At 37.0% G+C, this 127801-nt stretch overlaps 8 protein-coding genes and 2 pseudogenes across 11 annotated transcripts; 6 read left to right on the top strand and 4 right to left on the bottom strand.

Annotated features, from left to right (window-relative positions):
• Nucleotides 1-3672: 3672 nt before the first annotated feature.
• Nucleotides 3673-4566, top strand: LOC137732793 (uncharacterized). Its single transcript, XM_068472062.2, has one exon. The coding sequence runs from the start codon at nt 3673-3675 to the stop codon at nt 4564-4566; it is 894 nt and encodes a 297-aa protein (XP_068328163.2).
• A 23128-nt stretch (nt 4567-27694) lies between these two features.
• LOC137727144 (uncharacterized) lies at nt 27695-28845 on the bottom strand. Its single transcript, XM_068466083.2, has 2 exons — nt 28487-28845; nt 27695-28389 (listed from the first exon to the last, which is right to left on the bottom strand). The coding sequence occupies exons 1-2, from the start codon at nt 28841-28843 to the stop codon at nt 27853-27855; spliced, it is 894 nt and encodes a 297-aa protein (XP_068322184.2). The 5' UTR covers nt 28844-28845; the 3' UTR covers nt 27695-27852.
• Nucleotides 28846-41127: 12282 nt separating this feature from the next.
• On the top strand, nt 41128-52356 carry LOC137731061 (cycloartenol synthase 2). Of its 2 annotated transcripts, none has more exons than XM_088687854.1 (19): nt 41128-41252; nt 41510-41718; nt 43804-43989; nt 44199-44288; nt 44445-44639; nt 44773-44857; nt 45379-45545; nt 46040-46228; nt 46847-46960; nt 47391-47513; nt 47614-47736; nt 47810-47908; nt 49036-49092; nt 49640-49686; nt 49790-49933; nt 50065-50242; nt 50924-51004; nt 51562-51645; nt 52008-52356. In XM_088687854.1, the coding sequence occupies exons 2-19, from the start codon at nt 41521-41523 to the stop codon at nt 52119-52121; spliced, it is 2274 nt and encodes a 757-aa protein (XP_088543980.1). In that variant the 5' UTR covers nt 41128-41252; nt 41510-41520; the 3' UTR covers nt 52122-52356. The 2 variants fall into 2 exon arrangements, with proteins under 2 accessions (XP_088543980.1, XP_068326233.2); XM_068470132.2 differs by having other exon boundaries at nt 41154-41363.
• A 4328-nt stretch (nt 52357-56684) lies between these two features.
• LOC148690067 (TORTIFOLIA1-like protein 2) lies at nt 56685-60924 on the top strand (annotated as a pseudogene). Its single transcript, XR_015957471.1, has 9 exons — nt 56685-56751; nt 56896-56954; nt 57010-57679; nt 58187-58381; nt 58469-58571; nt 58920-59559; nt 59752-60465; nt 60570-60742; nt 60847-60924. The product of XR_015957471.1 is annotated as a TORTIFOLIA1-like protein 2 (transcript).
• A 2176-nt stretch (nt 60925-63100) lies between these two features.
• LOC137731074 (putative serine/threonine-protein kinase PBL17) lies at nt 63101-68033 on the bottom strand. The gene is made up of 6 exons (XM_068470145.2): nt 67359-68033; nt 66151-66452; nt 65426-65561; nt 64695-64831; nt 64285-64408; nt 63101-63850 (listed from the first exon to the last, which is right to left on the bottom strand). Exons 1-6 carry the CDS (start codon nt 67420-67422, stop codon nt 63327-63329), a joined length of 1287 nt encoding a protein of 428 aa, XP_068326246.2. The 5' UTR covers nt 67423-68033; the 3' UTR covers nt 63101-63326.
• Nucleotides 68034-70671: 2638 nt separating this feature from the next.
• On the top strand, nt 70672-73517 carry LOC137732544 (prefoldin subunit 1). The gene is made up of 5 exons (XM_068471865.2): nt 70672-70829; nt 70907-70960; nt 71055-71167; nt 71433-71517; nt 73243-73517. The coding sequence occupies exons 1-5, from the start codon at nt 70806-70808 to the stop codon at nt 73354-73356; spliced, it is 390 nt and encodes a 129-aa protein (XP_068327966.1). The 5' UTR covers nt 70672-70805; the 3' UTR covers nt 73357-73517.
• A 6321-nt stretch (nt 73518-79838) lies between these two features.
• LOC137731811 (ubiquinol oxidase, mitochondrial) lies at nt 79839-81880 on the top strand. Its single transcript, XM_068471038.2, has 4 exons — nt 79839-80383; nt 80506-80634; nt 80969-81457; nt 81631-81880. Exons 1-4 carry the CDS (start codon nt 80021-80023, stop codon nt 81688-81690), a joined length of 1041 nt encoding a protein of 346 aa, XP_068327139.2. The 5' UTR covers nt 79839-80020; the 3' UTR covers nt 81691-81880.
• Nucleotides 81881-100223: 18343 nt separating this feature from the next.
• LOC137732792 (uncharacterized) lies at nt 100224-104874 on the bottom strand (annotated as a pseudogene). The gene is made up of 5 exons (XR_015957580.1): nt 104775-104874; nt 104567-104656; nt 104119-104268; nt 101440-103035; nt 100224-101168 (listed from the first exon to the last, which is right to left on the bottom strand). The product of XR_015957580.1 is annotated as an uncharacterized LOC137732792 (transcript).
• Nucleotides 104875-115611: 10737 nt separating this feature from the next.
• Nucleotides 115612-116119, top strand: LOC137732791 (uncharacterized). Its single transcript, XM_068472061.2, has one exon. It carries the CDS (start codon nt 115628-115630, stop codon nt 116117-116119), a length of 492 nt encoding a protein of 163 aa, XP_068328162.2. The 5' UTR covers nt 115612-115627.
• A 6275-nt stretch (nt 116120-122394) lies between these two features.
• LOC148690066 (uncharacterized) lies at nt 122395-122856 on the bottom strand. Its single transcript, XM_088687171.1, has 2 exons — nt 122662-122856; nt 122395-122538 (listed from the first exon to the last, which is right to left on the bottom strand). Exons 1-2 carry the CDS (start codon nt 122854-122856, stop codon nt 122395-122397), a joined length of 339 nt encoding a protein of 112 aa, XP_088543297.1.
• Nucleotides 122857-127801: the final 4945 nt, after the last annotated feature.

Below are 127801 nucleotides of genomic sequence, written 5' to 3'. Positions count from 1 at the left end.
GTTACAATTACAAAATTGTTGCCAACTCATAAGTACATGAGCCAAACACAACATTATTGTACCTTTTTATTTTTAAAGCTATGGTCAATCACACTTGACATCGATCTTATACTATCTAAAAACAGTTGGGTTCCCACTCCACCAAGAGAACCCAAATTTAATTAACGTTGACATGTGTGTCAACATGTCTAAATTTATGGGAATCACGTGGAAATCAATTGATTTATATGTCTAAATTTTGTAGGAAATATTAGACGTGTGGGAGTGGGTGTGGTGGGAGGCGGGGTATGACATAGGCACGGTTCTTTTAGGAAATATATAAAGTTTGTAGTGTTGTAGGCAAGGTTCTAAAAATCGCTAGGCGCTAGTCGGGTGGCGTGTAGGGGCCTAGTGTCTAGGCGCCTAGGCGGGCGCCTAGGCGGATTTATGTAAATTTATTATATATCTTGTAAATAAGTGCCTATTTACACCTAAAAAAAAGATTATGCTTGTATGGATAATAAAATAATGATAAAATGCAAATCAGGTACACCATTTCCATAAGTATACCACCATGAAACCAAAAAAAAAAAAAAGCACACAATTAATAAAAAAAGATAAAAAATTAAAAAAATTAAAAAAAAAACTGCCTGGGTGCTGCCTAACTCTTCGCCTAGAAGCCACCTAGCTTCCAACCGATTTTTCCAAACGCCTTGCCCAAAATCGGGGCAGGGCTCCACCGCCCAGCGCTTAGGTCGATTTTAGAACAGTGGTTGTAGATATAATTTACTGAACAATTATGGAGGCCAGAGAGAGGGGTGCGGCGGCATAGAGAGAGAAGAAAGAGATGTGTAATTGTGAGATGTGTGTTATCTCACACCATTGTGTCTTTATTTATAGTAGTAGGGAAGGTAAATTCCTTACCCCAATAGGATTACAACTCTAATATGATAATATCTAGTCTAAGAGATATGGTAGAATCCCATAAGGATATCCTAGTTATGATAGGATTTACATAATCACATTCCTAATCTAATAGGACTGCAACACTCCCCCTTGAGTGTGTAAATACTCAAACAAATAGCATATCAGGTCTTCAGCGATGAAGTAAGTACAATTGATGAAGTTGTCGGCACAATGAGCGAATGCGAGTCTCAAATCAACGGAAGAATGCATAAAAGGTAAAACTCACAAAACCTCGCTATGGTAAAACCCATATACTAAAGAGAAAAATGAGAAGTTGCATTAAGTCAAAACTATACATCTTCTGGACGCAATGAGAAGAGCTCACAAGGGTATGACCAACCCACGATAGGTGCCTCGTCAAAACCTAGTTAGGTAGCAAAAACCCAGTGGGAAAAATGCTCATAATCGTAGGTAAAAAAAAGTATATTAAGATCAAATGAGTATACTTTTGGATACTCCCCCTGAGTTTGATAGAACTTCCAAATGAGAACTACAAGCATTGCATATGAATAGTTAGGCGTATCAATTCCTCAGAAAAGCTTCTGGAAGGTTGACTTCGGCAGTGATGTCGTGTAAAGGTCGACAAGGTTATCTAGGATCGGCTTGCATGACTTCAATCTCCTGATGTTTTACTGATGTAGATGTACACACAATCTGTCTTGCCGTTGTCTTCGTTGATGGATCATGTCTTGCTCGGGTTGATACATGCGGCATAATCTTCATGGATCGTCGTCGAGACTCAACGATAAATGAAAACAGCAAGTACTTCGAATATGCTTAACAAGAACTCTCAACCATGTCTCACATGTGGCATAGTGAATTTAGGTAAGTCTTGGAATGAGTCGAAGATTTCGCAACTAAGGTCATATTGTGGACTTCCAAGATGTTGCGATATCCCTAATGGTAAAGCAATGTTTTAAAAAAACTAGCCTCGAGGCGCGCCTTTGAGGCTGGGCGCTGAGGTTAACGCCTCTGTTTTGCTGGAATGGGAGAAAGGCTTCGTCGGAGACCCCGAGGTGATGGAGGCGCGCCTCAAGGAGTCTAGGCGCCTTGTTTGCCCTTTAAAAAAATAAAAAAATAAAACCATCCAAACCCAAAAAGTTGCCGTTTGGGTAAGGGTTTTTTATTTTATTTCAGATTCCGTATACCATACCTTCGATCGTCCTCTCCTTTGCCTTTTTCACCTTTTTCTTCCGCGCACCAGAACACACAGCCGTCATTTGGAGCAGCACCAGTCGCCATGTCACTGTCACCCCAGCACTGTCAGCAAGCCCACAAATCTCAAAGGTTAAGGTTTCTGAAATTTTGAAAAAGTTAGGGATTTGATTTTTTATTTATTTTTTTTTTTTTAAACTGATGTGAACTGTGGAGCATTCTGGGATAGGGGGGCTGGGTGTGATATAAATCTGGATCAGTGGACTGGGGAAGTTTTTCTAGGGTAGGAAATAAAAGGCAAGTAAAAGAAAATAATTAGGGTTTAGGAAGGTGAGCTCTGCATCCAATAAAGCTTTTCTGGAGTAGTTGAAGGACTATATATTGAAAGTAATTTAGGTACAAGTGTCTTGTATGAAGTTTCTTTAATTTACTCCTAATTTCTTCTTATTTTATTATGCAACATTAAACACAAAGAGTTAGAGGGAGGGAATGGCCAACCAACCGTTTAATTTAAAGCTTGAAAGTAAGCACACATAACATAAACATAGGGATTAAGAAGAAAAAGGGTCACATTCAATTGACTTCCCTGCATGTTTTTCTATTAAGGGCTGGTTGAGGATTCTCTGCATTAAGGGCTGGTTGAGGATTCTCTGCATGTTTTTCTATTACACCATCCAAAACGATCCAAGGGTTATAATAACGATGCCACGTATTTAATACTTCATTCTTTTAATGTTGCAAAATAAAAAGTGTCTTGTATATTGAAAATCTTTTGAGCTTTCAACACAGGGTATTACACATGAAGTCAAATTGTTGTATCTATTTTAACTTTTAAGTTACCGTTTATGTATGCATAAGCCTGCCCACTTCCTGTTGTATGGTCTCTCGATTAGAAGAATAATAAATTGAGTATGGTAATCATAGTAATTGTTCCAAAATACCTGGAAATTGTTGGTGTATAAATTAATAAATTGTTAGTTCATTAACTGTATGCATCGAATGTTTATTGTTTAGGCATTGAAGAATATGGCTTCTTCTTCTAAGAAAGATTTTGCTTGGCAATGGTCAAAAGATTTGGATCCTATCACCAAGCACTTCTATTATGTTTTTTGTAACCACAAATGCACGGGTTCAATTTCTAGATTCAAACATCACTTGGGTGGTGTAAGTTCGGGAGGAATGATAAGTTGTAAAAAAGTCTCACCCAATGTGAAGGACGAATGTTTTGCTAATGCTATGGGAACTATAGAAAAGAGGAAAGCTAGCCATAAGTTGTGTCATGGTGGTGGAGAAGAAAGTGAAAGTGTCGATATGGGCACAACAAGGACACCATATGTAAGTAATGGGAGTGGGAGAGTGAGTGCCACACATTCACAACAAACCAGTTCTTTTCTACCACCTAGGTCAAGGGGACCACTTGATAGGTAAGTTACATTGGTAGCTCATCAAACCACATTGAATACACCTTTCAAAAAAGAGGAAAGAAGACAAGCATCCCGAGCACTTGCGCGATGGTTCTACACTAGTGCCATTCCATTCAATGTGCCAAACAATAAATATTATGTTAATGCAATGAAATTGGTATCCAATTTTGGTCCCAGCTTTGATGCTCCTACAAGCCATGAATATAGAACTTGGATGCTCAAAGAAGAAGTTGAGGATGTACAAAGTATGATGAAAGAACATCAAAAGGCTTGGAAGAGATATGGATGCACTATTATGTTGGATGGATGGTCGGATGGCAAAACTAGGTGTTTAATCAACTTTCTTGTCAATAGCCCGCAAAGTACTTGGTTCTTGAAATCAGTTGATGCATCGGCCTCTATTAAGAATGGAGATTTGTTGTATGGCTATTTGGATGATGTTATTCACGAAATTGGGGAGGAGAATGTCGTTCAAGTTATATCCGACAGTGCTTCGAACTGCAAGAATGCTGGGGCAAAACTTATGAAGAGGAAACAGAAGGTGTGGTGGACTCCATGTGCGGCTCATTGCATTGATTTGATGCTAGAAGATATTTCTAAGATGGCATGGTTTGATGAAACACTCAAACGTGCTAGAATTTCAATGTATCTATATAAGCATCAATGGGTACTAACTTTGATGAGAAAGTACACCAACAATTCTGAAATTCTTTGTCCAGCGGTCATTAGGTTTGCCACTTCTTTCCTTACACTACAAAGCTTACAAAAGCAAAAGGAAAATCTTGTTACTTTGTTTACCTCTCAAGAATGGTCGGAAAGTACCTATGCAAAATCCCATGAAGCAAAGTTGGCTAAGCATCATGTGTTACATGATCGTGAGTTTTGGGGTCGAGCTTCCTTTTGCATTAAGGGTGTTCTTCTTCTTGTTTGTGTTTTGAGAAAGGTTCATTCAGAGGATGCTGCAAAAGAGAAAATTGCAAGCAATCGTAACAAAGTGGAGAAAAAATATATGCTTATTTGGAGAAAGAAAGATAGATCATAGATGGGACGATCGACTTCATCAACCACTACATGCGGTGGGCTATTACTTAAACCCCCAATTTCAGTATGAGGATAATTTCTCAAATACGAATGTGCGAAATGGGTTGTTTGCTTGCATGGATAGGATGCTTGGGAAAGGGAAAGAACGTGAAGAGGCCGATGTTTAATTGGATTTATATAATGGTAGGCTTGGTCCATTTGTGGATTCTATGGCTATGCAAACTAGGAAAAAGCGAACACCAAGTAAGATTTAATTAGTCAATTGTTAATATCTTTTTATCATCAACCCTTAAATTACTTACCTTACTAATATTATCTTTTTTTAGCGCCTTGGTGGTAGCACTTTGGGCATAAAACACCCAAGTTAACGAAGTTTGCTATCCGAGTTCTAAGCCTTACTTGTAGTGCGTCGGGATGTGAGAGGAATTGGAGCACATTTTCAATGGTAAGTAAATATATTATTAGTATCTTAAGTGTCATTTTTGCTTAAGATGATTAGACTTGAATAATAGTCTAATAGAATTGATTTATTTGTAGATTCATACAAAAAGAATGAATAGGCTTGAACACAAAAGGCTTAATGTTTTAGCCTATGTCAAGTACAATTTGGCTTTAGAACAGAGAAGTAAGAAAAGGAAGAGGATAATGTTGCCTTTTCTTTAGATGAAGAGGATTTAGATGAATGATTGATATATTTGTTTGTATTTTGATTTATATAAAGAGGATTTGGATGAATGATTGTTTTCTTTGTTTGTATTACCTTTTGAATGATGAATTTGGATGATATTACCTTTGAAGGATGAATTTAGATGATATTATCTTTTGAATGACTATGGATTTGAATGGTAAATTGAGAATGGATGTTTATTTTACATAGTATTATTTTTTATACAATTATATGTATAATATATAAAACATATATATATATATATATATATATATATATATATATATTTAATCCCATGAGGCTTTGCCTCAGACGCCTCGCCAACGCCTCACGCTTTTAATACATTTCTGTAAAGACAACCATTCGGGGACATGCCTTGTGCGGGTTTGATAAGTAACCAACGTTAGCATAACAACAAGGCAAGCATCATTCCAAGGATCAAGGGGGTCATATCTGTTCGGGATGTGTTAGGATTAGCCTAATCCGTAGTACCTTCAAGGAAACGGAAAATATCTTTAATACCAATTCAGTGGTTGCTTGTAGGCGCGGTGCTGCATCTTTACCCATAGATCAACAGCGAAGGAGATATTCAGTCTAATACAATGAGCTAAGTACAACAAAGCGTAAAGTTGAACTCAGATATAGAACTTCAATTTTTATAACCTCTTCAAGGGTCTCATTTGCATATAGCTTATGGAAGATAATATGTACACTAAAAGGTAACATGTTGGGGTGTAGTTCGATTGGCAGACTAAAGTACCGTCAAAACAACACTTTGAACTTCGGGTCAAGGTATAAATGAGTTTTCCCAAGATCCTTCATCTCAAATTTCGTCTTCAAATGCAAGACAATTTTCTCAAACTCTTCTAGAGTCTTAGTGAGATGCATGTCATTGACATAAACTGTAACTCTAGCAATTCGGAATAAGACTTCATAGTTTAACATGCAAGGGCATAATTTCATATCCCTAATTGATCAAATAAACACTTAAACTGGTATACCACATCTACTGGATTGTTTTTATCCATAAGTGAATGCCTCAAACCAGTTGAGAGGGTGTTCCATGGTTTGGAACTATTTAAGTCAATCCATGTAATTCCTTGGAAACTTACATGTCAATTTCAGCATTAATATCCCCATGGAGAAATACTAACCACATTTCATAATGCTGCAATCAATCACTAGGCATTTGAGAGAAACCTTACGTCGTAAGGCGTGCATTATATCACACTTTCATTCATTTCATTATGCTTCCTTTCCGACTTGTAAAACAACAGGGTTACCTTGAGCAGTGTAGGAACTACAGGTCCAAAACACACTTTGGTAAGGAATTTAACATGGATTGTGATTTCGTTGTCCAATTAGTTCTACGTTGTCACTAATTAATGAATCACAGTTCGATATCGTCGCTTTTTGTTTACGTCGGTAGCTACCATATAAGTGAAAACATCATCGATGATAATCTCATTCCAATTCCATTATCTCATCCAAACCAGTATACTGGACCAAGACAAGTCTCAAGAGTAATCCGGATTAATCTTATGAGATGGAAATAATTTGAGACAGCGATCAAATATGGATTCATGTTTATACCATGACCTTTCTCTTTTAGGGAAGTGAATCCTATGAACTGAGTGATATGTCGTGCTTCAAGCCGTGATAGATTGATTGGCTATCCACATATGTACTAGACCGTCCAACAGGGGTGGAAAAATCATCCAACAGGGACGACATATCCTTCGGGGATGTTGACTCGACGTCTGTTAAGTACGGTTATCCTTGCAAGCTTGTTTAGCTGGTATATGATCTCGTCACTTTAGCTAGATTAGATAAATGTGTCTAGAGCAACATTTTGAAAGCTAGAATACATCACAGTTGTGTGATATATGGATCGAGATAAGACATAATGGGTAACGTCTACACAAATTCGCGTCGTTCTACAGGAACATTGATGTTCTTATCTCTCCCTAACGGCAGGAAGACTATCTTATTGAAGTGACAATCCGAAAATGAGCGGTAAAGAGATCGCATGCAAGGGCTCTAAGAGAGCTAATGTGAAGGAGAATCGTAATCGACAAAGATTCATATCCTTCTTTAAGGACGCATATTGGTATGTTGCGGCGACGCAACTAGGCATATGGAATGCACACCCAAAATGCGTAAGTATGAAACGTCAAGTTCATACCCAGTAAAACGTCAAATAGCTTGGGTGGCAATGGGCCTCAATGAGGACCAACATAGCTACGTAAACTGAAAGCTTGGTGCGTTCACCAAGGTTCAGGCGATCAATTAAATTGCTCTTTATGATCACTATGCGAGGCTGTTTTGGGATGAACATGGGAATTCAATGTCCAATTATAAACCCAAAAGAAATGCAATACTTATCGAAAACCTTCGATATAAACTCTCCGACATTATCTAGTCTTCCAGACTTGATGGGATAATTAGGGTGATGATCCTTTAAAATCAGTCAGGAGCTTTAGCAGCAATGTGTGTGGACAAACATGTGACAAACATGTGACCATAAGTATTTATATGGTCCGTAATTTGGTTGGATTGGTCCACATACATTCCCTTGAATCTATTGTGAAAAGAAGGTCGTTTTGTATCTTTGCTAAAGATGTTATAGAAAATCAATTTCTCCAACGAGTAAGCTTGGCAAAGTGTGCTTGTCAGCATAAGATCCTTACTTCGGGTAAGGAAATACGTCGCAGCATCATTGTTCTACCTAAGTGTCCCAAATGGTCTTGCCAAAGTAAGTAAACTGCTCAATCACCAGGCTCTAGGCCAGCAACATGTGGTATGTTCCCAGTTGGGAGACAATCCATTGGCCCTAAAGTAAAGCTTCAGGCTCATTTCTAGAGATGGTGCAAAGATATTTCACTCAATTTTCTTCAATGGTTTCAGTCATGATCATTGTTTTCTCGAATATCCTTAAGACTCAATGACGTTCTTCCGAAACAGGGAGAATATAAGGTCTCTTAAATGGTAATTTAGTATTATTCATACAACGAGGAGCGTGCCAACACTCTTAATTAGGTTGGATAGACCTGGTGTTGTTGCTAGAGATGTGATTTTAGGTATAAAGTTAGTGTGCGTAGTATCGCATTCATCCAGACTACTAATTTTCCCATATTCGTACGTAATCACGTGTTTAATTGAATTCGGTCACATGATTCAATTAACTCATTTTTTAGGACAGTATCGATAACATAATCCATAACTAAAACAAACACCAAATGTGAATCCAAGAACATAGAAAAATGTTCACAAAATAAACCAAAGTTACTAAAGAGATTCGACCAACAAGGTCATTCATGTCAAAATTCTGCTCTTCCAACGATGTTCGGTGGAACAAAATTAGTCTCACATATTGACTACTAGAGTGGTACTCCTCAACAACATTGGTAGGGGCACAAATAGATTCATAACCAATGATCTATTTCATCGAGACAGAAGTAGATGATGCAGGGTTGAGATGCGGGAACAATATCCTTTATTATTGAAGTTTTAGAAGTTGGGTGCCAAGGATCACGCTTCGGGCGTGATGCCACACCTTGGCAGACCCTGATCTTGCCATATGTTGTAAAAACAAACTCGAAATTTGATTGTGAGAAAGACAGACCCAGGGGTTCGATAAGCTCCAGGCAAAACCAAGGTTCTAAAAAATGTTAGGCGCTAGGCGCTAGTCGGGCGGTGGGCTAGCTCTTAGCGCCTAGGCGGCATAGGCGAATTTAGGTAAATTTCTTGTGTATCTTGTAAATAAGTGCATATTGACACTTACAAAAGATTATACTTGTATGAAATCCATGGACAAAATAATAAAAGAATGATAAGATGCAAAAAAAGTATCTAACAAGTCCAAAATTTAAAAACACATTAAGCATATATGCCGTATAACCATAATGAGAAGTATTGTAGGATGACACATGTACAACAAGTTCACAATTCAAAACAACATAAAATGGAAAATAGGAGGAAAATAAGGAAATTTAGTAATGTAAGATACTTATCTTTAGCATCCTAGAATTTAAGTTGATACACAACACACCTATTCTATAAAATTAACAAAATTTCAAGGTATAATTAGAACTTAGACTTTAAACAAATTTCAAAAAAACAAATTTAAATAAAATAAATAAAAAATAAATAAATAAAAAAACCGCCCAGCCGCTTAGCACCGCCTAGGCGGCCACCTAGAGCCACCCCGATTTTTCCAGCCGTTTTGCACAAAATTGCCTCGGTTCCAAGGTGCCTAAGGCCTTTTTTTAGAACAGTGGCCAAAACTAGAGGGGTCTGTTCGGTAGGCATCTGCCAAAGCAAAGCAATACCATGCGGTACACCTTTGCAGAAGCAAAGTATGCCATGCGGTGCATCCCTGCCAAAACAGGGCACCACCATTCGGTAAACTCCAGCTGAAGCTGAGTCTATACCGTTTTCTCACATTTATGGTAGTAATCAGATCCAAGAATTTGGTAAACTTCCGCTTTCTACACTGCTACTTCAGGAGAGAGTTAGAAACATGGAAGGATGAGAAAAGTATTCTCTAATCAAAATTCGATTGGATTTATAAACTTCAGAATGATACTCATTCATGGGCGTAATCATGGTGTGCTTTAGGCAATATCTTTCATGATTATACATTCCGTAGGAGCGAGCCAAAGAGCCATGGAATCCTTGTTCAGGAGGTATTTTCTGTTTGTAATGCTTCAGGCATATGTCTTCGAATAAAGATCATGACGGAGGCTTAGTCAGCTCTTCCATGTCATTGTTATGTTCAATGGTTACTTAGCTTATTGATAGTCAAGTGGAGATTTACGTCTTGTACCCACATAAAGTGGTTTATGTCAAGAAACGTCCAAATCAATGAAATCGAACTTGTTATGGTTCGATAATCCACTGAATGGAGGGAACAAGATTGTGATTCGTGCTATGGAAAATAAAATATCCATAAGCATCAAACTTAGAACATTCGGGTTCTAAGACATGGTTTTACATGAAAAACGTCGAGTTTTCATAGGTATATTGTTTTATGAAAACTTTGGGTTTCAAAGGCACTAAATTCGAAACTACAAGCTCAATTTAGTTTATGAACGTTTAGTTCATAAAAAAGAGGTTCATGTAAGAAAACAAAATACAAGGTACTAATTTAAGTTCAATGGATTTGAGTTGCTTCGAGAACTCAAGTGTGAGCGCCTCGGGATTATGAAAGGATGTCAACAGTTCAAAGAAGAGAAATAAATTATTGAATCGTTAATGTTCAAAAATGGGCTTCAAGTCAATAATTTTAGATGTCTTGTCATATTAATGAACTGCTGGTCACTTTTAATTAATTCAATAAATTATGACCATACGAGGTCGATCGTGAAAGCAAAATAATGACATGTTAGTCTTATTAGCTTCAATTGGCAGTGAGCCAAGTGACGAATGAATTATAGCTTTATTAGCGTTAACCAAAAACGTCCCAAAAATATTTGGGTATGGTTAAGAAGTAGGGGATGCCAAAATATGGCATTGGGTCAAAAAAAAATGAAGCCCAACACACTTGTGGTTGGCTGTAGAACATGGGACAAGGCCCTGCAGCAAGGTTGGAGGCCTATTGGGCCTCAGTGAAGTGGTTGCAAAGTAGCCCAGTTTGCTGCAGTGCAAGCTACAGACTTGCTCCAAATTGGACCGAGGCATGGGAAGAGCCCAGCACTCAGCTGGCTTGCTGGTGGGCTGAGGCACGTCGGCCTAGATGAAAGAAAGGGATAAAATAAAAAATAAAAAATAAATTAAAAAAAAAAGGCGAATTGGGATTAAGACCGAATGGATAGCAAGCCCACAAGGGTTGCGGTGTCCTGAGAGAAGCCCAACGGGGCTGGGTGAGGAATAACCGGAGAAGAAAGTGGCGCCGCCATGGGCGGTGACAATATCAGTCCTAGACAGAGGTTGGAATCCTCAGAAACATCGACGGAAAAACGATCGCGATGTCGGATAGGTCCAAAAAACTCGGAGATTCTTCGGGAATCTCTCAAATTCGTTTGAAGACAAAACTTTGTCCACAAAGACGACTGCGGGTCGTCGATTTTTGTGAAAAAAAAAAATATGAATGACTTCGAGAAGTCGAAGATCAAAGGTCTCGTTGGGCAAATCACAAAGCGAAGATATCGAACGGCGTCGTTCGACCTGTGCATCTGGGTTCTGGGATAGAGCCAGCTTGGCTCAATGGATTGGCTTGACCTTGGCGCAAGGGTGTGGCTCCCGCGGCTGGCTTGGCTTAACTTGGCAGCGCGGCGGATCAACTAAGTTTTCCATTTTTTTTTTTTTTTTTTCTTTTTTTTCTTTTCTTTTCTTTTTTGAAAAATCCTAGGGTTAAATAAAAACCCTAGTTGCTTCTAATTTCTTTCGATTCTTTGACTCACAAATTCCACATAGAAAAAATTGTGTAATGCATGAAACGTGTGTGTGTGTGTGTATATATATATATATCGAAAGGAAAATATAAATGTAGGGGCTTCATGCATCATAGGGAATGTTTTCATGCTTTATGGTCGTTTTAAATATATTTCTTTATTTTAAACGTACCTGATTGGCAGAAAAAAGTCTTTGAATTTGTAAAAAGATCTTTCTCGAAAAGCCGGAATTGCATTTCCAATGTGTTGTATCACGTTCAACAAATAAAAAAATTAAATTGAATCAATAACATGTAGATCAATTTAATAAAATAATAAAATAATCAGAAAAAAATGATTAAAACGTAATATTCCCATGATTGAAGATAAAACTCTCTTTAGCGCAAAGTCAAGAGTGTGCTGATAACGTGTTGTAGGCATAATTTACTAAACAATATGGAGGGCAGAGAAAGGGGGTACAACGGCATAGTGAGAGAAGAGAGAGATGTGTGTTATCTCCCACCATTGTGCATTTATTTATAGTAATAGGGAATGTAAATTTCTTATCCCAATAGGATTACAACTCTAATATGATAATATCTAGTATAAGAGATGTGGTAGAATCTCATAAGGATATCCTAAATATGATTGGATTTACACGATCCCATTTCTAATCTAATAGGACTGCAATATGTAAGAAATATTTATTAGAATTTTTTGATATATTATAAATTCGGAGGAAATATTAGAAACTTTAGGAGATTAAATTTTTCGATACATTAGAAATTTTTAGGAAATATTGTAAATTGTTGATATATTATAGCTTTGTACAAAATATTAGAAATTTAGGAATTTTTTAGAAATTGTTTGCAATTTTTTTTTCCAAAGAAGCCAAGATTGCCAATATCCACATAAGGGATGACAGAAGAATGAAGGTTGAATACTACCAACAACATATGCGTTCGCACCCTGAAGTCCGTATGCGGTTGAATCATGCTACAGGAGCCATCTTCCGCATGAGGTGCCTCATGGCAACCTCTAAATGCAAGAATATATCTCCTGAAGTGAAGGAGGCAATGATGGCAACACTCTCGGTAAGTGTTTTTTTTTTTTTTTATTAATTTATTATTTTTATTGATTTTATTTATTCTAGATAATTACTTATTTAATTAGTATATTTTCATAACTAAAATAAAAAAAAAAAATTTGTACATTTCAAAACAAATTCGAGAGCCCAGAAATGCGGGATATGTCCGACTACATAACCCAGTTTCGGACTTCGTGGTTTAGGGAGTAGATGTGTGACATGCACATGCACTACAGGACTTTAGAAACTCATCATGAAGCTTTGACCTATCCGCCCTATGGTTTTGAGCATAGGTTGGACGAGCATCACTGCTCTGCAATTATTTTCAGAATTTATAGTTTTTAGTGATGTACGTCTTCCAGAGTGTAGTAGTTTGACAAGTAAAGTAGTTTCGTACCAAGAATAAATTTGTTTTTCAATTATAATAATGACTGTACAAGCATTTTATAATAAAATAATTTTTTTCTTTTTATATATTGTGATATCTTGTGAGATTAATATAACAGAAATTAATTAATTAAAATTATACATAATTTAATATTATTTTTATTATTTTTAAATATTAAAAAACAGTTTGCCCAACGAAAGGCGTCGTCGGGTAAGATTTTTATATTTTTTTTATAAAGCTTCGTCGGGTTAAATATCCTTTTCTCGTAAATTTAAACTTTGCCCGATGGAAGATTTTGGTTGGGTATGTATGGTTGGTCGAGAAAAATTGGTAAACGCAATTTTGCTCGATGAAAGGGTCGTTGGAAGTAGATTTGGCAATTTCTTACACAACATAGTAATATCAGATGAAAATAACGGGTTTTGGGTCAACCGATAACTAATAGCGTCGTTATTGGATGACCCCGTTAAGAACCCGTTATACACGCAGGTAACACGTGAGTAACCTATTTCGACCGGTTAAGAAAAAAAATTGTTTTGATAATGTTAAAGTTTAACTACTAAAAAAACTTATTATTAATTACAATTGCCATAATGTGTATAATGTATATTAAATATGTATTATTGTATTATTATTCTATATAAGTTTAAAAAAAAAAATTAAGTTTTATGTACTTATTTATTTTTATTATGAGAGTTTCTTATTATTATTAGTAAGATAAATTTTACTTGACATTGTTGTCCAAAATTAAAATCAACTAGTATAGTATGCAAGAATATATAAACACTCGTGATTGCATCCTTCCTCCATGAGTAGACAATGGTTACACTTACATCGTCGTTTAGATTTTTAAAACCCTCCAAACCCTCATGAACAGTGTTTTTTATTTGAGTGCAAAATTAATAAAATTCAATATATCAAGCACAAGTTCAAATACTGTTTCCCATGGTGATTAATGAAAATTGAAGGGTTTTATTGTAAGCAAACGTGCAAGGTTCCACAAGCTTGAAACGTAACTTCTTTCATTTGCAAATCCTTTGAACTTTTGATATTTTGTAATGTACTAATGTTTTTTTTATTATTATGCTCCAATTTTGGGTATATTAAATGAAATTGAGTACTAGGCGGAATATCCTACAAATAAAAATTTAACTTTGCATAGTAGACTAGTCAAATGAGATAGTCAACTAGTTACAAGTTAGTCATTGATATAAAGTGCAGTTGCAAGAACAAATCCTAACTGACCAATACAATCAATTAATCATAATATGCCCATATTAGTTTCACAACAATAATTTTGAACACATTTACATGTCAATCCATTATGTAGACAGCAATGACAAAACAATTATGAATTAAAGTATGTTGGATTGACTAGTCAAGTTCACTAGTCAACTAAGTACAGATTCATCAGTTAATCAAACGAAAATCTACAAATCAAATTTGATTCACTACAAGTTATCTTAGTGAACTACAATTCAGTTCATTGCTCATAATATGCAGTGTAAACTTAGTCTTTAATACATATCAAGTAACAATTCATAGGATGCATGAAACATATGCAAGTAAAAAAGATATGTGGACAAGTTTAAGAGACAAAGAACGCAAAAAGTTTTTGGCCGGAAAAACCCACCTCTGGGTTAAAAAATCGGGGAATCCACTTAGTCCAATTCGCTAGTGTAAACAAGACTCTTATTAAGTACCACACAATGCTCAATTCCTAGATCTAGTCTACAAAGCAACTTTACCTTTGTGCAACCTTACCTTACACGAGAAGGATTCATTTTGTCTTCACGAAGTAGCAGCTCCTCATGAGCTCTTTACCTTATGGCACCAAAATGGTGTCGTCATCAGTCTTCACAAGATGACAGCTCCTCCTGAACTTTTCACCTTGTGGCATCGAGACCAGCACACACAAATGCACATGATATCAAATGATGATAGTGTGCAATCTGGATTCAATGACTAGTTAATTTCTTCAGTCATATAGTTGAAGGAAGAATCTGACATGAATCCAAAAAAGAGGTTAGTATAAAGATTTGAAACATAAAGAACATGACCACCAAATTAAAACAAAACCATGAAGACAATGCTACCCTAAAACATGGTTTTGTGGCTATGGTTTCAATGAAAAACACAAGAGGTAGCTCAAAGCTACAAACACCTTTTGAAAAATGTAAACTTCCTAGCCAAAACAAAAGAGCGTATAAGAAGATTTAAGCAAGCAATTTCAAAGATAGATCTATAAGTATTCAAGAAAGAACATTAGCCATAAAATATGCTTGATGCTCTTAGGAGATCTGAGATGAAGATGAAAATAAGCTCATAAAATTTTCCAATCTCAGCTCCAGAAACAAATGAACCCTAGATTTGCTTTTAAAGAGGGTTTGAGGTTTCAAACAAGAAGGGGACCAAAAATACATGTGTCAAGTCCACAAACAATCAGGAAAGACCTATGGTTAAAAATCACTCTTGGGAAAAAGGTGTCAGTTGACCCATGTGGGCTGTCTTAAAGTATGTGCCCAGCAAACTGAAAGCAGTACGAAATTTTAACAAAACAGAATCACTAGACAGAATAAACTGGAAATATTAGCATGAAATGAACATGTATGAACAAACCTTTGATGTGAGAAGTTAAGCTCTTAAGAAGAACATTTCCAACAACATGATACCAAAAGATGCATTTTAACCCTAGAACTATCTAGAGCATGTGTGGTACAGTTTACAAGATTTGACAAGGAAAGCCAAACAATAATTCTAGAGACTTCACATTATACTTGAAAGGCAAATGTGTTTTTATGTTTTGAATGTGACAATGTGATATGTATTTACTAGTTTAGTATTATGTTTTGCATTTGATTATTTATGGGTTTAAAATATATCTTCTTTAATAGGTAATGGGTTGGGTCATATTACCCGTTTATTTTAATGAGTGTACACGACACGTTAAGATATCGGGTATGATACGAAAACAAAACAAACACAAGAAACATGACATGGATGTCAGGTCTAGTTGGAAGGTCTGTTGGTAAAAGTTCTATTGTTGGACGATTTCTATTTTTAGGTACACGTTAATACAAAAAACACTTTGCGCAATGAAATAAGTTTGTTGCGCAAAGTATAATTTCGTTGCGCAAAACCTTGCGCAATGAATTTTTGGTCATGAATGGTTCGTCGCGCAAAAGCTTGTGAAGATAGGGTTTGTGCGACCAAAAAGTGGTCACGCAACAATTTTTGTTTTTCAAATTTTTAATTAAATTAAATTAATTTAGTATTTTGTGCGACGAAATATTTGGTTGCACAAGGTTTTTGACTTTTTGTTTTATTATTTCTCTTATATTAATTGTTTGCACGACGAAATTTTTGGTAGTGCAAGATTTTTCGAATTTTTATTTTTTTAATTTAATTTCATTGTATGATTTTATTTTTTAAATTACTTTAATTTAAATTGACATATTCAAAATAAAATTACGTATGAAATATAGTGATCAAATTATCCAATATATATAATATACTCCAAATGTACACATAAATTAACAAAGTACAATAATAAAATCCTAATACAAGTCTACTGTGGTGGTAGTGGTGGGGGATATGGTTCGATGGCGCCCTAATCCTCAACTTTAGTTGTCAAAGTCTCAACGATTCCCTACAAAAAAAACAAACATGGTCAAATAACTAGAAAAAAAAACCTAAAATAATACCAAAAAATTGGCATAATCTCCCCTAAAATTGGTATACCCCAAACTCCACCCTCACCCTATATTCAACCCCAAACCCCGCACCAAACTCAAAATTAACTTCAAAAACACATATTAATGAAACAAAATTAAAATTTGGGGAGAATATACATTTTGGCAAGATTGAGAGTGAGTGAGAATAAGAGGGAGGAGTGAGTGTGAGAGAATTAGAGGAGATAGTGAGAGAGAGATAAGAGAGTGAGTGAGAGTGAAAGATAGTGAAGAGTGAGAGAGAGATAAGAGAGTGAGTGAGAGTGAAAGATAGTGAAGAGAGAGAGAAGAGAGATTAAGTGAGAGGAGTGAGTGTGAGAGAGAGGGTCCGATTTGGGGAGAGGGAAAGAGAGAGGAGAGGTAAGAGAATAGAGAAAGACATTGAGAAAATTGTGAATGAGTTATTTTAATTTTAAAAACCGTATCACTTTGCGCAACGAAGGATACGAGTTTGCGCGACAAAATATTGGTTGCACAAAGTCTTAAAAAAATTAAAAAATTAAAAAATTCCCACGTCCCACTTTTGGCGCTTGCCCAAATTTTTAGAGTTTTGCACGACGAAGTATTGGTCGTGCAAAGTCTTAAAAAAATTTTAAAAACAAAAATTCCCACGTCCTATTTTTGGCACCTGCCCAAATTTAAGGATTTTTCGGGACGAAATATTGGTTTGTCACGCAAAATTTATAAATAATAAAAAAGAGAATACTTTTATTTTACAATTTAAAATATAAATAAATTAAAATAAATAAGGTTTAGGTGACCAAATGTGTATTCGTCGCTCAAAAAAAAAAAGAAATAAAGAAATAATTTAGTTTAACAATATTAAAAAAAAAAGTAGATAAGGTTTAGGCGACGAAATACCGATATTCGAAGCACAAAGTTTTGAAAACATAATAAAAACTTATGAAAATAAATATATTTTAAAATTTATGATACAAAGTTAAATAAAAAAACGAAAATAAATTGGTTTAGGCGACAAAATATTTGGATTACGTCGCGCAAAGTTTTAAAAAAAAATATTTTTTTATTTTATTTATTTTTGTAAAGACTTTGCACAACGAAGTTTAAAGTTTCGTCATGCAAAATTTCATCGTGCAAGACTTTGCGCGACGATATGTGTTTCATCGTGCAAGGGGTTTTTTTTTACTAGTGACATGAATTGTAAAATAAAATGACATATAGATTAAAGTATTATAACATATTAAATATATGGGGAACAAGCATATAATGATTGTTCATCCAAGTATTCAACAAGTTTCTTATAATTTATTGGACAAAAATAAAATTCAAAATGAAAGTTATAGATTTTATTTCTAAGTAAGAGTCGCGACCTAGACGGGCTAAGTTGATGCCTAAGGAGGTCTACAACTCTTTCTTAATTTCAAACGCCATGGAATAATCGGCGCGGTAGTCAGCCGCCTAGTGCCCCTCTTAGCGCCTAGGTTGGACCTAGGTAGGGCGTTAGACTTGGATTTTTAGAACAGTGTATACAATTATATCACTTATACACTAAAATTTAACAAAAGCTTTACACTACTTTTCATACTCACAATACTTTTAAAATTACAGTTTATCAAACATTCAACTGCTCTATTTTATAGATTATTTTAAAGCACAACAATCCCAAACTGGCTGTTATTCTGATTCGTGGTTCTAATTTTATTTGAGAATATATATGACACATCCCGACCCGGAATATCCATTAGGACCCCAAATCGAGGTGTGCTGGCTGACATCAGGAAGGTGACGAAGCTATAAAGTGTGATAATGTATAAAATGTGAATACATTAAAATCTTAAAATGCCTAAGTACACGAGCTCGTGGTGAGCGGGTCTGGACCCATTTCACGCGTGATACAGAGCATAGGTATAGTACAATAAGGTAAGATAATGATTATACCATCCAAAGAAGCCACTTGTACTGGGAAGTGCCACAAATCCTCGTCGATACGGAAACTCTGTTGCTAGTACCTGGAGGGGTGCATAAATAGAAAATGTGAGTGAGTGATTGGAACCAAGATTTTCAAAATCATTTTCCATTAACAAAGGTAGTAACCCCTCGCTGTAAGACCTGTATAGTTTCCAACAAATCATACTACGTAAGAGTATGAAATCAAAAGTATACTAATAGTAAACCCGGATATATACCACTATCCAGCATCTCAGTAGCAATACAAATAATCACGTGCTTAATAAACCATACTAGCATGCAAGTCAGAATCACCTATGGTGACCTGTACAACTGTACACGTATCACATCAACCAATACTAACACATAAGTCGGAGTCACCTATCGTGACCTGTATGACTTATCTATATCTCATCAATCAATGCTAGTCAATAGCTCAATAACATTCTAGCCAATAACTCATCAACATGCTAGCCAATAGCAGCACGCCCCAAATTTTGGATCGGGGTGTGTCAATATATATAAGCCTTGCATTTTTACACAGCCAGGATTATTTGAGTGCAAGGGCACTACTACGTATAGTCTAAAGGTCATTCCTGCGATAGTCAAAAGGAAAACCAGAATAGTAATAGTACGTTCTCAAAAACAAAGTATATATCAATGTTTATATATTATTTTTGTGCATAGAGATGTGGCTTAAATTATCGAGAGCTGCAAAGATTTTTTTTAATGCTTAAGTATATAAGCATTTCTCATGTAAAATAGAGCAAAAGGCTCCACCAAAGGGTGTAATGTTAGCTATACTCGTACGTCTCTAATGCTCCTAGGAACTAGATGCACACTTTGACCATTAAGAGAATTGAGAATCTTGATGGAATTCTCATCAAGAATTAGCTCAAAAATTAAGGAAGCACCCTAGTTGGCATGCTCAAAGTAATCCAATTCAAGAAGTTGAGAGAGAGAGAGAGAGAGAGAGAGAGAGAGAGATAAAATTGCTCAAGCATCGATGGTGCTATTAATGTTGAAGAAAAGACATCTCACTCACATTGGTTGAGTGAGTACTATTAATGATCTTCAATATTAACTCTCTACTTAAGGAGTATACACATGGTGTAAATTTAGCTTGTATTTCTTTTCTAGTTGTATTCGAAGAAATTTTAGCATATGTGATGAGAACTTAAATGAAGAAAAGATAACTTGGTTACCTAATTCTATTCCCTAAAGTACTAAGTGATTGATCCGCGTCGGAAATGTAAGGAGATTGCGGATGAGTTCGCATTCCTTAATTTGGACTTAGAACATTTCATCAACATTTCATTATTGAGCAATATTTTGTTTGGAATATTTTTTGATTTACCAAATATTTGAGAAGTTAAAATACTTTATAATTTTAAGACGAGTGTTATGTTAGGTTGCGGAATTATTGTTCTACACTATTCCTCAACTTATATTAAATGTGTTTTTTCATTAAATATGGAATGTTAAAAGTTAGTTGATCAAAATGGTTAGAGATAGGTCATTACTTGACCCACCCACTAAGTGATCAACATTTTAGTAAGTTTTGGAGAAGCCTCAAGAGAGTGCTATTCAATCTAGCTCGAATTAGTGAGCTAATTCACTCCAATTGCAATTTTATTTTAGTTGAGAGCATTAAGTAGATGCTCCCCATGTTTTCCCGAAAAATTTAGTATTCTTCCTACTAAAGGGCAATTTATTTTTTTATTGTACATTTTCATAAAGCCTTGGTTTAACAACTTTATATGTACATAAAAAAAATAAAGCCTATTATACTTTTCTTGGAAAACCATGAAATTTCGAGTAGAATTCCAATCCCGTGGAAAGGATTTTCAGAAATTTTGGGTAATATCTCACCAAGTGCAATTTAACTCTTCCAACCTAGTAGGAGATGTTTCTTGAAAGTTTGCTACCTACAATTAGTCCATAAAACCCTAAAGTAATTGAATGAGAAAAGAAACGACTTTGAATTTTCAAGTAGCTTACACCACTTCTCACATATGGTGAGATGGTTGTCTAGGATACATGCTAAATGGTTGACTAATTTCTTGTGACATTTAAATTGCAATAGAATTGACTATAAATCTGTTCTTCACATTGAAAAGATCTTCCAATCTTTAAGCGAAGATGGGGGAAAATGAAATATCCTTATCTGGTGTCTAAAAGATTGTAAGATTAGTGAGAGTACATCTAATGGAAGTGTAACACTAGAGCTTAGAGATCCTCCAAGCAAAAGGTTGATGGGGAAAAATGAAATATCCTTATCTGGTGTCTAAAAGCCTAGTGGGACTACTACTAATGGAAGTGTAACACTAGTCTGAAAGCAGTCTCTAAGCTAGAATACTAGCTAAAGTATAAAAAGTTGTAAGTTTAGTGGGGGTGTAACTAAAGGAAGTGTATTGCTAAACAAGTAATCTTCCACCTTAGGGAAGTACAACCAAAGAGAATGTATTAAACCACAGTGGGAGTACAACTAATGAAATTGTACCACTGCAATTATGTGAGAAGAACAAAGTTTTCCTTCTTCGTCGCATTTTTTGGTTTGAAGAAAAGGGAATTCACAAAGTAATATAGATTGTGAATATGATATAGTCAGTAAATTCAGTGACTTGTAATGAAAGTCAGAAAGCATGTGAATTAAAACTTATTAAAATTAGAGTGGTCTTAGGGCTGGTTTGGTATTGCTGTGCTTTGAAAAAAAAGCTGCTTCTGCTGTGCTGTGAGAATAAGCAGCAGAGTGTTTGGTAAACTTTTTTGTAAAAGTGCTTTTGAAAAAAAAAAAAGCAGTATTAGAGTGTTTGGTAAACTTTTATGTAAAACAGATGTGAAAAAAAACCAGTTTTTCAAAGCTGGATTTTGCAGCTTCTTGTTTTTGGCTTTTTTTCACCCAAAACTGTGAAAAAAAGCTGAAGCTGAGTGTTTACCAAACACAAAAACAGCTCCCAGCTTTTTTTGATAGCAGCTTTTTTCAGAATCACCTCAGTACCAAACCAGGTCTTAGAAGGTTCATTTTCCACTTCGTAGTCGAACCAGTAAAGTGGTTGACATTAGTGAATCGTTGAACTTAAGATCCTGCCACATCACGAAAAGGCTATTAGGTCTCAAAGACATTCTCCCTAGATGGTGAGAAATGTTATTCCGCTTTGTTACATGACTTAAAGAAAGGGTCATCACTCCTTACTGACAAATCTTTCATTAATAAGCGAAATTGATAATTTTTCTTTCATAAAAGAAATGATTTTCAATGGAGATGGAAAGTATGATATGTCTTCCCAAGGTGGGGTCAGGCATGACTCATTTTTTCATAACCTAGTCTAAGTGAAAAATTCTCAATTTGAAAAGAGAATTGGGTTCACACACGATTAACTTCTAGACAAGTGTCTTTATTTGTGTTGACATTTGGAAGTCGTTCTAGTTGTTGTTGTACTTTAAGACTTAGAACCCAAAATCCAAGAATGGTGATGTGATATGGCTTACCTTCGTACCCAAGGGATGTCTTGATTGTGCATAGCCCTTTCATGCTTCTTTGTAGCATACTTTAGATGTTGAGGGATAAACCCCTTTGAAAGGTATTGAAAGGTAAATAAATGAATGCTTATGTTTTTGTCTTTCCATGAGTGCTAATAATTGATGTCTCTTTTTCAATAGAGATTGTCACCATAATGTGTTGTGAGAGATAATGTATTTTGACATGCTAGAAAAGTTTTAATGATACTCTTAGATGCTTCTTAGTTGATTTACTAAAGATTAACGTATACAAGCTCTACAGTTGCCATCTAGGCTACACTGAAACTCAAAGACATCCTATAAGAGATAGAGTGTCGTCTGATTCTAGACCAAAGCTTCCTAGAGTGTGAAATGAGGAATAGTGTTACCTGATTTCTTAAAATCTGAATGTAGAGATAAGAGAAATTATACGTGTGCCAATTGTAAGGCGACATGTATGACCACGTGTCTATATCTAGATAATAAAAGAGCTAATACATGCATCAATTGTGAGACATCATGCATAACCCGTTTGTTCTACGTTCATATATGCGCTAATAATGTAGCAGCATGTATGACACAGTGTGTGGATAAGAAATTATATAAATACCATTTTTGAGGTGTTTATATACAAACTCATTAGTCCTCGTAATAAAATAGTGTGCACCCGCTATTTACAAAGTGTTGATGCGTGGTTTATCAGATAAGTGGATGATAAATTACTACTAAACTTAGAGCGGTAAAGAGTTTTCATTAAACATCATTTTGGTTCTTCTATCATCATAGGGTTGACAAAAGATCCTTCGTGGAAAAATGATTGTTCAAGGTGCAAGTAATTCCATGTTACTCATGGTTGAAATATTTTCTCAATAGAGTGACGAAAATATACTTGCATTTACCTTATATGGAATTGAAAGAATCCACATATTTGTGAAACTATTTAAAAGGTGTTTTGTATTAACTAGAAAGATTTTATGTGAGTCTTCCCTAATCTATGCAAAAGAGGTCCCTAACATGGAGGGAACCCAAATTTGTTCATGATTACATGTTATTCCACAAAATGAGGAGTCTCCAGATGTAGCCTTAGTGACAGTTGTGATATGTCACATTCCTAGGTATAAGGGTTACAAGAGACTCATTAAGACTAACGTTTTTTAGAGAACATTATGATGCACATTTTTTACAATTGTCACTAAGTTAGAATAGGTTTTTCACACGAACGATTACCCTGGCGCTGAAGTAGCAAGCGACATGAGACATATGTATCTGAAATGCATTGGAGTGTGAAACTAGGAAAGTATATAATTTCATGTACAAATCATACACTAGATATATATATATATATATATATATATACATATATATATATATATATGTCGCCTTAGAAGTGTCTAAGATGAGACCAAACAAAGGTCGAACATGGAGATTTTCCTATTTGAAATCCATGTTAAAACTTGTGAAGTCGGATGTGAGTAATAGGTAGGTGCTTGTGTAGTGCTTAGACTAAGATATGTATGGTGTATATGCCAATGGACACCTTGAAGGGACTAGCAATAAGGTGTTTCTTAGAATTTCCAACTGCTCTATCAACTGCTTCGAGAGCCTAGCTGACATCTTTACCAATACCTACTCGATGTACCACAATGTCCAGAAGTAGCACGAGGCCATATTCGCCATCGTTGCCTAGAGCAAGGATGAAAGCTTTATGGCTTACTTGAAGTGATTCCGCGTAGGATTAGTGGAGTTAAAGAAGCCAGGCGACCGGGTCGCCACTATGGCCTTTAAAACAGAGGCTTTATGTCTAATCCCCCTTATCTTATAAGCTGAATAAGAAAAAGTATAACTACCCACCTTGCCAGAATGCTTTGATATGGCAGATGACCTTACCAACTAGGATGACAAAACCAAAAGAATGCCCCTAAGTAAGACTGTGGATGAAACTCAAGCTAAAGAAAGAAGACCGCAGCATTCTACCAGTTCTCCTCATCGGAATGACAGGAAATAGCGAAATGATAAGTCAACTTTGCTAAGGCCAAGACAGTATATGGATTTGGACACGACCATCAACAACATCTTCCACAACATCAAGGACAAGCCCTTTCTCAAGCAGCCTAAGCCCATTCCTAAACACTTGGCCAAGAAAAAGTCGAACGAGTATTGCTCATTCCACTAATGCACATGTCACACTACCCAGAATTGCCGGTTGTTTAGGGACCGCATCGAAGAACTTCTCAATTAAGGACATTGCTAGGAGTTCGTCAAGAGCAAGGTGCGAGAGGAAAAACCTACTAGAGGAAAAAACAAAGGCAAATCTTACAGATACAAACTTACGGATGACAGACGCTCTGTGAAGAAGCCTACCCTCGACATCAACTGCATTTATGGAGGAAAAACAGCAAGTTTGGGCAAAAGGGGAAGAAACCGACAATCTTGAGGTGAACCGTCCTCGAGAATCACCCGTAGGTTCGAACAAAAGGGGAAGAAACCCCTAGTGATTTGATTCTTCTCGTTTTGTTCCCTTGCTTCTCCTTTTCTGCTTGAGGATTTGAGGAAAGGAACTTCAAAGTTTACAAGGTTGCAAACCTCTAAGTCTCCACACCAAGGATGTTTGATGAAGACAAGATGAATGAATTTGAGAGATTTTTTTATGCTAGTAAAAACCTTCGAACTGGCCAGCCTCATTGTAGAAAGAGTGAAAATGTTTCTCTTTTCTCCAAAGAAATCCCTAATAAAGGAATGACTATAAAGATTTTTTCATACAACCTTCCAAGGGAGTGGAAAACTTGCACTTAAGCCAAGTTCACTACCCCAAACCCTATGGCCGGCCTTCCTTAAGTAATTAGCTAATTGCCGCTTTGTTTTAAGTGTTACACAACTTAAACTAATGGGCCTTGTGGTCCCAAACCATTTTGGGCCCCGAAACCCGAAACTAACTTAAAAGCCCAATACGAACCTTTCGTATAATTAATTAACTAATTAATTAACCTTGACCATTCTTTATTAAACTATTTAATTGCTTATCAATCATACTTATAGTTCTTCACATTCATCTTTACTCGGTGTACGATCCATTAGGTTTCATTTAGCTAGGCAGTGGGCGATTATTACTCTTAGCGATAGATTGTGAATTGAAACCACATTTCAATTCTCCCTTTGATGAAGATTAGTGTTTGCTAATCTTCAAGGCTTCCTCAAACCATGAGTAACACCTAGGAATATGTCATGGCTACCTAAGCTAAGTAGAAGTGATTAGAGAATTTATCCAGTTACAACTACAATGCAATACGGTCATTCTTTAATCCAGTACTCTTCACATTGTTTAACTGATGGTTTGTTTCATGTCTACTATCGAATGTGATACTTCTCTATATGATTCTATTGAAGATGATTTTGGAACATACCTCCTATATTTCATTCATTTTCTTTGCCAAAGACTCCCGAATCATACCTCAGAGTATTCTCCTTCCACCATGAAAGGTTAGAGATCACCTATTGTGCATTCACATGCCTGCTTGACCCTAACAATGTCATGGACACTCTCAATAGAATGCCTTTGACACAATCGAAGATCAAGGACCCAACCACTAGACAACTATAATGCCTCATGTCAAAGAACTACTGTGCATTATTGTAACTTATGAGTTCTTACATGACATGTATGTTAGAAATCTCTTTTGATTGTTGTTCAGTGGACTCAACAACCTTTTGACACCTATGTGTTTGTCTTAGTGTTCTTAAATGACTTGAGACTAGTCATTCTCCCGCTTGAGTCAACATAACACATACTAACCTTAACGGATTGTCAATGCCCAATTGGCAATCCTATGGCTAGGAACATTTTAGGAATGAACATAAGAGAAATGTCTCGTTTATCTAACTTTGTTTGTCTTATTGTCCAACACTAAATGACTTGAGACTAGTCATACTCCCACTTGAGTCAACATAACACATACTAACCTTAGAGGATTGTCAATGCCCAATTGACAATCCTATGGCTAGGAACATTTTAGGAATGAATATAAGAGAAATGTCTCATTAATCTAACTTACTTAGATCACTTCTCTCTTAAGTTGTAGGCATTCCTCAGATTTTGTTATGTCTTAAACACATGATACAATAAATAGTGATTAACAATAAGTTTTACTCTTCCATTAAAAAAAATAAAAGTTTAACATAATAAGTATTCCAAAAGCTATTACATCATATGAGTAGCTTTGTGGGAATACTTCCAACTCTTCTTACCGGAGATATGTAGGCAGTTCTTTTCAGATTCATCATGCTCCCTGTCAAAACTATGTAGGAATGAGATTTAACTTGCTCATCGTACAACCCATTGTTGTATAGGAATGAGAATTAATATCAACAATACCAACTCGCGTAGGAACGAGAATTTCACTTCGTAATGACCATTTATTTATTTATTTATTTATTTTTGTGAGTAGGAATGAATTACATCCGAATTCGTTTCACCGCCAAAATTTGCAAACATTTACTAAAGAAAACATATTCATGTGAACAAATTGTAAGTGTTAAACAACAATAAGTAGTTAAATTACTATTTTTACAAAACCATTACAGAAATAAGTATTAGCCACTTAGTACTACGGTTTATTGGTATTCCTCTTCACTAGTAAGTGAGAGGTATTAGATTCGATTCTCATCAAATGTGAATTTGAACCACATTATTGGTAGCCCATTATAAGGCTTAGCTACTCCCCCATTCCCTTCAACGTTTTCTAAATAAAACTCAAATTCCAAAAGAAATGGATCACCATACATATAAAAATATGGACACACGTACACATACTCATACACACACACACACACACACACACACACACACACAGATATATATATATATATATATATATATATATATATATATATATTTTTTTTTAACTTTCTACGCTTTCTAATTCTTCCAGGGTGCGTTTGTTGCACCGGACTGTCTCGGACTGGACTAGCTGCAGGGACTAAGTTGGATTGGCTTAGACTAGACTAAGCTGGACTAACTTAGTGAAGCGTTTGGTGCAGTGTCGGACTAAGAAGCAGGATAATGAAAACAGGATTATTCACCATATTTGTGTTTGCTTAGACTAGGATTACATTATTGTTCTATTTTAATAGCTCCAATACATGTGTCCAACGCCCTAAAAATTGGAGGGTTTGGAATTGGAATTGGAATTGGGGTTGGCATAGGTGTAGCAGCATTGAAATTGAAATGGGAGTAACAATCTTACAAATTACTACAAATATTTGGGGACATTGCCCTGAGTTTAATCTCTTGAATTGTTATTGTAATCAATCCACAACTTGCCCTTAAAAGTTGATTTAATTTGTCTTCTTATCACACATTAAACGTCATTAGCCATAAAATACTTATATCAACATAACTTGATCCAAGGATTTCTTAGTCCGAAAAATACATCATTCACTAAATTTTCATCCAGGATATTTTACAAAATGTCAGTTAACTATAGTATAGCATTCCAAAGTAGATCTCCATACTTTACAAAATCCTAGTTAACATTAGCCAAAATACGTCATAGTGCAAAGCTAAGTTAGAAGCCATAACCTAAGATTGTACGATTAATAAAATACATCCATGTATAAGGGCACCACATAATATACTCATCTGCTTGCTTTGTCGCTTAAAAGCCTTTGGACGAACACTTTCTTGAGTCCCGAATTGATTGCCCTGAACACTCCCACATTTTGTGGTTTTTCCAAAATAAGAGTCAATGCATCAATTTGATCCATAGGAGAAAGACCCATTGCTTCAAGTTCGTTAGCTATGTCAGTATGATTTGCAGTACCTTGAACTAAAGCTTCAGTTACCATTTGCATCCTCTTCCCACTTTCAACATAAAATTCTTTCAGTCCACTAATAATTGCCTCGGTTCCATCACTTGAATTTCCCATAGCTCTTTTCCTCTTTCTTTGGCTATTTTCAGATGGGGTGCTTTGTTGGCTTTGTTGGTTCATTGAAGATACAACATTTTCACCTCCAATATCACTTGCACCAACCTGATCATGACTTTGTTCCTCCATCATTTCAGCAGGGGTTTCGGCTACATTACCCGTAGCCCGATCTTTTCCAAATATATATGCAAATCTATCGTACAGTGGAAAAGGTTTGCTTCTCCATCCATCAGCTTCTTTATTTTTCTAAGATTATATGAACATAACAAAACTAAAATTTAGCATGCATAACAAATATAGCAGCAAGAATATAACTAATGTATAAATAAAATAGGATATGAACCTGCACATAAGAAAGCCATGCGTCATCACTGTCAACTTCAACGCGCTTTTTGACATCATTCCATGCAAATCCACTTGTGTTTATCATGTCAAGGACCAAACTATATGTTTTTTTCCATTTCTTCAACTTTGACTCAATATGTGGAGTTGCCTTTATATTTGAATTAGGACATAAAACATTGACAGCTTTCGCTATTTCAATCAAAGTACCTTGTTTGAAAGCACCTGTGTCACATCGTTGCTTCCGAGCAACAAAATCCTCAAGAACGGATAGTAATACTTCTTCCTCAAATGCTTCCCATTTACGCCTTTTTCCTTTTGGCTCTTGAGAAGCATTCAAATTATTGTGGTTATCCATACCTAAACAAAAAATATTTGAATGTACTAAAATACAATACAAAGAATCAATTTGCATAATATCCAATCATTTTAATAATATCCAACATATGCATGATAAAAAGGAAAACTAAAATAAAATCTTATCATTAACACATATAGCTAGTTCGGTTGCTGGTTCCTAATTGCTCTCCACTCATTATACAGTTCCTGAGCCATGGCATTCCTCTTTGCAGTCCACTGGTCAGATGTTTCAACACTACCAACATATTCACCTTCTTCTGTATTTTGTCCATCTTCTATTATTGGCACATTCTCCATTGGATCTACAGACATCTCTTGCCTAATAAGATTGTGTAGTAGGCAACAAGCGGTAATTATTCGACCTTGTGTCCTTATCGGATAGAAAGATGGACTCCTTAGTATCCCCCACCTTCCTTTTAGCAAGCCAAAACAATGTTCAATTACATTCCTTGCCTTAGAATGCTTCATGTTAAAATATTCTTCCTTATTAGAAGGTGTTCGTCCTTCCCATTCAGATAAATGATAAGGTATTCCTCTATAGGGTGCAAGGAATCCTTCACCATTTGTATAACCACCATCTACAAGGTAATAATAACCTAATAAAAAAAAAGACCTTATATTAGTATTTTGTAGTTCACAAACAAAACTAGACCTAACTTACAAAGTTGAGACTAACTAATAATCTTACCCGTTGGTACCTTAAAACCATTAGGCCTAGTAATTGCATCATGTAGCACTCTAGAGTCTGATGCGAAACCCTCCCACCCCGGAAACACATATATGAACTGCATATCTCCTGAACACACACCTAATACATTAGTTGCGACTCGACCCTTTCTAGTTCGGTATCTTGGTTTGTCAATTTCAGGTACATGCACATCAATGTGTGTTCCATCTAATGCTCCCAAGCAATTCTAAAAAAAAAAAAAAATAAGCTTTTGTTAATTTATACAAAGGGAATGAAGAGTTAAAGCTTAGGGAAAATGAAAATAATTATCAACATACCTTAAAACATCGCCACCTAGGATCTGTAGAATCAATAGGCACAGGTTGAGGGACTTTTAGTAGGATACCTTGTAATCGCAAAATTCCTTGCAATACACTATTGAAACACCTACTTATAGTCTCTCCCGACCTATAAAATCTACCACCAACACTACGATTCTTAGTATGATGTGCTAGTATTTTAAAGTCATACACACCTGCTCCTCTACAGAGACCAAACCATCCGTTTTTACCCTCCCATCTTGACGAAGTAAGTCACATAATATGCCAAAAGTCCTTCTATCCATTCTCAATTCGTTGACACATTCAACATCAGTATTCCCTATTATACCATTCAGATAACACAAACTAATCTCTCGTCTAACAAGTGAACGGTTAGTCAAGGTGCGTCGTTCAACATGTCTCTGTTTTGCCCTTAGCATCAGCAACACAAGAATCGTACAAATGCAAATCGTCTCTAAATGAGACATCTCTAACAATAAGATCAATAAAAGCTTCCTTCGATCCATATCTATCCAAACAAAAAAAAAAAAAAGGAAAAAAATATTAAGGACATTATGCTACTGCACGCTTTCCATCTGGCATAAAGAACAAACCAAATAATATAATCCAGCTATGCTATATCAGCTGATAAAACAACATTACCGCAAATATCAAAAGCAAACTGAAACAAGTACAAAATTTCTAGGTATACTTATACCTAGAAAAACAGAAATCATGGAAAAATAGGTAGGGAAATGACAAGTTGCACTTGAACTAATCAATCGTGCAGTGTTTTAGTTTAAAATACAACTCGGGGTGTAGAGAAGAGGGTTTTAAAAAATATGTACGAAAAATCTGAATGAGAGGTTCAAACAAAACATGTCAAACAAATCTGAATGAGAGCTGTCAGATAATATGAAGCAGAAGATTCGAGCAGAATATCAAGCTATCGGTGGAAGCCCAGATAAGCCTCTGCAGTCTAACTATTTTCTAAATATCATAGTTGTGATTGGTGTTTTGGCAATTTTGTCGTCTTTATTCAGAAACTGAGCTTTGATTTTCTGTTTTTCTGTTTTTTATAAATGAGAATTACATTGCTATTATCGATTTTATATTACATATTCATCCATGATTCGTACAATATCAGTACTTGCACACATTCTTTCTTTCACATCGGAGTAAGTTAAGATTTTGAGAACAGCATGTCATTGAAAACTCATGTTCAGGTAACGTTGCAAGGTGATGTCCAAACCAGGTTGAACTAAAATTTGTGGTCAGGAGCTGTATCTTTGTCCATTTGTTTTCACCTATGAGGAAATGTATCTGATATTTTGAACATTTCTGAATCTATCAGTGGCTATGATTTATGCATTGTTGGAAGAGATGTTTCTCTTAGTCTAGTTGTGCAACTTCCTTTACTGATATTTGGAAAATGTCTTCAGTTTGAATCTTCATCCCTAGTTTAAAATGGACCAAATTCTTTATCGAGAGGACCTGTCCAGAATTAGAAATAAAAATATTGAAGCAATCTGAGCTCCAACCATAGGAGAGTGTATAGCTTATTCCTATTTGAGCCACAGGGTTACAGAAGGCCCATTGTCATTCAGTCTATGTACATTTTCAAGGTATTACATTACATCTTCTCTCGTGTATAACGCTTAGTTCTGCAGCTTTTATAAGGTTTATATTGATGAAGACTTGAGGAAGGATCAGTAACTAAAAAATATAGCAGATTCTAAATCTTCGATTAAAAAAAGTGAAGGTTCATTTCCTCGACCTACAAAAGCTTTTATATACTCCGACCATGGTTATGAAAATTCAATAACAGATTGAACACAAAAGGATGATAAAGTGAAACACTACCCCATTTTCTCAGCTCAACTCTCAACTGCCAAACCCAGTTTCATGTTTCATCTCACTTACATCTGCTTTTGCAGCAGCAAACTCCTAAAATAGGATTTAATCCAAATAAAACATATTAGTAGTTGTTAGAGTCTGTTAAGACTGTTAGCTATAGCTTAAGACATAAGAAAGCTCGTGAGAGCTATATAAAGCTTATTGTATCTATGTGTAATTCATTCAGATGAGTCTGCGAAATCCAGAGTCTGTGAAATCCAGAGCTCTTATCAAGAAATGCAGAGCTCTTATCAAGAATCCAATGAGTCTGCGAAATCCAAATTATGGAAGATTGAACACAAGGACCCCTTTCACGTCTATTGAAAAATGATTGTTTTTAGAAAGTTGCTAACTTGTACAGTTTTACTAGATGATTGGTCGATTTACTCATACAACAATTTATCATATTCACTAAACAAATTAATATAGGAGTACTTGTAAGTTGTATACACGAGTTACCTAGCAAAAGCAATTTTATAGCAACAAAGTTGATCCTTAAGCCACTTTGATTTCTTAAGCCGATAACCATTTACCAAAAGTAACATAATTTGCATTCAACAGATGAACATTCATATGGAAATCCAAAATTAAAGCGAACAAATCAAAGCATTATAACTACCAAAACACAAAAGCCAATGTACTTCCGAATCCTAACAACATCAGATTGAACACAAAAGGATGATAAAGTGAAACACTACCCCATTTTCTCAGCTCAATTCTCAACTGCCAAACCCAGTTTCATGTTTCATCTCACTTACATCTGCTTTTGCAGCAGCAAACTCCTAAAATAGGATTTAATCCAAATAAAACCCACATATGATTTCTTAAGCCGATAACCATTTACCAAAAGTAACATAATTTGCATTCAACAGATGAACATTCATATGGAAATCCAAAATTAAAGCGAACAAATCAAAGCATTATAACTACCAAAACAAAAAAGCCAATGTACTTCCGAATCCTAACAACATCATAATCAACATACCCAACATGCTAAGCAGGCTACTTCTACCAAGGTTGCAGATTGATAGTGAATTTTAGTGAAGTTCAGATGCTCTAATCAATCTCAATTTGACCTAAAAATCAAAACCCTAATTTGTTCAAGTGCAGAGGTCTAGGATTCAAAATTTCTCAAACCCAAAACAACAAAATCAAATAAAGCTCAGTAATATCACGATCTGCAAAACAAATGACGAAATAAATCGAAGATTCGAAGTTTACCAGACAACTCGGAGCAGATGAGGGCTAGCAGATGCAGATGAGGGAAGACGTAGAGATGAGGGTGAGGAAGACGCAGAGATGAGGGTGAGGAAGACGACGATGAGCGAGGGCAAGACGACGATGAGGGAAGACGACGACGAGCGAGGGCAAGGATGACGAGCAGGAAGTCACCCTCGCGATTTTCTCTGGGCTTACGAGACCTCGTAAGGAGGTGTTTAATCCGAGCGAATCCCACCTAATCTCATTAAACCAAATCCTGCAGCAGACCAAACAAGGGACTATAGTCCAGTCCAGTCCAGTCCTCCTTAATCCTATCAAACAAACGGGCCCCCAGTGACTTGGAATTCTTGTAATTTAATAGTAAAAGTCTATACTCACATTCTAGTTCATAAAGAAACTACCCATCTAGTCAAGAAAATCAAATCCCAATTTTGAATAAGAACATAAATATCTGAAATTCATAACAATGGAATTCTAAATCCAAGACTATTCGACAAATATAACCACCACAGGTACTATTCTAGGGTATTTAGTCGCTGAGCTCTGATACCACCGGATTTACTATTTGTAACGATTACACATGGTTAACAACTTTTACATAATAAATGCTTCAGTTTACTACATAAAATGTATCAAATACGCATCATAATACTATTAGTGCACAAATTAATTCACAACCGAAATTACTAACAAAATAATAATTGAAACGAGTAATTCATGCAAATATATAAATATGTGCAAATGAGATGCATGAATGAACTCACTCCTTTCTAATCTCGTTAACACATACCTTAAGGCACACAAGCCTACACATCCCATAGCATTCTTATGCCACTTGGCTTTGAATACAATAGAATATGAGTTAACACCCATTCATCTCTAAAGCTCAATTTTTATAATTAAATTCTTAATTTTCACTTATTTATGTAGGCACTTTCCCTAATGCCCAATTTGTATACTGAAGCCCTAACCCTTCCCCCAATACTTGACATATACAAAATTTCATTATTATATATTCAAGGCATTCTCCATCCTTTGAATATCTTCACAATTCAAACACTTTACACAACTCAATAGTCAATACAACTCAACTCTTTGTCTTGCTTTGCACCAATGCTTATGCATATGTAAGGCAACATATCAAAGCCAATATTCTCATGGTATAATCTTCGAAATGTAGTGTGTAAAACAATAATTTCACTTAGCAATCCAAACACATAAAGTGCCATTCATGTCAAATAAAATGAGATGATCAAGAACTAAGGCTGAGTAGGTAAAAGATTATCTTACCATCAAGTTGTCCTCCTTCAGCTGATTTTTTCTTTAGGTAAATTTAACTCTTTCTTATATGTTTTCTTTTATTAATTTTTTTTCTTTATTCTTTAGCGTGGATAAAATTTCTTTTACTCACACCAACTCACTTTTCTTTTTCTCCGAAACTGACTCCCTTTCACCACTCCTCTCTTTCTTTTCAACTCCCACCAAACCTTCCCAAACGTCTTTTCTTTTCTTTCAATTCTTTTGAATTCTTTTTCTTTTTCATTCACCCTTCACATGCCACTCTCTTTCTTTCTTTTCTTCTCACATCTACCAAAATACAAAACAACACTCATGTTTCTCTCTTCACCTCTCTCTCTCTCTCTCTCTCTCTTTCTCTCTCTCTCTCTCTCTCCTTTTATTCCTTTCTTAAACTCCTTCTCTTTAACTGGAGATGTTGATCAAACAAAGAGGTTGGCCGAAAAGGCTAGCTCAATCTTACATCAACTGCTCTAACCAACGTACAGGTCAGCATGTACATTGGATTGTCATGATTTGTGGATATGATATAGAAGAGATGATAAGGAACAAATTTTATGAAGGAAGTGTTTTTTTAGCACAGGAAGTTAGAGTTTTGAAGCTCCAAATGACTGTAGGATTTTTTTGCAGATTTTCATGATTGTGATAGTATTTTCATATCCTAGAATGAATGGACTGTTGGAGAACAATTTAGAAACAATAAAATAACATAAATACAAAACTGAAATACTTATACTTTATTATTCAAAAATACTTGTAATACAGAATGCAATTATGTTATAGTAACAAAAAATGAAAATGATACTAACTTGAATGAATTGAAGGTAGAGGCTAGCGCAAACACTATGTTATTTGAACAGTATTTCCGTCCCACTCATGTGCTTGTGGTTCTACAACGTCTGCTCGACCAAGATACAACTACCAAATTCTACAACTCGCACTGGATTATAGAACTCTAGCGAATTGCTTTGTGCGTTTACTCTCTGGAAATTTTGTACGGAAGACAAGGAGGAAGAAAAAGATGATTTTTGATGGAATTGAGGACTGCAGTTATATAGGCTTTTTCATACTTCTTCAAACACCTTTTGGATATATCTGAAGCTATGCAACTCTTTCCAAAGAGTAGTGTCTATTAATAAAAACGTTTTTAATTAAAAACTTAATTCGAAATTAAAACTAATTTATCAGATTAATTTTAATTCCTTGGCCTCAAGTGGCCCAAGGCCCAAGGCCTTTGTCTTGATTAATTAATATTAATTTACATTAATGTTATAGTATAATCATCAAGCCTAATCCACACAATTAGTGGCCCAAACCTCAAACCTCATTCCAAATGGTCCAAGTTCTAATTACTAAGAAGAAGGAATAAGCCTATATAAAGACTAGTGAAAAGCCATTGTTGTCCAATGTGGACAAGAGGGGTCTCAAAACTCCTACATGGACCGTTGGATCTTTCTAGTATTATGATATATTATGGGAGAAAAGATAAGGAACAACTTCTCTGAAGGATTTTTGAAGCTTACAACAGGCCTATTCAGACAAGTGATGAACAATCACACGTGGGTTTCTGAGGTTGTACTGCTCCTATAAACCCCCTATTTTGGATATGTTGTAGTTTAGGAGTTAACGAACAACTTTTATGAAGATACCTTTGATTTAAGCTACAAAAAATGGTGTTTTAATCTACTACACAGGTGTGACAAATTTCCGGTTCTTCGAAATCTCTATCTTGATAACTAGAAGAAAACAATGAAGTGTTTGGAAGAGAGATTTGTTGGGTAAGCTTAATACGTTTTTTGGGTTTTGCTTGTGATTTCATTTTCAGTATTCTTAGAGAAAAGTATAGGGAGATTTAGTGGTGCTTCTACTGCGCGTTGTGCTCGGTCTTGGCCTCTTGGGCATCAAGGCTTGATGTTGTTGTCCAGGCCTGTCGTCATGGATTATAGTTGCAATATGGGTTGCTTCCGCCTGGGCCTCCTGCCTATGATGCACCTAAGCCTCAGCTTGGGATGTTGCTGCAATGGTCATTGTCGTGCTGGGTTGCAGTGGGCAGTGATGGTGCTCCCCGACGGTGGGGCTCCTTCTGCCGTTGTGTTAAGCCTCGAAAAGTGTCAGTGCAGGCCACGTCTTGGTCTCCATCCTCTGATCTGTATCCTTTGAGGTAGGGGTGGGTTCAAAAAACCGAAAACAGAAAACCAAACCGAACCGAAACCGAAAAAACCGAATCGAACGAAAAAGCCGAACCGAATTGAAAAAACCGAACTGAACCGAATTCTTTTGGTTCAGTTTTGGTTTCAGTGGTCTAGAAACCGAACCGAACTGAATTAATTAAATTAAATTTTCTATTTTTTATTTAATTTAATTATCTATTTAAATTGTAACACAAGTTGTATTATTTCTCTTAATTGTGTATAGAACCATAGATCTAGAGCATTATTTTTCTTAAGCACATAATAAGGAGATGAGATCCTCTACCATACTTTCTCTGACATGCATGTGTATTCATTTGAATGAATCATTTTTCTGTAGCATTATTTCTGGGAGTAGATTCTACCTACCATGTCAATTATTTGGTAGTGCGTTACTGATATTATACGATTCAGTATGAGCTTTGGGAGATGTCTACCTTCTGAAAGGATCCAATTTAAACTTTTCATATAGCCATGATGCATTTGCAATGGTTCTTTCTCTACATCATCATACATTCAGTTTCATTTTCCGCATTTTCATCTCTCGTCAAGCGTTAAATGTGCTTATGTTATGATTGTATTGGAGATGATAAAATTTTAGATTTCAATTTTTTTCTTTTTTTGAAAAAAAAAAAAAAAAAAAAAAAACCGAAACCGAACCGAAAAAAAAAATAACCGAATCGAACCGATTTGAACCAAACCCAACCCTACTTTGAGGAAGGTTGTTCTATTTGTCGTGGTTTCTGAATTTACTACCATTGTATCCTTTTCCCAGAGATTGATCAAGGAGCTTTTCCAAGAAAAATTCAATAACTAGGAGTCTAAGGGAAATTCAACATAATAGAAAATCTCAAAGAATGAATGTGAGAGCCTTTTCGAGCATATTAAATCAAGCTCTCAATGAAAACACCAATTTATGGTAGCAAAATTTCATCGTCTTTAGTCTTGACAAAATTGTACCTATAAAACAAATAAACACCTTTGATCAAGGACAAAGCTTCATGCGCCCACAAGTTGGAGGGGGTTAGCCAATAGATCTCCGATGCCTAAGTCAGTTTCTCTAAAAAGATAGTTGAAGGCTTAAGTGCGTAGCAAAAACTTACCAGAAATTGGTGGAGATGGGATATTTATAGAGCCAGGTCTAGCCATAGGGTTAGGGTTTTGCCTTACACATGGATGCATCCAATTGGCCAAGGTGAGTTATCCGTGTAATGAATGAGGAAAGATTAATCTTAAATATATTAATTATGAGATAATATCTTGGAATTATCTGGCAAGTATCTTGATTGTTTATAATTGAGATTCCTTCTCTATTTAAATTAATCTTCAATTATGAGAGTATTAAACATAGGAATTGGTAACTAACCCTATCTTTAATGCCTTTGACCTTTGTCTTGGCCATGGGCAAAAGAGTTTGATGATGTCGTAGTAAGCTGCTCATGTCTTTAGGGAAATTGAACTTAAATGAGTACCTTACCAATTTAATAAGAGCATTCTTATCTTCTTCAGGAAAAAAGTACACATTGCAGCTCTAGAATTTTAAAGATTATTTATGGCTCGACATCATTGGTTCAATTGTCATTCATATAAAATATGTGGTCAAGAGGGTGGAAGACCAGCTTTGACATGATGTAACCCCATAAACAATTTACCCATGTACCATATACATCTCTGCTAACTACATCCATGTTATCCCTACGTGATAACATCACTTTATGATTGATAACTTTAGGCTTGTTATATTAACATCCCACATATTGTTGAATATACCTTACATACTTAACACACCTCACATATGTTTTTTTAATTAAAATTTACATTATTGCACCCCATGTACTTTTCCATAATACCCTCACACCCCACACTCCCAATATACATTTACATTTTCTACATACACTCCACATTTTTTACATACACCCCACATTTTTTACATGCACTCCACTCTCTTCATAATGGTTTCTTTCTTCTTATGCCGTTTGATACAAAATCATTCACGTCATGAAGGATTTGCTCAACTTTTTTCCAACCAGTGAACATTGATCAGTGAAGGTGTGTGTCTAAAAAATGACAATTCATTTGAACTTTCATCCACCTATGACAATACATTTTGAACACGGTTTAAGCCATAAGTTCAGGCAGCCCCTAGGTGAATTCCAGAAATGACAATACATTTCAACCTTCGTCCACCTGTGACTGTATATTTTGAACACAGTCTGGGCCAGAAGTTCAGGCAGTCCCTCGAAACTAGGATTAACTTCTCAATGTTTGAGGATACAAAGTTACTGAAAGTAGCTGACTTGGATATCTGTCTTATAGCTGTGAAGGTTGAGGCATCCCATCCCACCCATGACTTCGATATCTATCCTATATTCGCAAAGCTAATCTACTTGAATCAACCTGAGTGTAATTTATGGTGGATTTTCGCTTGACTGATTTTTAGTTGGACTTCTTTTCTTGCTGCAATGCATGTGTGTGACAAGCTTTTGAGATTCCAAACAAATCGTTGCTCTATTTGCCAACAACCAGTTGAGCGACGTTTGACGATAAAGGTCAACAATGGTCCTAATCAGTCATCAGTGGATGTGTTCTACAAAGGAAGGTGAAAGTGCTTTTGAGAAAAAAAGTTGAAGGACTCGTTTGGATATGATTTTAAAATGACTGAAAGTGCTTTTAGAGAAAATGTTTTTGGGTTCCAAAAGCACTAGTTATGTGCTTATTCTAGGAAGCACTTTAAGTGCTTTTCTAGGATTTACTAACATTTTTATTAAGGATTGTTTCCAAAAATATTTTCACCAAAAGTGCTTTAAGTCATTTTAAAACACACATTCAAACAAGCTCGAAGTCTTGAAGACGATAAATAATTTTGGGATATACACGTTAAGACTGATTTGAGGTGAATTTAGATTTTTTTTTTTTTTTTTTTTTTGTAAACCCCATAAGGTCGAACTTGTCATTACATATTAGATATATAAATCATTTAATATTAAAATTTTAATGTGGGGTGTGTTCAACACTATGTGGGGTGCTAATAAAAAAAACCTAACTTTATACGATTCTTGGTGAGGATATGTATCCTTATGTCAAGAATATGAATCACACAGCGAAATAAGAAGAAATTGTGCATGTATTTATAAACAATTAGATTACTTCTCATATTACAAATTAATTTTACAGAGAGACCTCAAGTTTATCATCATTTTCAACTTCCATTTATACTTTCTTTTCCATGGATTCTGGTGTGGTGTGCTCTCAAAAACAGATCCAAATCCTTATCGGATTCTCTTTGTGAGGATTCCGGAGATCCGTAAATTATATTCGTTCATCGTACATCGTGCGGTCAAAAATCATTTTAAATAATTTAAATATTTTTTTAAATTAAATACAAACAGTATTTAATAAAAATTGATCGCACAATATACGATGAACGTACATAATTTATGAATTTTCAGGATCCTCACCAAAAAGAACTGGTGGCTTAATAACTCTAAATACCAAGTTTTGTCTCGTGCAAACCAACTTCTTGTGTTTCACGTGGCATGACACTTGGAGATCCATTTGTATCATGATCCAATACTATTCAAACATTCCCTCAATATCAATAGAGTCCCTCAAAAAGGAAAACTTCTAGAGATCTTGTAATTGTGATCATTTATTTTGTATTGTGCAATTAAAATTATTTTAAAATTTAAAATTTAAAATTAAATATAAATAATACCTAATGAAAATTGATTACATGATGTATGATAAACAATCACGACTATAAGATTCTTAGGATTCTTAGAAAAGGATCCGCACCTCAAAACCCCCACGAGGCAATGACAGTGGGAACAGTCAACATTGTCACACTCTCTGTTCCTAAATTTCACGTGTCAACTTTCATGATCCTTTGAGGATCTTGAGCAAGAACCCTTTAAAGTAATATATTTAAAGTAAAAGATGATGAAATAAATTGGTTATAAACTTATTATTTTTAAAATTTGAATTTAAAAACTTTTGACTCATAATTGAGGAATAATCGTAGTATTAAGTGCTGGTCATTATAAGAATGTAGGGGTGTGCTATCAATGTATTCTTTTTTATTTATTATACACTTTTTGTTAATTTTTAATTTTTGATTTTTTTTAATTCAGTCGATCCGACGACCTTAAATTAAGAGGGTATGTACCTAAACCCTCTAAAAAGTAAAAAGAATGTATGGATAACAAACTCTATAACTTAAATGACACATGTACATTGTCATCGTGTCGTCTTATCTTGTGTCAATATACAATCATAAAAAATGATATACACACATTTTTATTATGCCTCACACACTCTTATCTAATAATGACCGTTATTTTTATTTGGTTTATTCAATTTAATAACGAAAAACAAAGAAAATGAGTAAGCAATTAAAAAAAATTGTAAAAATCATTTCAAAACATTCGTATAAATAAACATCTTCTCTGCATAAGATTGTATCATTAACACAAAAAATCACAACATTTATCTCCTCCTAAACCCACCTACATCACATTCTGGAAGGATTCTCCATAACCATTAATCCTAATTATTTATTGAGTTTATCCATAACCATTTATCTTAAATTGATTTTTTTTTTTTGTAAAATTCATCTTAAATTGTTTATTAAGAAGTCGTCAATTTTTGAAATTTTTTATCTCTGGTGGCTTCTAATTTATCATGATTTTATATTGTTTTGAAATGCAGCCAAAAATAATCACGGTGTATTTGTCTGTCACACACTGTCTCCCACTCTGGAATTGTGAATCCAAATTGCCACATGACTCCTTCAACTTCCTTCTTCCAAACGTCCACTAAGTAAGTAGGGGGGGGGGGGGGGGGGGAGAGAGAGGTTTGTTTGTATGTGTTAATTGAATTGGACGAGCTCTGTAACTTTTCTCTACATTTCACTGAGAAAATCGCAATCTGGTAAAGCTTAAGCATTTGCTTTACGGATCTCAAATATCCCAAAAAAGCAAACGACTTTCCGAAATTTTGCCTAATTTCTCTAAGTTTTTGCTGTTTCGGGCATTTGGGTTTTTTTTTTTTTTTTTTTTTTTTCGGGAACCAAACAGAAAACAGGAAAATGTGGAAGCTCAAGATTGCGGAGGGAGGGAGTCCATGGCTGCGCACACTCAACAACCATGTGGGCAGGCAAGTCTGGGAGTTCGATCCCAAGCTCGGTACCCCTGAAGAGCTCCTCGAGATTGAGAGAGCTCGCGAGAACTACCACAACAATCGGTTCGCTAAGAAGCACAGCTCCGATTTGCTCATGCGTATTCAGGTAATTCTTTGCTCTGTTTGTTTTCTCCGATTGATTGCGTTGTTGGTTTGATGAAAACGAAAGCTCTGCTGCTTTTTTCGAGAGTGGTTGCTTCGATTTTTCGCAAATATAGTTGTTTCTTGAAGGCTTGATTGTGGATGTATGGATTTTATATTGTTTGTTGTGATATTATATGTTAGGGAGTTAGAGTTGAAGTTGACAAGAAAAAAGAACTTGGTTTGATTGAGTAATTAGTTAATAATGGATTGCGTGGTGGACTGAATTGTGAGATTGTGGTGGAGAAAGGGAAATTCTTGAGTGTTTTTTTGAAGTTGGTGTGGTTGGAAAGCTAATTGGTTGTGGGTTTGTTTGCGTCACGGTACTTTTGTTTTGATGTGATAGGTGATAGGAGATGTTAGTCTCGTGGTTGCGGCGAACACTCTTGAGACTTTGAGTCTTCCAGAAGAGTTCCTAAAGTGGTTGTCTGTCTTGGATGAGTTTTGTAAACTGAGTGGTGAGTGGATATTTGTCTATTATTAAGGGAGTTTTAATGAAAAGCTCACGGTACTATTCACTTTAACGAAAAACTATATTTTTACATTAAAAAGTCAATCCTGGTACTATTCACTTTACCTTTTATTTTGCCCTTATCATTAAAACTCAAAGTTTTCAAGCCCTTTTCATTAGTTTTCCTTATTATTAATCTTTGACAATCTAATTGCTTCAGAAAAAGTCACAAAGTCTTAAGAGTCAACAATAGCAAAATTGTGCATAAACAATTATGATAATGTTAGTTTAATCGTTGATTTCCGCTTTTTATAGATGGTTTTCAACCTGCTCTCTACTGTTAACGTCGTAATTGTTATGCTGTTAGGATGCAGCTGACTCCTTTAGCAACTATTTATTAGTATCAAGCCACCACGTCAAATTAGTCCCATTTTGTTTGTAATTTCATTTGAAAAAACTTCTGAAGTACTTTGAGCTAGGCTTTTCTGAAATTCAAATTCTACCAACAGGAACAAGTGCAAGCCAGTGTGTAACTAGATGTGGTCAACTCTAAAACTACCACTTTTTATCCATTCTGAAACTGGTTATAACGTAAAGTTTGAATCACTAAATTGAACTAAATAGCAGTAAGCACCCTGCAAAAAATTATCTACTTGTAGTCAATGATAAATCTTGTACACCTTATACCTTATACCTTTCATCTTTTTTATTTTTAAATGCGAAGGGCATATTGTGTAATGGCCCCTTTCATAAGCACTTTTGCTGAAGTGCTTTTGTTAGAAACACAACAAATCATTTTTCCTTGAAAATAACTTGGAGGTGCTTCCTGAAGAAGCACATGTTGGGTGTTTTTCCAGAAATCAGTTTTAATATGTTTTGCCAAACGTTACCAAAAGTACTTCTGGTTATCTAAAAACATTGCCTGAGCTCTAAGATAACTTATTAGAAGCATGGTGCTTTCCATTAAATAGGTGGAATAATTAAACATAAACTGGTTCTTTCTGTACAATATACTGCTATAGGTGGTATTGTTGTGACTTGAGTTCTAAGGTTAGTGAATACCTTTGCATTTCCAGAAAGAACATTTTAGTGTTGGTTTAAAGAAATTTATCTTTTGTGGGTTACATCGAAAGAGTTATTAAGTTTGAACAACAGAAGACTCCTCTAAACAGGTTTCCCTTTGACCTCTTGTCCAATATTATTGCAAAATTAATTATGCTTTAAAGTTTTCTAATATAAAATAGATTTAAACGTCTCCTATATAAGATAAAATCTAAATTTCCTATCCTTCCGTATTTAGAATAGTGGTCAAGATTTTACAACTGCTTAACTCATCCAGAAAATAAAGCTGCCTCCTTGTTTACTTTTTTGTGTAAATCATCAGAGATTTATATCATCTTTTCTTGAGAAAAAAACATATTGAGAGAGCTTCATGGGAGACTATTCATATGACAGATTCATTTTTTATTTTGCTCTGCTCTGAGGGGAATGGTGAATGAGATTGTTAATGCTCAAACATTTGTATATAAAGTTATTTTTATATAATGTCTAATTGCCATCACTCATTATAACCATTTATCTTTCCTCACAAAAATATAGTTTTCCAAGGAGAACCCAGGCCGTGCTGTTTTACCCCAGGTCAAAGTAAAAGACACTGCAGATGTGACTGAAGAGGCAGTGACAAATACATTAAGAAGGGGTATAAGTTACCATTCAACACTTCAAGCCCATGATGGACATTGGCCCGGGGACTATGGAGGTCCTATGTTTCTACTTCCTGGCCTGGTAAGTGCTGATGCTGCTAGTGGCAAAATCTTCTGTTGCAGAAAATATTCCAGATCATCCCAAAATGGAGTGGGTTGTATTTTAGATCAATTTCTTAGCCTTCAGGAACATAAAAGTACACTGGAGGCCACTAAAATTTTTTATTTTTTCTTTCACGATAAATGTAATCATTGTCATTCCTGACATTTTTTTTCCCATCAAATGATCAGGTGATTACTTTGTCTATCACTGGGGCATTAAATGCAGTTTTATCAGATGAGCATAAGAAGGAGATCTGTCGATACCTTTACAATCATCAGGCAAGGATCAGTTTAGATTTTAAATTTGGGGCACATGCACCTTTTCACTGGTACCTTATGATTTGCTAAACTTTTGGTTGTTTATCAGAAATCTCGTATTGTAGAGTTTCTGCACGTGGGACCAAAAATTGTTAATTTAGAGACGTTTAATTGCAGAACAAAGATGGTGGGTGGGGATTGCACATTGAGGGCCCGAGTACTATGTTTGGTAGTGTCTTGACTTATGTTACTTTAAGGTTGCTTGGTGAAGGAGCTAAAGATGGACAAGGAGCCATGGAGAGTGGGCGTAGATGGATTCTGGACCATGGTGGTGCTACTGCAATTACGTCATGGGGGAAAATGTGGTTATCAGTTCAGAACTTAACCTTCATCTTGTTGGAACAACGGACCTTCGCGTCTTTTACTAGTGTGTGCTGGAAAGAATTCTATATGTACCCAATCTAGTGCAATATTTAATCATTGTAGCTTTGGTGGATGGTAATAGGTACTTGGAGCATTTGAATGGTCTGGCAACAATCCCCTGCCCCCTGAGATATGGCTTCTTCCATACATGCTCCCTATCCATCCAGGTTCTTGCCTTTTATTCATTCTACGCGGATGAGTGTTTTTGCTGTATGTATATGTGTCTGTGTTTGTGAAGAATAAGTGATTGCTTCTTACAAGAGGGGGAAACAAGCATTTTCTGCAATTTCTCTAACGTGGCTGATGGAGACATGACCTCATAACTTGTGATGCACTATCAATTAAGGCAATCAACACAGCTTAGGTGGTCATATTAGTTCAATAGCATACAGTTTATGCTTAACTCTGAGCCTTTTTTTTTTTCATCGGCATCAATTTTGAAGTGATCAACCTCTGGTTCTGCTGGGCCTTCTTCACTTCTCAAAGTTTAGTTTAAATATTGCGTTCTTTGTCCTACTATTGAGATTTCAAATGCTACCATTCTCGACTAGTGTGGTTATTGTTTAATCAAATTGAAGTTCCAGCTGTAAAATTTCAAATAAAGATTTCTTGCGGCATGCATGAATAATTGTTTTGACCGTCTTAGTAAATACCATAACAGAGAAATGGTTTGCACATTACTCTGCAGGAAGGATGTGGTGTCACTGCCGGATGGTCTATCTGCCAATGTCTTACCTTTATGGGAAGAGGTTTGTCGGCCCAATCACACCAACAGTTTTGTCTTTGAGGAAAGAACTTTTTAATGTCCCCTACCATGAAATAGATTGGAATGAGGCACGCAACCAGTGTGCAAAGGTTGGTCAAACTAATTATGTCATCAAATCAGTGCTAAAATCTTATGTGTAACAAATTTGACTGCTAATATCTACTTCCTTGATAGCTTTACCATAGTTGTGTATATTCTTTTCATATTTCTACCTATTACTATGTATCACTGTGTTTCTATTAAAACAATGATCCATTCAAGAGCAAAGTTCAGTTAATGTGTTCCAAACATCTTAGTGGATTGCAGTCAGCAGTTGCAGATTGCATGTTTATATTGTTATATCAATTGGTATACGGAACTGTCTGTCTGTACTTTGACATTGATCCTAATTTTTCTCACAAGAAAATTCATTTATTTCTTATTACAAAAATAAAGGAATGCATCTAAATACCTTGTGGATATAGTCAGCAGATTGCAATATTTATTTTGTTCCATCAGTTGGAATATGGTCAATTATTCGTGTATCCATTCTCATTGATCTCATTTTTGCTTACTAGAAACTTAATTTCTTTGATTTTTGCAGGAAGATTTGTACTACCCACACCCCCTCGTACAGGATATACTTTGGTCCTCTCTTCATGTGGCTGTTGAGCCAATCTTGCTGCGTTGGCCTGGGAAGAAGTTGAGAGAAAAGGCTCTTCGCACTGCAATTGAGCACATACATTATGAAGATGAGAATACTCGTTATATTTGCATTGGACCTGTGAATAAGGTACATATCCCAGTGGTTTGGTGCTGTACAGACTTGTTTTTAAACTTTGTCTGTTAAGGGGACCAAACATAATGTTTTAGTGCTGCCACTTATACTACATTTGGAAGAGGTGATGGAGAGTAAGAAAGGAGGAAAAGGATAGTAGACATGGGATGATGATAGAAAGAGAGATGGATTTAAATATTTCCTCCTCTTGTTGGGTTGAAAGGAAGGGGAGAGGAAGAATAGTTTAATATAAAAGATTACATTTAGTCCTTTATTTGGTTTCAGTTTATTTTGTATGGTTTTGGTGGGTCTGGAGGCTCTTCCTCCACCGAATTGTCCTTTTTCTTCACCTATCTTTCCATCCCCTTTTTCCCTCACACTCTTCGGCCTGCCAAACTTGGTGTTGGTTATGATGATAATGCTGTTATTAAATTTTTTAAGTCGAGAATGGTTTATTAGTTAGGTTCTTAAATGCTTTACTGATCTTTAATAAATCTGGTCCTTTGTCCGGATGACTGTTTTAACTGTTCATTAGTTTGTCATTTTGGTTTTTTTATTGAAGTTCAAGTTCCTTCCAATCCTTTTGCATATTACTATATGTCAATTAGAGTTTGAGGTTGTTGTGGATTGCAGGTTTTAAATATGCTTTGCTGTTGGGCAGAAGATCCGAATTCAGAGGCTTTCAAGTTACATATTCCAAGAATCTATGATTACCTATGGATTGCTGAAGATGGCATGAAAATGCAGGTCTGTATACTACCATCTTACCTTCAACTATTTTTAACTATTCTTCCATACTTCTGGAACGTACCCATCCATTGACACTTTACAGCTGTTTAGGATGCTTATCATAAACTTGCTACATAATTGATCTTTCTAATTGTATTCAGTAGTCATCAATAATGTGATAATGTTAAATATTTTTTTTTTTCTACAAAAATACGCATGATGATCATATACAATACAATTGCCAGGAAGTTGAGCATCTTTTTGAAGTTTTAATAGCCTCAAAATGTGATTTATTCATTATCCAGATATTGCATTGAGTTCCTTCTTACCTAGACAAAAAGTCTGAAATTTTTAATAAACTCAGTTATGCTGACTTTTTTTTACAGCAATTATTGAAACAGCATTTTTTGATGAGTTTTCTGCCGAGTAACCTGAGAATTTACTGCAGGGGTATAATGGAAGCCAGGCGTGGGACACTTCTTTTTCTGTTCAAGCAATTATCGCAACCAACCTTATAGAAGAATTTGGTTCAATTCTAAGAAAGGGACATCAATACATAAAAGATTCACAGGTGGTGACCTTGTGCATCCAAGTTCATGTTTGCTCCTTAATACTGTTACACTTTAATGGGCCCGCCATATCCATGATTGACTGTTTTATTTTCTCTCAAGGTTTTAGAAGATTGTCCCGGTGATCTTGACTATTGGTATCGCCACATTTCAAAGGGTGCTTGGCCTTTCTCAACTGGTGATCATGGATGGCCCATCTCAGACTGCACTGCTGAAGGATTGAAAGTGAGTGTTGGTCAGTTGAACACACTGTATCTGCTTACTCGTTGTTCACTATTTCAAAGTCTTTCTTTTTCAGGCTGTTCTATCATTGTCCAAAATTCCATCAGAAATTGTTGGTGAACCACTAGATACAAAGCGGCTTTATGATGCTGTCAATGTCATACTCTCATTACAGGTTAGCTCAGGCCATGATAGTCTGAACTCTGAAGTAGATAAGTGTAGTAATTTTCTACCACCCATGGCATCTCTAAAGCTACTTATTAATGCACTCAATGATGACTTTAGAAGTGGGACATATGCAGCTTGCATACCAGTATGACTCTGTTATAAAGTTCTATTATGTATAAGATGATTACAATTCTTGAACAAGAACGTTTTCAAACTTCACAATAATCAATTTTGTTAAGATTTTCTAGAATTTTTGGCTATTGCAGTTGTATTTCCATTTCGCTTTTATAATAAATTCCTTTCTTGAAGATCATAAACATTAACAACGATAAAAGAAGGGTAACTTACATCAGTCCTCCACTAAGGTTAACTTATAATACAAGATATCTATTCTCAATTCATTAAGCTTTCTATCTGAGGCTCCACTCCCGTTTCAATGCTAGATTTGTCCATCTCTAGATTCTATACCTCATAAATTTATCAATAATGTCAAGATAATCATCATCAGCATCCACAGCAGCAGAAGCAGCAGGATTTTGTAGTACCTATTTAAAATCAGTATCCTAACTTGCACCTACCTAGAACCTTACCTGAATTTTTCCAACTCTTAATTACAAAATTCTAGAGAGTGAAGGATGAAACCACAAATGAATCTGGTTACCCTTAAAATTCCGATGTGGAGGGTGAGTTGCAATGAGCTATGCGAGTTCCATTCTCTTGGTCACCTGGTGGCCAAGAATTCATGGTCACCCACCCTTGGATTTGATACCAAAAGTTGAGATTAAAACATTAAAAGTACATCCATTTATTCTCCTCCCATGATATCGAATTCATGGGTGAGTGACCATGCATTTCTTGGTCACCTAGTGACCAGGAGAACATTTATGTGTGTGACAATGCCTTCTCTATTTTGACCTATTATTACATCAAAATGTGAACTGTGCTAATTGATCATGAAGCTCACTTCTCCGGATACATAGATTTTCCACGAATACTTATCGTTGCTTTTTTCTGTGCTTTCCCCATATGCATATTCCCTATGAACAATCATCATTGCTTTTTTTTCTGTAATAACTGATTTATGATCTGAAAGTTTTTAATCGCTGATAGCTATTTATTATAATGTGATTGCAGAATGGTGATGGTGGCTTTGCAACATATGAGCTCACAAGATCATACAGTTGGTTGGAGGTAGTCTCATTTTAATGACTCCCAATTATCTTTCACTTTTCATCATTTTATTTTGGTGGGTTCTGCTCAAATTTGTGTGGCATGTGTTCAGTAATATGACTGCCATAATAACTCCTCCCTCAATAAGTGTTAGAATCTGTATAGCGACTGAAAAGGAACATGCACATTTGTATTTTGTGCTCATTTCCATCTTAACATAATCTGGAAAGATAGGGAAAACATGTTTTTCTTCGTTTTGTGATTGCATATTATCAAACCCCTTACACAGGTTCTGTTGTTTATAAACTAGTGAACATCACTCCATGAACAACGGAAAATGTACAAGAAAAATTTACCATCGATGTGGTTTATGCTCTCTAACATTTTCTTTTAGGAAAAATTATAATTTGTTCTCTGTTAAATATTACTTGAAACTTGGAAAAAGTCATTGTTGTATGTCATGAGTCATGACTCATAAAATGGTTTAAGTTGAAGCCTTTGCTTTTCACCATTACCCCCTGAGATAATGGAGAACTAACCTAATCCACTGTATCTTTTCTTTTCCCAGTTGATCAACCCTGCTGAAACCTTTGGTGACATTGTAATTGATTATCCGTAAGATACCAGCACCTTGAACTGCATCCGTTTATATCTTCTTTTTTGTTTTTTTCCAGTTTACTTAGTTTAACAATTAAGTAATTATGGCATGTCTCTGTAGGTATGTTGAATGTACCTCAGCTTCTATTCAAGCTCTGGTATCATTTAAGAAATTATATCCTAGTCATCGGCGAGAAGAAATAGAAAGCTGTATCAAAAGAGCTGTTGAGTTTATTGAAAAGATACAAGCATCTGATGGTTCATGGTTAGCCCCATGTCTCTATCTCTATAAGCTCTGTTTAGCTGCTTTCTTATTCTCTGATCTAGTAGTTCCAAGATCTTGTTCAATCAATCAATGTGCATGCTTTTTATGTTATTTCCAAAATTGCTGAACAGGTATGGTTCTTGGGGGGTTTGCTTCACTTATGGTACATGGTTTGGCGTAAAAGGGTTGGTGGCTGCTGGAAAAAATTACAACAATAGTTCCAGCATCCGGAAAGCTTGTGATTTTCTGCTATCAAAACAACTTGCTTCTGGTGGCTGGTCAGAGAGTTATCTATCATGTCAAAACAAGGTAAGTTCATTGATTTTACATCATTCTTATTTTTCAAATATTTTCTATAAATTATTAAGTTCATCAATCCTGAATTACAAGCTCTGTTGGATGCCTCATTTTAGCTCCTAATCCCTTTAAATTGATTATTTTTTAATTAATCAGTGTTAGGAATTATTCTGTTTGGTGTGCTTGTTTGCTAGGGTTTAAGGCCAAATACTGTCTGATTTGCTAGTTGTTTCTGATAAAAGCATATAACAATACATATGTTTGTAGTGTCTCTGTGTATTAAAATCCTGAATCTAAATGAAGCTTTTATTTTCCTTCTCATCAATTTGTGGTTTTGTAGCCATGAAAACTGAATCAGCGTGTTGGGTCCTTTGCCTGTTCTTTTGGTAAAACTTTTATCATTAATTTAAAAGAGAACAGGTTAGCAAGGTTTGAATATTTCTAACATTTGTTTTTGAAAGTGCATATAGTTTGATTACCCAAAAAAAAAAGCATATCTTTTTACAATGTATTCATAATGTTTGTGATAACACGTTCATTTGTCAACAAAGAGACTCTCGAAGAGATTGTAACTTTGATAGTAATGGGATGCGTCTTGTATGAGGTGGCAATATTAAATTGGTTGTCGGTATAATTTTGGTATGTTTTATGTGATTCTTGTCATCTAATGTTTTTATTGCTTTTCCTCTACAGGTGTACACAAATCTTGAGGGTGATAGGTCTCATGTAGTCAATACTGGATGGGCCATGTTGGCTCTTATTGATGCTGGTCAGGTATGCATATAGTTTTACCAAATACTTTCATGTACATTGGTAGGTTGTTTTCAACTTATTCTGGTGTTGCAACCTTTGGTTTAAGGTGTCTATTCTTTTGGATGAGAACAAATAATTTCGTCAGAATTTACCAACATCGACACCACTAAAATGGACCAGAAATGCATCAAACACACAAACAAAGCCTCTACTGTTGAAACTCAGAGTGTACTACCAGCACTTCATCAGACCACATAAGCCCCCTTAGTTCCGAGTTCTAACTATTTGAGTCCAATACATCCATGCTTTAATCCCGTGTTAAGAAAATAAGTGTGTCTAAACGAGTCAATTCATTAGACACTGAATACCATAGAACACAAAATCTGGCCATATCCATAGAAATCCTCTGCATTTTTCAATAACAATTTTAACATTTTTCTCCAACTAAACAATTCTAAAACTGCCAACGGTCAACTCCATAAAACTTACTCCCTGCTGATTGGGCTTTCACTGCTTTCCTTGGTGTTATTCATAATGGTTGCACTTTTCTTATTGTGGTGTCTTACTCATTGGAGCAGGCTGAGAGAGACCCAACACCGTTGCACCGTGCAGCTAGATTTTTGATAAATTCTCAAATGGAGAATGGAGATTTTCCTCAAGAGGTACGTCATTGTTTGTTCCAATACTATATACTATTTAAGATGCATAACCTCAGAACAAGTGCTCTAAAGCCACTTCTAATTTGCATTTTCTTGTCTTTTGGATTTCTAGTGAATACTTCCTCGAAAAACAAGATTTTCACTTGTTAGGATATGAACAAATGAAATTAATAAGATAGCTTAACTCTTTAGTGAAGGATTAGCGTATCGGACAAGTGTTTGTGCAGTCTAAGATTAAACCATGTCAAGCCAGAGATGTGCAATGCAACTTAAACCTTAGGACATTAGTAACTCTTTTACGGAAATGAAGCAACGCTGGCAAATACGTTTTAACTTTTTTGTTCCTTCAATATTTTCTTTTGCAGGAAATCATGGGTGTCTTCAACCGGAACTGTATGATCACGTATGCTGCATACCGGAATATCTTCCCCATCTGGGCATTGGGTGAATACCGCTGTCGTGTCTTGCAGGCTTCGTGAGCTCACTCTGCCACTAATTTGTGTGACATTGTACCAATATATTTCAAATCAGTTACTGTTTTTGTCAACTAAGAATCGCGAAGTAACGAGCTGGAGGATCGACCCGTTCAGTATAATTCCGAAGAAAGACTGTTGGCAGCAGGTGTTGACATTTATTTTGCTCCCTTCAAAGGGTAGACCGGAACAGAAAACTAAAAAGTGAAGAAAAATAAAATTTAGAACAATTCAAGGACAACTTTCCTCTATCCAAACCTCTGTGGAGAACCTATCTGCATATTTAACATAGTAGTATCTTGTATGGTAATTTTCCGGGTCACTTTGCTCAGGGACTTTCCCCTGTCCAAGCCTGTAAGGTTCTAAAAGATGTTAACCGCTAGTCGGATGGTTGGTTGGGGCCTAGTGCCTATGCGGCTAGGCAAGGGTCTAGGTGGACTAGACGGATTTAAGTAAATTTATTATATATTATATACATAAGTGTCTATTTATACTTAAAAAAAACACATAATGTATTGGGATACATAAATTGCATAATAAAATACAAAGTGTTTTGCATAATAAAAACACATAATGTATTGGGATACATAAATTGCATAAATTGCATAATAAAACCATTTTTCATGCAGAAAATTCTCATCGGTCGCATTTCCAAGGTATGGTTATTGAACATTTGTATTTTTGTTTTGTTTTGTTTGAGATGTGGGCCCCATCTAGAATTTAAGAAGGGGTGGGAAAGCTATGTGGCTGGCGAGTTACGAGGGAGTTTTGAATCCAAGATGTATGTGGAAATCTTACCGACTAGAATATTGGATCACATGTATCGCAAGAGTGCATTTTTGCTTATCACCTTTAAGCGGTGATAATGTTCACCATCCTACTTATTACTATTAGATAAGTTTAAATTTTAAGATTTGTGTTTATCTACTACACAGATTTCAAAAGTTAAACTTATCCAACAATAATAAATATAGTGATGAACATTACCATTACTTGAAGGCACCATAAAGAATATTTCCCTAGTGCAATTAGGGGCCGTTTGGTACGTAGACGGGATGGGATGGGACGGGATAGGACGGGACGGAATAGTGGTTCCATGTGACGTTTGGTATGCGCAGGACAGAACGGGAGAGTTGTTCCGTTTTGCGTTTGGTAAGCGCAAGACGGAACTAAACCAAAACATTAAAATGACTAACTTACCCCTGTTTCGTCTGTTGTTTGGTACAATGCTTGGGACGGGACGGAACATTTTTTTTTTTTTTCTTCTTCTTGCTGCTGCTTATCTATGATATATTTTCTACACTATATTTTTTTTCTTCTTCCTCGTCATGATCATTTCAATTACGTGAGATGATCATATAATCTATCAAAGAAGCCATAATATTACATATGTAAAACAAAGAAACATATTGTTAGTGGAGCAAACATGATGCAATTAAGTTAATATCTGCCTACAGCTTTTTACAAAGCTAAATTACTTCCTAGTGGAAAAGGTAATCTAGTGAACAATATATATGATCAATTAAAAAGCAAATCCAGTGAACAATATATATGTTCTTTTTTTCACTGTTGTTTTGGGCAATATTGCAACTCTTTGGTTTTCATATGCATCATCAATAGGCTGAAAGCATGTTATTCATATGCAGCATTGCCGATGCAACATCAGTAAGTGCAGCATCATAACATGTTCATATTTGAAGACATATATGCTTATCTATGATATATTTTTTCATAGGAGCACATGGCTGAAGATATATTATGCCATTTCTTGACTGAAGACATGGCAAAAGAAGCAAAACAAAAAACAATGAATGACTAAAGATTGTATTCCTTGAACAATGAATGAAATACACAGAGAGAGAGAGGTGTTTGTTATTTATACAAGTATTCTTTGCTTCACTCATAAGCTACTAACCAACTAACTTCCTTATATCCTTACAAACCCCAACAAACTAATAGCCTTCCTACAATCTCAACAAAGTAACTGCCTTGCTGATGTGTAACCTTCATGCTGATATGTTTGTAGAGTCATAGTGATGTGTACATATCAATCAACAGACCCATGGCCTGAAGCAATAACTTCATTGGCAAAGACTTAGTAGATACTTTACAAGAGAAAAAAAAAAACATTAAAAAGGTAAAGACCACTGCGGGAAAATCTTATACACCACTTTCAGAATCTCATCAAATACCTGAAGAAACTTGTGGGGAACATCTTAAACTCATTTTTCTGTTCTTGCAATTACCTCCACCTTAAAATCTGGTTTTTCCCAAACAAGTTCCTTCCAGTCCCCACAATCGGTGATGCCAACAGGCCAATCATGTGAAAGAAAAATATCGATTGGTTCCTCAACTTTCATGAGTTCGTGGAAATCATACTCACAAACATGATACACTAACCTGATAGTATGACCATTATAAGGAGGCCTCTCAAAGTGTCATGCTCAAAGGAAAAAAAAATGAACCGCCTTCAAACATTTAACACCATATATCAAATTGCACATACCACCATCGTTATATTTACAATAATAGCAAAACATAAACAGCTATTGTTTTACCAACAAAAGATAAACAATGAAGTAAACACCAATTCGAAGGTTTCTGAACTTGACTACACTAGCAAACCCCAAGAAGTATATATTAGGTGTTGCCCATCCTTCATAGTACCTATACAAACAGCAAAAACAAGTAAAAAACCCGCAACAATCATTCATCCGAAGCGAAAAAAACGACACGAAAAACAATTGGAAGAGAATGTCATAGATTATAGTTAAAGAAGGGACTCATAGTTCCCACAAGTAATTAGAAGCCTCGTGATTCCCACTAATGAATATGGTCGGGTACAGAGCCACTGCCTCACCGGAATAGTATTTCCAAACTGTGTTCATGCTCCAAAATTTACGAGGCACTGAACCCATTAAATCGCACAGCTCGGAACCAGATCTAATTCTTTACAAACAAGAATCGTAATAAACCTTAAAAATCAGACTTTGTTCTTTTTCCCAAGCACAAGTTAAACCAGAAAAACCAAGAAAACTTACTTATTTTCTCATAATCATCCTATTTTCCCAAAAAATTGAAATTTTCCATGAAAAAAATCAAGAAAACGAACCTGGAGATGCAGTGGTTACAGGAGAAGATCGAGATCGAACATGGAGATGCAGCGGCTATGGGAGAAGATCAAGATCGAACCTGGAGATGCAGCTGCTACGGGAGAGGATGAGGAGGAAGGCTACAAGAAAAGGCAGCACAGGCAGAGAAGATGGAACGAAGAAGATAGAATTTTAGGGTTTGTTTTTTTGATGGTGTAAATATTGAAAAAGATAAGGGGTATTTTTGTCTTAAAATGTTATAATTTTGTGTTCCACGGATGTGGAACGAGTCGTTCCAGGGGAGGTGAGGCGGAACAAAAATTCACCCAAAACTCGTCCCGTGGAACAGCGCGTTCCACCCGTTTTAGACGCACCAAACGTGGGACGGAACGCCTCGTCCCACTCCATTCCATCTCGTCTCGCATACCAAACGCATCCTTAGGCCTTGTTTGGTAGCTCGGACTGTACTGATTATTTCTGTCGGATACGATAAATAGCCACCGGATAGTACTGATTATATTAGTTGGGCGTTTGGTGCAGTATCAGATTAATGATCGTATTATTTATACTGTGTTTGATTGGATACTCTATCGGATAAGAAAGATTTAAAAATATTATTATATTGATGAATGATGAATTTTGAACAATTCTATGAAATTACATCAAATCCAGATCTTGTTGCAACCAAACCAGCACAAGCATTGATATTATGAATTCATCAAGCTCCATTCCAGATGTAATCGCTCAACTCGTTTCTTCAACTGGGTTCGAATTTTCAACATACCCAATTTAGGATCTTTGCAATTTTCAACATACAGATCAAATTTTTTTTTTTCCGGATCTGGAAGAAGAAAAATAAGAGGATGGCAGAAGAAGAACCTGGGTTTAGATGAGAGAAGAAGGAGGAGAAGACAAAGAAGGAGAACCTGGGATTCAGATGAGAGAAGAAGAATGAGGAGAACCTGGGATTCGAAGGACAACCTGGGAGTTGGAGAGAGTGAGAGAGCCATGTTTTCAACCCGACTAAATAGTACTGTAGTTTTGGAAATGATAGTTAAGCGGGTGTCAGGCGTGTAGAATAGGTTGGGTCGGAGTATTTAGTTGGCTGACTATTTATTACATGGGGACACCAAACACCTGATATCGTATAATTAATTATATCCGGTGTGTTATACGGTGTACCAAACAAAGCCTTAGCATTTCTCACCCAAGTATTCTTATCCTTCTAAATTTGAAAACCCAAACACCAGCGCGAAATTTGAATTCAAACCCCACCATCTCTCCAAAAAAAAAAAAAAAAAAACTCACGTTCTCTCCCTCTCTCAGATTTTCTCGAACTCCGTCCCGGAAACGCTCTCTGAGATTATAATTTACAATATTTCAAATTTCGGTAGTCTCAAAGCCATTCTTTCAAAATTTTCTCCTCTCTCAAAATTTTTTGTTTGGTTGTCGAGAAAGCGCCGGAAAATAAGAGCAAATGGGAGAGGAGGAAGCTCTGGTACTTGGCTCTGACATAGCAACGCGAAAGCCTCCTAATCCGGCGAGTAATTCCGAATGTTGGTAGTTCCACTAAGGACCCAACGGAGAATATGATCTGTAAGTGCTTGGTTTCCGTTTAGTTCATCATGTCATAATAATCAATAATGTTTGGTTTGCTTTAATTTTTGTTTTCTACTTTGGATTTACAGGATTTGCTACTTGTAATTTCGAAAGTTGGGATGTGTCTGTAATACCAATTACTCCATCAGTAATCCCAACTTTAAAGGATTAATCTTGTATAATTACGAATTGGGTCTTTTTAGCTGCATTTCAAGATAAAGAGACATGCACTTGTTAAAGGGAGGGGACCTGCGAGGGTCACTACCCAACAGGGAGTTTTCGAGTTGAAACACAAGGTGGTTATTGCAATGAACAAGCTTGCTGATCGAGATACTTACCAATTAGGCGTCGAGGAACTTGAGAAAATGGCTGAGTGCTTGACCCCAGATGGGTTCGCTCCGTTTCTGTCTTGTATTTTGGATATGGATTCAGAACAAAAGAGTGCAGTCCGAAAGGATTGTATTAGACTAATTGGTATATTAGTTAGATATCATGAGGGGTTTGTTGGAACTTGGAATGCATCTTGGTAAGATGGTTGCCAGCATTGTTAAGCGGCTCAGGGATCCAGATTCCATTGTGAGAGATGCATGCGTGGAGACTGTTGGTGTTTTAGCGTCAAAACTCAGTAATGATGCGGGTGAGGGTGATGGGGTCTTTGTTGCTTTAGTCAGGCCACTTTTCGACGCTGTGGGTGAACAAAACAGGCAGGTGCAGTCAGGTTCAGCATTGTGCTTAGCCAGGGCCATTGACAATACTCATGATCCTCCAGTTTCAATTCTGCAGCCCATGTTGAATCGAACAATAAAGTTGCTTAAAAATCCGCATTTCATGGCAAAGCCAGCAATCATTGAGTTAAACAGAAGCATTATTCAGGTGAATTCTTTAAGTTAAACATGACTTAAAGTTGCCGTGATATTACAGGTTGTCTATTATGATTCAGCTATTAAAAATACTGTTTCCCAAATGCTGTATGAAGACCTGTTAATTGATTTCTATGTGCACCATTTGAATTATTACTCCTCATAATTGGGAGAGGCCTTTTCTGTGAGTTTACATTGTATGGCATGAAAGAACTCCGAGACAAAAGTTTTAAGTTATTATATATGCACAGATTGATGTATCTGCATCAATATTATTAGTTTATTTGCAAAACATGCTATATGGTGTTTCCTCTCAATCATGCCACAGTGCGTTCTTCAGTTAATCATTGAATGGGATTGGATAGTGCCAGTTGTCTTGTAACTTGCTAAACAGCCTATTTCGATGCTCTGTATTGCTTGTGTTTATTTTGCTGCATATTTTTTGGTACCACTTGTTTGTATTTGTGTGGTAGAATTAGAATATCCTTCTCTTTGTGCTTGATTCTATACTCTATTCTAGGCAGGGGGTGCTCCAACGCAAAATGTTCTCTCTTCTGCAATGATTAGCATTCAAGAATCTTTAGAGAGTAGTGACTGGACAACACGCAAAGCTGCTTGCATAGCACTAGGGGAAATAGCTTCAAGTGGTGGATCCTTCATGGGCTCTTTTAAGGCTTCCTGCGTTCGTTCCCTTGAATCATGTCGCTTTGACAAGGTCAGTGTTACTTAAAATCTACATTTGGAGAATCTTCTTTCATGCAGATTATTAAACCAGATCTTTTTTGTGTTTATTGTGTTGTAGGTGAAACCAGTTAGGGACACGGTCCTTCGGGCCCTGCAGTGCTGGAAAAGTCTTCCAGGACCTGATGCTTCTGAACCTTCAGAAGCTGGATCTTCTATAAAAGGTTTAATGACCCGATCATGTGCTCTTATATGCTTCAGATTAGTTTTACTTGCTGGGTTTTACCGCAATGCTATTTCTGGATGGTCTCAACTCAATTAAGCTGACAAGAATTAGAAACTGGTGCAGTTTCAACGGGTTGTGGACATTTTGAGATGCATCTCGAATCTGAAGACGACTAGGGTGTAGTTGTTAAGTTTTATTAGAAAATAAAGGAAAAATGCTACTAGTGCATAGAAAGCCTGCCGTAATTGATAAAGATGTCATTCTTTTTCTTTTGTAGTTCTGCAAAATTTTGACTTACTGTGCTTCCCTTGTTACTTCTCATAATGTTTATACCAATTTTCGTCAGAAAATTTCTTTGGCGGTGACTACAGCGATATTACTAGTGCCAGTGAATCTGGACGGAAGGATCTCCCACTCAAGAAAGTTATTACTGGCTTAACTAAGAGCAGAGCCCCTTTGTCTATTAAAAAGACATGTCCAAGTTTTGGCAAAAGTCATAAACGCTCCAATGAAGATCATTGGCATTTTGAAGTTGCAGTTCCGCAAACCCACAATGGTTCTTTGCCGGAATTTCAGAATGAAGAATCTAAAGGTAGCTGTATTACAAAGACTTTAGAAAGGATGTGCACAGATGTTACAAGCACACAGGACATTGGATATGAATATGTGCCAATGGATGAAAAAGAACAGTGTTCTTCTGGTTCAAATCTTGTCAGTGATGACTTAGAGGGGAAGTTTGTGACTCATAGCAGTGTCAAGGGTAGTTCGTAGAAGCCAGTGGGAAGAAATCAGCGGTTTGCAGCTGAAGAGATTGGTAGTACTCTGAAAGGATACACGAACGTAGAAGTCTGGATTCAACTGTGACAGAATCTGGTTCCCATACTCCACATGGATGTTGTTCGCAAATGGCCAATGAAGTGGTTTGCATTAGAAACCAACTTGTGGAGATTGAAACCAAACAGTCAAACTTAATGGATCTTCTACAGGTACATACATTGAGACATACGTATCTGTTAGTTGCTGCACCTTTTGTGTAAGCTCCTAGAGAAACTCTGATATGCTGGTCACTTTGACACAATATTGCTCAGAAGTCAGAATATATATTGGTTTTCTTTTCCATACAACGTTAATCAATCTAAACCCTCTAACTTATCTCTTGCATTAAACTTTGTTCACAGGTGTTGACATCTGGCATACTGGATAGCTTGTCTGTGTTTCAAACAAGGGTGGTGGGTCTAGAGGATGTTGTAGACCGATTACCTCAGAACTTTGAACACAGGAGGGAGCATTCAAATTTAGCAGCCTCCAAACTCATGAAACAGAGCCAGAATTTGCATTCTCCAAGGCTCTCCACAAGCACTCCGAGGCCATCTATAGATATGACCAGCCGGCAGGGGTCAATGTTGTCAGTGAAACATTCTGATACTTGGGAGGAAAACACAATTGGCAGGAGCCGAACAAACAATTCTGCAGGACACTGTACAGAAACATGGAGTAATAATAGGGGGAAGCTTACCCGGAATCCTATTGGGAAAGACATTCGGAAAATTCCTGGGCAGGGAACACAGAGGATAAGTAATGGTCAAACAAGGGCGGATGCTATGTTTTCTTCAGCTTCTATTTCTAATGCCAAAGTTAGACAAAATGTTGTAGATAGTAAGAATAACCTCTGGAAACAGTTGGAAAGGTTTTCTAGTGAAGGGGACCTCAACTCTGCATATGTGGAAGCTCTTTGTTCTGGTGATGAAATTGTTCTGGATGAGCTTCTTGAAGGAACCGGTCCAGTTCTGGAGTGCTTGTCGCCTAAAACTGTGAGGGATGTTCTCAGCACTTTAGCTTCATGTCTCCCAGAACAAAGGTTTATCAACACCATAATTCCTTGGTTGCAGCAGGCAAGTGCTTTTATACATTATTTATGCAACGTAATTTTTACTCAGAAACCAAAATGTGTTCCAAATTGAAATGTTAATGCTTAAGGCGATTTTCGTTCGTTTAGATTGCTGACTTGAGCACCAAGCGTGGACCAAACTACCTTGGCCTGCCAGCGAAAGCAAAACAAGAATTCTTGTCTTCTATCTGAATATGGAATTTTCCAATCCTTCAAAGAGAAGATCTGCCACTCAGTTAGCTGTGAAGTTGCACCATTTATGGGGTAATTTCATTTCTATGGTAACCTTTGTGTTTGCATTCCCAACACTTGCATTTTTAACGCAGTCTTGAAAAATTATCCGTCCACACCTGCCCTTGGTAACGATAATTGCCTACTTCTGCAGGCTCGTGACAGTCAGATATTAAACCAAGGCTATGCTGTGTTATGGAACTTGCAGACTCCCATTGGTAACTTGTTTTAGAAATTTTAAGTGGTGTTTGTCGGACAATTTTAGATGGTTTGGACATGTGTAACGAAGACCTACAAACTCTTCGGTTAGAAGATGTGATAACGAGACAGGACTCAGACCTAAAGGGGTAGAGGAAGGCTTAGGAAGACTTGTAAAGACTCAGAAAAGGCTTGGACTACTTGGATCTAACAGAAGACATGACACAAAACCAAGCGCAGTGGCATTTTAGGATTCATATAGCTGATCCCATTTAGTGGGATAAAGCTTTGTTGTTGTGGTTTGTACAATTTTAGCCAGACGAGGGTCGATGGTTGGGTCATTTAGAATCTTTTCCTGGATTAGAATTTCCTTTCCTGTAGTACGTAGTTTAACGTACACATCCATCTCTCCGTCGTGTCACGAAAACCGGGAGCGTTTCTGTTGTCAGCAGCATTGAAGCTCTAATACTCATAAACTATGGAAAAAGATGGTGATGACTCGTACGAAGTGAAATATGATGAATGTGATGGATGTTTAGTTAGCAAAACCACTTCTCTACATACGTCGGGTTTTTATTTTCAGTAACACTTTTTTCAACTACTTGGATTTTATTAAAAATTTGGAATGTGCTCTTGAAAACACTTATGCATAGTACGCATAAATGTTTTCTAGAGAAACGACCTTTTAGTTACTTACCTTTGCTAAATAGAAAAAGATATTATGCACGTGTTCTCTCTTGTTTGACTGTTGTTATAAGAATTTTTTTCTTTTGCAAAACTGCAGAATATAAACTACAATGCGTTGTCTAATTTGAGTTGAAGTGTAGGGACGGTGGTTGAGATGGAAAAAAAAATGATCTCATTAAGTGACATAACACAGTAAATACCCATTAGGTTACGTTTGTAACAACTAGTGGCGTAAGAGAGAGCCTAAGATTGTTTGGTAAATTTAATTTGAACCTATATAACTTTCTTTTACATTCAATTTATTCTCTACACTCATTACTTTTAATTAAACTATCAATACCGCTTTCAATTTAAATTTATTATCTAAACTCACTATTCTAAATATCCTGGCCTAGGCGCTAGGGTCACCACCCTAATTAATCGTTTGAAAATTAAGAAAGGGTGTCTAAAACTGCCTAGGCACCCGCCTAGGCACGTGCCTAAATTGCGAACCTCACTTAGACAGAAAATAAATAACTTTCATTTTGTGTGTATGATCTAATGCTTTATAATCTATATGTCATTCTATTTTGTAGTTTATGTATCTCAATGCAATTATGTGTTTTTAAGTATAAGCAGACACTTATTTATACTATATAATAAATTTACTTAAATCCACCTAGGCGCTAGGCCCTAGCTCACCGCCCGACTAGCGCCTAGCGTCTTTTAGAACCTTGACTAAATTACCCTCACAAATCCAAATTCAATATATAAAATTTATCTTTGCATCCATTTAGAAACAAAAATTCAAAATTAGTGTTCTACAACTCATTCAAGGCATAAAGATAGCAGTATCTCTCACATATTTGCCTCGCGCTTAATCTACTTTAGCTGATTTTGCTTGATCGCATATATGCTTGAATTAATCCTTCATGTGCTGATTTTGTTTAATCCCATATAAATGATTAAAAAAATAAAAAAAAGTAAAATCAATATGTGTTTATGCTAATATTATGGTTTGGAAAAGGCGTTGATTTTGTTCCTAGGAGCACCCGAACCGTTCCCACAATGAAAGATACTAACCCTAAAGAAATTAAAATCAAACGAGAAAAAACTTGCAGAAATCGATTCATACTAGGATTCAAAACTTCAAAATCATCATCAATTGGTCAAAAAGACCTTGTTTTTCTCCGTGAGAGCATGTTAAGGTTTTACCCTTAACCTAGAATGAACACAGAGGGTTTAATTTCATCTTGTACTTGATGGTAATTATGCAAGAGGACAAAAATGACAATTCACATTTAACATTTAAGTTTTGTGTTGAAAGAAGTATACGAGTTCAAATAAAATTTATCTATTATTTTTTATTTCGACAAAGAGTTTTCAATAACGGTGGATGTTATAATTTATTATGGTCAAAATACCATTTCTTTGTGTTGTACTTTTCGGTTACAATTGTGGGTACAAATAGACACACTGCTATTATTATTATTAGGTACAACAAAATGAAAAGAGAAAAGGTGAGTAGAGATCCACAAGAACAGTTAGGGAAAAAAGGGTTTTCTTGAGATGCTCTACTAAATTATGATCTCATTCGTACACGATAGTGATTAGTGATTACAATACAATGTGAAGAAAATGAATTACAAAGTGTTAATCACAAATTTCGCCCCGCCCCGGGGCATGGATTTAACTCAAAAACACCAAATGGACAGACCAGTTGATATCATCTTGTACAGTTTCAACCCTCCATCCAGTCGGAGATACTTTTCATGTCACAAAATCTGAAGACACGTTACTACTATCGATATCATTCATAGGCTCGCTCTTGCTACCTCCATTTCCCGGTTTGCTCCTTCTACGTGCCTCTCCTCCCCTTTCACCGTCTCTTCTGTTCGGGTCTCTCTTCCTGGCGGGAGTTCCAAAGGTTCCCTTCGGAGCCTCGTAAAGAGTTACACCACCTTCTCCACCTTGAAGTTCATCGTTTCCTGTTGTCTGAAGAGAACCCAGCATTTCAACCACCTGGCTCATAAGGGGCCTCCCTTTCGGGTTTTGACTAAGGCATTGATATGCCAAATTGGCCACCTTCATTGCAGTTTTAAGTGAGTACTGCCCTTCCAGTCTAGGGTCTACAATCCTCAGAAGTTTCTTGTTATGATTCAAGAGTGGGCGAGCCCACTCAACCAGGTTGTGTTCTCGGCCGGGTCTGCTCTTATCCATTGCTCTTCTTCCAATGAGCAGCTCAAGAAGTACCACTCCAAATCCATAAACATCACTTCGAGCGGTGAGATGCCCTGTTTGGATCAACTTAATACTCAGTCACAGTATACTATGATGTAAATATTATCAACAATAAATAAGGAATTATGCCATATTACTTGTTAAAAGGTATACTCCTACAAAAAACCAAGTTGAGATAGACTTGACATTGATATTGTTTCATCTGGAAAAGCATTCATATAAAAGCCACGCACTTGCCAAACTGATGTATATGGAGAGAGAAAACGAGGGAGGAAGAGAGAGGGGATAGTTCTTATCAATATTCAAACAACTTCCTCTCAATTTTTCCTTTAAATCAGAAGCACAAAAACCATGATGAAAACCAATGCATATGATCAGACGTTAGTCAACCATGTATAACATCCATGACAGTTCTTTGCATATCCGTTCCTATCAAGAAAAGAAAATACATTCTACAAATATAAATCGGTGGCAAGAAACCACTCACCAGTCATTACATACTCAGGAGCAGCATATCCGTGCGTTCCCATCACTCGTGTTGAAACATGGGTTTGGTCTCCCATTGGCCCTTCCTTTGCAAGGCCGAAGTCCGACAACTTTGCATTAAAATCCTGTATGTTATAATTCAAATTTCAGTAAAAACAACCAACACAAGTTATTCACAAGAAATCGCTCATTTTCCTAAAAAAAAAATGCATAATAGTATTCAATCAGAAAACACCTGTCTTTGTTTGCCAGACTTAGATAAAGGATCATGACAATTAACGTTCGTGTGGACTTCATCGCGTGGTTTGAGTTTCAATGTGAAAGTATGTTCTTTTAAATATTTCTAACGGCACATCAAGTAAGATGCTCAACAGTTAAGAACACAATATAAAAGATAACAAGACAACTAACCCCATCCAACAAGATATTTGATGTCTTGAAGTCGCGGTAAATGATTGGTCTCTCTGCACCATGAAGAAAAGCAAGCCCCTTCGCAGCATCTAAAGCAATCTTCATTCTTCTTGACCATGTAAGCGTACAGCCCACTCCTACCACCCAAAACAAAAGAAATGATTACAAACACAATATGCAGTAAGTTCTTGAAGTGTCAGAAGTATCAACTACATGTACACTTCCTGCAGCATACTTGGTATAACTTATAAGCAATGCTACATAACATTCCAGACGTTGAACCACTAGAAAAACAACGCTCGTTCACAAAAAGTCATTTCATGGCCAACATAAAACCAGGCAGGATGAAAAAGTGTCCATCTCCATGAACAGGTTTCAAGTTTCCAAGTAGTTTGAAGTGAAACAAATACGTAAACTGAAGAAAATAAGTCTTATCATAAAGATAAGAAGAAAATGATACAGGTCAAGCTAGATGATCGACTTTTAACATTCTTAAATTAAGAGCAACACATTTGATTCTAGAAGCTAAATAGTAACACTCCAAAGGAGGTCTTGACTATTGAGAAATAGAGTACAAACTACCCAAAAAGGAAAGACAAGAAAAAAGAAGTACTAAAAGGCGGTACACGATATGTGAGCGTACGGATTAGGGATGACACGTGAGAAATAGAGGGCATAAGACATCATTTTACTTAGTATCTCATGAAATTCTGATGGCACACGACACTTACTGCGAAAAAGATGTTTTTCCAGGCTGCCACTTGCCATGTATTCATAGACCAGTAGCCGGTGGTCATCCTCACAGCAATACCCAATCAGCTTCACAAGAGTAGGATAACTCAGCTGTCCCAGATAATTAACTTCTGCCTGCAAGACCAACAATCTATGAAGAAAGGATAAAAAGTAATCTTAATGCATAGGAAAAATGCTAATAGAAATCAGACGATAAAGTCTCCTGGTTTCCAACTATCCTGTCCAGTGCACTAGGAATTGTTGAAAGAACTACCTGTTTAAGCGGGAAAGATCATTTACTGTATTCATTTCTAAAGCCCACAGGCCATGATTTTCTAATTTGTTCTCTCCTTGAGAAGATCCTTGCAATATAAAATTAAAATCAACTTATATCTCTTTGATTTTTCCCCAAATTAGCCAATTCACTATTTAAGGAAAACATGAAACGCACCATACATGTTTCACTTTTTTGTCTCCAAAGAGAACTTATGGGAATAACCCGTCGTAAAGCATGCTAGACTAAATCTATTACGATAGTACCATGACCACAAAATGAGACGAAGAAAGAAAAAAGGGAATAGCTTGGGACAATGTTAATCTGCAATCTATGAATGGTATGGAAACCAAGTATGTTAAAACCTTTCACTTGCACAACTTAAAAATTGACTACAATAAAGCCTCATTTCCCAGAATATAACATAAAAGGGTAAGATAAGTCAAATACCAGCCATTCCCTATCACCTTGGTACCCTTCTCGATTAAGCTCCTTGATGGCAACTTGCATGGTCTTGAATCCAGTCCTCACGTTATCATCAATAACTCCTTTATATACAACTCCAAACCCACCCTCACCAAGAATTAGATCTGGCCGGAAATGTTTTGTGGCCAAACTCATCTCATCGTAAGTAAATATGCTGACATTGGTATATCCGGGGCTTTGGCGAAGGTCTTTGACATTCTTGGAAGCCAAAGGAGTGGTGTTTGATGTTCTACTTGGAGCTTGAGAAGATACAACAGAGTCATCTCCTACTTGATTTGAATTTTTTCACAAGAAGAAGAGAGAAGTGATTCTATTAGTTACCCAATATTTCCGAAAAATCCACACAATACTAGTTTTGTTGAGCAGGCCATTATCCTAACATAGAAAGAATACAATTTCTAGTTTCTTCGCAACCAATCAACGCGTTTGAAAATTTTGAATTTTGAAATACGGAAACAGAAGTACAAATATTTTAGCCGCAGAAAATGCACAGAATGGACATTTCACATATATCCGAACCATGTTCAAGAAGTTCAACAACCTCTTACCTTCATGTCACAAAATACTTGCGATTTCTAAAGCATCCCTGGAAAGAAAACATAACCTACTCCAACATCAGAATCCTATGATGTTTCATTAAAAATTGTCCACCTTTGACACATACATTCTCACATTCACAAACTTCAATAAAATGCTTCAAATCCAATCATCTAGTTAGAAAATGTGACAAATGACAAAAACTAAAAACCGAAAACTTTGGTTCTTCAAAAACAAATTAAAAAATGCAAAAGAAAGGTAATCCTAGGAAGATTAAATTTGGAAACTAAATATGTCGCCAGTAGAAATGAACACGTTTATTAACGCTTAAGTAATAAACAATCATCAACTTTCATGTTCTTTAATTTCTAAAATTTTATTTACGAATTTACTCACCCCAGCAGTACCCGTAGAAAAAAACCCAAACTTTTTCCTGCCTTTGTGAGTCATTCCTTATTAAGAGACCCAAAAATCCTCCCAAAAAATATGGCAATTGAAAAAAAAAAGGTTCCAAAACTGCAAAATGCATTTAAAGGCGGCAAGCAACATTATATACAAAATTTAATGAGCAACCATTTTCCAATATTTTCCAGAATTAAATGCGAAATGAAATTGTATGATGAAATAAATAATACCTTGAGGACTGGCGTGTGTATAATTGGAATGCTGGTCCTTTACAGAACTCAAACAAATCCCCATGAATCTGAAAACCAAGCCCGTATCCGCACCCGAATCCGGTTTCACATCTCAAACCCGTTCCCTTCCTCCAACTATTAGCATTGACAACTGAAAAGATTCAATGACCCACATCCATATCTACTGTGGGTTCATCTCTCAATCGTCAATGTGGGGTTGGTTTTCTGAGAATTCGGGTCCGGATTCGATCTGGGTTCCGATGTGGGTGGCCGGGAAAAGGAGATAAAGTTTGTGCCTTTTTTTTGGTTCCGTTGGTTTGTTTTCCTTGGGCCACCAGAAAGCCACTCAAAGGTTGAAGAAAGGAGAAGATAAATGCAGGGAGGAGAGAGAGCGGTGAAAATGAGGAGAGAGACGGGGTAAGCTGTTCTTGAAGAGAGAGAAAGATTTGGCCCTTATTTGTCATGTTTGGAATTGGAAGGGCATTGGGGCGAAGAAAGCGCCAAACCAAACGTACCGAATTCGCTGCAAGTTAAAAAAAAAAAAAAAAAAAAAACCAGCCGTAGCTTCGTCAAAACAGTTTATCTTTTCGGCCAGCATTAATGCATTAGAAATCGAATTAGAACATGTTATGTGAAATACGAGAATAAAATTCTTCTTCAATTACTAGGCTACCCTGTTGTGGTTAGTCTCTACGCAAATTTAAATATGAGTTGGGTTTTTCGTCAACAGAAAAATCAAAGAGGGAGTGAATTGTTATTTTCTTGGGGTACTTTTGTTTTAGTCCACTTCGTTAATCCACTTGCAATATTCTGTCACTTTTTGCTTTGTGTTTTGCCGAGTCTACGTGAGATCGACGAAGACAACGAAGTAGTCTAGTCTCCCATATTCAAAGAAACAATCATTTTCATTTTTTGGTATTGGGATATTGTTTGGATCCGATTTTACATTATCGGTCCGAGTAATCGAGGCCGTTGGATGAGCAGAATTTTAAACCTTTGAATGACAAAATGGTTGAAATGATTTTCAATTATTATTGAGAAATAATATTGTGATTTTAATCATGATATTATCTCGTAGTAATATGTTAAATTATTTAAACCTAATATTTGTCTAAATCCCAGCTAATTTGACCACATGGAATATTGGGATATGCACAACATCAATTGGATGAGTGCAAGTATGGTTAGATCATTGTTTGGGCTCAAAATAATATTATTGGGTCGAGTGTAGGTTTATGTTCGGCTCAAAGCTGTTTCAAATATATTATGGGCTGCCTGGTGGTCTCGGGCCATTCAATAAGGATGGTCGAGTCCTATCGCAAGAAGGAGTAGTTCGGATGAGCAAAGGGGTCGAAGAAGTCCTAGTGCAATTTGGCTCGACCAACAATGAATATGGCCTCAAAAAGGGGGTGAGTTCAAAGTCTTACTAGGGGTAGGATTGGTCGAAGTGGAGTTGGAACAGAACCAGAAGTCCCAATCCAGATATGATTTTGACTCGATCTTAAGGAGGATTTGGTGCTATAAATACAAGACTCGGTGCAACATTCAAGAGACCTTCAATTCAACACACAATTGCCCTGCGCAACCTCTCAAACAACTTGAGATTTTTTTATTTTCTTTTTCTGCCGACACACCTTCAGTTTGGATAAACAGCACTGTGAAGGCAACCGGTGAACATCTTCAGTTTGGATAAACAGCACTGTTGCCGTAGAATCAGCCGACCGCGAAGCACTTTCAATTTGGATAAACAGCATTGCGTCGAGGCTAACTGGTTATCTATCCAAGTCTCGGTCGAGAAGGATTTTCGAATCCTTATTGGCAGAGGTCATCTCATTAGCCTTCTCGGCGAAGTGAGGTGTTACCAGGTTACTACATTCGGCACCTTGAGAGCCGAATTCGATGTTGAACTTCGCAGAACTAGCAGCCTTGTCTTCAAACTCGAGAACCAAAAGGCCGAGATTTGTTCCTTCCTCGGACGCAATCGCAAGATCAAGAAGTCAGCAGTGCACTCAACGCAACATCAACAAATTTTACTCCTCGGCCGAGTTCGGCCGACGAATTGACACGTCCCGCATTCAAGCGAATGACGTAGTTAACTTATTAGTTACTTGGCCTGCGCGCCACGTAGACTTTATAATTTTTAGGATCAACAAAAATAGACATATATTTTTTTATCGTTAGGAATAGAAACTAATTTACAACAGCATACATGATCATAAATTAACTAAATTAATCATAAATCAAGTTTCAATCATTAATCTTGATCAATTATCAACGATATACGTGATTATAAATTGACTAAATTATCATAAATTGAATTCTCGATCAATTATCAACGACGTGATCATGAACAAGTTTAAAATTATATGTTTCTTTGTCTCTTACTAAAGACTTCAAGTCTAAGAGTCTAAACCAGAGCCACCAAACACTTAAAACTTTTTGTTTTTATTAAAGGCTTGATTTATTCTAAAGTCTAAAGTAGAATTACCAAAGGCCTTACCCCAAAAAACTGATAGTACAAAAAGATTTCGAGAAACGCTAAAGAAACTCTTTATGAATTTTTTGACACCTCATATTTTTAACATATTATTTTATAATATTAGCACAAAAATTATATCAAACATGTAAAATGATCAAATAATCTTTGAAGAATCACACTTTTAGAAAAAATCTCCTTTGCATTCCTCAAACTTTTTTAAGTCGGATGAGCTAATATGTCACTTTCTTGGCTTTTGGCGTCAAGTATTCGTTTCGCATTTTCCTCTTACCTTGTTTGCTTAATCCACTTTTGTATGACATATCCTTAATTTTATTTTTCTGTAAAAAGTGTCCTTGTTTTATTGATCCATGGTGCAAAAATGGCAACGCGAATAACTTTGTCATTTATTAATCAATCAATCATATATGATTAAGCACTATTCACATGATTATAGTTTTTATTTTTATTTTTAAATAAACGATATTATCTACACGGTAAATAGAAGTGGACTTAGACTCATAATAGACTAACATAATATGATTCAAACTGACATTTGACAATAATTGAACTTAAAACCTCTTATTTAATTACACTATAAACATATGACGTTTTATCGCAGTTGCGGAAAACAATAATACGTGCACACAGCTGAATATGCATGACCGGTCACATCGGAGTGCAACTGATGGTTCTCATAGATATTGACAAAAAAAACGCGTTTAGCATAAACAAATCAAAGATCCCTTGCAAAGACCTGGACGCACGACCTATGAATTGATGGGCATCCTAATACTAATTCGGGCTGGAAGTTGGAAGACCCAAACCCGAACCCGAAACCGAACCTGAACCCGAATACCCAAAACCCATTTACCAAATCATGACCGAGTCACTGACGAGGAGTAGCGAGCTCAGAATTCTGATTTTTCAGCCTCCGTCGCGCTCCGACTAAGAAAGCTTCAATTGCAAAAATGGCCGACGAAGCCAACAGGGCTGTAAGTCCCTCTCTCTCTCTAGATTTTCCACTTTATCTCGCTCGCTACTAATTACAAGAACAATCAAATTTTTACAGGCGTTCTTGGAGATTCAAGGCCGCATGATCGAGCACACTGCGAAATTGAAGCAGGTTTTTTTATTTATCCAGATGATTTTTTAATTAATAAATTTTAAATAGGAGGTGAAAATTGAACTGATTTGCTGAGAACTGAGGTGGGTTTCAGGTGCAGACGCAGATGCGGAACAAGGAAGGAGAAAAGAAGCGTGCTTTTCTAACCTTGGAGGAGCTGCGGCCTCTATCTGATGATTCAAATACTTACAAATCTATAGGTACTTCGTTTCAATCAACCCATTTTCTCTGTTCTCAGTTTTAATTCGGGGAAAAAAAGTGATCCATTTCTTTTGGGATTTTGATTTTTATATTATGATGTTTTTTGGGTTTAAATTGATAAATTTTGTTGGTTAATCTGTTTTGCAGGGAGAACGTGAGTTTCGGATTTCCGGATTTAAACATGAAATTAGATAGAGTTGTTCAGGTCTTGTTGTTGATTTGTGAGCTGCCTGATATACTATCTGATGATACATTTTGTTATGCTGGGTAGGTTTGTGTTAGAGCCGAAGTCAGTGTTAGTGAAAGAACAGGAACAAAAGCTCAAGGATAGTGAGACTGCAATCGCCTCGCTCCAGGTATATCTCTGCTTTCATTTGAATAATAACGGTCCCTTTTCTTTCTTTATAGTTTGCTTTGTTTCGTAATGGTTGTGGGGAAGAAAGTTAATATATACACCTTCGATTTCAATACACCTTTTAGAGATACCACTACAAAGTTTAGATGTCAATGCTCAATAAATTTGTTGCATTTATACACTTTGGTTTCAGTAATAATGAGCTTGCAGAATCTGCTTTGCCTCATTATTAGTCCCCATTTAGGAGCTTGTTTTCTACTGTGTGCATCTCTTCCTAGGAAACTTCATTTTGCATTCTCCAGACTCCACAGACAAAATTGTACTCCGCTATAAAGACATTAACAGTATCCATTCCGTGTAAAGGCTCCGTCATATTGTTGATTTTCATCCATTTAAATGCCACATATAAATGGGTTTCCTTATCTTGAATCTATAAATTCTATATGTAGTTGGTTTTAGTTTCAGTTTATCTGTCCCAAGATGTTGAGATATGTGAAATAAGAAGCCTAAAAAGATCTGTATGAAGCTATGACCATCTTTATTTGTAGCTATGTTATTTGTCATCATAGTAAATAGAAGAATGATGTGATTATAGGAAAGAACATTATAATTATGTCCTAAGAGTGTGTCTAAATACTTGCCAAATTCATGGATGAGAAAACAATACCTTGTACTTTTTAGAAGTTTTCAATGGGTAGAACGTGATCATCTCATATGAACCTTGTTTAGTAAGGTGAACTGATCCTTCAACTGATTTCACAACTAAGGCTCTGTCTTTTGACATTTAAATCTTCCAGAAGAAGTTTACTGGGTTGGGGTGACATTTTGCTAGTGAATACATCAAACGAAGACTATCTTCACCCCCTTCTCTCTCCCCCTCCCTCCAGGTCGTCAAAACAAAGAAAAAAACTGGAAGGGACTAATATGATAGTTCACAATTTGGCATGTGAAGTTGTATTTCCATTTTAGGGTTGCTTAAAAGCAAGCGTGCCCCATTTGATTAGCTTACATATGAATAGATGTCAAAAACTGTATAATGCTATAAATGTCGTATAAATCTTTCTAATATTAAAGAAAGAAATTGTCAAAATGTTTTAACATTTAGAATTAAACAAACCAATTAGTTCGGTTGTAAGGCTTAAGAAGATAAATTTAACATACTTATAATCTAGTTTATAGTGAAAACTGTTGAACTATTGTTTGATATTCACATTCGTGAATTGGGTTGGTGCCTCGTTGATGATTTCAAATTGTGCATTGCTTTGTTTGTGGGAGTAAAGAAAAAGAACATTGAGGAATAATTGCATAATCACTATGGCGTGGTGGTACAGTTGGAAAGAAACAAAAGGATCTTTTAAAGTTACGGGGGAGAGAAAATGGGGGTTTGTGGGGAGTGCTTTTGAGATCTTCATAGCCTTCAATTTTGTTCATATTTTGGAATTTCGTAACCATGCAGAGGAAGGCAGGAGTCACTTTAGATTTACTTGTTATTAGTTCAGCTATTATATGCATTCGTGGTTGTTTTGGGAGGTTTTGTTGTTTCACTTGCTGGTTGGTTGAGGCTTTTGTATGTGCTCAATGGAACAGCTTGAGCTTGAGCTTGTCCAGTATCTGTGTTAATATGCGTTTAAACTCGATGTCATGTTTATGTGATAATTTAAAGACTAGAACTTTTTATCTATTGGACTTTGGCAGAGATAAATTGTTTCTTTTGTGCTCTGGACAGACCTCAAAGGAATACATCGAGAAACAGGTTGCAGAGGTGGAGAGCAACTTGAGGGAGCTATTGAACCAAGATCCAGCTCTTGCTCGCCAGATAATGTCCATGACTGTAATGTAGTTTTTAAACTTGTGAATTTTTTCTGCAGTTACTTTGTTTTCCATTCGGAACAAAACAGTTCGTAGATTTACTGGTTTTCCTCTCGGCTTGCACCCTGTTATTTGTAATCTAAACGTAGTGTTTTCTTATATGGTGGATGATAGGTGACATATACTTAGCAACTTAAGCAAGTTCTTTCTATTTGCTTGAGCAAGGTAAAGTTTTAAAGGGTGTTACGTTGATTATCTACCTGATAGTAGTCTTAGCCCTGCTCCAAGCACTGGAGTGGAAATACCATTAGCAACTTTAAGTACACTTCCATGCAACTTGAAACAGGTGTCTCTAGCATGTTTATCCTTGTCACAATAAGTACACTTCCTTGTATCGGTAGTTTTAGATCCACTTGATCAAGAATTGGAGACTCCACGGGGAAATCGAGACGGAGTAGCTACCATGGCTGAAACAGTGGTCTTGGAGTCGCAAAATATTATTACTGCTTGAACAAATTCTCTTTGTTGAAACAAGAGAGCGTATGCGTCTCGTAGAGAGAGAGAGATGATAGAGCAAAATGCAAGGAGGAAGAGACGATGGCACGCCTAGTCGGTGCAACGCGACGGCCAGACAGGAATTCAATGTATGTTGCAGCGGAGGTAGGGATATAGGTATGTACGACTATTAATTCCGTCGACATGAGGAATTTCCAAAGGTTATGGGTAAATTTGTTGGGTGACTCCAACAGGTATGGTTTATGGGGTATTGGATGTTGGCAGATGTGGCCAACTGCAAGAGTAAGATTGGAATGGTATGAAAGTGGAAGACATAAATATGACAGGTCTTATGGGCTAGATGGCAATAGTGGCAATACGGGGATCAGAATTGCTCCGCTACCATACCAAATTAGAGTTAATTTCTTGATATATTCAAGTATGAAACCCATTACAAGGAGTATGATTCTCTCATATCCTGTTACTATCTTCTTCCCTCGTATTCTCTCACACCTTTCCTTTTTGTCTTCTCTATATAAAAAAGGGTTTATATAACAAATGATCCTTGAAATTGACTTTCATTATCAAGATGGTCTTGAAAATTGAAAATCAATCAATGTAGTATCTGAAAATAGGTGTCGCAAATCAATGTGGTCATTCCCTCACAATGATGTTAAAATTTCCGTGGAGGCTCTGCCTACTCGATCTCGTCCATGAAGGGTGACCTATTTATGTTGGTCATGTTCTATCGTAGTGCCTCGTCGACGACCTCATTGCGTTGAAAATTACATAATAGCTTGGTCAAGAGTCTCTCTACTTCTTCCTGAATTTGCCTTTGTTGGGGTAGCGGAGCTCTCGGCTACCCCCAGCCGTGACTTATTGGTCTAGGCTGCTCTTCCATGTGTTTGGCTCATCTATACTGCAGATGTGGTGCGTGTGGTGCGTTCCTAGCAAACGAGCGAGTTATTCGCAGGTTGTCGGTTAAGCTTGAGCTGGATTGAGTGATTGCTTTTCTCCGTCCGTCGTGCTACCTACTCCGATGTAAGATCAATGATGCTCCTTACAGGCTTAACCGCAAATGAACACTTCGCTTGGAAGGTTGCTCATGTTGACTATCGGAGTATGACCCTAACCATGAATGTACGCTTATTCGTGGGCCTAGTTGAGAGTGCACACTCCTCCGCGCACTAAAACAAGAGTATACGTTATCTCGGGGGCCCAATCGGGAGTGTACACTGCCTGAACGCTCAGTTTGTGGCTGGTCGAGTGGCTACTTGCTGGGATGCTGCTGGAAAGGTTCTTTGTCCGCCCTTGTCCTACTTCGGGACACCTCGTCTGGGGCACGTTGCCTCTTGGTGCGTTGTAAGCTGGTTCGCCAAGGTCGTCTGTTGTGTGAGGGTGCTCGTCAACTCTGACTTGTCAAGACAAGTGTTGTTCTCCATTTGGGTGGAATAGCTTGGAAGGAATGTGTTTCCTTGAGTAGTGGAAGTGTGGTAGACTCCGGGCGCGAGATTTAAGTTAGGAAATGTCAAATCCGCAAAAAAATGTGGTGAAAATGCTCTCAATTCGATCATCAGTTCTGAAATTTGGAGCGGGGATGGTTGAACTAATCTTGGATCGATTTGGGCTGCTTGGAAGACCACTGGAGCAGATTGGGCTGCGAGAACAGGTTGGGCTGCTGAATCAGGCTGGGCCACGGGAATGGGCTGCTCGCCGGGAGTAGGCTGCTCGGTATGTGGCGCATGTGGGTGCAAAGCTAGGGCTCGGCTTGGCAACGCATTGGGCTCGCGTTGGGCTTGGAGTGACATGGCTTGGGCCATGGTTTTGGTGTCGTGGGCCTTAGGTGGCATAGCTTGGGCTTGCTTAGATGGCACAGCTCGGGCTGTGGTGGTGGTGCCATAGACCTCCCCGCGGGTGGTGGCCGTGGTGGCCACCGTGGTGGTTGCCATGGTGGAGCCCTGTAACGGTGGTGCCGCTCCACCTATGATCACATTTAGCCTCGTGGATTGCCGCGGTCCCATTTCTTGAATATTGGAAGTTTCACTTGTGGAGTTTTCTAATTTTTTAGCCATTGTATTTCTCTTTGACGTTTTATCAAAGAATCTTTGCAAATAAAAAATTCTAATAATAAGAACGTAAGAAAAATATACGAATGGACAAGAAAAAAATAGAGAAAAACCTTTTGTGCGAGAGTCTTCTACAAGTGTGTGTACTTTAACTCTCAATGAAAGCACCAATTTGTGGATGCAAATTTCCGCCTCCTTCTTCTTGGACAAAATTGCACTTGCAAAACAATTAACATCTTAGGGTCAAGGCCAAGAGCTTCATGCCCCCATGATGAATGGGGAGGGGGGCTTTGGCCGAAGAACCTCCGATGCCAAAGTTAGAATTTAGAGAGAAAAATGTTTAGAGAATTTTTGGAGTTTTGAAAGAGTGTGGACTTAGGTTTTTAGAGGAAATGAGGTTGAATAAATAGTGCATGGCCGGTCTTCCTCTTGAGAAAAGGTGGCTGGCCCTTTGGGATATTTTTTTGTGAAATGGGTGATTTAATTGGTAATTAATGGATTAATTAGGAATAAATCCATTAATTAGCCAATGAACTCAATTTATATGGAATGTTTTGAAGGTTATGGAATAATTAACTTGTGAAAAATATAGGATGAGGATGGATGAAATAACTTTGAATTTGTTACCTATTTTGGGCACTTTTGACTTGATTGTGAGATGTTTGTCCATTGCTTGCGCATAGGAATTCAAGTTCTCCTCAAGGGTAATTTTGTCATTTTGTCCAAAAATCCACGTGTCACCTCTTGATTATTTTTGGCGCCACATATACCATGTTGCATTATCTACTACCTTGAATCTTGGATTATCTACTACCATGAATAAAGTGCATGTCACATGTTTTCTTTTCAATTACATGTGCATTTCACGTTTTGCTTCCCACCAACTTTTTATTCTTGTGGCCAAATTTAGCATTATCAAATATGTCTGTTTTTTACCATTACCTAATTTATTTATATTTAGCATCACTTTATCTAAATTATATATTAATAAAATTTACCTTGATATTAAAAAAATTAGTGATTTACAGTTATAACCTTTAATACATAATTAAAAAAAATGTGAGAAAAGAAAGTAATTTTGAACAAACAACTTTTTGCTGTTTTTTTTTTTTTTTTTTTTTTTTTTTTCTTTTTCTTTTTAAGCCTCATAGCTACGTCACCCTATCATTATCCTCTAAACTCACTATCCCTCTCATTTTCTTTTTAGAGCACTTCCACCGAGGGTGGGATAGGTCGACACACAACCAAAAAAATGGCCCGGCACCCAGCCTAAGCTGGTCTCCAAGCCAGCCCAAATTGACAGACCTTAGGATCGGCTCGTATGATGCCATGCTGATGTCAGGGATGGAATCGGCGGCTTAGATCTATGGATGCGATGCAGCTGTGAAGTGTGAGTCCACCGCAAAGAGAGAGAGAGAGAGAGAAAGAGTTCAAACCCGGAGAAGGATTCGAATCGCTAAGAGAGATCTAGCAGCACCGAAACCCTTGGACCCGCAAAAGAGAACAAAGGGAGAGAGATTTGAGGAGAGCTCAAGCTCTCGACTTCAATGGTAGGACCTCACACCATGCACCGATGCCACATGCAAGTCCATGGTTGGGTTCCTTGAGCTCTAGGGATTACAAAAATAATATTTTGTGTTTGATTTGTTGAAGGTTTTGAAGAGGAAGGAGAAGGAGAGCTTAGAGGAGTGAGCTAGAAAAGAGAGAGAGAGAGAGAGAGAGAGAGAGAGAGAACCGGTCAAATGATTGGGTAAGGAAATAGGTTTTTAAAACCTATTAAAATCATTATTTTAAAGGTCTAATTGGAGATTCATTTTATTTAATCATATTTTAATAAAATGGACCAGGCTATTTTTTGTTAGGAGTGGAGATGCATTTGGCCTATTACTGTTTATATGCTAAAAAAATAAGTTATACGTTTCTCTAAACGAGGGGTTAACGGAAGTCAAAGTCCTTGCCTCTAGGGCATTTTCGTCAATTCACGTTTTTAAAATTTATAAAAACGTAAAATTAGAGATGAGTTGTCACATTATTAATGTATCAAGGCACTAAAATTATATTTTGATCTTACTCATAATTTTAGTCTAAAAATCATATTTGCCAAGAATTAGAATAAGTTTTCTATTATATATACCATGTTGCATTATCTACTACCATGACTCTTGGATTATCTACTACCATGAATAACGTGCATGTCACATGTTTTCTTTTCAGTTACATGTGCATTTCACGTTTTGCTTCCCACCAACTTTTTATTCTTATGGCCAAATTTAGCATTATCAAATATGTTTGTTTTTTACCATTACCTAATTTATTTATATTTAGCATCACTTTATCTAAATTATATATTAATAAAATTTACCTTGATATTAAAAAAAATTAATGAATTACAGTTATAACGTTTAATACATAATTAAAAAAAAAGAAAACTAATGAAAATGATTTGAAAGCTTTGAGTTTTAACGATAAGGACAAAATAAAAGATAAAGTGAATAATACCAAGATTGACTTTTTAGTGTGAAAATGTGGTTTTTCGTTAAAGTGAACAGTACCGCTGGTTTTTCGTTAAAACTCCCTTAAAAAAATGTGAGAAAAGAAAGTAACTTTGAACAAACAACTTTTTGCTGTTTTTTTAAACCTCATAGCTATGTCACCCTATCATTATCCTCTAAACTCACTCTCCCTTTCCTTTTCTTTTTAGAGCACTTCCACCGGGGGTGGGATAGGCCGGCACACAGCCAAAAAAATGGCCCGGCACTTAGGGAAGTCTCTCCAGCCCATGGGATTGCCTGGCACCCAGCCCAAGCTGATCTCTAGGCCAGCCCAAAATTAACAGACCTTGGGACTGGTCGGTATGGTGCCATGCTGACGTCAGGGATGGAATCGACGACTTGGATCTACGGATGCGATGCAGTCATGAAGTGTGAGTCCACCGCGAAGAGAGAGAGGGAGAGAGAGAGAGCGTTCGAACCTGGAGAGGGATTTGAATCGCTGAGAGAGATCTAGCAGCACTGAAACCCTTGGACCCGCAAAGCGAACAAGGGAGAGAGATATGAGGAGACCTCAAGCTCTTGGCTTCAAGGGTAGGACCTCGCACCATGCACCGATGTTGCATGCAAGGCCATGGTTGGGTTCCTTGAGCTCCAGGGATTACAAAAATAATATTTTGTGTTTGATTTGTTGAAGGTTTTGAAGAGGAAGGAGAAGGAGAGCTCACGGGAGTGAGCTGGAAAAGAGAGAGAGGGAGAGAAAATAGATAGAGAGATAGGGAAAGACAGAGAGAGAAGAGAGAGAACCGGTCAAATGATTGGCTAAGGAAATAGATTTTTAAAACCTATTAAAATCATTATTTTAAAGGTCTAATTGGAGATTCATTTTATTTAATCATATTTTAATAAAATGTACTAGGCTATTTTTTGTTAGGGATGAAGATGCATTTGACCTATTATTATTTATTGGAGCCTATCACTGTTCACTAAGTAGATAAATAGGCTGGATGTTGGCGCAAAGTTTTTAGAAGTGGAATTGTTCTTATATAGATAACTGCCAACACTTTTTATTTTTTATTTTTTTTATGCCTGCATAACTCCTACCAAAAAATAAAAAATAAAAAAAAAATAAAAAACAATATTTGAGAAAAATAAAAATAAAAATTATATTTCAAATGTGAGTGGCCTTTTCTAGTTTGGAATAATAATTTGCCTCACCCGCAGCAATTGCTTTCCCTACCGTACACGTATAACTTGAGTGCGTGGCGAAACGTCTATGGAGCCACGCTATTGCCCGAATGACCGCCAGTCAACGCTGCAACTCCCACATAATCGGAATTCCAGACAAGGGTAGTTCCGTAATTTACGCCACAACCGCCAAGGCCCATGCTCCAGTGAGATCCACGTTGTCCAGACAGCAGAAAATTCTGTACTTGAGCTACAAGCAAATGGCCAAAAAAGGTAAAGATGTTCCCGCGAAGCAGGCAACCAAAACCCCCTTCTAGTAACTTCTGCTTCTCTGCAATATAAGTGATTGATCTTCAGGGACCCCCAAAAGCCATAACGCTAAGCGACAATCCAAACCGTGTTCTTACCAAAAACCCCTAAAACGTGCACTATCTAAAACCCTCTTCGACCGGCGAAGATGAACCGGATCGCAGTGAGGTCGTTGGTCGGCGGTCTGCGCGGTGCCCGGAACTACAACCGGTATATTTCCACGGCGGTCGCTGCCAGGCCCTTGGACGGCGCGGAGTTCCTGAACCGTCGGAGCGGCGACGGTTTTAGCGGATTTTACTGGATGAGGATGATGAGCAGCGCGCCGCAAACTGTTGCGGCACCGGTTGGGACTACGTCGGCGGAGAAGGAGCAGAAGGAGAGCGGGAGCTCGGTGGGCGACGGCGGCAAGAAAGGAAGCGACAGCAACGTCGTTGTGTCGAACTACTGGGGAATTCAGAGGCCGAAGATCGCAAGGGAGGACGGGACTGAGTGGCCTTGGAATTGCTTCATGGTGAGAAGGAGGAGGACTAGTGGCAATTTTATAATTTATTGCTTTATTTGTTGGTTTAATTTAATTTAATTTAATTTAATTTTTGGAATTTGAAGTGTTTGAATTTTGTTTGATGAGTGCAGCCATGGGAAACCTATAGGGCGGACCTATCCATCGATCTGGGCAAGCACCATGTGCCGAAGACTTTTCTAGACAGATTTGCCTTGAGGACCGTCAAGCTTCTTCGGATTCCAACGGATATTTTCTTCCAGGTTTTGTTACTTGTCTCCTCTTTTTTATTTTTGGTATTAATTTGCTCGTGTATTATTCATTTTTATGATTTTTTTTTTTTTTAATTTGTGTGGTGCTTGTTATTTTGGTATTTTTGTTAAATACACAAGTGTAGCCAATTCCTTCCTAATCCTATTAATTAAAACCAAAGCAAGATTAGGATAGGATAACCTGGATTCATGAACCACCAAGTTAGCATTTTGTGATTGCAACATTTTTGTTTTGTTATCATACTAGTTACTAAATCTTGTTTTAGGATTATTCTTTCTATTCCGATACGATCTCTGTTTTCAACTGTTCGATTATATGTTTCAGAGACGGTATGGGTGCCGTGCAATGATGTTGGAAACTGTGGCGGCTGTCCCTGGCATGGTCGGAGGAATGCTGCTGCACTTAAGGTCTCTGCGCAAGTTTCAGCATAGTGGTGGTTGGATCAAGGCTTTACTCGAAGAGGCAGAGAACGAGAGAATGCACCTGATGACCATGGTTGAACTTGTGAAGCCCGTGTGGTACGAGAGACTGCTGGTTCTCATTGTGCAGGGAGTCTTCTTCAATGCCTTTTTTGGTCTTTATATGATTTCCCCAAAACTGGCACATCGGATTGTTGGGTATCTGGAGGAGGAGGCTATACACTCTTATACAGAGTATTTGAAGGATATCGATAGTGGCAAGATTGAAAACGTACAGGCTCCTGCAATTGCTATTGACTACTGGAGGTTACCTAAAGATGCGAACCTCAAGGATGTCATTACCGTGATTCGTGCTGATGAAGCTCATCATCGCGATGTCAACCATTTTGCATCTGTGAGTACTAAATGCCTCTTTCCATGCCCATGCCCTTTGATTGATTCTACAATTTTGTCACTTTTGTTGTCAATATGTTCCACTCGATGACGCCTATGTAACGAATGCTACCATGTTCACATGTTTTCCAAATACCTCTGGTGTCTCATAATCTGTCTGTCATTTGCTTGCAGGACATTCATTACGAGGGCAAGGAATTGCGAGAAGCACCGGCTCCCCTTGGTTATCACTGAGGTGTTGAGATGCCTAGAATTAAAGAAATATCGTCTATCCGTATATGCTGGTAACTATGAACTAATATGTGGGCATAGATTGTTTCTGAAATTTGTATGAGAGGGTAAAATAGTATGTGAGATTCGTCTTAGTTTCGCTTTGACTTTTGGATTGGTATTATATAAATCAGTAACGAGTAAGATTTTATTTTGTTTTGTGTGTATTTCTGGGAGCCTCTGTCAAATACCCAGGATAAAGCTTCTGAAAGGTGTATTCGGATCCAGAATTCCTGTTTTTTTTTCTGTTCGTAATTTGTTCCGTTTAGGTTTGTAGGTTCTTTACCACCTGCGGCTGTGCTCTGTGATGCTGTAGTGTCCTCTAAAGTAGTCGTTCCTTAGTTATTTGAGAATCTCAGTTGAATACGTATGCATAAATGTTAAATTGTGATATGAAAGAATGGTGTAAGATGCTTGGGATGAGATTTCATTTTTAGGAAAACTAATGAAAATAACTTGAAAATTTTGAGTTTTAACGATAAGGACAAAATAAAGAGTAAAAGTGAATAGTATCATGATTGATTTTTTAGTGGAAAAATGTGGTTTTTTGTTAAAGTGAACAGTACTGGGTGCTTTTAAAGTTCTCGTTAAAAAAAAAAAAAGAAAATTCTTTTGAAACCTTATACTGCAACTTGAAAAAACGAAAAATCTCAACATGTTCTTGAATTATTATTAGGTTGGCTGTTAAAAGAACTTAGAAGTGTATTTTTTAGGCTTGAATAGTCATTTTATAAAAGATATGAGTTATTTAATATTAGAATTTATGCCGGGTGTAGTCAACAAAATGTGGGGTGTCAATAAAAAAATCCTTGAAAAATAATAATGTTGAATGAATATCAAATAATTAAACAATAAAACTGAAAAAAAAAAAAATATCAATCTAACTTGAGTGACTGGCCAAGAACGAGGTAAAGAAAAAATTTCGATGCCTTCAATATATTTTGTTTTGATTCGACTCATACACAATTTCGAAGCACGTATGACATATTAAGCTATTACTTGATCTCTTGAATCCTTTGTTAGGTAAACCGTAAACAAAATGAAACCCTAAATCCTAAAACTTCACTCTTGGTATCTTTGGGTGATAAATTAGGTTGTAGAAAACTTTGATTATGTAAATTTTACATGAAAGCGGGGAGGAGTCTTAACAGTGAAGAAAGCTAGGATCTTGAAATATGCAGAGGAAAAACTCAGAAATGAAGAACTAGGAGAAGAAAACTTTGGAGAGAAAGGAATTGTATATTTGATCAAATGAATCGTAAAACCATCAGCTCACTACTATCCTTTTATACAAGCATAACTGCCTTTCTTACGACTAAACCTAACTAACCAATCTTATCCAATACAGGTAATTACCCTAGCTATATTATTGATGACGTGGCTAGTCAATATAAGTCAACATTCCCCCTCAATCTCAACTAGGGTACCCTAACTTGAGATTGAAGCAATGTCGAGTGAAAGTAGGACTGTGAAGGCCTTTGGTGAGCACATCTACTGTTTGTTCATCAGTAGGCAAATATTGCACTAGTAAATCTCCCTTATGTACTCTTTCTTTGACAAAATGGTACTTGGTATCAAGGTGTTTAATCCTTGAATGATAGACATGATTTACACCTAAAGCAATGGCTGACATATTATCGTAGTGAATGGTTGGTGGCACATGTAAAACAACTCCCAAGTCCTTTAATAACAATTGATCCAAGCCACATCTGCTACAATATGTGCAGGTGCTTTATATTCAGCCTCAGTTGAGCTTCGAGAGCCTGAGGTTTGCTTCTTTGATTGCCGCAATATAGGATTATTACCTAGATACACCACATAGCCAATTACTGATCTCCTTGTGTTCAAATCAGCAACCCAATCAAAGTTAGATAATGTGGTTATGTGACCCACACTTTGTAGTGCCATGAAGATACCTCATAATTCTTTTCACATAACCAAAATGAGTATCTGTTGGGGCTGTCATAAACTGGCATACTAAATTAATAGCAAAAGCTATATCTAGCCTAGTGAAGGTCAAATACTGAAGTGATCCAACCAAGCTTCTACACAAAGTTGTATCCTGTAAACGCTTGCCTTCAATTATTAACAACTGATTGTGGGGTTTACATGGAGTAGTAGCAAGCTTACATGACTCCATACTAGCCTTATGAAGAAGATCCTTAGCATATTTTGACTGATTAACAAAAATGTCTCCATTATCTCTATGTTGAATTTGTAGCCCCATAAAGTATGCAAGTCTTCCCATGTCCTTTAAATCAAACAAACCTACTAAGTCTTGAATAACACTCTGAACTTTAGTAGCACTTGATCCAGTAAGGATGATATCATCCACATGTAACAAGAGAACAATAACATCTTGTCCATTAGTTTTAACAAAAAGACTTGTATCAGATGAAGAAGCAATAAATCCCAATGTTGGCAAGTAGCTTGCAACTTTCGAATTCCAAGCCCTTGGGGCTTGTTTTAGACCATAGAGAGATTTAACCAACTTACAAACATAATGTGGATGAGAAAGTTCAACAAAACCCTGGGGTTGTTTCATATAAACTTCCTCCTGCAATTCTCCATGCAAGAAGGCATTTTTAATATCCAACTGCCTTAATTCCCACTAGTTTATAGCTGCCAAGGATAAAATAAGCCTGACAGTTGTGTATCTTACCACTGGGCTGAAAGTTTCAGAGTAGTTAAGCCCTTGTTCTTGAGAAAATCCTCCAGCCACAAATCTAGCTTTATATCTAGACACAGTTCCATCAAGATTTTTCTTGATTTTGTACACACATTTGCTTCCAATAATGGACCTTTCAAGTAGAAGTGGTACTAGTTGCTAAGTTCCCTGAGTTTTAAGAGCATTATACTCTTCTTGCATTGCAACTTGCCACTGAGTTATGGTAGAGGCTTTTCTAAAACTAGAAGGTTCATCTGAGTCACTGATTGCAGCTAGAAAAGAAAAACCTCTAGATAACTTAAATTCATCATCCAACAAAAGAGAGTGTAATTCATGGAAAGAAGCAATAAACTTTGTGTAAGACTTTTTATCCATAGCACCAGACTTTAGACTTGTAATCATTGGATGACTAGATTCCTCATGAGATGTGTTATCAGACACAAAAGAAGATGGGGGAATTAGAGATGGGAAGTATTACCTCTAACTGTGAAGGGTTGTGAACATGTAACTAAGATGATGTGTGTTTGCAGAGAAAAAAAAGGGGCATCTGTGGGTGCAAAAATTAAGGGTCAATGCATCCTAAAAACTAGCAATTTCCCATGCATCCTAAAAACAAGGGAGTGGGGCTAAAATAAAGCAACATGAATTAACCACTACTAAAGAACATGGAGTAAGATAATGGGACTTGGAGTCCAAGTTTTTTATGCCTATAAAAGGCCTACAATCCCATCAGAACAGGGGGGAAAAAAGATGGAGAAAAGACAGGTATAAGATCGTTCTATATTTTATAAGCATTCTTAACAAATACTGACTCGAGTGTCAAAGTGTTTTCTTGCAGGTCCCCTCCTCCCTCATTGATGGTAAGCGAAGATGGTGTTGTGTGCTTCTCAACATGATTACAAGGTTTACTTGTTGGAGGATTAGAGGAACCAAAATTTTCCGCTCCATGTTCCCACCCCTAAAACATCATCTACTACAACATTTGATCTTTGCTCCACATTGGTACTACTATTAGATGCCGCTTCCTCCTTATATGCCTTATACGAATTGGTGAAATTTTTTTTAATTGCTTTCACTTCAACTATTTTATTCCATCCATGGCCGAGTTTCTCTAGGTTTGCCACCAATATTTCAAATTTGTACCTCGGGTTGAGTGCTTGGGCGATATAGAGTATGAGGTTAACCTTGTCAGTGTCACCCCAATATTTGTCAAATTTGAGTTTCATAGAAGTAGCCATACTTTGCAAAGTGGCATTAGAGGTTCTTCTATCTCCACTTGCAATGCAATCATTGTGCCAAGTATTAAGTTTGACATTGGGGTTAGGGTTGCACTAAGTGTGGATGCCGCCATGTGTAGTGCAAACCCTACACCCATGGTCGGCCACCTCCCTATAAATACTCCATCTACACCAATTTCTGGTAAGGCCTTGCTACACACTTAAACCATAAACTCTATCTTTTTAGATAATTTAACTTAGGCACCAAAGATCCATTGGCTGAATCCCCACCTCATTGGTGCCCGTGTGGCTTTGGCCTTGATCAAGGGTGTTATTTTGTTTTGTAAGTTCAATTTCATCAAGACTAAAGACAATGAAAATTTACTACCACTACCTATGTTTGACGTTTAATATCATAATGTAGAAGAACTTGATTTAGTACTAAATCATATCCATTGCCTTTTAATTTTTAGGAAAACTAATGAAAAATCCAAAAAAACTTTAGTTTTAGTGAAAAATAACAAATAAAGGTGTAGTGAATAGTACCAGAGAAAGGTAAAAATATGATTTTTCGTTAAAAGTGAATAGCACAGGAATGGATAAAGCTAATATAAAAAGGCATTATAGATATTTATTACGAGTTTATTACAACAACAGAAATTATAATGGGATACCTTCTCCCTGTGCCTGCCAATCCTCAAGTTTAGGAAATAAAATGAGAAGATACACAATGCAACTATGATATTTCACAACAACAAAAGTAAAGTGGTAGATAGCATCCCCTTCACAGTTCAAAAATCGAAATGCGTGATTAAAGAGAATTTAGTTTGGTGCTTAAGAGAAGAAATTAAAGGTCAAACATATATATCGACTGCATACCGAGTGCAAAGAAGAAATGGCCATAGTTACTGCAAGTGTTACGTTCTTGGTAATCAGGGAGAGATAACCATGGGCCATTTCTATTTACTTTCGATTTCATTGTAATGCTACATGGCTCCGATCTGTGATGGTATTTATAGGATTAGGAGGAGATCTTAATTAAGAAACATAACATTAGGTTGACTGACCCACACATGTACAATTCTGACCAATAATTTTTTTTTTTGTAAGTTTTAGAAATAAAAATGCTATACTTATTATTTTTTTCATACCACATTTATACAATCTATCTAACATACATGAAACTCATATGCATAGGTTGATCCTACCTCTATTAAGAAAGTGAGAAAAATATTGTATAAAAAATATAATACGTGTAACATTACTCTTTAAATAAAATTACAAGGAGACCCTCCACTGATCCTATTGCCATGCAAATAAAAAAATAATAACATCGGTGGAAAATTACTGAACCAAATATATGATTGACTATATGTCATTCTTGCTCTCCTAAGGTTCTCATTTTGAGGACATGTGAGGACCAAATTAATGCATATTAACTACAAGATTGTATTATTTTAGATCTAAAAGCTTAAAATATTTGACAACTTAATAAAACAAAACCAACTTAAAATCCATGTTAAAAACTCATTTTCTTGTTTTACTTTATTAAGTTGTCAAGTATTTTGCCACGAAACTTAAACTTTCTTCCTAAAATCCTTCAATGTTGACATTATTACGCCCAATATTTTTGCATCCTCAAATTCTACTAATATTCCAATGTCAAAAGATTCAATATCTTTTGTATCAAATCTCATTAAACTCGCTATTTTCTTTCTATTTATAATTTTAAAGTCATTCATACAATTAGAGCATCTCCAATAAGAAATATAAAATAACTACAAGTTAGTGGTCTGTTGGGGTGAAAACTTAGAGTACTCAACTCTAACACAAGTGTTGGAGAGACAATACAAGTAAACAAATTACTTGTATTACACAAACAAAATATTACAACACAAACTATCAAAGACACTCTTGAGAAGCTATGACACTCACTCACTTTCTAGAGACAAACTCTAGAGCACTCACACTCTTACAAGACTATTCTTTCTTCTCACTCTCACTTGCTTGCTTGCTTACAAGGTTACTTGGTTGGTTTTTTTTTTTCTGATTTCACAACATCACACACCTATTTATAGGTGGTGTTTTGCCGACTCCAATTGCCCACCGACATGGGCATTACATAATAGTCACACATTTGTGATGGTTCTAGGCTTTTCTACAATCAGCCCACCGACATGGGCTTTGCAATATTCATACACTACCTTCTAGTATATTCTTTAGCTTAGATATTTAGGTGGATAACCAACTTAGATTGCTCGAATTTTCCAGCTACTTTTGCCAACAGAGATTGCTAGATTTTTCTAGCATTTGCATGCATTGGTTCTAGGTTGGATCTCTTGTCTTGGGTCAAGACAAGAATACCATTCAACACCAGTTGGGCTGGTGTTGATCTTCAATACTCCCCCTCAACACCAGCTCATTCTTTCCTCCATGTCGAGTTGACGATGAAGCTTTTTCTTACACACCCATTTGCATGATATGGGTTTCACATCTCTTTGCTTTGGCACTAGATTCCAAGCTTGATTTAGCTCTGCTGCAGTGACCTCTTCTCCCAACTTTGAAGCACTCAGGTCCAGCTGCTTCTTCTTCTATGACTGCGTTGACGTATCTCGGATTTTGCCTCCGGATTCGTGTTGACCTCCTTAGTTGTGATTGTGGAGTTGATACTTCCACTTCACTAGGTCTATCTTCTTCTGGTTGTTGATATATGTCATCTTGGCAAGGGTTTTGGGGCATTGCTTGCTCAACATCATCACCATCAAGCGAATCTTTAGACTCATCAGGTCTCGACTGGATTCGAACAATTTACTCCCCCATCTTTTGCTGCAACTTATCTTCTATCTCTCTTGAATCAGGCAACGCCTCCTTTTCTGAGGACCACCAAGAAGATGCTTCATCAAACACCACATCTCGTGATGTGTAACACCTTCCATTCGTAGGATCACAACATTTCCACCATTTTCTTTGGTTGTTGTATCCCACAAAGATACATCGGACTGCCTTCTTGTCAAACTTGCTACGTAAATGACTTGGAACAAATACGTAGCACACACAGCCAAAGACTCGAAAGTAACTAACTGTAGGTTTCATATCCCACAGTTTCTCAAAGGGTGAGACAAATTCTAACCTGGGTTGAGGAAGCCTGTTGATCACATAAGCTGCAGTTTTCATTGCTTCGGCCCAAAACCTTCCTGGTACATTCTTGGCATGGAGCATACTTCGACATATTTCTCCAAGATGTCGATTCTTTCTTTCCGCTACACCATTCTGTTGTGGTGTATTGGCACAGGTGAACTGGTGACGTATTCTACATTCTTGTAGATACTGGGAAAACTCATTCGAGGTATATTATCCTCCATTATCTGTGTGTATGCAACAGATCTTCTTTCCTACTTCTCCTTCAATTGTCTCCTTAAACTCTTTAAATTTTGAAAATGTTTCAGATTTTTCTTTCATAAAGAAAACCCACACATACCTCGAGAAGTCATCAATGAACGTCACCATGTACCGCATCCCACTTATCGATGGTTGCTTGACGGGCCCGAACACATCTGAATGAACTAACTCCAACGCCTCTTTCACTTTAAACTTCGACTCTTCGTATGGTAGTTGATGTGCTTTACCATACTGGCATCCTGCACAAACCGTGTCTGTTCTCACGTCAAGCTGAGGTAGCCCCTTAAGCATTGACTTCTTCATCATCACATTTAGCTTGTGATAGCTAACGTGTCCCAATCTCATGTGCCATAAATCTGCTGTCTCGTTCTTCCTTGTCTTGTCTATGTATGCAGTTTCTGCTGACATTACATAGACTGACTGCAGTCGCCGTCCCTCCATTGTTGGCGTCCCTAAGATCTTGAGGTGTCGATACACCTTCACATCTCGTGGACCAAACAAGACATAATTTCCCAACGACGTCAGTTGTGGCACTGAAAGCAGATTTTTCTTCATACCTGGAACATGGTAGACATCTTAAAGCGGCACATGGTTAGTGTTGTATCGGGGCTCAATTACTGTTTTACCGATGTGAGCAATTGGTAGCCTCGAGTCATTAGCAGTCACCACTAAGCGGCTTCCTTTGTACTCAGTCAGACTTTGTAACTTTTTCTCATCACCTGTCATATGGTTTGAGCAGCCTTAATCCACGATCCAATCATTCTGGTAGTCAATTGACTCTAGACTTGTTGCTGTGAGAGCTGACTTTTTCTTCTCTGTAGCAATAGATGATTCACCGTCCCATTCTTCCTCCAGGGCTAGAGACGCAATGATGTCCCAATCATCTTCACTTTTCTTCTCTGAGTTGGCGACGTTACTTTCTGCAGGCCTTTTGAACCAGCAATCCTTCGCCATGTGACCATTCTTTCCACAATTGTAACACTTGCCCTCAAATCTTTTATTATTCTGGGACTGACCACGATTGCCGTGATACTTCGGAGCTCCCCCTGGCCGAGAACTCCCTCCTCCTTGATGACCTTTTTCCTTGTCACCATTTCTTTTAGATCCACCACTAGCACGCTGCTTAAAGCTGCCTTTACTTTTGGTGTAGAGCGCTTCCTCCTCACCTTATAATGAGACCCCTCCCATTTGCTTTGCCAAAGCTTCTTGATCGGCAAGCAAATTCTCGAACTCAACAAGTGATGGTTGGGTCGGCCATCCTTGTCCAGCGGCAACGAAGCCTCGATATTCGGGTCTCAATCCATGGATAATTATTCTTTTTATCCTGGATTCTACAATGGCAGCACTAGGATCTAATTCAGAAATTTCACGGCAAATAGACTTTACCTTGTGGAAATACTGCGCAATCGTCATGTCCCTTTGGGCCACTGATAACAACTCGTTCTCGAGAAGCTGCAGTCTTGTATCGTTCCTCTTTGAAAAGAGTGTGGCGAAGGTGTCCCATGCTTCTTTTGGTGTCTTGGCCTTCCGTATGTGCTCTAACATGTCATCTTCAACTGTGGTTTTTAAGGCAAACATGGCCTTACCTGCCTTGATCTTCCACTTCCTCAAAGTGCCGCTGGTGTCTTCTTCTGGCTGCGTAACTTCATTACCGCCGACGACATCCCAAAGATCTTGGCCTTGTAGGTAAGACTCCATACACGTCACCCACGTGTTGTAATTTTTGTTGTTCAACTTCTTGATTCCTCCAACAACTTGAAGGTCTCCCATCGTGTTGGCAAAGCTTCGATAAGCCGAACAAGATTAACGAATAATCTTGCGAAGTACTAAACTTCTCACGATTCTCGGAAGCTTCAATAGAGACGGTCCCTGATCGTACCGCTCTGATACCAATTGTTGGGGTGAAAACTTAGAGTACTCAACTCTAACACAAGTGTTGGAGAGACAATACAAGTAAACAAATTACTTGTATTACACAAACAAAATATTACAACACAAACTATCAAAGACACTCTTGAGAAGCTATGACACTCACTCACTTTCTAGAGACAAACTCTAGAGCACACTCTTACAAGACTATTCTTTCTTCTCACTCTCACTTGCTTGCTTGCTTACAAGGTTACTTGGTTGGTTTTTTTTTTTTTTTTTTTCTGATTTCACAACATCACACACCTATTTATAGGTGGTGTTTTGCCGACTCCAATTGCCCACCGACATGGGCATTACATAATAGTCACACATTTGTGATGGTTCTAGGCTTTTCTACAATCAGCCCACCGACATGGGCTTTGCAAGATTCATACACTACCTTCTAGTATATTCTTTAGCTTAGATATTTAGGTGGATAACCAACTTAGATTGCTGGAATTTTCCAACTACTTTTGCCGACAGAGATTGCTAGATTTTTCTAGCATTTGCATGCATTGGTTCTGGGTTGGATCTCTTGTCTTGGGTCAAGACAAGAATACCATTCAACACCAATTGGGCTGGTGTTGATCTTCAATATGGTCCAATGGTAACTGGTGGATTATACTGCTTCCTTAAAACTAAAAACTGGAGGTTTTGGGTTCGAAACCCCCTACTGGTGTGGAAGCTAGACTTGTGGCCAGGGGGAGGCTAAAATGCCTCTATGAGTCTTCCCAACCTTTGGAAGGGGTGGATAATTGTGACTTGCCACCAGTTGTTCACTTTAAAAAAAAAAATTAAAATAAAATAAAAGAAATATAAAATGTCTTGAAATGTGTATTTATATTTTTTGTTGGCCTGAAAACTCTCCAATGAGAGATGCAAAAAGCTTGATTTACATTTTTTTAACCCTTTTGGCGGTAGGTTCCGCCATTTAAAGAGATGAAGTTAAATGTGATCTCAAATTTACATTTCTTACATCGGAGTAGAACTCCAATTTACATAGGGAATTGTTATTAGCCCTCCAAAAATCTCATTCTACACTCCTCACAAATGTATTTTTCTTTCTAATTATAGAAAGTTTGGAGTGTATAATGAGATTTTTGGAGTGCTAATAGTATTTCCCATTTACATATTCCTATTTGAGATGCTCTTCCTAAACCCTAACCATATACCTATAAGTGTGGATGCAAATTTCGTACACGATTGATTTGACGAAATTCCACCTATAAGAGAACAAACACCGTTAGCCTAATTGACGAACATCCAGAAAATATGGAGGGTGTCCGCCAAAGGCCCTTTAATGTCCAAGTTAGAAAGGTAGTAGAGGGAAAAATAGAACTTGAGAGGTTTTTGAGTAGTGAATAGGAATTACTATGTTCTCTGATTTACTTGACTATTTATAATGAAGAGACCTTAGCATGCAGTTGGAAAGGGAGGCTGTTGAGCATACTAGGAATTCCTTTATGATGCAGGCTGGTCTCTGTAGTCTTGCCAGCTAACAATTCTAAAGGTCTTGTTGGTAAGAGCGCAGGTGTGTCGGACAACCAAGGGGATACTCTAGAGAGTCGGCGGCCTACCACAATTGGACCGTGTATGGCTCGATGATAGAAGATATTATGGGCGGCCCGAAGAGCCCATAATATGTGTCATGGGCAGCCTAAAAAGTCCATCATCTGTGAATGTCATAAAAGCCCAATTACTTTAGGGCAAACTACGTCTTATTCCCTTAGATAATTTTGTGGCCTACTCATAACATTAAGGGTAAAACTGTCATATCATATAGTCCATGTGTCATTTTCCTATTGGATGTGGTTAAGTTATGTCTCTACAATAGGAGTACATTCTGATCAATGAAAACACAAACAAGCAATTAATAAATCTAGTGGTAATCTTTTTAACTTTTAAGTTTGATGTCTTCAGTTTGAGTCTCTTGAATTGTGAAACCTGCTAGTTCATTTTGGAATTAGCGTAAACACCCTCTTGTCACAATAAAATAATAAGGGGTAATTGACAGGTTAAATACTTAAATTAAAACGTACTAATGAAAAGAGCTTCGCACAAATTTAAAGTGAAAAACGGTGAACTTTTATGGATAACAAGGACAAAAACATGGAAGCAGTAGCAGCATCCAGTGCGACCACTGAAGAAAATTTATGAATAAACATTTGCCGCCAGTTTTAGGAAGAAAGGTGCCACCAAACAGATGCCACACCGCCCTAAACTTACACTTTAATCACGATAGTGTCACCTCTTCTTGTCCATTAGGTGGTTTTGGGTTTGTGAGGCTTTTGTTATTCGATTTATGTTAATATAATTGTGAATTTATTTGATACACTCAAATGATTAATCGATTTTTTATTTGAATATTTTGATTTTTCAGTCAAAATGATCTTTGAGATTTATATAACTCCTCACTTAGGTCCTTGAGATTTGAAATTGATAGAATTGGTCCCTAAGTTTGTTCACAATCAATCATTTTGGTCATTCCTTGAAAATCTCTATAAAATAAAGATAAAATGACAAAATACCTTCAACTTTTGTCAAATCATTTTGCTTATTGTTTATTAAATTGAGAGTAATTTTTCACTTTAAAACTTACCAACTTGTTTCTAATTTTCAAAAAATATAAAACAAAAACAAAATAGTTTTCCAATGGGCCTTAAATAGTCTATTCTCTTGTTAGCATTACTTTTCCTCTTGCTGCACGGACTCTGATACTAAAATGATTCAACTTCACACATATTTTCTTAAAGAAGGGTAAAAGTGGCAAGATCAAGTTGCAGAAGTTTGTAGTACTATAATTTGTATAGATTTTGTCTCCCTTAGATGACATGCAATGCAATGGTGGGGATAAAGCTTAAAATTTAATCATTAAACCACCCCAAATCATTTACAATTATTTGCCTTAATATGCCATAGGAAGGAGGTAGGCATAGCCTCATAATGAACTAGTAATAATATAGTTCAAATTCGCCTTTGCTAACAATTAAATCTAAGACCTTAGTGTAGATAATATTGTTTGTTTAAAAAAAAAAATTCATGGAAGAAAACAACATTTTGGCTAGATTCTTGACAATTTAAGTCAGGGTCAACTAGGCAACCTGCCATATGCGAACACATGCTGAAAAAATTGCCACCCGCAGTAGCCCAATGTGCCACATGACCCACACACGACAAAGCTACAACACTGGGTCCCAGTTGCTCACAAATTTGTCGCCCAATCCATCAGAGCCCAACGACTCTTTCCTTAATCGAACGGCTAACATTAACCAGTCATTGGTTCATCCAACGGTCCATATTCAATTGTCGATGCTATTAGAGTCCATATTCAACGGTCCATATTCAGTGAAAATAATAATAAAGAACAAAAAATTGTGCCTTTAGAAGTAAACTATGGGCACAAATAAGAGTCCATTTTTTCAATAAAGCTATCAGATAATGTATTTGCGCTTATTTTTTCTTACAATGGGCACAATCCATGGTGCCCTCTTTGGAATGGGAACTGTTTCAGCCTTTTGGTGGTCAAACATACACAAAATTCTCAATTGTATTCTTTGTTTTGTACCCAAAGCTCATTTTTGTTGTAGTGATTTAAGTATTTTTAAGTTGAAATATCTATAAAAAAATAAAATAAAATAAAATAAATTAAGATAATCTACATAAATTTTATTTTTGAAATTACCCAAAAAAAAAAAAAAATTAGGCTAAAACTAAAATTTTAAGACAACCATTCTGGATATTTAAGGATTAACCCAGACCAACGCACATGATCTTAACGTTCAATTCCATCCGCTGTAGCACAATCCACAAACCACAATGGTTTGAGTCGAACAACCAGGTTCAACTCTTTTATCCTCTGCTGCTTGACAATGAACATTCATTCAGGTTCTTATCTGACCCAGATCATTAAAATGGTCACACGAAACTGGCCATTAAACCCGAAAATGAAAATGCAAAAATCTTGGTAATGTGCTCATGATGTTTGTGCAGTTCCAGATCCTTGAAGGAGATGCTGATGAGTCAGATGTTTCTTGTTTTCGAAAATGTTCGTGGATTTTCAGAGAATGGAGCAAGAACAGAAAAAATAAAAGAGCAAATCTTCAATTGGATCACACCGAAATTCACCAAGATTCGCAAAACAAAAAGAAGGAACGAAAATATGATAGTAAAGGAATCGATTCAGCAAAGAACTGAAACCAGATCCAAAGAAAAAGATCGTTTGCATCACCATTCGTTGGCAACAGAGCCATCAACGCCCAATTACGGCTCTGATATCTTAATAACATTTGAAAATTTTAGAGAAAAGAAGGCTTGATTATATATAACTGACTTTATCTAATCATAACAAATTAGTTAACTAATTACTACAACAGTCCACCATCTGAGATCACGACGATAGGTGAATAAGACTCTTACTGTTGACATTTTTTCGGTAATATATAAACAAACTTGACGAAGCAGCACAACCGTTCGAATGTTGGACAAAGTGGTGAAGGAGATCATACTCATTCATCATTTACGAGTATACTATATACAGATGCTTATTACTAATTCAGTACCTCACCTGTTAAGCATCGCTACACAAATGTCCAGGAAAGTGTTATAATTTCTGATGTTAATTATTAATCATACTTCCCAGGCCTTACGGGAAGGCTTTTTATAAACACTACAACATACAATCTTTACAATTTAAAAATGCAAGTGACTGCACGCCATACATGCAGCAGCACAGTCACAGCACACAATAGCACTCAGATCCAATAGCACGATTAGGATTCTGCACTGCATGTGCATACTGATCTCAACCCATGCTTGCCAACTAGGATTCTGCACTGCATGTGCATACTGATCTCAGTGCATACTGATCTCATTTAACAGCCCCCCGCAAGCTGACAGGTTGTGGAACAACAGGAAGCTTGGAGACAAGGAACTTAAACCGAGACGAAGACAGACCTTTGGTAAACAGGTCAGCAAGTTGATCTTGCGAACAAAGATAATTAACCAATAATTGCCCACGAACCACCTGCTCCCGTACATAGTGATAGTCAACTTCCAAGTGTTTAGTTTGTGCATGAAAAACTGGATTAGACCTATGCTGTCAACCAAGTATGCCAATTTATGCATGCTCCCCAAACAACTCACTGGATGGCCGTCAAACGGATTTTACGATATTTGAAGGCCACGCATACTCATGGTCTTCTCTATAAACCTGGACCTACTCAACTCAGTGCTTTCTCTGATGCGGATTATGCAGGGAATCCGGATACTCGTCATTCAACTGGAGGCTTTTGTATATATCTTGGTTCCAACCTTATATCCTGGAGTTCAAAGAAGCAGAAGACTGTTTCTAGGTCTAGTGCTGAAGCCGAGTACAGGCAGTTGGCATACACTGCGGCTGAGCTCTCTTGGTTAAGATCATTATTCAAAGATCTGCATTTGTACGATACACATCTGGTTTGTCATACAGTTCGCCCCCATGCGCACTGAGCTTTTGACCGGATGAGACGGGAGTAGATATAGGCTTGGCTTCAGTAAATTTGGTGCGAGATAGCAAGTCCAATGCATATTTAGATTGACAGAGATGCATAGCAGTCCCATAATAGTTGACTTCAACCCCCAAAAAATAATGAAGGGTTCCTAAGTCTTTCATGGAGAACAACGTACCCAAGCGCTGAATCAATCGGGATATTTGGTGAGAACTATTGCCTGTGATGAGTATGTCATCCACATAGATTAGGAGAAGCAAATACACACCGTTGTGTCTGAACACAAATAAACTGTAGTCGCATGTGGATTCCTGGAACCCTAGTTCGAGCAAAAAATCTGAGAACCTCTGAAACCAAGCCCTGGGCGCTTGCTTCAAACCATAAAGACTACGTTGAAGTTTACACACATGATTTGGGAATTGCTGATCAACAAACCCCGGCGGCTGGCGCATGTAAACTTCTTCCTTCAGAAACCCATGCAGAAACGCATTTTGCACGTCAAGCTTCCTGACCTGCCATTTGTTAGACACAGCAAGACTTAAAACAAGCCTGATCGTACTGTGCTTGACAACAGGACTAAAGGTCTCACTGTAATCCACTCCAGCCTGTTGATGAAACCCATTGGCGACAAGCCTCGCTTTATGTCGTTCAATCGTACCATCTGCACGTCTCTTCAACTTAAACACCCACTTGTTAGGAAGCAAATTCATGTTGGAATGATGGGGAACCAAACTCCAAGTTCCACGTCGCTGCAATGCATTAAATTCTTGACTCATCGCATTTCTCCACTCCGGATACTTAACAGCTTGACTGAAACACGTTGGTTCAACAGGTAACGTGTCAACAGTTAAATGCATGGCATATTTGGGATTGGGTTTATGAATCCCTGACTTGGAACGAGTAGTAACGTGATAGTGTGGAGCATCAGGAGTAGCAGGGAGCACAGGTTCAAAATGTTCAGCGACTTGCTCATTTGATGGTGCAATAGACTGGATAGTAGGGGATGGCAGAGGTATTGTAGGGCAAGGTTGAGATGAAATAGGGTTAGGATGGGTGTCAGTTGGAGAGGGTCCTGTGGCAAGAGTGGTTGGATTAGGGTTTAGTGGTTGATGCAAATTAGATCTGCTAGGGGTGTCAAATGTCAATAAGAGATTTGGGGTCAGAAGTGTACCTAAAGATGTGACGCTTTCTGAAGAAGATGTGAGTCCCTGAAAAGGGAAGCAGTCCTCATCGAATAGGACATGGCGAGACACATAAATGCGTCTTGTAGACAGATCCAAGCACTTGTAGCCCTGATGATTCAGTGAATAACCCAAGAAAACACAAGCTTTGGATTTTTGTTGAAGTTTATTTTGGGTATAAGGCACTAACCAAGGAAAGCATCGACAACCAAACACCTTTAAAACATCATACTTTGGTTTTTTTTGAAAAAGTTTCTCATAAGGGGATGCGTAAGACAAAAGTTTAGTTGGCAAACGATTTATCAAGTAAACTGCCATGGAACAGGCATCAAACCAAAAAATTTTGGGCATGTGAGATTGTGAAAGCATGACTATACTTGTTTCAATAATGTGTCGATGTTTTCGCTCGGCAATTCCATTCTGTTCAGGGTGTTTAGGACAAGAAAATCGTTGTGAAATGCCATTATCATTGAGAAATTTTTGAAAGGCATGGCTTTTATACTCGCCACCTTCATCACATTGAAGGGTTTTAATGGACAAATCAAACATTTTTTCAACTTTGGCCTTAAATGTAACAAAGATTTCGAACACTTCACTCTTGTTTTTCATAGGAAAGATCCAAGAATAACGAGAGTAGTCATCCACAAACAAAACGTAATAACGAAAACCTTCATTAGAATTAATGGGAGAACACCACACATCAGAGTGTAAAAGTTGCAAAGGAGATTGAGACATTGACTCAGACAATTTGAAAGGTAACTTTGTACTCTTGCCTAAGGGACACGACTGACAAAAACTTACATTTGAAGTTCCGTGAATTGGTACCAATTTATTGGAAATTAAAAACTTAATTATGGAAGTGGCAGGGTGACCTAGTCTTGCATGCCATGTATTCACCGAACACCGAAGGCCTACAAATGCTGAAATTGGATGTTTGAGTTGTCCAGTGCCACATGGAAATGGATATAATCCATTCTTACATCTCCCTCGGAAAAGCGTCTTCCGAGTCTTGAGGTCCTTAACAAGGAAATAATAGGGAAAGATTAGAAGATAGCAATTGTTGTCCAAAATGAACTTATGCGCAGAAAGTATATTTTGGGAGGCAGAAGGACAATGAAGGATGTTATGCATTTCAAACGAGCAAGTTGGAGTATGTAATTTATTTGAACCAGAATGAGAGATAGAAATGCCAGAGCCATTACCTACACCTCCAATAGTTTCATTACCATTATACTCTTTAGGGTTAACAAGGTTCTGAAACTCAGGAGTTATGTGAGCATTTGCGCCAGTGTCCAACAGCCAGGTACCATTCTGTTGTTTGTTGAGAGTGACAGGGGCAGACGACATGGCTGCAAGGCGTTGAGTGGGAATTCGTCCTTCAAACGCAGCATTCATCCTATTATAACAATCAAGGGCCGGATGACCTGGTTTGCCACAGATTTGACAAACAATTCTCTCACCATTAGAGACAACCCGCTCTCCACTGCATGGCATGGTGCGAGAGTTGTTGTTGGTTCGAGGGCCATTGCCTCGTTGGTTGAACATGTTACCTCGATAGGATGAGGAAGCACCTCTCCCAGTCCCTCGAGTGCGGCCACCACCTCGACCACGAGAAGCAACAAAAGCATTGACCTGCGCAGATTCCACCAATAGAGCAGTGTACGCAGCCATTCTTCGCTCAGTAGTTAACAACAGTGCCTCAAGAGTAGGGTAAGTGATTGGAGAATCACGAGCTTGAGCAGCACTGACAGTCATCTCGAAGGCAGGTCCTAGGTTGTTTAACACAATCTGGACCAGTTCATCATCACTCACTGGTTGCCCTGCTAGGGCAAGGTTGTCAGCAATCGCATTCATGCGATCAAGGTAATCGGCCACAGTTAGATCACCTTTCTTCGTCTGCAATAATTCATTTCGCAGAAACAAAATCCTGTTTTGTGAAGTAGAGGCATACCGTTGCTCGAGTGCTTCCCAGGTGGCTCGAGCAGTCCTCTTGCTCGCCACGATAGACAGGACAGAAGCCGTCAACGAGCCATTGATCCAACTAAGGATCATTTGATCCTGTTGGACCCATGCAGTGTACGCAGGGTTCACAGTTGTTACACCCGGCAGATGCTTGGGAGGAGACTCCATCGTTCCATCAACATATCCCATCAGATCTCTGCTCTTGAGAATTGGGAGAATTTGGGCCAACCACAGTGGGTAGTTGGTCCTGTCAAGTTTGATGTTAACGACAGTGGTGAAGGGGTGGAACGGATGAGGGGAAGTAGGGTTGAAAGTGGAGGAGGAGGGGACAACATTGTTCTCAGCCATTGAAGCGTGGGAAGAAAAGGAGAATCGATGTCGTTAGACCAAAAAAAGGCTCAATACCATGTTATAATTTCTGATGTTAATTATTAATCATACTTCCCAGGCCTTACGGGAAGGCTTTTTATAAACACTACAACATACAATCTTTACAATTTAAAAATTCAAGTGACTGCACGCCACACATGCAGCAGCACAGTCACAGCACACAATAGCACTCAGATCCAATAGCACGATTAGGATTTTGCACTGCATGTGCATACTGATCTCAACCCATGCTTGCCAACTAGGATTCTGCACTGCATGTGCATACTGATCTCATTTAACAGAAAGAACCATAAATTTGCAAGTTGCAACCTAATCATTACCAGCCAGGCCAACTAGTTGAGCAATTTCATCTTCAAGACGAGAAAAGTTCGTCAAGAATTTGTCGTGAATTTCATCCGAGCCAAATTGAATTTGCTGCCACTGTGACAGACCATCAACAATAACCTTCATTCCACTCTCTAGCAATTCCATTCCCTTCCTAGTTCCATCCGGAAGTTTCCTTTCCTTATTGGTTTGCTTCCCACCATTGAACTCCGTTTGCTTTTCACAGTCGATTTCCATGTTTTCACATTCTGATGTCTCCACAATGGCATCTGAAATCTTCTGAAACATTTCTTTCAGAGTTAGACCCTCCCTCACAAGCAGACGAAGCTGGTCAGAACAAGATGTCGCTGTAAGAAGCGCTGTTTCCTTCTCGAGATATATCTTAAACTCAGACATGAATCTTTCCACAGTTGCCTCATTTCCAGATTCTAAATCATATGAAAGCGCTGCATTCTCCATCACAAATCTCCAAAGCTCATTGCAACCTGTCCGAGCAGAAAAATATCCAAATGTTGTAATCGCCCAGTGAACAAATGCCCAATGCTGTTCTCTCAACAGCATGTGATACAACTCCCACAGAGCAGAGATCCTGGCACTTTCATTAGTTTCATTGATTTCCATATGAGCAAGGCCTGCCATGAAAAGTGCCAGATTTGGTTTGCATTCATACAATTGTGTATCAGTAGCTACAGGTCCTGAGATAAACAGGTTTTCGAGCTCAAAGATTACTTTCACCATTTCGTCAGATGCATACAGGTGCTTCATTTTTGAGATGATAACGAATGTTTCACTCAAAAGCTTACAGTAGTGGTCCTTCATTGGTTTATCTGAAGAAACTTTGTAGTTATGAATGATGGACACTAGGAGCTTCAGGGTCTTCACGTCGTTATTGGATATACTGATCTGGCTGCAGGAGAGGAAAAAGCTTTGTTAAATATATTGGTTCGTGAATGCTATTATGAAAGGTAGACAATAAAGAGCCAGGAAAAATTTTATGCAATTATGGAAATGGATAAGAGTAAATGATAGCTAGCACCCACAAAAGAATACAAAAAAAAAAAAACAAAAACATTTCTCACACTGAAATGATCCAAGAAGCAACGGATACGACAAAGAATAAAGTTATTGAACTAAGAACAGACATATTCAAGAATGAGTCGAGGTTTTTATTTACTTACAGAGACTACAATGAAGCAGACAAAGCAAAAACTGGGACACCATATGCACCAGAACCAGAAGATCTCATAAACTTGTCATCAAAATTTTCTATGAAGACATGGTAATCAGTAATGATTCTTTGAGTTGTAATACTTCTCAACTTGTCTGAGAGTAAATTCAGTGGAAATCCTTCCATGAACAAGGCTAGACGCATAACTGACGATGACTGAGTTCCCTCATCACTAACAATGGACATGTAAACCTGGTCTAACATAGATTGTGCGCCAAAAGTAAGAAGCATGCTGATTGATCTTGCCAATTTTCGGAGAGCAGAACCAGGTACAAGAACTGATTCAGAAGATGCCACTAACTTCAATAATGAGCACAGTTTACCAATGATGCCACTCACCGTCCCTGGCTCAGCATACTGCAGCATAAAGCACCAAAGTTCCATTACAATCTCCCAGCAAAGGAAGTGAGGATGAAATATATTCTCAAGAAGGAAAGCCTCCAACTCCCTCCAAGCAGGACTGGAAGAGACCACAAGCATGAAGAATTCTAATACATTCAAAAGCCAAGAAAACATAGGCTGCCAGACAGCTTCCACGGTTTCTCCAGAACCATATAAGACGGGAACTGGCACAAGCAAAATGGAAGAATATACCTTTTCATCAATTAATATATCCAAGAACCAACCAAGCTTTCTCGTAATCCCAAATATTACATCTACTTCAAGATAAACAGAAAATTTCAACAAACTAAGAAATAACGATACACGACCAAGCAACTAGTCTTTTTCTCCGGACAATGCTTCCCCACAAAAAGAAATGATTTCATCCAATGAACTTATCTTATTAAATTTACTCATATCTCCAGAGACAGCATCTGTGCAGCTTCCTCTTTTGAACAGAGAGTCTAGAATCTCAACCTTGCACGGATGCTTCACTTGAGATGAATTCAGTAACGAAAATAGTAGATCCAAGGATGCTTTCTCCAAGAGTTCTGTGAAAACTTCAGCGGCAGTTTTTAACCGGTTTCATTGCTCGATGAAATTTTAAAGCTCGAGATCATCAGGATGCATTTGTTATCTCCCTCTGTACCAGACATGCTTGAAATGGATACATGGTAGATATTTTTATTGCATTAATCAGATAAAACTTTACTGGAAGAAATGTCTTTCTAGCTTCTGTCACGGAGATGGTTTCATTCAAAGATGATGACCAAGCCTCAGCTGCACATCTTAAAGATTCATTGACCAATGAGACAAGATTTGAAATTATATTGGCTACATTCACCTCTGTTGCGCATACCCCCTCACCAAGCTGAAGCAAAGTGACTACACCTTTCCACGAAAAATTGAGAACCTTTACCAGACTGCCCCCATTATTAGCAGCAACAACGCCTATCTCACACAATTTTTCTATTGTGTACTTTGTTACATTAATAACGTGATTCATATTACTGACCCCTTCAAATTCCATTCCAGATTTATCCATCTCAAGCTTTTCTTCCCAAGACTCCCAATTTACAGCTCGAGCATATGCTACACATGGTCTTACTACAGCATCAATGACCTCCAATGTGACCTTTCCTACTGATTCAAATGACCGAATTCTCTACAATTAGATGTTAGAAAGCCCCATGTGAGACATAAGCGGTGTTTTAAAATATATAATAATTTGTTTTAAAATATAATAATGTGAGACATGAGCGGTGTTTTAAAATCAATAAAACTGAATATTTTAGGTTCAATAAAACATAAATATATATTGCACCAGCATGCTCACATGTCAGTAAAGGAAATTAAGGCAGTTAAGAACTAGCATTCTCCTCACTCATATCAAAAGTTCATAGACGAACATCAAACTCATTCACACCATATGCACAAAGAGATCAGTTTTCCATAAATAACAATATACATGCACAACATTTTATGCTTGAATTGTTTAGTCATGGCCCATTTATTGAATTGTCATTTAACAAATTAATGAAAATGTGCCTTCGATTGCATATGCATCAGTCACGCACAAGTGCTCAATGTGCCTCTGACTTGCATAAGTTAGTGCCTAAGAAACCACAAGGTTGGGTCAGATATGAGTAGTACATGGATTATGGACAAATTCAAAGACAACGAAATACAGTATGACCCATTTTAAAAGCACGGGGTCCGTTTGAATAAATATACGTTTAGGAAATTAAAAGAAAAGTGATATTTCAAAAACAAACAAATAGCTATATAAAATTATTTATGGAATCCATACGTATAATTGAGCTGAATTCAAAAGAAATAAGATTTAATCAACACTCTAATACCCAGTAAAGATTCCCAGGCACTTCATTGGAGCCTTAATGTCAATCTTAGCTTTTTTCCTTGTATTAAACATCAGAAATTCATAAGTCCCGACTCACGAAGTACTTAGCAATAGTGGATTTGGCAAAGCATTTCTTTGGTTATTACTAAAATTCATTCCACAAAGAAAATATTTGATAAGTAATTTCTATATCAAAAATATCGAAAAGAAAAAAGCGAAGCCATCCTTTTCGTTAATCGTTCTGTAGCATCTCAAAGTTGTGACATCTTTGAATACAAATTAGTACATTACATAAAAGATCTAGTACATAAACTAAGTATTTAATACTTATATCAGATTAATTATCATAAAAATTAGCACCGGAAACACAGTGCAATTAATAAGTACCTTAATCTCTGATATTGAATCTTTGATCAAGTTTAACTGTTCCACCAAGAATTTCTCAACAGTATCCACTGACAGCTTGTCAACAGAAACAGGGAACCTTGCCAAAGCTGAGAAACTAGCACCAGAGAAGATCAGAAGATCCAGAAGCAGCTGCAAAAATGAGTACAATATGAAGAAAACTGAATTTTTACCAGACAGTTGGTGCACCATGCAGCAGACAAATGCTGTAAGCAGTTCATGCATATGGCATGGTGTGTTATGGGAAATACCAGCAACTAAAAGAGCGAAAAAGTTATGCACATCCAACATGTCAATGAACTTCAGAAAAATAACCCTTTAAGGAAATAAACACCATATACAGTAAAAGGTATGGCTTGGTTCAAGAGAAAAAGAGAAGCTACCTGCAGACATTCCTCAAAGAAAACTAACGGTGTCCACTATTATTTACCTCAAAGAACAGATTGCCGTGCTCTTCCTCTTGAGACTCCTCACTTGACATAAGAGTCATTTTTAGGTGCTTAACACACCATATGCTAGCCTAACAGGTAAATAATCCTCAAAAAGTTAGAATTTAAGGTACCAAGGGTTGCATTGAGGTATAAGAAACTTACACCCTGACTTTTAATACAGGCACACTGCACGAAAAGACATATTACCTTGATCCCGAGGGCAAGGAAATGTGCTAGAGCATTGGATATATCAGATTCTACGTATTTTACAGCCACATGTAATATAGCCTTGTTTAACATGCACTGGTTTACGTCCAAGCAAGTATAGTCCTCGCAGAATGTCAAGCTTGTCGTTAAGAATAAAACAATGAACAATAAAATATGGCGAACAGGTCATGAGAAGATTGCATATCGAATTATGACCACTTGCAAAAGACAACCATGTCCTACAACATAGCATCAAATTAAACTTACAGGCAACCGTAGGAGCATTGGAAAAGAAAGGGGCAAATAAAAAGTAATTGATCCTTATGCATGACAAATTGGACAATACCGATAATAAACACCTCTAACGAACATTATAGAAATTAATCCTCAGTTTCTCTCTGAATTTGGGCCACACATGACCATGGAGTGTGCCTGAAAAGTAAAGCTCGTTCAAAACAAAATTTGAGTACATCTCCATTGCAATCGTTTCTTAACTTCTCAAACATCAAACGGTATAATATAAACTAAACAGCATTGAATTGGATACTGGTAGACATTCCGCAAGGGATGCCAATTCAGATTTCTCTGATATGTTCAAGTCACCAAGCTCCCTGAGTAGTTCAATACGATTCTCCACTACCTGTAGAACACACGATTTCGAGCCATGATTAAATAAATAAATAAAAACGTGAACTTAAAAAATAAAAACAAAATTAACCTCAGCAAATCCTCAAATTAATCGAAAGAATAAAAATCCAATATTTCCCAAAGAAATTGAAAAAATCTCAGATTTTATAAAAATTGAGTTCAAATGTCCGTCACGTTACTACAAGAACCCTAGCTGAACACAGTGCAGGAGAAAAAGCACAAAGTGAGAGAAACGAGATTGAAGTAGAAAATGGAAACCTTAATTAAAGTTAGAATTGAATTCACTGAAATTGGGGAAATTGAAATGGAAAACTGGAATTACTTACATCAGAGGATCTAATGGCGTCTTGTATACTCCGCAATTTGTCGCTTGAGCTCCCTCCTTCCATCTCTCTCTCTCTCTCTCTCTCTCTCTCTCTCTCTCTGCGCTACGGAATTTTGGTTTCCCGCCTTTTTGAAAAATACGAGGCAAACAGCCAGCGAAGAGGAAGCCTTATTTGCCAGTTGTTTTAAATTTATCAAAAAATGGTGGTGTTGTTGGATTTTAGGGCTTGAATAAGATGGCATTTAGATTACAGCGAACTTTAACGTAAAAGTTATGATACTGTTCACTTTAACGAAAAATTATATTTTTACATTAAAAAATCAATCCTGGTACTATTCACTTCAACCTTTATTTTGTCCTTATCGTTAAAACTCAAAGTTTTCAAGCCATTAGGGGACGAAGCTTTCCGTTGCGAAAATATTTTAGCATGACGAAGGCACACATTTGTTGCGCAATGTTTGAAAAAAAAAAGGCGGTAAAATAAAATTGCGCAACAGATCAAATGCGTCGCTCAAAGGGTTTTTGTGCGACATTTTAGTTCATCATTAAGAAAAAACCCTTTGCGCGACGCAGTTGGTCCGTCGCACAATTTTCTAGCGCCAAACCAGGATTTTACCATCTTTTTTCCAATCATTGCACAACGAATGTGTGCCTTCGTCATGCTAAAATTTTGTTGCATGACGGAAAGCTTCATTGCGCAAAGTCGATGAGTATTTTCAGATCATAAAAGTAGTATGGGAGGCAGAAACTGCAAACCAAATTGCAGTAGCTGCCTCCCTCCCACATCCCTCTTGAAAACCTTCTCCAATCCCTCCCGTGCTCTTAAATTTATCATGCAAAATTTTCATCTCTCTTCTCCTCCATCTGTTCTCCCTTCCTCAATCTATCCTTATCCAGTCAGCGATTTGATTTTGTATATGTAACTTTGAATTAAGAATTCAAACTAAAACAATTAAATTTATTTTGTACAGGATTTTTGTATACGAATATCATTGAAGAACGAATTTGAAGGTATTTTCTTCGCTAAATTAATCTTTATTAATTTTATCTATTTTACTTAGTTTTAGTAATTATTTTGATTTAATTTATTTGTATGCACATATTTTTGTATATCACAGACAAAATTGTTTTGTGTTGTATGAAGTTAATACTACTTAACTTCGTACACTTTTTTTCAAGAAAAGCTTAGTTTCCTGTTTGAGAATTAGTTGGATTTTGTGCATGGATGCGAAAGCATGATTACGATCCAATTAATTCTTGAATTGTCCCATTTTTTGGACAGTTTGGGAATGTATAGTTATGTGTCGTAGTTCACGAATTAGGTTTCGATAGTCGGAACTTTGGTAACATTTCCTGATATTCTTCGAGTGCATGGTAGATATTATATATCTACGGCATGCACTTGAAGAACTGTAAGGTGATGCTGTCGAAATTTGCCCATGTCGAAATTTAATCCAATAAAACCGTAAATTACAACACATAACTGTGCATTCCTGAATGGGATAGGGCCTTTACCGAAGGCATAAGGTGACAAGACAATAGTTGAAGTTGTTGTAATTCTTGTATTTTTATTGTGATTGCAGACAAAATGGACAGATAGTGGATACAAAATTAGAACAGATGTGCTACTGAGTACTTGGATGGAATAGATGAGTTCATTGAATTCGCAAGTAGGCACAATCTGGGTTCAACTCATATCCGGTGTCCGTGTAGGAGATATAACAACTCAATGAGGGAGACATTTGAAAATGTTCAATTTCTTTTACTAAGAAATGGGATGATGGAGACCTATACTACTTAGAATCATCATGGGGAATGATTAGACCATGCTTTATCTTCATACGCCATACGATGGAGACTGTTGAATCTAATGTGGATCTTAATGAACAAGTTATGGATATTCTAAATGACATTTATAAATACGTCTTGCCCAACACCAATCAGGAAGGGGGAGATGACGTCCCTCTAATCGTGGACAGTAAGTCATTAAAAAACCATGAAAAACTATTGAAAAATGTCAAGTAAGAATTATATCCGAGTTGCGAGAACTTTTCATTGCTCACGGCCACTGTGGAGTTGATGCATGGCAAGATCAAGTTTTGTATGTCAAACAAGTGTTTTGATTACTTTTTGGGAGTTATCAAGAGGATGCTTCCAAAGGATAATTGCCCTATATGCAATGAGCTAAGTTTAAAATGACATCACATAAGAAAGACCAAGATTTACAAAAGTAATGTGTTATCTTCCATTAAAGCCTAGGTTGCAACGATTGTACATGTCGATGCATACCACCAGCGACATGAGATGGCATAAGGAATGACAGGTTAATGACGATGTTATGAGGCATTTTGCAGACGGAGAGACATGGAATGAATTCGATCGGATATACCCTGATTTTGCAGCTGACCCATATAACATCATATTGGGACTTGCCGCTGACGGATTTAATCCATTTGGGGTTCTAAACGAAATCCAGAACACTTGGTCGGTTGTTGTGTTTCCTTATAATTTGCCACCTTGGAAGTGCATGAAAAAAATAATACATGATGTTGACTCTATCAATTACCGAAGATCTAGGAAAGTCTATTGATGTTTATTTGCAACCGTTGGTTGATGAGCTAAATGATTTATGGGAAAACAGTGTTCGTACATACGATAAGTATACTGGGCAAATGTTTACCATGCGAGCATCAGTGATGTGGACCGTAAACGATTTTCCCGTGTATTGCAATGGTTTTCGGGTGGATGACGAAGGGTTATTTGGCATGTTCAATATGCAAGGAGAGCGTAACATCATCTTGGCATGTTGGAAAAGTTTGTTATCTTAGTCATCGTAGATGGCTCCCTTGAGACAACGCGTGGCATCAAAATGATAAAGCCTTCCACGACACAACAGAGACTTGCCCAAGAGCAAGAAATTGGTCCGGTGATGAGATTTTGGATCAGTTAAACCTTTTAGATTTTGGTCATTTCGGCGAAAGGGACAGTATAACTAGACCAACTACATATCTGAACTGGACACACAAGAGTATGTTATTTGAGCTCCTGTATTGGTCAAAGTTAAAAATGAGACCACCTCGTTGTTATGCATATTGAGAAAAATGTGTTTGATACTTTGGTCGGGACAATTCTAGACATTGAAGAAAAAACGAGGGACACGATCAAAGCTCGCATCGATTTGGAACAATTGGGCATACATTGAAGAAAGGCCATCTATTTTTTATAGTTAAACTGGATAGGAAGAAAAAGTTTTTCAACTTTATTTCTCCTATAAAGTTCCCAAATGGATATGCTTCCGATATGTCACGTTGCTTGAATGTGAGGGGATGTAAATTTTCTGGAATGAAGAGTTATGATTGCCATGTAATACTCCAATGCCTTCTTCCGGTTGGTATTCGACACCTATTGCACCTTGATGTGGTGAAACCAATCGTGTTGTTGTCAAGATTTTTTTCGCAATTGTTTGCAAGGTGTTTGCGGAAGTTGGATGTTAAACAATTGCGGGATGACATTGTGAACATCCTATGCAAGTTTGAACAAATATTTCCTCCATATTTCTTTACAAGTATGATTCATTTGCCATATGAGGCATTGATTGTTGGACCTGTCAACTGTCGATGGATGTATCAAATAGAAAGGTACTTAATTAGGCATCCGTATATATAACAGATTCATGATCAACGAATGCTTTGAATAATTTTACCATACCTTTTATTTTGTGCAGATTTTTTGGTGAGTTGAAAACGTGTGTCTGAAACAGGGCAAAGCATGAAGGATCACTTGTGGAGGCATAGGTCGCATATGAGTCGCTTACTTTTTGTGCAATGTATCTTGAAAGATGTTGAGACGGCTTTCAATCGTCCTTAACGCAATAATGATGGTGGTGTCAGAAAAGAGAAACTGTTTATTTTTGCCCAAATCATCCAACCCTTTGACGGTTCGGTAAAAGGCGAATCGTTTACCAAAAAGGACAAAAATTCCCGAGGAGACGAAGGCAGCAATACGACATGAGTTGTCAGTTAGTATTTTCATTTTTAACCCTTATCATTGTTTTAATTTTGTTTACAAATTTTATAAACAAAAGTATATTATTTTAATATTATTAAAGTTCTTACTATTTTTTTATTATTTTCATATTTCTAGTTCAATTATAATCTTAAGGACATATCCCCCAAGGCCACCGCCTACATAGAGGAGGATTTAGCAACCCGGTACAAACATTGAAAGTGCAAACTCCACACACATTTTAAGAAATGGGATGATCTGGAGATTGCTCGTCTAGAGGGTTGCCCAACGTTGTTGTTGGAGTGACCGAAGGATTGGGAGTGGCTCTGCAAACGTTTTACTGACACATAATTTGTGGTAAGTATGTACATACAACAACAACAACAAAGCCTTTTCCCACTAAGTGAGGTCGGCTATATGAATCCTAGAACGACATTGAGCTTAGTTATGTGGCATGCCTTTCATTAGATCCAAGTACTCTAAGTCTTTTCTTAGAGTCTATTCCAAAGTCTTCCTAGGTCTTCCTCTACTCCTTTAGTCCTGAACCTCTATCCCGTAATCACATCTTTTAACCCGAGCGTTAGTAGGCCTTTGTTTCACTACAGTAATCCTTGCTTACTTATCACTGTGCTCGGGCCACACAATGCGCCATTAACAAGTGACGACCTAACTTTAGCGCAATTTCGTTTGGGATTCATTATCATAAGGATTTGACACAAGATAGGAGTGCCGGCTGTCGACTACCTGACGCCCTCCCCCTCCTCCTTTATCTGGGCTTAGGACCAGCAATGTAAGATAAGTATGTACATAATATTTTAATAATAATTTATTACTGTTTTAGTTATTTTTAAAACTTTTATAATAATTTCTTTCAAATAGTCTCACTAACATGTATATTGTGAGTTTAATAGAAGAAATTTGTTGATGGCAAGAAAGCTTGGGAGTCAAAGACACTTTTCCACCATTCTGGTTCAATGCCTTTCTCCTAAAGGGTTGATGCGCGATGTTAGGTAAAAGTATATTGATTTTTAAATTTTATACAATTTTTTTATTATTATGATTAATAGCATTTTCTTAATTTTATTTATTTATTTTTATTCAGGAGGTTTCTAAGTTCCAAAGCTCGACATGTTCAAGGACGTTTATGTTCGACCCGACAATGAGACCGTTAGCAACCCCATGTAAGTATATGTAATTATTATTATTCTTATATTTATGAATCGTTCAAATATTAATTACATTTTTTATTAAATATTAAGTGTTTTTTCTTATTATTACAGGCTGCTATGGTGGAGAAGAACACGTGGCATTGCAGCTTCCCCCGGAGACCCTGATCAAGGATGTCACTGCACCCGAGAATGCGGGTTTTTAGATTCTGACTAAGACCCTGGATCAGTGACACGCCCCAATCCCGGTGTCCGAAGGACAACAGGATGGCCACGTTGTGGCCGACACCCGAGGGTGACGCAAGCCATTTCATGAATGCATATGCCGAGAACATGTAAGACATGCATATAATTTTCACACGTAACAACGCAATATAATATCCAAAAACAAACCTTAACAAAATAATAGTAATAATGTATGGGTCACTGGACCAAAGGAGAATATTCAACTACCAACAATTTAAAAGTGATAATGCATGGACATGTTCAGAGTATACTACTAATTCGAAATACAAGCGGAAGAGATATTCGAAAGTGCAATTACAAGAGATGTCCTACGTATAGAAGAGTGCACAAATTCACTGATATGGAAATGCCTCGTAGCTCAGATCGTATGCCTCATTCCTAGGTTCTAAAGGGGCGCAAAACAAAACATGAGTGAACCAAGTTGATATATATATATATATATATATGTGTGTGTGTGTGTGTGTGTGTGTAATATTAAAACAATTGCTCTTCAAACATACTAACCCCTAGGCTTTAGAAAAACTCATAGTATAATAAGTAGTAGGTTTTTCGAAAACCCTAGCATGCCATAAAACGTTCGTAAAACATATATCATATATAGTGTGCTTAGTAGTGATATCATAATCGCCCGAAGGCACCTACATCACCCATCCGAAGGCACATATATCTTCCGCCCGAAGGCACTACATCGCCCACCCGAAGGCACATTGTATGAATATCCACTAAGTAATCACGGAAAATCATGAACATAATCTTTCCAAAATATATATCATCGGAGCTCAATAGCTCAAACATCATATCATAAATCCATAGGAGCGTTCTAGCTCAAATCATCATCATAAACCATGTTTATAAGTATATATATTCATAAATATTTCAAAGGATGTAAATTCGATAAAGCATGATATTTCATAAAGCGTAAATCTGATAACTCACTACACGTTTCATAAAACGTAGTCATAAAATCATGCTTTTCATGTATGGATTTCTAGTAATAAAATCATGCATTTTGGAAGGGTTCCACTCACAGACACTCCGTCACTGAAGAGCTGTTCGAACTAGGGTGGACAAAAACACCATTAACAAACACACCTAAGCACATAAAGGAACCAGTTAATAAAATTCTACTTAAATGATTGAATTTGGGAAAACGGATAGCAGATTTGAAATCAGGACATCGAAATTAGTCTAGGAGAGGTCCCGGCCAGAACTTGAAAAAAAGTCAGCAAAAAGTCAACATTGACGGTCAACGGCTGACTCAGTCGAGCCAAGCTGAGCCGGAGCCGAGCCAAGCTAAGTCAAGTTGCAGGAGCTCACCGGAAACTGGAATTTTTGGCCGAAAGTTTGGGCACATTTCAAAACATCGTAACTTTGTCGTTTCTTAACCAAATTCGACCCATAATATATCAAAATGAAGATAGGAAAGTGTAGAACCAGATTATTTCATTTAAAAGCCCAATGGTTGCCGGATATGACCAGAAAATGGCTAGAAAGGTGACTGGTCCGCGGGAAAACTAGGGAACTCGTCAGAAACTGGGTAAACTTTAAACGTTCATAACTTCTTCAATACTCAACGAAATCGAGTGATTCAAAAACAAAGATCATACTTCTTGATAATACGAAGAGAATGGTGCCTTTATCAATGGCTAACTCGTCATGGTTTGGTCGGAATATGACTCAAAATTGGCTGTCTTCGCCAAAAAACTGGGGAAGCTTTCCCCGCGAGTTTCCTACGTCCAAACATCACCAAAACTTCTCAAAACTACTTCCAAACATACACCAAGACACAATCTATAACTTTTGGACAAGTTTCGAAGCTTACCATAGCCGAAGAAGGTGGAAACTCGCCGGAGAACTCGATGAACAATGAAACTGCACTGTGCAGCGATGGAGGAGGTGTTTGGGGGGTTTTCTGGGTTCGTGGGTTCACAGGTAGGGTGGTGGTGGTTCCATGGTTATTTTTGTTTGTTGTGGGTTGCTATTTGTGTGTGAAAAGCCCTCGGGGAGGGTTGGTTCCAAGGAAAACCGACAGGAAGAGAGGGAGAGAGTGTAGAGAGATGTGAGAGTTAGAGAGAGAGAGGCTGACAGAAAATGAAAGGGGACCCCGGGGGGGAGGGGGGGTGTCACGGGACAAGGGGAAAATCAAGGGGACAAACTTTCCATTGTGTGTCTCAGTAAGGTCACTAGAGATGAAATGTGGAATACCCGAAAAACGTTCGACGTTTCGAAAATGTAAAATCTTCGTTATAGCTCCAAATTCAAATCCATTCATGCCCACGTGTTCATGGCGATGAGTACAATAAAAATAAACTAAGAAAGTCATATACGTTTTAACGAGGTGGTCAACTAAAGTCAACATTCTTGCCACAATGGCATTTTGGTAAATTCACACCATTTAATATTACAAAAATGTTAAATTAAGTACAGGGTATCACAATCTGACATCTGACACTCGGTTGTCGTCATGGCAAGGTTGTTCAGGGGATGGGGAAGGCACGAGTTTGTGAGACGGGTGCCTCCTCTTCCAGACCGACCACAGGACATGTTGTTGCCCTTACAAAGGAAGTGGCAACCCTAAAAGATGGGATTGCGCCCTACGAAGCCCAGATTGCAGCCTTGGAAGCCTAGATTGTGGCCCTGGACGAGAAGATGAGCATGATCTTACAGGCCTTTGAGATGTCCAGCCTCCAAATCCCGATGCCAACACCTAATCCTGCTCCACCTTTGACTTCTTAGCCGCTTCACCCAGCCAATACCCAGTAGCTTAATGCATCAAACCCGGATGACTATTTGTTGTAGTTATTTTTTCTATTCGAACAACTTGTACATACATTTTCATATATTTTATAATTAAATACTTTTTCTTGGTTTAATAATTATTGTTTATAGTTTAATAAAAAAATTTATAAAAATTAAATAAAAAATATTTTGTCAAAAAAATAAATAAAAAAAACAATAACTTTGCACGACAATGGCATAATCTACCTACGTTGTGCACCTATCTTTGCGCAACAATGAGAGCAAGCTGCATCACGCAAAAAATTTTGCACGACACAAGTTATTATCGTCGCGCAAATCCTTTTTATGCGACGATGGTGTAAGCTATGTTGCACAAACCCTTCTTTCACGACCTTTGTGCAACAATTTCCACGCGACGAAGGTTTCGCCGTGCTAATTTTCAGGTGACATTTTTGTCTTCGCCCAACAAATTCTACTTCGTCGCACAAATTGTTAATTGTAGCAGTGCAAGGGGGTTGCTCAAGATATCCTTTCTTTCTCGTCCACTCAGGGGGGTGCAGACACACCTGTGCGGGTTACATACAGGTGACGATTTTTCAAAATTTTCCATTCATATGACAGTTTTGCATTGTATATTAGTGTAGGTACCTAATGTAGGTACATTCATTAGACTAGGTGCCATTGTGTAGGTACAATAGTCTAGATAAAATATTTTCCTTATTAGGTACCTTAATTTAAGTATGCTGTATGTTGAGGTGCAATGAATTAGTTTAGGTATCGTAGTGTACGTACAATCATACTTTTGTAGAATTCCTCTTATGATTGAAACATAATAGGTTTTCACATGGATTGACGTAGTGATCCGAATATACAGTGGGTTAAATTTGGATGGAGGATCGAAAGTAGTTTAGTTGATGCTAAATTATGTGAAGTTCAATTTAATTAAAACAACAAGAAATGAAGATATAAATGAGATTTTAAAAGAGTAACCTTTTTTTTAATGAAAATAACAATTTTTTGAAAGTGAATTGTAATGTGATATGAATACTGACATAAACATAGAGTCAAAAGATTATATTTAATTTTGAGATTTATCAAAATTTGAAACTTATCAAGATTATAATATAGTTCTAAAAAATGAATGGTCTTGGAAATTTTTTTTATTTATGACCTCAAACAATGGACAAATCTGAAACCTCTTGAATAAATCTGAAGAGACTAACATTTAATTAAGTGGTCATAAAAATGATTTTGAATTTTGATAAATTTTGCAAGAATAATATTGAAGAGAGAAATTCTAAAAATTAGGCTGTTTAAATTATTAAAAAACAATAAAAGAACATATTCCATAAGGATGTTACTCAAACAAACCTATTTGAGAGATTTTTTAGCTCCCTCGTAATTATCGTTACACTGAAGAAAAGTAGGACCAAACATGTACAGGGCCACATTGGAACAATAAACTTTCTGGTCTGATTTTCATCAGAATCACGGACCCTGTCCCATGCATAATGGTCAAGCTCCAACAATTACAATCAAGTCAGTACTAACAAAAACGAGGTCGTCTGCCCTGCCCTCACGAGAGTTACAGTCTCACAGATTTACATGGTGCCATGCATGCAACACATTTTCTTGTATTTTCATTCAAAGTTCTTATTCTTATATAAATGCATTACGTTTGCCAAGTAAAGCACTATGTAAGCTTTCTTATTGACGCATCAAATATGAAGGAATCCTCTTTCATGTTTAATGTGCTCCTCCTAGTCCTAGTGTCGTCGGCTATATTAACATCCGTCAGTGGTAGCTACATGCCCAAAAGAGATAATAGATTGGATGAGAAGAAAATTAATTGTAGGCGGCCGGATGAAAGCAATGGCGACAATTGTGGTGGCTACAAAAGTGGTGAAGAGGGCACTGGAGTTGCGGGTGGGAATAGACTTCAACAGGACAATAAGTGTGACGCTGCAGGTACTGGCCGAGGAGATGATTGCTGTGGCTGTGGAGAAGGGAGTGATAGTGATTTTGGTGGCAATGGTGGAGGTGGAGGTGGTGGGGGCGGGGGTGGGGGAGGTGGGGGAGGTGGAGGGGATTCGGGTGGATATGGTGGAGGTTTTGGTTTTGGGAACAGTGGAAGAAGTGGTGGTGGTGGAGGTGGTGGTGGTGGAGGAAATGGGGGAGGGGGAGGTGGTGGCGGTGGTGGAGGTGGGGTTGGCTAAAGAGAGAGTGCTCATGTTGGTCATGTACCTGTAAAAACTTGTAATAATTCATAAAAGAATTGTGGCCTTGTTTCTAGGCTGCATTAATCCAAAATAAAGCTTAATTCCCTTATTTTATTTTCTGTAAATTGACTATCTGTTGATTGATCTTTTATAGTATGTCTATGCATATATATGCAGTAATATAAAACATTTAATGGATTTACATAAACATGAAATCTGTCTGATCATTTCCTGGGACTTCCGATTCTATCCAAGAAATTAATTAGTACCGGTGTACATATTATGTTGAGTAATGTTGACACAGTATATATTATTTCAAATTTCAACTCATGTGCCAGTTCCAAAAGACAGTAGTAATTTTCCCGAGGTAATAAAGAAAAATAAAGAGTTTGAGGTTGGAATGCATGTTCAGTATTTCTTTGGAAAAGTATAAACCTAGAATTAAGAAAAGTAAATAAAAAAGAAGGGAAGCACTCAAAATATCTCATTTTGCACTTCAAATTTTTTATAATTAGAAAGAAAAATACACTTATAAGGAGTGTAAAATGAGAGTTTTGGAGTGCTAATAACAGTTCCCAAAAAGAAAACATCACATATACTGCACTGCATAGCTTTTAGGGTCCAAAAATTTCACCAAGAAGTCCAATTGTATCTTAAAGCTCAATTATCGCAAAAATGTCACAAGCTACTTAAATTCATGCAAAAGTACGAAAATGAGAGGTATGTAAATTTACAATCACGCTACGTCAATAAAATAATAATTTACCAATTGAACATTTGCATAAACGTACCATGCCCATGCAAAACATGTGTATTTATATATCATGCCAACCCATGCTATTAACGTTATAAATAATATCAATCACGGTACATGCTTGAGTGGGCCCAAGCCACGTAACGGAGCTTGCCATCGTGGTGTGGATGGTTACGAAAGTTTATTGGGTCTACGTAAAATTAGGATTGTGGAAGATTTTAGACTACTTGGAAGCACTAAAAACCCAGATTCTAATTTCATGTGGGAAAGTTTGAGAGAGAACCAAAGACACTTGAGAAACAACCAAAACCCAGAGCTGACCATATCGAACCCAAAATGAGATCACGTTTTAACCTAGAGTTGCATGCCTCCTTAATGAGTAGAGAAAGAGCCTTTCCCTTCCAAGAACATACAGGAAAATGAGAGATAAAATAGATAGAAGCGTTGCCAAAGATGGAGTGATGTGGGATTTGGTGCAAAAAAGGAGGAACTCTGGGCAGTCACTACTAAATTAAACCGTTTGCGCAACGAGGGACATTTTGTTGCGTAAAGCATTCTTAGGTCGCACAAAAATTATGGCGACCAAAAAATCGTCGCGCAGATTTTGTCATGCAAAGGTCGTGAAAAAAGACATTGTGTGACGAACACTTGAAATTCGTCATGCGTCTGAACAATTGCGCGACGCTTTACTACTCGTCGCACGAAAGTTATACGGACAAAGGTTTTCATCGTACGATATAAAAGGGTACAAGTGTGCTTTGGACTAGTTTGTCTTGAAAAGTTTGCGGGACGAAAAATGTAAGAGGCACATGGTGATATGCGACAAAGTAATAAGACGTGCTTAATTTTGAGCGATGACTGGTCGGCATCATGCAAGTTTAATTTTTAATAAAAAAAATAAATAGAATAAAAATAATTAAAAAAATAAATAGAATAAAAGGAAAATGAAAAAAAAAATCATACTAATGACAAAAAAAAAAAAGAAAAAAAAAAGAAAAAAAGGAAGAAGCAAATTAATGAATAAAAAAACAATTTTTATTTATAATATAAATAAAAATGTACGTACAAATATAAAGTTTTAAAAGAAAGGGGGAACAAAGCTATGAAAAAAAAAAGCGGAAAAATCTATAGGCATGTCGCTCGGAGGTGCTTGGTAATCTTGTTGCTGGTTGGGGACGGGGTTGGAGGTTAACGGGCCTGATTGCTGTGCTTGCCCGATGTGGAAGGGCCCTAAGGGCGATGGTGCAGAAAAGTCGAGGAGACGTATTCCGGAGGAACTGAGGGCTTGTACAAGTATTGACATTTGAGACTTGTATGATGCCAGCTCACTTCTCAAGCTAGCGACTTCCTGTGTCAAAACTGTAACTTGGCCATTTGACTAGGAGAATGACGAGGCTCTACTCTCCCGCCGCCTGACATTTCCCATCCCCCAACAATATGTCATTGGCCACGACCAAAAGTCTGGTCCAACGTCTCTGTCACGATGTGAAACCGTGCATCCTCAGGGGGATCCACAGACTCAATCGGCGTGTCCGAGGGAAGCTAGGAGGCGGACTCCTGAAGCACTGAATGAGTTTTCTCCACCATAGTCGCTTGTGAAAAAAAAAAAACATGGATTATTAATAGAAAACAATTTGAAATAATTAGTATAAATGTTTAATTTATAAGAAATTACTTACATGAAGGGACTCGGTCTACTCATTCCTAGGCTGAACATAAACGTCAACGAAGACATCGATCTCCGGAAATTCTAAATCCTCCTGAAATCGAAAAAGATAAGGAAAATGATAGTATGAAAAAAAAAAATTATTAGTGACATTTTAAAATTGAAAATGAAAGCTGTAATATATACCTTCCGTTGTGCCTCCATCCTATAGGAGAAATGCCTCGAACTCGAATGGTGGAGAAGAGTCTTTTTCTCCTCATTGATCTTGTTCGCCTTCGCCTTCTCTTGTTATACAAAAAATAAACATATTAGTTGTAATACTTAAAGAAAATTAAAAAAATAATGATAAACATTAGTAAAAATTAAAAACGCACCACATAGCCTCGCTCCTGAAAATGACCGCAAAGCCAAACCCAACTATCTTGTTGGTCGTCCAAAACTCCTTCGGACAACCCTCTTCGAGAGCAACATGCGGATCATCAAACTGCTGGAAACATTGGTGCAGGTCACTCTTCCACTACTTGTAGTGTTTAGAGAAGAGCCGATTGAGGTACGCGAACATGTCCTCGTCTATGTCCTTCAAATTGTAGTTTGTCTGCAATGTAACAAATATTATGAAAGTATTAGTAATAAAAGACAGTAATAAATATAAATATAAATTTTACATGAAAAGCATTAAAAGAGCGATGTTACTTACAGACAATTGATTGCGCACCGTGTTCTTCGTCTCCTCCGGCATCGCCTTCCAAGACTTTCATCGCATAGGGCAAAAGGTCTGCACGACATGCCCAATGTCGTGGGCCAATGCACTATGTTGCTCCGCCGTTGGTGCTGCTCAATGTCGCTCATCATATCCGATTGGGATACGACTGTTGGTCACCCGGGTGACCTTTGCTGTCTTCAATTGCTGACAAGGTCCCCAGGTGTTTTTCTTCGCTGCAAAGAGATGAAAAAAAAAAAATCATTAACCCAAAACTAATAACAAATCCTACTAAAATTTCGGCATAACCTCCCCTATAATTAAAACATTTCCCAAAACCTTGAAAATAACATAAACAATATACGTGTCTAACACAATGATCACAATAGTTTAATAAAAGGTTCAGAACAATGACAACTTTTTAATCCTTACATGACATAACTTATCAAATTGAACCTAAAATAACAAAACTCAGTTAACATGGGAATGAGGGAGTGAATTAGGATTGTATACTTGGCCGTGTAGCCAAGGCTTCGGTTATGGATCTCGATGGCGATAGTCATCGCCCTTCAAGTTCTAATGAGGTGTGTCGTCTACAAAATTGGAAATCAATTTGTTTTGTACATAAAGATTCAACTTACCATACACATGCTAATACTTTGAACTTAAATTTAAAATGAAATTTAAAAACCCTAATTTAAAAACCCTAATTCTAAACCCAATTCAAGTTTGGCAAAAACAAAACTTAAAGTTGATATACTATACACAAAGTAATCAATTCAGATAGGATATAGACCCAACAATTATAACTTATAAGAAGAAACTAGCATAAAGGACAACCTTGCAAGTTTACTACCTAAAACCAAACAAATGTGAGGTGCCTTGGATATCCTTCTCCAACCGAATGGTCCAGATGGCCGGAGGGCCGAAAATAGCCCGAAAACCGTCTCCAATCGAGGGTTAGGCCAGAGGGCTCATGGAATCTGAGAGGGCCCCATGGAATCTGAAAGGGCAAAAGGGCTAGAGGGCTGGGGCTAGCTAGAAAAAACATTAATCCTATCGGTTATAACCAACAAGAATGCTTAAGCTAAAATTCAAATGCAACGGCTAGCTAACGTCAGCTAGCTTTGCATTTGAATTTTATTTATTTATTTATTTTTACAGTTTTATTTACAAAATTTTTTCTATAACTTCTATTTTTCATATATTTTTTTTAAATTCTATTTTTTTCCTATAACTTTTATTTTACAAAATTTGTTTCATATTTTTTTTAAATTCCATTTTTTCCCATAACTTCTATTTCACAAAATTTGTTTGATTTTATTTTAAATTCTATTTTTTTCCTTTAACTTCTATTTCACAAAATTTGTTTCATATTTTTTTTAAATTATATTTTTTTCCCTATAACTTCTATTTCACAAAATTTATTTCATATTTTTTTTTAAATTATATTTTTTTTCCTATAACTTCCTAAGCCATTATACAACATTAAATTAAATTAAGTAACATGAAACAATATTAAATAACATTAACTGTGACAACTCGTCCCTAATTTTACGTTTTTATTAATTTTAAAAGCGTGAATTTACGAAAATGCCCTAGAGGCAAGGACTTTGACTTCTATTGACCATCGATTTGAGAGATGTATGACTTATTCTTTTAGCGTATCCTCGTAGTACTCGTTGGTATGAATGCATAGGCGAAAGCCGTTTGCGAGTCAGGATTATAATGGTATAGTTACAGACGTTTGAAATTTATTATTTAAAGTTAGTTAAATAATTTGAGCTCCCATTTTGTGGGAAGGAAGCCAATCGGTTTTTAAGGGAAGAAAAGGGACCAATCAAATAAAAGAGGGTTGACCAATCAGAAAGGAGAAGAGAAGAAAAGAGAAAAAAAAAAAAAAAAAAAAGTGGGGAAAGCCCAATTTTCCCGTCCGTACCCTGTGCGCCACCCAAGCTAAATTCTGGTGATTTTTGCCATTTCTTCTGTCGAATCATCACCATACAACACTTGCAACCTCTTCCACAACCTTCCCTCTTCCATCTTCACCAAAATTCGTGGGTTTTATTGTAAGACCCCTCATCGCCCAGGGAAATGATCCTTATATGTATATTTCCATCTCTACCTAGCATGAGGCCTTTTAGGAGCTCACTGGCTTTGGGTTCCATGGGAACTCCGAAGTTAAGCGAGTAATGCGTGAGAGCACTCCCATGATGGGTGACCCACTGGGAAGTTTTCGTGTGAGTTCCCAGAAACCAAATCGTGAGGGTGTGGTCGGGCCCAAAGTAGATAATATCATGCTACAGTGGTGGAGCGGGCTCGGGATGTTATGGACCCTGGGCCAGGATGTAACATTAACCAACATACAAATTATACAACATAAAATAAACATTTAACAACATGAAACTTAAACAACATTTTTAAAAACATTTAACAACATAAAACTTAAACGCCTACTCCATGCTTCTTTTGGCCCAAAGATATGCAACAAGATCTTGTTGTAGGTACTTATTTGTGGCACGAGAATGTATCATTCTATAGCGCCTAATGTACTCATTTATAGAGATACTACCAGTTCTTGGATTGAAAGGCAAATTAGGTTCATCATATATTTTTGCACAAGCCCTTCTTGACCTATTTGGATCTTCTTGGTCATCATCGGACTCTCCATCAATACAACCATCTCGCTCATCTTCCACTATCATATTGTGTAATATGATGCAAGACATCATGATGGAATCCAAATTTTCTTGACTCCGCCTTCTTGACGGTTCACTGATGATCTTCCACCATGCGTGTAGAATACTGAAAGCTCTCTCAATATCTTTTCGGTATGCCTCTTGGTGTAAGGTAAAAAACTTTTCTATGTCATTCCTACGGTTTGGAATTGCTAGGACAAGTGTCGCCCACTTTGGGTAGATGTCACCTGCCAAGTAAAACCCCATATTGTATTGACGGCTGTTGATGTAGTAGTTAAGTTGTGGTGCTTTACCTTCCGTCAAGCTATTGAAGAGAGGTGAACACCCAAGAACTGTAATGTCATTTTGGGATCTAGGGACTCCAAAGAAAGCATGCTAGATCCATGTGTCATATGAGGTAACCGCCTCTAACACAACAATTGGCTTTCTCGACCTTCCGCTAAAGCCTCATTGTCATTTGGTGGGACAGTTTTTCCAATCCCAATGCATGCAATCTAATGACCCTATCATGCCTAGAAACCCATGGTCTTTAGCTTTGCAAATGAGCCGATTCAGATCTTCTTGATTTGGCTCGCGGAGGTACTCGTCTTTGTAAACCTAAACAATTGTGTCACAGAATTGTTCAAAAGTATAAAGGCATGTAGACTCAGACATACCATGGGTTTAATCCATCAAATCAGTTGGGAAGCCATAGGCCATCATTCGGAGTGCAACAGTAACCTTATGATAAGGTGAGAAACCAGGACGGCCTGCTCTGTCCCGTTTTTGTCGAAAGTATGGATTGACCTGCTGGACATCATGAAGTAGTAAACACTCGAAGACATGACACCTCATCAGGAAGCGACATCTAAAATCCTCTTTTGTGTACACCAAGTTGGGGTTGAAGTAGTTGTTCATCAGATCGGCAGGCGTCATCGCTCTGTTTCGTGGTTTGTAAGAGCGACCAGCAACAGAGCCACCCTATTGAGGTTGTTCCTCAGTTGGCTGACACACCATGGCTGCAGCCATGGCTGCTACTCTGTTTTTTTTTGTTGCACCTTAGTTGAACTTCTTCATCAAACTCCTCATTTTCTCGTCTCATTTGTGCCCATTTTGCTTCCAATTTGGAATTGGATGAAGACCCCCAATTGGAATCCAAAGAGGATCCAAAGTTGGAAGTCATTGCAAACTTGAATTGAAAAAGATTGAATCCAAAGTTGGAAGTCATTGCAAATATGGCCATGTACCGTTCATTAAAATATCAATATCTTGGAGGACCAGAGGGCTAAAACGAGTCCTCTAGCCAGCCCTCGATTGGAGATGGCCTTACTACCTTATGTTTAAATAAAGACCTCACAACAAACTAATAATGTGAGAGAGAGCATATCATTATTTACTAGTAAAATCTAGATTTGCTTATATCATGTAGGTTCCCATATCTTTGAATAATAATAATAATAATAATAATAATACTAATGGAGTTCACAAACAGATTTCATTCTATTTAATGTGTTCCTATTGGTTTTTTTTATACCTAATCACCATGACATTGCCTTATCTGGATGAAAAGATATTTTACATATAAATTTTCCATTTTTTATCCTTCTTGGTGAACTAAGTATAGCCAGACCCAGGAGAGAATCCTTTCGTGACGTTCCTAAAAATGTAACTTCAAAATTGGGAGGCTGAATTCAACAAGCAATACAACCGAGTCTATCATATTAATAAAGGAAAACTAATGAAAATGGCTTGAAAAGTTTTAGTTTTAATAAAAAATCATGTTATAAGTTTTGTTTAATGATTAGTACAAGACCCATATTAAAGTAGTCCAACTAAAAATGGCCTAACTATAATAAATTATGATTTGTTGATTTTACCCCTAACTTTTTTAGGTTGAGTTCCAGATTTTTGTCATTAATGAAGTTCATCGTTGTTTTACAGACCTTCTTTTTCTTTGAAACAAAAATATAGATCCTCATGCTATTTAATTTATATTTTGTATTATTTCCTTGAAACATGATCGTCGTTATTATTCATAAAGTATTCGAGGTACTGTTTTTCAATTTTTCTTCGTTAGTGGAGTTCATCGTTTGTTTCTCCAAAAAATAAATTTGAGATCTACATGTTCAATAATAATGACGGGTCACTTTTTCTGGACTGTAAAAATAAACTGCTTCTGGATTTAAGTAACACTGTTTCTGGAATCTAAGTTACCATTTCTGGAATCTAAGTTACCGTTTCTGGAATTTAAGTCACTGTTTCTGGATCCAAATGAAATAGACACACTGTTTCTTAAATGTAAGCTAGAAAAGAAATGGTGAAATTCATTGTATTTGAATTCAAAGCAAAATAAGCATCCTGCTTGTTAAATATAATCAACTGATGCATAAAAGAAAAGAAACAATCAAAGGTTAAAACATAGACTGTTTCTAGAATCTAAGTCACTGTTTATGGAATTTAAGTCACTGTTTCTGGATTTTGGTTATTTTCTTTCCAGATACAGTTTTGTTTGTGCATAGAAAAAACAAATACTGTATCTGATTTTCTTTCCAGAAACAATGTTATGTTTTGTATTCTCCATAAACAGTTTTATATTTTGGTTTTTTTTTTCCCTATTTATAGACGCCTGATATGTACGTACATCATCGGGATCGTAGGTCCTTGTTGGATCTGATTGGAATAAAATAATAACACTATAAATTGTTCATGGTGTAGGTAAGAGGATGAGGATGAGGACGATAACGAGGAAGGTGAGGATAAGGGCACGAAAAAGGTAAACAATAGTTTTGGATGGTTTTTTATTAAATCTTGAGCCATTTTGGTTAAATAACATTTTAGGATGGTTTTTGGTTAAATATTTGTTGACCCAAGCCCTTTTCATTAAAGCTCCCTATTAATAAGGCAACAACAAGGGCTAATACCCCATTATATATCAAAAAATCATGGCAGTAAACAATGCAAAACTCTAAAAACTTATTCCACAAATGTATAGTGTAATTCAATTGTTTTCTTTCAAACCTACAATAGAGAACACATCCTACAATATCTTAAATTCCAACATAAAAACCACAAACATAAATATATTCCGTCTAATCGTAATAAAAGAGAATTAAAAAGGTAAATTATACGATATAATGATAAATAAATAAAAGGATTGTTGCATATTGAAAAGTATAAGTGCAATGTTGTGGATGCATAGAACACATGAAAACATTAACAAATCCCTAATTTAAGAACCCTGTACTTAAATTAAAAAAACCCCTAATTCGAACCCTGTACTTGAAATTAAAAAACCCCTAATTTAAGAATTCTAATCTAACCCCCAGTGAAGCACCCTAAATCTGACCCCCAATTTAAGAAAACTAAATCTAACCTCACTGCCCAAAATTGTTCCCCTAATTTAAGACCTAAATCTAACCCCAATTAAGAACCCTAAAAACTCTAATTTAAGAACCTAAATGTAATCTCCAATTTACGAACCCTAAATCTAACCCCACCGCCCCCAATTTGAAAAAATAAAACCCTAATTCTAACCCCCAATCAATAAACAAAATTGAAACTAAAAATTGAAGAGGAAATGACCTATTGGAGAAGAAGCGGCGACGGCCTGAGAGAGGGATGGAGAGACGAAGTGAGTAAGGGAGAGACGGATGGAGATAGAAAGGAAGGAACGAGAGGGTATCGCGCGGGGAAAAAAGGAAGAAGAGGGAAGTGAAGGAGGAACGAGATGCACGGGGTTAATAATATAGAATCTTGCGTGATGGAGGCTTTGTCTCGCAAGGCTAAACAATTGTTGCACAAGTTTTTTAAAATTTTCGCAAAAAAAAAAATGCCTTAATTGAATTTTCAGACACTTGCGCGATGAAACATATGTATTCATCGCCCAAGTGTCTGAAAATTCAATAATCCAGCGTAAAATAAAAGCGCTTGCGTGACCAAAAAAAATTTATGTGTTGCGTAGTTATGTTTTAAATTGTTTTTTTTATTTTTTATTTTTATTTTATTTTGTTTACAATTTATTATAAAATACAAATAAAACAAATTTATTTACAAAGTAATTCACATATAAAATGGGAATCATTCATACCATTTTTTTTCATCACTCTATATAATGCATTAACCATTTCATGTGTTTTACAAAAAAAGTTACAAATAAATTGCCTTAATCTTCATCCGAACTATAATAACTTCACTTTTGTCGCTATCATCATTTTCAATGTCTCATTCCTCATCATCGATAGGTACGTCACCATCGTCGTTTGTGCGCACTAGACCATTGTATCATGGAAGATCATCGAGGTCAATTGTGATCGACTGAATCGGTATTTCGATTGAAGATACTCCTTCTGTTTGAAATGGTTCTTGGATAAGATTATATCTCGGCGTGTTTCCCCACCACTTTCCATCGAAGATTTAAGACGTTAGTCAGCAACATTGTCGATGTCATCGTCAATACGATCTTGTTCTGTTATAGCATACACGTTCCTTGATCCATCTTCTGAATAACTTTCCAACCCCTCTTGGCTTTAGGGTCTTCTAGATACACAATTTGTTTTGCCATGGTTGCTAAGATGTAAGGGTCGTCATCGTACCAAGTTTTGGTAGTGTTCACTGATAGTAATCCATGATCTCTTTTCACACTTCCCTACCTATTAAGGTTTGTATCAAACCATCGACACTTAAATAGGATCACTTGGCACCATTCTTTGTAAAGTAATTGCACGACACTTGTTAGTTTGCCATAGAATTCAATGTATGTACTTTCGCCTCCCCGGGGACATGAACACCGCTGTTTTGCGTACACAACTTGTCATCTCGTGCACTCATTAAGAACTTGACGCTGTTGACATGGCAACCCGAGTACAATTCAACACGAATCGATTCGAACGCCAAGTTATATAACTCTTCACTGTATGCCGGGGAATTCAATGCTTTCAGTTGATTCACCTAATATTAAACAAACATTTAAATTTTTTAGTTCGAGCAAATTAATTTGTACAATATATATGTCCAATACAAAACACTTCAAACTTACATATTCGAGAAACCATTGCAGAAACAATTCACGGTGTTTCTTGGCATACAAATGTGAAGGATGTGCTTGCTTCATCATATTTTCATGCTCGTCTAGGTATGACAGTGTCTCGTCACAATTGTTGAGTACAAACCAATGTGCTACCTCCATGTCCTTCTGGCTTCGCTTTGTTTGATACACTTTCTTCAAGTCTTCGAGAAGCCTGCCAAAATAAAACGATACGATACATATATTATAATCATAATATATTTAATATTGATTAATAAAAAAGATGAGGAATATATACTCTTCTATTGGATACATCCATCGAAAGTTTATTGGTCTAGCAAGCAATACCTCATCTGGTAAGTGAATCATCAAGTGTATCATACTTATGAAGAAAGCTGGAGGAAATATCATCTCAAACTTGCATAGAACTTGCACAATGTCATGGCACAACTGATTAATGTCCCTTTTTTGCAACGTTCTTGACATCAATTGTGAAAAAAAAACTGGACAACAACATGATTGGTTTCACATCAGACGGTAAGAGATGTCGAATACCCATAGGAAGTATGTGTTGCAGAACCACATGGCAGTCATGACTCTTTAGGCCAGCTAATTTACCCCCATCAACGTCCACACAACGGGCGATATTTGAAGCATACCTATTGGAAAACTTTACAGACGATAAAAACTTTAAAAACTCTTTCTTGTCAGTTAGTTTCATTGAAAAAACGCAAGATCCCTTCTGGCTTTATCATTATCCTTATTCATCCATAAACCCCCATCATATTCCTATTCGTTCCAAATCAAGATAAGCTTCGATCGTGTCTTTTGTCTTGCCCTCAATATCCAGAAATGTGC

The sequence above is a fragment of the Pyrus communis genome, chromosome 16 (assembly GCF_041283825.1).
Source record: "Pyrus communis isolate YQ-2024b chromosome 16, ASM4128382v1, whole genome shotgun sequence".
NCBI classification, from domain to species: Eukaryota; Viridiplantae; Streptophyta; class Magnoliopsida; order Rosales; family Rosaceae; genus Pyrus; species Pyrus communis.
The sequence above is the reverse complement of the archived record's forward strand: the minus strand, read 5'-3'. Positions and strand labels throughout refer to the sequence as shown.

Coding starts and splice junctions, on each gene's coding strand:
- LOC137731074 (XM_068470145.2), bottom strand. CDS start 67,422: ATGGGGATTTGTTTGAGTTCTGTAAAGGACCAGCATTCCAATTATACA. Junction 65,562..66,150: donor AAGGTGATAGGGAATGGCTG/GTATTTGACTTA, acceptor TTGGTCTTGCAG/GCAGAAGTTAATTATCTGGG. Junction 64,832..65,425: donor GGAAAAACATCTTTTTCGCA/GTAAGTGTCGTG, acceptor TTTGGGTGGTAG/GAGTGGGCTGTACGCTTACA.
- LOC137732793 (XM_068472062.2), top strand. CDS start 3,673: ATGAAATTGGTATCCAATTTTGGTCCCAGCTTTGATGCTCCTACAAGC.
- LOC137732791 (XM_068472061.2), top strand. CDS start 115,628: ATGAAGGAATCCTCTTTCATGTTTAATGTGCTCCTCCTAGTCCTAGTG.
- LOC137731811 (XM_068471038.2), top strand. CDS start 80,021: ATGAACCGGATCGCAGTGAGGTCGTTGGTCGGCGGTCTGCGCGGTGCC. Junction 80,384..80,505: donor GGCCTTGGAATTGCTTCATG/GTGAGAAGGAGG, acceptor TGATGAGTGCAG/CCATGGGAAACCTATAGGGC. Junction 81,458..81,630: donor ATGTCAACCATTTTGCATCT/GTGAGTACTAAA, acceptor ATTTGCTTGCAG/GACATTCATTACGAGGGCAA.
- LOC137732544 (XM_068471865.2), top strand. CDS start 70,806: ATGGCCGACGAAGCCAACAGGGCT. Junction 70,830..70,906: donor CCGACGAAGCCAACAGGGCT/GTAAGTCCCTCT, acceptor AAATTTTTACAG/GCGTTCTTGGAGATTCAAGG. Junction 70,961..71,054: donor ACACTGCGAAATTGAAGCAG/GTTTTTTTATTT, acceptor GGTGGGTTTCAG/GTGCAGACGCAGATGCGGAA.
- LOC137731061 (XM_088687854.1), top strand. CDS start 41,521: ATGTGGAAGCTCAAGATTGCGGAGGGAGGGAGTCCATGGCTGCGCACA. Junction 44,640..44,772: donor GGGGGAAAATGTGGTTATCA/GTTCAGAACTTA, acceptor GGATGGTAATAG/GTACTTGGAGCATTTGAATG. Junction 51,646..52,007: donor ATGGAGATTTTCCTCAAGAG/GTACGTCATTGT, acceptor TTTCTTTTGCAG/GAAATCATGGGTGTCTTCAA.
- LOC148690066 (XM_088687171.1), bottom strand. CDS start 122,856: ATGACGCCTGCCGATCTGATGAACAACTACTTCAACCCCAACTTGGTG. Junction 122,539..122,661: donor GTTTCTCACCTTATCATAAG/GTTACTGTTGCA, acceptor ACAATTGTTTAG/GTTTACAAAGACGAGTACCT.
- LOC137727144 (XM_068466083.2), bottom strand. CDS start 28,843: ATGGATAACCACAATAATTTGAATGCTTCTCAAGAGCCAAAAGGAAAA. Junction 28,390..28,486: donor CATGGCTTTCTTATGTGCAG/GTTCATATCCTA, acceptor ATATAATCTTAG/AAAAATAAAGAAGCTGATGG.